This window comes from Xenopus laevis, chromosome 2L, assembly GCF_017654675.1.
Source record: "Xenopus laevis strain J_2021 chromosome 2L, Xenopus_laevis_v10.1, whole genome shotgun sequence".
NCBI classification, from domain to species: domain Eukaryota; kingdom Metazoa; phylum Chordata; class Amphibia; order Anura; family Pipidae; genus Xenopus; species Xenopus laevis.
Window position 1 is genome coordinate 11,127,992 of NC_054373.1, and position 144,179 is coordinate 11,272,170.

The 144,179-nt window shown below is 41.4% G+C and overlaps 2 protein-coding genes and 1 non-coding gene across 5 annotated transcripts; all 3 read left to right on the forward strand.

Moving 5' to 3' along the window:
- Window positions 1-18,349: 18,349 nt before the first annotated feature.
- Window positions 18,350-81,811, forward strand: brwd1.L (bromodomain and WD repeat domain containing 1 L homeolog). Of its 3 annotated transcripts, none has more exons than XM_041581542.1 (39): window positions 18,350-18,989; window positions 26,006-26,064; window positions 27,900-27,929; window positions 35,956-36,015; window positions 36,690-36,837; window positions 38,653-38,751; window positions 38,868-39,028; window positions 40,359-40,580; window positions 43,829-43,929; window positions 44,012-44,082; window positions 44,163-44,263; window positions 45,003-45,043; window positions 47,245-47,346; window positions 47,635-47,779; window positions 48,211-48,345; window positions 48,867-48,995; window positions 49,880-50,105; window positions 56,781-56,897; window positions 57,091-57,256; window positions 58,243-58,327; window positions 59,523-59,669; window positions 59,942-60,015; window positions 61,143-61,329; window positions 61,425-61,547; window positions 61,690-61,797; window positions 61,922-62,046; window positions 65,408-65,508; window positions 65,632-65,743; window positions 66,207-66,268; window positions 67,476-67,631; window positions 68,044-68,164; window positions 68,293-68,418; window positions 69,901-69,979; window positions 71,551-71,688; window positions 73,386-73,538; window positions 74,469-74,590; window positions 76,366-76,607; window positions 76,730-76,900; window positions 77,741-81,811. In XM_041581542.1, exons 1-39 carry the CDS (start codon window positions 18,941-18,943, stop codon window positions 79,036-79,038), a joined length of 5,892 nt encoding a protein of 1,963 aa, XP_041437476.1. In that variant the 5' UTR covers window positions 18,350-18,940; the 3' UTR covers window positions 79,039-81,811. The 3 variants fall into 3 exon arrangements, with proteins under 3 accessions (XP_041437476.1, XP_018101381.1, XP_041437477.1); XM_018245892.2 differs by having other exon boundaries at window positions 18,351-18,989; window positions 65,408-65,490; XM_041581543.1 differs by lacking the exons at window positions 18,350-18,989; window positions 26,006-26,064; window positions 27,900-27,929; ... (3 more) ...; window positions 38,868-39,028; window positions 44,012-44,082 and having other exon boundaries at window positions 40,441-40,580.
- A 1,976-nt stretch (window positions 81,812-83,787) lies between these two features.
- On the forward strand, window positions 83,788-91,941 carry psmg1.L (proteasome (prosome, macropain) assembly chaperone 1 L homeolog). Its single transcript, NM_001097016.1, is given in 7 exon segments — window positions 83,788-83,932; window positions 84,313-84,422; window positions 85,106-85,260; window positions 89,170-89,232; window positions 90,287-90,485; window positions 91,378-91,514; window positions 91,775-91,941. Coding segments are annotated over 7 exon segments (870 nt in total). The 5' UTR covers window positions 83,788-83,801; the 3' UTR covers window positions 91,850-91,941.
- On the forward strand, window positions 91,580-91,710 carry LOC121400243. Its single transcript, XR_005965651.1, has one exon.
- Window positions 91,942-144,179: the final 52,238 nt, after the last annotated feature.

Below are 144,179 nucleotides of genomic sequence, written 5' to 3' on the forward strand. Positions count from 1 at the left end.
TGCAAAATAAAAAATGTTTCTAATATAGTTAGTTAGGCAAAAATGTAATGTATAAAGGCTGGAGTGAACAGATGTCTAATAAAACAGCCAGAATCCAACTTCCTGCTTTTCAGCTCTATAACTCTGAGTTAGTCAGTGACTATAAGGGGGGCCACATGGGACATAACTGTTCAGTGAGTTTGTAATTGATCCTCAGCCTTCAGCTCAGATTCAAAAGCAACAGATATGACCCATGTGCCCCCCCTCAAGTCTCTGATTGGTTACTGCCTGGTAACCAGTCAGTGTAAACCAAGAGAGCTGAAAAGCAGGAAGTAGTGTTCTGACTGACTTGTTATAAATCAGTTCACTCCAGCCTTTATTCATTACATTTTTGGCTAACTAACTATATTAGAAACATTTTTTATTTTGCACAGCCTATCTATTTACCCAGTTTTTATTTTCACACTGAACAATTCCTTTAAAGGTTGGTCGTTGATGGCCTAAAGACCACGTTGGTTGTTTATTGACCAGTGTATGGGGTCCTCTGATGGGCTTCCCCAACTGAGATTTGCTCAAAATTGGGCAGCTTTAAAAATCCTGTTCGATCGAGGACCATATTGGTGCAGTCCTTGCACCAAACGCCTGCATTCCCGGCATAGTGATACGATCATTAGGCCCTAGTGTCATGATTGGATCCCACTCATTGTGAGCATATCTGGGCAAGTTCCATTGGTTTACTGACATACCCAAATGAGTGGGTCTAGCTATGTATGACTACCTTTACAGTTTATAAGGGAGTGAAACCAAAAAAAGGGCAGAGGTCAAGGCTGTGCTGCTGCAGAGAAACACTAGTGAAGTGTTTTTTTCCAGAAGGTGAGAAAAGTGTAAATGGGGTGGGGGGTTTTTCCCTGGTGCGAGGCAGAGCATTCCAGAGGAATATGGGTATTTTGTGGTCGAGCGATTGTCCTGAGCTGAGTGCAGGGCTTGGACAGGTGTGTGTGCGGAGAGAAGCAGAAGAATGCAGGGTGTAGGACAGGAGAAGAATTTTATAATGCAAGGAGCCAGAAGACTAGTAGTGAGGTGATCAACAGACCATTAGATATCAGTAGCAGTGCTAAGGATAGAATGTAAGGAGAGGAAACTCTGGGAGACCAAACAGTTGGTAGTATACTGTCCAGGATAGACAATTGCAATATAAGGGCCAGCGTTTTAGCAGTAGAAGGACATATTTTTGCTGTTTCTTAGAAGTTGCATATTCTGGCGAGGGATACAAAAGCAAGAAAGGCAGTGACACCCAGACACCTGCCTTGGGAGATCAGAGCTGGGTGATTTTGTCAACTGTAATGTTAAATGGAGGAAGGGGCCAGATTTAGGTGGAAATATACTTCGTTCAGTCTTGGACACATTAAGCTTCAGGTGGTGACCAGCCATCCAAGAAGGCATTGGGTGTGTGGTGGGTTTTTTCTTTTTAGCTTAAATGGCAGGGCATGAAAGTATGGTCTGTGTGTCCTCTGCAAAGAGGTGATGCCGGAGAGATTGTGGAGTATGGATTAGTGTCCCTGATGACTTTAGACTGGTCCCTATAGTGACCTGTGTGGAACCCTGACTGAATGGGATCAAGAACATGGTTGGTGAGCAGGAAGTTTAGCAAAACGTTGGACATGGTCCATTCTAGGAACTTTGAGAGGAAAGGTATGATTGAGAAAGGCCTGTAGTTCTCAAGGGAAGTTGGACTTCTTGAGTATGTTTATAGGTAGATGAGGATTTACCAGTTGAAATGGATGAATAGTTGTGTTATAGTGCAGGTGTGGAATGGGATCAATAGAGTAAGTAGTGGATGGGAAGGAGCAGAGCAGCTTCTACACTTCATCTTCAGTGACAGAAAGGAGGCTCTAGGAAGCTTAGTATTGATGGGCAGAGAGGTATGAGAAGAGGCTGGGTGGTGCTTTGGTCTATCATTAAGTGATAGAAGTAGCTTTATATCCTTAAGGCTCCCAAGACAGAACTCTGGTGCTCCAGTAATTAAGACCAGTTATAGGCTGAGCCATAGCCAGTTACTCACTGCACTGGATCATTTAGTCCAGGAGTGCCCATACTTTACTAATGTGGGGTCTACTTTTAGTAATGTTGTCCCATTATGATCTAAATCTTAAAGGGGAACTATAATGAAAATGAAATTTAATATAAGCTTCAGCATGCTGAAATAAGAAACTTTCTCAATCTCCACTACAATCACTCTATTAAAATCACCAGACATTGTCTCTCTACATGCAGAATATGTGCAAAAGGCAGTTATTTTGTTAGACTTCAATCAGTTATTTGAGTGAGCTCTAATTCATCTAGGAAAGGAATCCCCCCTATAAGCTATATTGGATCTAACTGTCAGTGAATATCTGACACCCAACTGCTGAATGAAGACAGAATGAAGAGAAACAGATGCTGAGAGAGGAATAGTGAATATAAACTTGATTATTTCAGAAACAATGCAGAATTGTTACTTGATTGTATTTAGAGAGTTTCTTATTTCAGTATGAGGAAGCTTATATTACATTTTCATATTCACAATGGTTCCCCTTTAAAGGAGATCTAAACCCTAAAAAGGAATATGGCTAAAAATGTCATATTTTATATACTTATTGCACGAGGCTAAAGTTTCAGCTTGTCAATAGCAGCAATGATCCAGGACTTCAAACTTGTCACAGGGGGTCACCATCTTGGAAAGTGTCTGTGACACTCACATGCTCAGTGGGCTCTGATTGGCTGTTGAGAAGCTAAGCTTAGGGCTCGTCACTAATTATCCAGCAGAAAATGAGCTTCCCCTGTAATATAAGCTGATGCTACAGGGCTGATTATTAAATTCTGATGCTAATTGTACTGGTTTCTGTGCTGCCATGTAGTAATTATCTGTATTAATTACTAATCAGCCTTATATTGTGACATTTCTATTCTATGTGTACTGTATATTGTGAGTGGGTCCCTAAGCTCAGTAAGTGACAGCAGCACAGAGCATGTGCAGTGAATCAGCAGAAAAGAAGATGGGGAGCTACTGGGGCATCTTTGGAGACACAGATCTTTACTGCTAAAGGGCTGTGGTTGCCTTGGGCTGGTACAGAAGCACAAAACATCATGTACAACATTTCTACCTACTTCTTTACTTAGGCTTTACTTCTCCTTTAATAGCATTGATAGCATTCTTTTCCATGGAAAATATTACTTAAATACTGATTTATAGGAAAATGTATATTACTATATTTAACAAACAACTATTTTTATGTAACCTTATCACAATACATATGTGAATGAAAAGCATGAAACAGGAGGGTGATTTAGACAAGCTGTTTGTTGAAATCTACTGATCACCAGCTAAAGATCTAATGGTAGATCCCTATCTAACTTTTGGGCACCCCGGATTTAGTCCATGTTCTGCATTCAAAACAAAAGAATTCTAAATGCTAATAGACTATAACTGTTTATGCTGTATCCTATCAAAAGCTTATTCCATTGCAGACCAAGATCTCCTTCCCCTGCCCATTGTACCAACGTCAAACAAGAATCTCAGCAAATAAAGAGAAATTATCTAAAGGCTTAGGGCAGGGGCACACGGGCAGATTCGGGGAGATTTAATCGCCTGACGACTAATCCCTATTCTGCTGGGCGACAATCTCCCGGAACTGCCTTTCTCCTGCTATAATGAGTAGGGATACACCGAATCCACTATTTTGGATTCGGCTGAACCCCAGAATCCTTCGTGATAGATTCGGCCGAATACCGAACAAAATCCAAACCCTAATTTGCATATGCAAATTAGGGGTTGAAAGGCTAAAATATTATATACTTCCGTGTTTTGTGACCAAAAGTCACACGATTTCCCTCCCCACCCCTAATTTGCATATGCAAATTAAGATTCTGTTCGGCCGGGTAGAAGGATTTGGCCGAATTCGAATCCTGCTGAAAAAGGCCGAATCCTGAACCGAATCCTGGATTCGGTGCATCCCTAATAATGAGAAAACGCCTCATGATGAAACTTTGGGCGACTTCGGAAATCGAAGTGCCGCAAGTGCATTGGCGCAGGCGATTTTTCATTTTAGCAGGGGGAAGGCAGTTCGGGAGATGGTCGCCCTGCAGAACAGGCGATTACTCGTCAGGCGACTAAAACTACCTGAATCTGCCCGTGTACCCCTGCCCTTACACCTGTGTGCTGTTGGGTCAGGGTTCTTGTTAGGTCGGGGTTCTTGTTATTTCGGGGTTCTTGTTAGGTCAGGGTGCTTGTTAGGTCAGGGTTCTTGTTTGGTCAGGGTTCTTTTTAGGTCAGGGTTCTTGTTTGGTCAGGGTGCTTGTTAGGTCAGGGTTCTTGTTAGGTCAGGGTTCTTGTTTGGTCGGGGTTCTTGTTTGGTCGGGGTTCTTGTTAGGTCGGGGTTCTTGTTAGGTCGGGGTTCTTGTTAGGTCGGGGTTCTTGTTTGGTCAGGGTGCTTGTTAGGTCAGGGTTCTTGTTAGGTCAGGGTTCTTGTTTGGTCAGGGTTCTTGTTTGGTCGGGGTTCTTGTTAGGTCGGGGTTCTTGTTAGGTCGGGGTTCTTGTTAGGTCGGGGTTCTTGTTAGGTCGGGGTTCTTGTTAGGTCGGGGTTCTTGTTAGGTCGGGGTTCTTGTTTGGTCGGGGTTCTTGTTAGGTCGGGGTGCTTGTTAGGTCAGGGTGCTTGTTAGGTCGGGGTGCTTGTTAGGCAACAATTATTATGAAATGTTTATAAATAAATAAATAGTGTTAGCAAAGGAAATCTGCATCTTAGTAAATCCTATGTACATGATGTGCTCTATTGTTGCTCTACTCTCATGGATGCCCCATAGTACAGTATATAGTGAAAGGACCACATTCGAATCCTGCTGAAAAAGGCCGAATCCTGGATTCGGTGCATCCCTAATAATGAGAAAATGCCTCATGATGAAACTTTGGGCGACTTCGGAAATCGAAGTGCACCCATGGGCTGGTCAGTGTTTTCCAGATTGGCTTGTGTATGGCTGCATTTACCCTACTAAAGGTGGTCATAGATGCTACAATTACGATCTTTCCTGGAAAAGATCTTTCCAAGAAAGACTATTCTTTCAATACACACGTGTAGAGCTGAAGCGTCTGATATACATATAGAAACAATAGAATTGTACCTCTATCTGACGATTCAGCACTAACAATGGCCGATGTTCAGGTGCCTTTAAAGGAGCCCGATCAAGGAGCCAACAATAGTCTTCTGCCAATATCAGTCAGCTCATCTCCCACCATACACGCACCGAATATTGTACACATTTTGTTTTGTACTATATTATTGGTGCATCTATGGCCACCCTTAAGGTGGCCATAGACTCCAAGATGTCGCCAAACGAGCGGATCTTTCCCCGATATGCCACTAAACTGCGTGGCTATATCGGGGGCAATTCGAACGTTCGGCCGTACGGCCGAACGATCGAATTACGATGCGCCAAGCGGCTCCGACGGGTCGGTCGGGTAAAAATCCAACCTTCCCGATCGATATCGTGGCCAGATATCGATCGGGAAGACCCGTCGGAAGCCCCCATACACGGGCAGATAAGCTGTCAAATCGGTCCAAACGACCGATATAGGCAGCTTTATCTGCCTGTGTATGGCCACCATTAGGGCTTTAGCAGATTCGGGGAGATTTCGTCGCCTGGTGACTAATCGCCTCTTATGTGTGGCGACAATCTCCCAAAAATGCCTTCCCCCAGCTATAATGAGAAAATGCCAGTGCCACTGCACTCGTGGCGTTTCGATTTCCAAAGTCGCCCGAAGTTTCCTTGTGAGGCAACTTCGAGCGACTAAGGAAATCGAAGTGCTGCAAGTGCATTGGCGCTGGCGTTTTCTCATTATAGCAGGTGGAAGAAAGGGGGCAGGCAGTTCGGGGAGACTGTCGCCCCGCAGAAGAGACGATTAGGTGCCAGGTGACTAAATCTCCCCGAATCTGCCCGTGTGCTACAGCCCTTTGAGTGAAGACACACAGAGCTACTAGTAGCAACTACATGTGGTTGCAAAAATACCCTGCCATAGACAATACTGAGAATTGCCTCTGCTAAAACACATAAAGGTGGTTATTTACCAAAGGTTGAATTGATTATTAACCAGAAAATTTGAGTTTTTGAGGGTATTTCGCAGTCAAAATTCTAATTTTAGGGTAAAAAAAACAAATCTTTTGAGATTTATTATGCCCTGAAGCTGGAAATAGCTCAAATTCAAAAATATTCTACCTAAAACCTGCCGAGGTCACGTAGAAATCAATGCCAAATGTCCCTTGAACCATTTGAAGATGTTTGTAGCCTTCCTGATGTGCGAGTTTTTTTCGGTGGGTTTAGCTTGAAAACTCGATTAATTTGAGTGATTCGAGTTTTTTTTTGGCTGAAAAACTCGATTTGAGCATTCGAGTTCTTCACCACGACTACACTGATTAGAGTTTTTTACATTCCAGTTTTTTCATAAATTAGAAAACATTCGAGTTGTGAGTTCATTCATGGTATAAAAAACATCACAAACCTCTAAAACTTGACCCTTAATAAATAACCCCCATAGGGGCAAATTCACTATGCGCCGAAGCGCCTAACACTAGCGTCAATTCGCTAGCAGTGGGCATTTTCGTTACTTCGCAAATTCACTAACGAACCTGGCGTAACTTCACTAGTGTTACTTCGCACGCTTACACCTGGCGAATTTGCGCAACGGACGTAACTACGCAAATTCACTAACGCCCGCATTGTACTGAACGCTACCTTTTACGCCACACTTCCTTCGCCACCTCAGACCAGGCGAAGCGCAATAGAGTAGATAGGGATTGCTTCAAATTTTTTCTAAGTCCCAAAAAACGCTGGAGTTTTTTCTATATTATGGGTGATAGGCTGAAAAAGATCGAAAAACTTTTTGGGGCTCCCCTCCTTCCCCCCTACATTTCCTAACTCATGGCAACTTAACTATACAGTGGGCACATGTGTAGGGCAAAATAAAATTTTTATTTGATGTTTTGAAGGTTTCCCAGGCATTTGTAGTGATTCTACGTATTCCTCCATTGAAATTTGAATTTGGCGCCGTATGCAAATTAACCATCGCTAGCGTAACTTCGCTTCACTTAGCGAATCAACGCTAGCGCAACCTTACACTACCCCTGAGCGCAACTTCAGATTTTAGTGAATTTGCGGAGTGCTGGCGAAACTACGCCTGGCGAAGTGCGGCGAAGTGCGGCAAAGTTATGCCTGGCACAACTACGAATCTTAGTGAATGTCCCACATAGTGTCTTAGCAAAGCCGATTATTTTCTATTTTGTAGCTGTGACAAATAGCTGCTTCTAGTAGCTCTGTGTGTCTTCCACCCTCAATTTTGTCTACTGACATACAAGACTACCTGCACCCAAGGCTATCCAGTATCCCCTCCATTTCTTTTTTTGTTCACATTCCAAACACTATTTTCAGCTCAGTTGTTCTCAGATTTTTTCATTAGAAATAAAGACTTTTTTCAGTTGCATTTTGCTTTTTATTTTTCCAAAATCTAAGTGTAAAGTTGAATGTTCGTGTCTCTCGTGTTTGAGTCTGACAGCTCAGTAATTCAGGTGCAGACTCTGAACTGTTACAGTTTTACAACATTTAGTTGATCCATTTCTCAGCAGCATAGTAACATAGTAACATAGTAAGTAAGGTTGAAAAAAGACCCATGTCCATCGAGTTCAACCTTTTTTTATTTTTTTTTTTGTTTATTAACTACCTATCTGCCAGTTGATCCAGAGGAAGGCAAAAAACCCATCTGAAGCCTCTCCAATTTGCCTCAGAGGGGGAAAAATTCCTTCCTGACTCCAAAATGGCAATGGGACTAGTCCCTGGATCAACTTGTACTATGAGCTATTTCCCATATCCCTGTATTCCCTCACTTGCTAAACACCATCCAACCCCTTCTTATACCTATCTAATGTATCAGCCTGTACCACTGATTCAGGGAGACAATTCCACATCTTCACAGCTCTCACTGTAACAAACCCCTTCCCAATATTTAGGCAGAACCTCTTTTCTTCTAATCGGAATGGGTGACCTCGTGTCAGCTGGAAAATAAAGCATTAGAGAGATTATTATATGATCCCCTTATATATTTATACATAGTTATCATATCACCCCTTAAGCGCCTCTTCTCCAGCGTGAACATCCCCAATTTGGCCAGTCTTTCCTCATAGCTAAGATTTTCAATACCTTTTACCAGCTTAGTTGCCCAGCATCTCTGGAGTATCAGCAACTATTGTATCAATTCTAACAGCTGCCTGTAATGAAACCCAGGGCCAAATAATAATAAAAAAAAATCAACTAAATGTATCAATTGAGAATAGTTACAGAGTCAGCGACCCCCCTTCCCTTCCATATCTGCTTCAGAAAGACGTAAAAAGGTGAAAAATGAAAACTTGGAAGATGAATAACCCATCAAACACTGCTGCTACCTTCTTACAGTATTAGTGGTGTTTCAACAACCAATGAATGATCATCTGATCCTATTGGAGCAGTAGTGGTGGAAGGCTCAGTTGAAAGGCCAAGTTAACCCATTCCCACACACTTACCAGAGCCCTATACGTTCAGGGGCTCAGCCCAAACAATTTCAATGGTAACTGTAACTTGGAAACAGGTTAATGCAATGATACCACAAATAAAGGATCTTGCACCCAAAATCAGCCCATTTGTACAGACAGTATATTCATTTATCTGGCTCCCATTTGTCTGGTAATTGCCTGGGGCACTTTACTGCCTTTCATAAAAGGCACTTTCAGATGACTCCCATGCAAATTATTTCAATAATCATTATTTATTTGCCTGGAGCTCCCAAGTTACGCAGCACTTTGCATGAATATATAACAAACAGGGGTCTTACAATAATTTAAAGGGGTGGTTCACCTTTAAATAAACTTTTAGTATGTTATAGAATGGTTAATTAGTCTTCATTGAATTATTTGCCTTCTTCTGACTCTTTCCAGCTTTCAAATGGGGGTCACTGACCCCATCTAAAAACCAAATGCTCTGTAAGGCTACAAATGTATTGTTATTGCTACTTTTTATAAATCATCTTTCTATTCCGGTCTCTCCTATTCATATTCCAGTCTCTTATTCAAATCAATGCATGGTTGCTAGGGGAATTTGGACTCTAGCAACCAGATGACTTAAATTACAAACTGGAGAGCTGCTGAATAAAAAGCTAAATAACTCAAAAACCACAAATAATAAAAACAGAAAATCAATTGTAAAATGTCTTAGAATATCACTCTCTACATCGGGGGGTCACAACCTTTTTTAACCCGTGAGCCACATTCAAATATAAAAAGAGTTGGAGAGCAACACAAGGATGGAAAAGTCCCTTGGGTTGCCAAATAAGGGCTGTGATTGGCTATTTGGTAGCCCCTGTGTGGACTGGCAGCCTACAAGAGGCTCTACTTGGCACTACACTTGGTTTTTATGCAATTAAAACTTGCTTCCAAGCCTGGAATTCAAAAATAAGCACCTGCTTTGAGGACACTGAGAGCAACATCCAAGGGGCTGGAGAGCAACATCTTACTCACGAGCTACTGGTTGGGAATCACTGCTCTACATCATACTAAAAATAGTTTAAAGGTGAACAACCCATTTAACAAACAAGGTTTACTGGTTAAGAGCTCTTACACACGGGTGGTTTTTCCTGCGCTCCCCTGTGTTGCGATTTACACGCCCGTGTGTAAGAGCCCTATGAATGGGATCAGAGAGGTCTGTACAAAGAGCTTACATTCTAATTATGTCTCCTGCCCAATGAGCTGTGTAATTGTGAGGTGTGACGTATTGTACATAGAATAACTAGGTCAGCAAAGGACTCCACCATGGTACAGATAAACTTCCAGATTGACCAGATTAGCAATAGACTTTGTGTTCAGAACTCTAATCTAGGCAGATGCAGAAAAATAAATTGTACAATCAGTTTGGTCTAATTTAACCAAATTAGCCTCTCCCCTTCCTATCACATTAGTGTATTTGGATGTAAACAATAAATAGGTATTTATTTACTTAACCAGCGACACTATCGTGAAATATGACTTTAAATGAATCACGTAAAGATGTAAGCGTGCCTCCCCGCATCTCGCCGGCATAAGGAGCAGACGGAGGGTAGCATTAATGCAGACTGGCTCCGAAGGGGTTAAGCAGTTAAGCTAAGTGGAATTAGTTCATCTTAAAACTGGTTGAGAAGGATTACATGTTATTTTTGGAAAACACATGCTGATTTCTATTTGCATGTCAGGAGAAACACACACAAAAAACAAATACATTATTATTTTAACACATTCATTTGCTGAGATTGGATGACTTTACTCATTATCCCTATTAAAGGGGTTTTTTCACCTTTGAGTTAACTTTTAGTATGGTGTAGAGAGTGATATTCTGAGATATTTTACATTTGGTTTTCATTTTTTATTATTTGTGGTTTTTGAGTTATTTAGCTTTTTATTCAGCAGCTCTCCAGTTTGCATTTTCAGCCATCTGGCTGCTAGGGACCAAAGTACCATAGCAACAATGCTGTGATTTGAATACTAGACTGGAATATGAATAGGAGAGTGGTTGTTCACCTTTGAGTTAACTTTTAGTATGGTGTAGAGAGAGATATTCTGAGATATTTTACATTTGGTTTTCATTTTTTATTATTTGTGGTTTTTGAATTATTTCGCTTTTTATTCAGCAGCTCTCCAGTTTGCAATTTCAGCCATCTGGTTGCTAGGGACCAAATTACCCTAGCAACCATGCACTGAATGAGAGACTGGAATATGAATAGGAGAGGCCTGAATAGAAAGATGAGTAATAAAAAGAAGCAATAACAATACATTTGTAGCCTTACAGAGCATTTGTTTTTGGGGTCAGTGACCAGAAGAGTCAGAAGAAAAAGGCAAATAATTTAAAAAAAACAATAAAAAATTAATAATGAAGACCACTTGAAAAGTTGCTTAGAACTGGCCATTCTATAACATATTAAAAGATTAAGCTTAAAGGTCACTCACCCCTTTAAGCAAGACAGTATTGAATGAAAGCAGGAGGGGATCTGACTACTAGTTTTGTTCTACTAGGATAAATCTTTCCTCCATTAGGGAAGTCTGATGGGGTTTTTTTCTCTTCAGGTGGGGTGATTGGATGTGTTTTGGCTGCCAGCAATCCCTCTTACAGATCGACCCCCTACCTGGAGCCGGGAGTCCTAGTGGCCCAGTTGAAAGAGCAGTATCAGGGCCGGGGGCCAAGCGTTATGCCACTGGATGCCATGGTTGCCCACATGCCCTGGATTAGTTTGTGAAAAGTTTCTGGAAGAAAACTGATAATATACAGGTGCGGGATCTGTCCGGAAACCCATTATCCAGAAAGCTCGGAATTATGGGAAGGTCATCTCCTATAGATGAAAAGGAAAACAACCAGCACACCCTGGCCTCTCGAAAAATATAGGTCCGGTGCTCAGTAAGAAGGGTTGGCACCCTCCAATGATCGTGAACTAAAAGGAAAAAATACCGGCACGAGGGACTCCATGCAAGCGGCCAGGCCCTATTGCAAAGTAACGTTTTGGGGGCACATCCCTTGTCTGACGAAGGGGCCTGCCCACGAAACGTTACTTTGCAATAAACACGCAGGACCTGCTTGCATGGAGTCCCGAGTACCGGTATTTTTTCCATTTAGTTCATCTTCTATAGACTCAATTTTGATCAAATAATTCAAGTTTTAAAAAAATAATTTCCCTTTTCTCTGTAATAATAAAACAGTATCTTGTACTTGATCCCAACCTTATTGGAAGCAAAACAATCCTATTGGGTGTATTTAATGTTTAAATGTTTTTTTTTGCAGACTACTTAAAGTATGGAAATGCAAATTACAGAAAGACCCCTTATCCGGAAAACCCCAGGTCCCAGGCACTGTGGATAACATGTCCCATACCTGTATCAGGATTTGGTATTTGGTTTTTGAAGCTTGTGAAAACTTTTGATCTTTTGTCTGATTATTTTTTTAATGATAAGGAGGAGGAAAGAGGGAATTAAGATAGTGGAAGGGGGTGGGGAGTCCAGGAATCCTTTTAGGCAAGGGCAGACATGGCGTTTTTTAAAAAGCTTTGCCAGGTGTAAATACGCATAAACTGCACTACCACTGAAATGAATGGAAAATGCACTATGGCAATTCACACAGGGCGCTTGCAAGCCGAAATCCGCCACCGGACGACAGTATTGGCGTTTTTCAGCAGAAACGCCAATACGTCAAGAAATTACCAAATCAATAGACTCTATGGGATCTGCACGTTTGAAACCACACTTTGCATAAATACGTCAATGAGAACAATGAAAAGTGCATGTTGGGAAAAGAAACCTACGTGCTGAAAAATGCAAGAAAAACGCATGTTGACATCGCGTGTGGTTTCAGTGGCGTATTCACGGCCGGCGTTTCTTTTTTAAAAACGCAATGTAAAAACGCCACGTCTGGCCTTGCCCTAAAGGATTCCGTAGTGATACAATTCAAATTAAGGGCTTTAGCACATGGGCAGATTCGAGGAGATTTAGTCGCCTGGCTACTAATCGCCTCTTCTGCAGGGCGACAATCTCCCCGAACTGCCTTCCCCCTGCTATAATGAGAGAACGCCAGCGCCAATGCACTGGCGGCGCTTCGATTTCCGAAGTTGTCCGAAGTTTCCTTGTGAGGCAACTTCGGCCGACTTCTGAAATCGAAGAGCCGCGAGTGCATTGGCGTTTTCTCATTATAGCAGGCGGAAGGCAGTTCAGGGAGATTGTCGCCCCGCAGAAGAGACAATTAGTCGCCAGGTGACTAAATCTACCCGAATCGGCCCGTGTGCTAGCTCCCTAAGCATATGTCATTAGTGATAATCATAGACATTTAAATGAGAAACACTTAACATCCTCCCAAACTGAAGCTAAAACACCATCTGGTGCCAACACCCATCTACCCTCCCAAACCCAAGCCAAGTGTAATATTGGTGCATAACAGGACTTTCTTGTTAAAGGATCAGTAACATCAATTTATAAAAAAGAAAAAAATCATTAGTATATAACGAAAAAAAAACACACAAAGGACATATTAAACTTTTAAATCGCTTGCGCTCCTCTTCAGAAAAGGCGACACGGCGACGATCCATTATGCAGTGATAGATTTCTCCCCCTGACTATCTCCTATACAGAAAGCAGGGAGGAGAAATCAAGCGCCGAATGATGGATCGTCACTGTGTCGCCTTTTCTGAAGAGGAGTGCAAGCGGAGTTTCAGTAAGTTCTTTCTTAATAAAGACTTAGCGATTTAAAAGTTTCATTTGTCCTTGTGGTTTTTTTTCCGTTCTATACTAACAAATTTTTTTTTTTAAAAAAAATTGAAGATACTAGTCCTTCAATGTCAAAGAGTTTGATTCAAGTTGACTCTCAACATGTTCTTGAATCTGATTTTATTCAGAACAATCTAGAACTAATTAGAAATGGACTGCAGTTTTAAACGGCTTTAAAATGGCTTACACTATCAAACAGCATAAGGGCAGGCAGGGCCGCCATCAGGGGGGGACAGGGGGGACAAGCGTACCGGGCCCGGGCATGAAGGGGGGCCCGGCAGCGCTGCATTTTTTTGAAGATCCGGGCCCCCCTTACGAGCGCCCGAGCCGTACGTCTTGCCTCTTCAGTGCCGAATGCGGAAGTGCCGAAAAGCCGAAGCCGATGCGACGAAAAGACCCGAAGTCACGGAAAAAGCCGAAGTCCCGAAGTCACGAAGCGCCGCAAAGACCCGAAGTCACGAAAACAGCCGAAGCCGAAGTCCTGAAGCAGCGCAAAGACCCGAAGTCACGAAAACAGCCGAAGCCGAAGTCCTGAAGCAGCGCAAAGACCCGAAGTCACGAAAACAGCCGAAGCCGAAGTCCTGAAGCGGTGAAAAGACCCGAAGTCACGAAAGGAGGCGAAGTTGAAGTACTGAAGCCATGAGTTCAATTCTACTGAACACCAGTTTGTGTTTTTTTTTTTTAATCCCCTGGCCACCAATGTATTATTTTAATATTCTATAGGCCCCTGCAACCAATCTTTTTTTTAAAACTTTTGTTTTTGGGGCCCCAATTTTTTTTTTAACTCGTAAGGGGCCCCTTGCCACCATTGTTTTTTTTTGGGTTTTTTTTTTAAAAAAAAAATTAATTTTCTTTTTGGTGGCCCCAAATTTTTTTAACTTGTAAGGGGGCCCCTGCCACCAGTTTATTTTTTTTTTCAAAAAAAATTATTTTTTTTTAAATTTTTTTTGGGGCCCCAATTTGTTTTTAACTTGTAAGGGGGCCCCTGCCACCATTTTTTTTTTTTTTTTCAAAAAAATTTTTTTTCTCCAAATTTTTTTTTTGGGGCCCCAATTTGTTTTTAACTTATAAGGGGGCCCCTGCCGCCAATGTTTTTTTTTTTTCAAAAAAAAATTAATTTTTTTTCAAATTTTTTTTGGGGCCCCAATTTGTTTTTAACTTATAAGGGGGCCCCTGCCGCCAATGTTTTTTTTTTTTTTCAAAAAAAAATTAATTTTTTTCAAATTTTTTTTTGGGGCCCCAATTTGTTTTTAACTTAGAAGGGGGCCCCTGCCACCAATGTTTGTTTATTTTTTAGTTTTTTTTACATTTTTTTTTGTTGGGGCCCCAAGTTTTTTTTAACAGGGGGCCCCTGCCACCAATGTTTTTTTTTAAAAAAAAAAATTTAATTTTTTTTTTTTGGGGCCCCAATTTTTTTTATAAGGGGGCCCTGACCATCAATAGCTTTTTACAACTTGTGTGGGGGGGGGTTACTTTTTTAGCGCTGATGTCTGTGTGGTCTTTTAACTGCGATGTGGGCGGGATATGGGGCGGAGCTTGGTCGTCAGTGTGGGCGGGACCCAGGGGGCCCCAAAAATTTTGTTGTACGGGGCCCCGTGATTTCTAATGGCGGCCCTGAGGGCAGGACTCCATGGACGGTTCGTCTGTGGAGTCCTGCCCTAAAAAAAAAAAAAAATACAGAAGAACTCTGGTTGCAAATGGTCTGGCTGACTTAAAGGGAAACTGTCAAGGGAAATTTTTCTTTTTCCAAAACACAAATCAGTTAAAAGTCCTGCTCCAGCAGAATACTGCACTCAAATCCATTTCTCAAAAGAGCAAACTGTTTTTTTTTTTAATTTCATTTTGAAATCTGACATGGGGCTAGAACTCACATATTGTCAGTTTCCCAGCTGCCCCCAGGTGTGTGACTTTGTGTGGCCCTGATAAACTTCAGTCACTCTTTACTGCTGTACTGCAAGTTGGAGTGATATCTCCCCCCTCCCTTTCTCCCCCAGCAGCCTAACAACAGAACAAAGTCCCCCCCCTAACACAAGGTAGCAGCTGCCTGGTAGATCTAAGAACAGCACTCAATAGTAAAATCCAGGTCCCACTGCGACACCTTCAGTTACATTAAGTAGTAGAAACAACAGCCTGCAAGAAAGCAGTTCTATCCTAAAGTGCTGGCTCTTTCTGAAAGCACATGACCAGGCAAAATGACCTGAGATGCACCTACACACCAATATTACAACTACAAAAAATACACTTGCTGGTTCAGGAATGAAATTTTATATTGTGAATTATTTGCAGTGTAAACAGTGTAATTTAGAAATAAAAACTACATCATAAAAATCATGACAGAATCCCTTTAAGGACCCCATTGGGCAGTGTATGGGGCCCTCCGTTGGGCTTTCCCGGTTGATAGATGGCCAACAGTCGGCCAGATGTTGCTTGGCGGGTTTATAAATCCCGTCGGATCGAGGACTGCATTGGTTCATTGATGCGATCCTCAATCCGCCTGTATTCTTCTCATTGTGATCCGATCATTGGGCTGTAAGGATAGAATGGCTAATTCTAAGCAACGTTTCAATTGGCCATCATTTTTCCCTTTTTATAGTTTTTTCAATCATATGCCCTCTTCTGCTGCTGCTTTGAAATTGGGGTCACTGACTCCATATAAAAAAACAAGTACACTGTAAGGCTACACGTTTATTGTTATTGATACTTTTCATTACTTATCTTTCTATTCAGGCCTCTCCTATTTATATTCCAGTCTCTTATTCAAATCAGTGAATGGTTGCTAGGTTAATTTGGACCCTAGCAACCAGATGGCTGGAATTGCAAACTGGAGAGCTGTTGAATAAAAAGCTAAATAACTCAAAAAACACAATGAAAACCAATTGAAAAATGTCTCAGAATATCACACTCTACCTCAGTGGTCCCCAACCAGTAGCTCGTGAGCAACATGTTGCTCTCCAACCCCTTAGATGTTGCTCTCAGGGTCCTCAAAGCAGGTGCTTAATTTTGAATTCCTATCTAAAAAGCAAGTTTTAATTGCATAAAAACTAAGTATAGTGCCAAGTAGAGCCTCTTGTAGGCTGCCAGTCCATATAGGGGCTACCAAATAGCCAATCACAGCCCTTATTTGGACCCGCAAGGACTTTATCATGCTGGTGTTGCTCCCCAACTCTTTTTACATTTGAATGCGGCTCACTGGTAAAAAAAGGTTTAGGACCCCTGCTCGCCATCTTACAAAAAGTTAAATAAAAGGTGAACAACCCCTTTAAGGTCTGGGGTATCCTAAGGAACATTTCCTTTAGACTGGGTATCTGGGATCCATCCTCATTACAATTCATCTGTCATTCATTATGTAGTTGAAGGGTTGGGCTTGATTCTGGAATCTTCGCTGTTTTTCCACGACTGCAGCAGTTTTGGATAATTGTTTTCAGCTGTGTATAAACTCTACTAGATTAACTGTGGGTCATTTGGACTCTCAAGTAATACTGTGCCATAACCACAGTTCCGTAGGGAAACAGTATTGATAAGTGCCACCACTCAGTGCTATCCTTTTATTTTTCTAGGTGAACATCGCTTAACTTCACAGATCAGATTCAAATATATGGCCATTCTTCTGAAAGCCGGTTTAGAACTTCCAAATGGAATGTATAGGTTTACCAGATTTCCAGGTTACTGTAGATCAGCAGTCTCTGACAATGGATTTTATAGTGAGGCAGGAGAGGGGTTACCGGAGGCTTGGACTTATGTATGACAGTAATGATACTGGGGGTTGCTTATGGCAACGAAGGTGTGATATAATAAAACTCATGGGAATTACAAGGGGACAACTCAATGAAAAGTACCCCCAACTAAAATTCATAGGGTTTTCAACTCATAGCTCTGTGATCTTTATAAAAGTAGCCAGCTGAATCGCTTTATATGGTCACAGAACCCCTCAGTGACTTCTAATATCCTTATCATTTACAGTAGGGGTACATTATCCCTTATAATACATGAGTGATACTCAGAGTTCCCTGTATAACTCAGCCTGTAGCCTTGTGCCTTTATATGGTCACAGAACAACCCCTCAGTGACTTCTAATATCCTTATCATTTACCGTAGGGGTACATTATCCCTTATTATTAACATGTATTTATATAGCGCCAACATATTGCGTAGCACTGTGAGTGATACTCAGAGTTCCCTGTATAACTCAGCCTGCAGCCTTGTGCCTTTATATGGTCACAGAACAACCCCTCAGTGACTTCTAATATCCTTATCATTTACAGTAGGGGGTACATTATCCCTTATAATACACGAGTGATACTCAGAGTTTCCTGTATAACTCAGCCTGCAGCCTTGTGCCTTTATATGGTCACAGAACAACCCCTCAGTGACTTCTAATATCCTTATGATTTACCGTAGGGGTACATTATCCCTTATTATTAACATGTATTTATATAGCGCCAACATATTGCGTAGCACTGTGAGTGATACTCAGAGTTCCCTGTATAACTCAGCCTGCAGCCTTGTGCCTTTATATGGTCACAGAACCCCTCAGTGACTTCTAATACCCTTATCATTTACAGTAGGGGGTACATTATCCCTTATAATACATGAGTGATACTCAGAGTCCCCTGTATAACTCAGCCTGCAGCCTTGTGCCTTTATATGGTCACAGAACAACCCCTCAGTGACTTCTAATATCCTTATCATTTACAGTAGGGGGTACATTATCCCTTATAATACATGAGTGATACTCAGAGTCCCCTGTATAACTCAGTCTGCAGCCTTGTGCATTTATATGGTCACAGAACAACCCCTCAGTGACTTCTAATATCCTTATCATTTACAGTAGGGGGTACATTATCCCTTATAATACATGAGTGATACTCAGAGTTCCCTGTATAACTCAGCCTGCAGCCTTGTGCCTTTATATGGTCACAGAACAACCCCTCAGTGACTTCTAATATCCTTATCATTTACAGTAGGGGGTACATTATCCCTTATAATACATGAGTGATACTCAGCGTTCCTTGTGTGTGTGTATAGTATATATATACATATATGATGCATGTTTAGCAGGGCAGGTGTGCATTTATGAGTCTGTGGATAGAATGCTTATTTTTGTGGGCTACATATAAGGTCCGTGTTGCTACTGCGAATGAAATCCGGCTACAAAGCCCAAGAAGTGACAAGAGGCCATTATGTGACACTTATAGACAGCGGCTGTAGCACTTGAGGGACAAAGCCCCACTGGCTGTTCTGTTGTGTCACCCTGGGACAAGCTGTCCATCCGCGCAAGGATACAAATCTATAGGGGCGTTATACGATTTTTCTCCTTCAATTCGCCACGTCCATTAATATAAAGTGAGCGAATAATCACGCTGCCGTCGATTCATTAACAATCATCTTCATTTCAGGCGGAAACTGTGCTTGGAAAATTAGAAAAGACGGAAAAACGCCAGGGAATTATTTCCGCTCTCCCTGACACGCGGAGGAGTTCTGCGTGTTGTTCTAAGGCTGTGGGCAGGCAAAAAAAATCCCAGAATGCAGTTCGGCGGGAGGAGGCGGAGTGAAATGGTGCTGGAGTTGGAGCTGAGGAGGCCACGCTGAGGCTTGGAGGACGCAAGGATTAGTGTCACAGTCACATAACACCCGGAATGGCTGAGCCACCGGGAAGCAGCAGTTCCCCTCAGCAGCTGGAGACAGGTAACCCCTCCGCTCGAGTGCAACTCACAGCCCACGTCTCCTTCTCACTTCCCCGCGGGCGGCTTTATAGGTTGGGGAGAACCGGTTTTATAAAACTTTTTGGGGGAGAACAAACAAACAAACGTCAAGGCAAAAGGGGCGTGTTTATCGAGAGAGGCGCAAAAGTGGCCGAGTAACTCGTGGCAACCATTGTTTTCCATTGTTGTGCGGAAGCTCTTTGGGCTTCAGTGATTGGTCACAGCTCTGGTCACTTGTTTACACCTGCGCTGGGCAACTTTATTCTTATTGCTCCATGCAGGCAATTAAAGTAGTCCCTATAGTGGGGCTGATAGGGTTATACTAATAGGCTGATGCCTGGGGGGGGGAATTGGATTCTATTTAAGGGGTACAACTGCCCCCTAGGGACAATCCTGCCTCATATTATTAATAATCCGACTAAAGGAAATCAAAGGCTTCCATATCTTTCTAGACTGCAACTGCCAGTCGTCCGCGTGACAGACAAAGGCTGGAGCTCCACAACATACGACGGAGCTGTGCTGCTATAAATCCTGGAGTCTGGAGCGAGATGAGAGTTGTAGTTCAGTGACATCTGCCCATGGTTTCTGTAAAACCTGCCGTGTGGATAGGAGGAATGCTAGTAGTTGTGCCACCTTTTCCGTTAAAAAAAAAAAAAAATACCGGCCTTCCTATATATTTAACTTTTTTCCCCCTGTTAATAACATTGGGATCAACCGTCATTTTTACCGGCCAGGTGGCAACGCTAAATGCCAGATGTGATCCTCCTCTGCTCGCTAAACTACTTTGGCTTTTGTGGGGAGTTGTAGGGAGCTATCCCCAAAAATGAGAATTTAATACCAGCCTCCTCATACTGAATTAAGAAACTTTCTCAATACGATCCAATAAAAATTCTGCATTGTTTCAGAAACAATCAAGTTGATCTTCGCTATTCCTCTCTCTGCATTCTCATAATGAAGCAGTTGAGTGTCAGATATTCGTTGACCGTAATGGTGGCCGTGCACTGAGAGATCCGCTCGTTTGGCGATGTTGCCAAATAAGCGGATCTCTCCCCGATATGCTTGATAAAGGGGCTCGACCCGAAACGTTGCACGTTCGCACGAAATAAATAGCAAGGGGTAACCCTGCATTTCAATTGCCTTGAGTGCCAGTGTATTTCTATACAACTCTCCCCGATATGACCACCTTGAGGTGGGCGATATCGGGCTGATCCGATCGTGAGCTTTAGGGCCCAAAGATCGGATCATAATGAAGGGTAAACGGGCTGTCGGGTCTCAGAGCTGCATCAACGCACAGATGCGACCACTTTCAGATGGGATTTTTAACCCTTTCTGATTGACCAACTTTTGGGCAGATGTCGATCGGGGAATCCCGTCGGCGGGCCCTAAACACGGACCAATAAGCTGGCGACTCGCTCTGTCTGCAGCTTTTATCGGCGCGTGTATGGGCAGCTTTAGATCCAATATATCTTATAGGAGGGTCTTCCTTTCCTAGCAGATGGATTAGAACTCACTCAAATATCTGATTCCAGTACAAACAAAATCTATCAAAATAACTGCCTTTTGCACAAATTCTGCATGTAGAGAGACACGATGTCTAGTGATTTTAATAGTGAGCTCTAATACATCCTTCTAGGCAAAAGGAGCCCCTATAAGATATATTGGATCTAACTGACAATGAATATCTGACACCCAACTGCTGCATGAAGACACAATGAAGAGAAACAGATGCTGAGAGAGAAATAGTGAACATAAACTTGATTATTTCAGAAATGGTACAGAATTTTTAATTGTATTTAGAAAGTTTCTTACTTCAGTATGCTAAAGCTAATTTTAAATTTTCATTTTCACAATAGTTCCCCTTTAAGCAGAACTAGAAGATCTGGAGGGCCATAGACTGTTAGCTCTTGATTCGTTGTCTGTATCAGCGCATTGAACCAAAGCAAAGTAAATTTCTGGGTGCTGTTGAATTCATAATAATAATAGCTTTAAATGAACCCATGCACCAGCTGTGTAACAGCAGAAAAGTTATCTGCTGTCTGTCACGTCTATTTATATGCCAGCTAGTAGCCTCTCAGGTCGGCCCTAAATCAGGAGTTGCAGCGAGTAACTTTCCACATGAAGTGTCCGCCGCTTCCTAGAGCAACAGCCAGAGCAATACAGACAGCAACAGACATTTGTGGCTATTTATGGCAGCTTTAGTTCACATTGTAGTACAACTTACCAACACAAAACAGAACTCCTATAGAATTTATCACTCAGTGTTTGTTTCCCCTTTGTTGATAGTGTCCATATAGGGGACAGTGGAGTGTCAGTAATTGCCTCAAAGACAAGTAAATGCAGTTTTTCATGTTCTTGAGCTGTGGCTCCCGGGATAAACCAGTGGGCTTGGCGTAGTCTGTTTACATACATAGTAAGTCAGGTTGAAAAAGACACACATCCATCAAGTTCAACCTTTTAACTTTTTTTTAACCTGCCCAACTGCCAGTTGATCCAGAGGAAGGCAAAAAAAAACATTTAAAGCTTCTCCAATTTGCCTCAGAGGGGGAAAAAAATTCCTTCCTGACTCCAAAATGGCAATGGGACCAGTCCCTGGATCAACTTGTACTATGAGCTATCTCCCATATCCCTGTATTCCCTCACTTGCTAAACACCATCCAACCCCTTCTTATACCTATCTAATGTATCAGCCTGTACCACTGATTCAGGGAGACAATTCCACATCTTCACAGCTCTCACTGTAACAAACCCCTTCCCAATATTTAGGCGGAACCTCTTTTCTTCTAGTTGAATAGGTGACCTCACATCACCTGGAAAGACCTACTGGTAAATAAAGCATTAGAGAGATTATTATATGATCCCCTTATATATTTACACAGTTATCATATCACCCCTTAAGCGCCTCTTCTCCAGCGTGAACATCCCCAATTTGGCCAGTCTTTCCTCATAGCTAAGATTTTCCCTTTACCAGCTTAGTTGCCCTTCTCTGTACCCTCTCTAATACAATAGTGTCCTGTTTGAGTGATAGAGTAAATGGGAGCACTCCCCCTTCTCTCACCTGCACGTGAAGATTCAGCAAGCCTGTGTGCTTGAGTGATGGAGACCAAAACTGTACGGCATATCCTAGATGGGGCCTTACAAGTGCTCTATACAGTGGAAGAATGACCCCCTCCTCCCTTGACTCTATGCCCCATTTAATACAACTCAAGACCTTATTTGCCCTTGATGCTGCTGACTGGCATTGCTTGCTACAGACAAGTTTATTATCTACAATGACTCCAAGGTCCTTTTTCCATTATGGATTTGCCTAGTGCAGTCCCATTAAGGGTATAAGTGGATATTTTTACATCACAGGTGCAGGACTTTACATCAGGCCCAGACTGGCAATCTGTAGATTCTGGCAAATGCCAGAGGGGCTACTATAAGGTGCCATAGAAAGTCGGTATTCAGTGGGTTGGTGGGGGCTGTTTGGGCCTTTGTGTACCTGAAATGCCAGGGCCTGTTTTAATTCTCAGTCCGGACCTGCTTTACATTTATCAACATTGAATCTCATTTGCCACTTAGCAGCCCAGATTGCCAGTTTGTCAAGATCATGTTGCAAGTATCCTGGCTGGATAATTTTGTGTCATCTGCAAACAGATACATTACTTACAACACCCTCTCCTAAGTCATTAATGAACAAGTTAAATAAAAGTGGACCCAAGACCTGAGGGACCCCGCTAAGAACCCCAAGCCCTTGCAATAATTGAGCACACATCCGTCAAATCCCATAACAAAATACACCAAGGCTTGCCATCACCACGTGGCTGCTCTTTGGTCCCCCCCCATATGTCGACTATCTAGTACACAACATGCTAACTGTCATCCTCCTCTTATCTCTTATGTACGGCAGTTTGTTTTTTCTCTCTACTGTTTATCAGACAGACTTGATACACTGCTCCCCATGCAGGTTGGTCATTCCCGATTGTCACCTAAAGGCTCTGTCTGTTTTTTATTTTTATTTTTTTTTAATTTTAAAGGAACAGTAACACCAAAAGCTGAAAATGAATCAAAGTAATTAAAATATAATTTACTGTTTCTCTGCACTGGTAAAACGGGTGTATTTGCTTCAGAAAGACTAATCTAGTCTATATAAAAGCCATGGGGGCAGCCATTCAAGCACAGGATACACAGTAGATAACAGATAAGTACTACTATAGTTTATATAAACAAGCTGCTGTGTAGCGATGGGGGCAGCCATTCAAGCACAGGATACACAGTAGATAACAGATAAGTACCTCTATAGTTTATATAAACAAGCTGCTGTGTAGCCATGGGGGCAGCCATTCAAGCACAGGATACACAGTAGATAACAGATAAGTACTACTATAGTTTATATAAACAAGCTGCTGTGTAGCCATGGGGGCAGCCATTCAAGCACAGGATACACAATAGATAACAGATAAGTACTACTATAGTTTATATAAAGCTGCTGTGTAGCCATGGGGGCAGCCATTCAAGCACAGGATACACAGTAGATAACAGATAAGTACTACTATAGTTTATATAAATAAGCTGCTGTGTAGCCATGGGGGCAGCCATTCAAGCACAGGATACACAGTAGATAATAGATAAGTACTACTATAGCTTATATAAACAAGCTGCTGTGTAGCCATGGGGGCAGCCATTCAAGCACAGGATACACAGTAGATAACAGATAAGTACTACTATAGTTTATATAAACAAGCTGCTGTGTAGCCATGGGGGCAGCCATTCAAGCACAGGATACACAGTAGATAACAGATAAGTACTACTATAGTTTATATAAACAAGCTGCTGTGTAGCCATGGGGGCAGCCATACACAGTCAATCACTGTAGCAGATGAAAATGGTCAAATCTGCCCAATCGATAATCCGACCAGTTTTTCTGGTGGACAAATATCCTTTGAGATCCTCCGGCCAGAGCTGAAAAATCACATGACCCGTTTATTAGTACGTTTATGGCCAGACTACCGGAATTTGTAACCTTTGAGCTCTACCTTTACAGCAGCTCTGTGTCGCCATACACATTCCACAGGTGCAGTGGAATATTTTCATTTAGATCACGTAGTCTCTTATCAGAGTGATGCAACTTGAGTTCCAGCAGGTGAACTATAACTAGCCACGCAGATAAGCAGCTGTCATTCTATTTATATACAGTACACCGAATAGGAAGTGAAACGCGTTGCTTTCTGAACTTGTGTTTTGGGGAGATATTGGTTGATCGGAGCTGCATTGTCTGTATTTTTTTTTTAGCATACCTCCCAACTGTTGTGTTTTTTTACGGGACAGTCCTGATATTGACAGCTCAACCTGTAGTCCTGGGTTTGTTATTGAAATATACCAACTTTTTCCAACTCTTTCCAGCTTTCAAATGGGGGTCACTGACCCCATCTAAAAACAAAATCTACACATTTATTGTTATTGGTACTTTGTATTACTCCTCATTCTATTCAGGCCTCTCCTATTCAAATTCCAGTCTCTTATTCAAGTCAATGCATGGTTGCTAGGGTAATTTGGACCCTAGCAACCAGAAAGCTTAACCTGCAAACTGGAAAGCTGCTGAATAAAAAGCTAAATATCTCAAAACCCACAGATAATAAAAAATTAAAACCAATTGCAAATTGTCTCAGAATATCACCCTCTACATTATACTAAAAGTTAATTTAAAGGTCAACAACCCCTTTCATACAGTTATGCATCACAATGCAAGTTACATGTCAAGTCACCCCTCTTAATATTTTATAGGGGTCCGTATTCCATATTTTGGCTTGACTGCAATATTGCAGTCCCTGAACCCTACTGCTTGACTCTAGTTCACAGCAAGGGTTCTATTTATATTCCTGGTAGCACTAAATATAAAACTACCTCTAAAGCCGTCACAGAATTACCACCCCAGTATGCCCCCAGCAGCAAGGACATGAGGATTTCTCAGAGATATGAATTAGACATTTTTTATTTGACATCTAGGAATGCATTATGACTAACATCCATTTACTCTCTTATTATTGTAAACATTTCAGAGAGCAAGTGCTTAAAGGAGAACTAAAGCCTAACTAAAGAAGTAGTCTAGAAATGTTGTACATTATATTTTGTGCTTCTGTACCAGCCCAAGGCAACCACAGTCCTTTAGCAGTAAAAATCTGTCTCCAAAGATGCCCCAGTAGCTCCCCATCTTCTTTTCTGCTGATTCACTGCACATGCTCTGTGCTGCTGTCACTTACTGAGCTTAGGGACCTACAGATAATTACTACATGGCAGCACAGAAACCAGTGCAATTAGCATCAGAATTTAATAATCAGACCTGTAGCATCAGCTTATATTACAGCCAGGGAAGCTCATTTTCTGCTGGATAATTAGTGACGAGCCCTAAGCTTAGCTTCTCAACAGCCAATCAGAGCCCACTGAGCATGTGAGTGTCACAGACACTTTCCAAGATGGTGACCCCCTGTGACAAGTTTGAAGTCCTGGATCATTGCTGCTATTGACAAGCTCAAACTTTAGCCTCGTGCAATAAGTTCACTATATAAAAATATGCCATTTTTAGCCACATTCATTTTTAGGGTTTATTTCTCCTTTAAGGTGGCATACACAGGCAGATATTGATCCATTAGATTCAGCAGTTTATCTGCCTGTGTATGGGGGGCTTCCCGATATGGGTTGCCACCTCACCCCTTTAAAACCCAACACATTTGGAATCCACAGCCGGCTAATTAGCAATTCATTTAGATGCAGACTGAACTGATTTATGTGCAGCCATGCATCTAAATAAATTGCTAATTGTGGATTCCAAATGTGTTGGGTTTTAAAGGGGTGAGGTGGCAACCCTATTCCCGATCGATATCTGACCAAAAATTGGCCAAATGTTGATCGGGCAGGTTATAATTTTCCTACTATTGAGGATGGCATCATGAATGTTCCCCTTACCAGTTGTTACCACATCACTATGACTGACAACCCATTTTTTCTTCTTCTTGTCTTTAGAGTTACACTTCTTAATTGCTCGTTTCCTTTCAAATGGACCGTACCATAAATCGGCAGAGGTAAGGCTTCATCTAATTGAATAGTTTAACATACTTTTAGTGTGGGGTGGATGGGTTTTGTTGTCTGATTAAGGGCAGGACTATATGGACAAATCGCATGCGATGGAAGTAAGGTAAGTGAATGCATTGTTGGATGGTCTTGCAGCGTTGATCCGTCACGACTGTCGGAAGCAGACGCAGCGTGATTTGCCGCGGGCGGTTTGTTGCAGTGCGTCGAATCGCGCTGAAAACGTCCATGTAGTCCTACCCTTAACGTCCTTTTAATTGCAGAGAATTTAGTAAATGATTTTTTACTTTGCGTTGATCGCACTGCTGATCCTGTACTTAGGCATTCAGCAAATGACCAGCCAATCATTCCAAGCACTTTTTCAGCCGAGTTGTTTTCAGATTATTCACCAGAAATAGACTTTTTTTCAATTGCTTTCCGTTTTTTTTATTTATACCGTTTTCCCAAATCTAAAGTTTAATATTTCTGTCTCTGGTGTTTGAGTCTGGCAGCTCAGTAATTCAGCTGCAGATTCTGAACTGTTACAATTTTACAACATTTAGTTGATATATTTCTCAGCAGCATCTCTGGAGTATTAGCAACTATTGTATCAATTCTAACAGCTCCCGTCAAAGGGGAATTCCGGTTTACCAAATCTGATAAAGAGGCCCATGTAACACAGAAACCCCCTAATATACCCATCACAGTTACCTGTTTCATTAAAAAGTAAGAATAAATGCCATTTTCTATGCTGAAATCCAGCTGTTTAACAGTTTTTCTCTTTCTGCATCATTTGAAATCCTGGCAGGGAAGGAGGGACTAAACACTGATGTTACAAATTGTAACAACTTCTCCACAGCTTACAGACAGCATGCAGGAACTACATAACCCACAATGCATTGCACTATGATGTTCCGTTCCTTATTGAAATCACATGTGCAGTAGTGATGTGCGGGTCAGGGTTTCCCTAACCCTCCCTGCTAATACCCGCACCCGCTTCCAGGTGTCCTTTTATAGACCCGCCCGTCGATGACATCACAATGACGTCACAAAAGGGGCGGGGCGAGCAGACGTGACACTATAAAACCGGAACCCGGAAGTCGGATGCCGGCATTTGAAGGTGGTGGCGGAGCACTGCGAGGTCGACCCGAACCTGCGGGTCCTGCGGGTATCGGGTCGGCCTGCACATCACTAATGTGCAGGGAATTGTGGGGTTTGGAGGATGCAGGCTGAGGACAGATGGCTGCTGATACAAAGTAACAGTAGTCAGACAGCTCAGCAAAGTAGTCAGACAGATCAGCAGAAGAGCAGGGGGCTAGGCTTAGGGAATTGTCAGAAACCATCAAAAATCATGAAAATTTTGCATATTTTCTTATTGATGTATATTGCAAAGTTGCTTGAAATTGTTTACTTTTCAAAAATCTAAAGTTATGTTTTTGTGGAGTTCCCCTTTAATGAAACCCAGAGATTCTGCTCAGCAGGGACAAAGATAAGAAATGTATCTAACTAAATATAAGAATTTAGTACAGTTTACAGGGTCGGCGACCCCCCTTCCCAGAGCTGCTTTAGATACTGTAGGTGAAAAATTAGACTTAACACTTCACACATAGAAAAAGTATAGAAAAAATAGGAAAAAGTCTTTATTTCTGGTGATCACAGATCGAAAATAGAAAGTAATTGGAAAAAGTTTTTCTGGTGAACTATCTGAAACCCAACTGAACTGAAAAAAGTGTTGGAAGGTGAGCAACCCCTTGAAATGACTCCGCTACAGAATACAATTTCAAGTCCTTTCTTTTTGTGTTAAGGGCTGTGTTTTTTTTGTTAGTAATTGTTATGATTATTTGTTTAGGTGCTGATCCAGCAAATGAACGAATCTAAGGTACGTAATAAACATCCTTTTCATTGCATGTAGAGCTCTATTTAACAATACTTGGTTTGACAAGCTTCAGCAATTCCCTCATTTCTCACAATTAATAACTGACAACTAAAATTCTTAATTACTTACATTCGCCACACCCTTGTATGGTTGCATTAGTGAAGGGCAGGTGACAACTTATCCAACCCACACCCTAACTCACCGCTGGTCAACCCATGCCTGCAGTTTCATGCTTGATTGTTTATTACCTGCGCCTGACCAGCTCCAGTGATGTCACAAATAGCTCAGGTTTGTATTAAAAAGTCATGGGAATAAATAAGGTTGGTGCAAGTGCACAGCCATATGGGTGGGGCCTTGTATCTAAGTTTTACCCACCCAAACCCACACATTCCACCTGTTGCTGCTTCATGAAAATCTTCACCTCTGAGAAGTAGTGACATGGGGCAGAGGGGTGTTTTGACCCTCTTTCTTCCCCAACTGAGGGCAGCAGCAGTCAAAACTCCCCTTGTGCCAGACCTCTAGAACTAGTTGTTTTGAACTGATAACTGATATCAAGGGTCAAATTAAAAATTTGAATTTTCAAACATTTTAATGGTCAAAACTGTCAAATTCAATTCAGGTTTTTTAAAAAAAATTCAAATAAAGTTTTTGAGATTTATCATACTCTGGCCCTTTAAGAACTCGAATTGAACTATTCGCAACCTAAAACCTTGCTGTTTAAGTCAATGGGAGAGGTCCAGGGATCAATTTGGAGTTGTTTGCAGCCTTCCTAACATTTCGATTCGAGTTTTCGGGTCGATCTAATTCATCTGAGTAGTAAAAATGTGATTCTTTCTAATAAATTTCAATTGGTCGAATTTATGGGAATTTTTAAAAACGCACATGAATTAGAGCGTCGATAAACAACCATTTAAGCAATCCAAGAAATCCTATTTCCCCCAATTCCTCTCCTATATGCGAATGCCTAGTGCTGGCTGGAGGGGTCGGCACCTCTCCCAATGATACGAATACTCAGAGATTTGGCAAACACAAAAAGACAGGGGTAGTGGGGAAATCCCTTGCACGTTTATTCAGTCATATGATATGACTAAATAAATGTGCAGGGGATTTCCCCGCTACACCTGCCTTTTTGTGTTTGCCAAATCGAAACAACCATTTAAAACGTGAGTGCTGTTTGAAGACCGATTCCTTTCTTTACTTTTTATTTGACTCGATTTTGTATTGTATTACTGCAAAAATTGTACATAAAGCTAAAATATAGCATTTTATATATTCTATATTCTTTTATACAATGCTTAATGTTAATTACTGTAAAATGCCATATTCCGTTTTAATAAAGTCAGATGTATACATTTTTTTGGAGTCTAATGATTACAGGGCTGAGCTCATTTGGGGTACAAGTGTTCATTCTTTTATGCTTCATTTCCATTGTCCTTCATATTCCCTTTATCCTCTACTTTGTATATGTGACTTGGGGCAGATATGCAATCTGGCCTCAGGTGTTCTAGTTACATTCAGGGTTTGGCTGGGCCATCAAAAAACATTGCGGGCCCCGCCGACCCAGACCTGTTCCTTGACCTCCCCCTGCCGAATCATTATAGAAAAGCAGGTTCACTCTGGGGTCAGGGGCTGTGCTGGTCCCTGATGCGGCAGCCCCTGTGAGACCTGACCGTCCCAGTGCAACAATGGTTACATTACATCTGTAGGGTTGAATTCTTTCTGTAAATATGATAGCAATACCCCAGCTTTCCATTTAGCATTTTGGCTAATGCCTCATGGGACCTTTTGTCTGCCTCAGAGTGGAATGTGGCCATGGGCAAAGCTAAGCTATTACTTACTAGAGGGTCCTGCAGCCCCCATCATTACATAGTTGATGGGTTGGATAAGCCCCATTGAGGTTCCAGTTAGACTATGTGGGCTCATTAATAATAAATAGCCAGTTTAATGGCTATGTACCTAACTTTAAGGTAAGGCCATTGGTTTTTGCTGGATTAAAGGAGAATTAACCCTAAACTTAAAAGTATGTAGTAATTATCTGTATTAATTACTAATCAGCCTTATATTGTGACATTTCTGTTCTATGTGTACTGTATATTGTGAGTGGGTCCCTAAGCTCAGTAAGTGACAGCAGCACAGAGCATGTGCAGTGAATCAGCAGAAAAGAAGATGGGGAGCTACTGGGGCATCTTTGGAGATGCATATCTTTACTGCTAAAGGCCACAGAAACCCAAGACATAACGTACAACATTTCTAGCTACTTCTTTATTTAAGCTTTAGTTGTCCTTAAGTTTACCTTTCTAATTACTCCTTACATCAAATTATATCTAAAGTTCTCAGATTGTATAGAGGCAACTTCAGCTCCTAAACTGAAGAATAGACATGTTTTGGATGTCTAGGGAGAAATAGGGTGTGAGGGAGGTTGTCAACAACACTTTTGGTAGAACTTTATGGTTTTTGCAGTATGAGGGGCAGATTTATCAAACTGTGAGAATAGAACTCAACACAGAAAAACTCACTTTTTATTCATTCCTATGGGATTTTTAGAATCATATTTATCAATGGAGTTCACCATTTGATAAATATGCTTTTAAAAATCCCATAGGAATGAATAGAAAGTGAGCGAGTTTTTTTCTCACACTTTGATAAATCTTCCCCTTAATATATTTCGGCACCATAAAGAGGGCCAACTGAACGGTCTCTGGGTTGTACTGGTATGCTATTTCTACCATAAGGAATCTGGAGACTGGACATGGAGCCTTAGCCCGGGAAAGGTCACTGATCTATTGATCCAAATAAATCATTAAAGGGATACTGTCATGGGAAAAATTTTTTTTTCAAAATGAATCAGTTAATAGTGCTGCTCCAGCAGAATTCTGCACTGAAATCCATTTCTCAAAAGAGCAAACAGATTTTTTTATATTCAATTTTGAAATCTGCCATGGGGCTAGACATTTTGTCAATTTCCCAGCTGCCCCTGGTCATGTGACTTGTGCCTGCACGTTAGGAGAGAAATGCTTTTTGGCAGGCTGCTGTTTTTCCTTCTCAATGTAACTGAATGTGTCTCAGTGGGACATGGGTTTTTACTATTGAGTGTTGTTCTTAGATCTACCAGGCAGCTGTTATCTTGTGTTAGGGAGCTGCTATCTGGTTACCTTCCCATTGTTCTTTTGTTTGGCTGCTGGGGGGAAAAGGGAGGGGGGTGATATCACTCTAACTTGCAGTACAGCAGTAAAGAGTGATTGAAGTTTATCAGAGCACAAGTCACATGACTTGGGGCAGCTGGGAAATTGACAAAATGTCTAGCCCCATGTTAGATTTCAAAATTGAATATAAAAAAATCTGTTTGCTCTTTTGAGAAATGGATTTCAGTGCAGAATTCTGCTGGAGCAGCACTATTAACTGATTCATTTTGAAAAAAAATTTTTTCCCATGACAGTATCCCTTTAATGTTGATGTGAGAAGCAATCTACATAGTTTTCAAAGTAAATTATGAAATATAGACTGACTAAACATTTGTAAGTATTTGCTGTGAAATATTTAGGTTCTGTTGCAATCCATTTTCTTTTTGAAGTCTCATAATTACGTGGAGTCCAACCGGGTGCAATTCAAGGGTTTAGGATTTCAGTGGTCACAAAATAAATGCAGTGCATTTGCTTCTAAAATAAACTCTGGAAGAATTTGTTAGAGAGCTGCATCTAAACAAACCACATCCTAAAACCAAGGAACTATCAAAACAAGTGTGGGCTAGAGGTGTAAATCTATGAACACAAGGAAATGGGGTTTTTGTCTGTGTAAAATGGATTGAAATCATACACCTAGATTGTAGGGCGAGTCATCCAGTAAAATTCTCTTGGATATTTTTCTCCGATTCTCGATGCCATTCAGGGATGAATTTTGAATTCTGCTTTGGCTATTTCACGTTGTTACTAACTGCAATTGTTTTATTATGTTCATTGTGATTGTTGTTTTGTAACAGGATAGAATTTTGTGAATTGTGTTTCTCTGATTTGTAATGAACTGAGCAGTGGCTCTCCTTCACTTCCTTGTTTGTTGATGCACCATGGACCGTCCCACATTGTCCATTGGCAGATGAAATTTTTTAACCTGAAAAATCCCCAAACTGATCGATATGCATAATACATGAACATCTGTTGGGATCGACAGGCCTTCATACACATAAAAATAAAGCCGTGTATATTTGCCTATGACCTTTCTTCGAGCACAAAACATCTTTCTACTTTTAACGATTTTCTGGCTAGTGTGTGGATAATTTGTGTAACTGTCTTCATAATTTCGGTTATAAAAAGAAAATAAAATCCCAAACTTTGAACGTTCCTGGAGCACCATTAAATCTAGACTCTGTCTGGAGAAAGCCATCCACCAAAATGGAGTCACTAGATAAGGAGGACATGAGTTAGACAAGCAACCAAGATGCCAGTGGTAACTTAGAAAGCTGGAGAGATCCACAGCAGAGATGGAAGTAACAAACCATTGGCCAACTGTAACCTGGATTTTCAACAAAATTGGACAAAAAGAAAACTACGCTTTTAACTTTTTTTTTTTGGCAATGTCGGATCCTGCTTGGAGTTTGTTGAATGGAAGATGGGATTCAGAACATACATGGATAATGGTTCCTTGGTCAGAAGCGATGTAACTCTTTGGCCCACATGGTAGTGGAAGCATCACATTGTGGGATACGTTTTATTCGCAGGGACTGTAAATCTGTTTAGGAATGGGGACAAAAATGTTTGGTTATCTACTAGAGACCCGAGATTAGGACATAGGTTCACTTTCCAGTAGGACAATTCTGATCACACTGTAGTAGTTTAAAGGGATCCTGTCACCGGAAAACCTGTTTTTTTTTTTTTCCCAAAACACATCAGTTAATAGTGCTACTCCAGCAGAATTCTGCACTGAAATCCATTTCTCAAAAGAGCAAACAGATTTCTTTATTTTCAATTTTGAAATCTGACATGGGGCTAGACATATTGTCAATTTCCCAGCTGCCCCTGGTCATGTGACTTGTGCCTGCACTTTAGGAGAGAAATGCTTTCTGGCAGGCTGCTGTTTTTCCTTCTCAATGTAACTGAATGTGTCTCAGTGAGACATGGGTTTTTACTATTTAGTGTTGTTCTTAGATCTACCAGGCAGCTGTTATCTTGTGTTAGGGAGCCGTTATCTGGTTACCTTCCCATTGTTCTTTTGTTTGGCTGCTGGGGGGCAAGGGAGGGGGGTGATATCACCCCAACTTGCAGTACAGCAGTAAAGAGTGACTGAAGTTTATCAGAGCACAAGTCACATGACTTGGGGCAGCTGGGAAAATGACAATATGTCTAGCCCCATGTCATATTTCAAAATTGAATATAAAAAAATCAGTTTGCTCTTTTGAGAAATGGATTTCAGTGCAGAATTCTGCTGGAGTAGCACTATTAACTGATGTGTTTTGGAAAAAAAAACAGGTTTTCCGATGACAGGATCCCTTTAAACTACTACAGTGTGATCAGAATTGTCCTACTGAAGCAGCACTATTAACTGATGCATTTTGAAAAAAAAAAAATTTTTTCCCATGACAGTATCCCTTTAAGATGGCGTACGTGAAGATCGGGGGAAATTAGTCTCCCAGCGACAAATTTTCGCTTCGGGCGACTGATCTTCCACCAAAATGCCGGCGAATCATAATTATTGCTGCCGGGAAGGCATTTGTGGAGATTACTCAACTGAAGAAGAGATTTGTTGCTGGGCGACTAATCTCGCGCCACCACCCTAAAGCTAAGGACCTGAACACGGCCCAGTCAAAGCCCACAATTTAAGAATCTGTGATTATTTTAAAATTGCTGTTCGCCCACTGTAACCGACGGAGCTTGTGCAATTTTGCCAGGAAGCATGTGTACACATTGCAGGATCCAGATGTGCACAGCTGCTACAGGCTTGCTCCGAAAGACTCTTTGTAATTGCAGCCACAGGTGGACTACCAAATATTGACTTGGAGTTGAATACATATGCAACCAGCTAGTATCGCCTTCCTTGTTTTGATTAACTTTTGTATTGTGATAAAAATAATTTTGCACCTTGAAAGTATTTTAATGCTATAACTGTAAAATGTGCAAAGCTCTGGGGGGTTAATTTTGCAAAATAGTGTACCTACAAGTTTTTTATTTGTCTGACCTGCCAGTTATTTTTCCTAGCAAGACTTGAGAAAGTTAAGCTCAAGTCAGATTCAATACTGATCAATGAATAAAATATACATTTATACAGTTAAATGAAGTGTCATTGATTTACCAAATTCCTACCCCCATCAGTACACCTGGTATACATATACAGTATAATGAGGTTGTTGTAAATACAGTATAGGATCCCTTATCCGGAAACCCGATATCCAGAAAGCTCCGAATTACAGAATGGCTGTCTCCCATAGACTACATTTTATCCAAATAATCCAAATTTTTAAAAATGTTTTCCTTTTTCTCTGTAATAATAAAACAGTAGCTTGTACTTGATCCCAACTAAAATATAATTAATCCTTATTGGAAGCAAAACCAGCCTATTGGGTTTATTTAATGTTAAAATGAATTTCTTGTAGACTTAAGGCATGAAGATCCAAATTATGGAAAGATCCATTATCCGGAAACCCCCAGGTCCAGAGCATTCTGGATAACAGGTCCCATACCTGTACTACCATGAGGCATGATTCAGATTTGCACTTTTGCCGGCAGCAACTACCCATCCTGGATGTTTTGGGTGTCACGCTCTGTCTAGGGCCTACCTGCACCTCATGTTAAGTGGAGAGAGAATGCCTATATGCTACTGATTATCGTACATATATCCATGGGGCTACTGTAAGAAGCTATAGACAGTCATTTTTTTGGCCCATGGGGCCTGTTTGGGCCTCTGTGTACTTAAAGGGATTATGTCATGAATTTTATCATGTAGTTTTTGTTTATAAATTTCACTATTACACTGCAGATAATTAACTCTACAATATAAAATTTCATTCCTGAACCAAGAAGTTTTATTTTTTGTAGTTGTAATATAAGTGTATAGGTGCATCTCAGGTCATTTAGCTTGGTCATGTGCTTTCAGAAAAATCCAGTGCTGCACTATGGAACCGCTTTCTGACAGGCTATTGTTTCTCCTATTCAATAACTGAAGGAGTTGCCGTAGGACATGGATCTTTACTATTGAGTGCTGTTCTTATATGTACTAGGTAGCTGTTATCTGGTTACCTTTTCATTGTTCTGCTGATTTGCTGCTGGGGTGGAAGGGAGGGGGTGATATCACTCCAACTTGCAGTACAGCTGTAAAGAGTGATTGAAGTTTATCAGAGCACAAGTCACGTGACTCAGGGCAGCTGGGAAACCGACAACATGTCTAGCCCCATGTCGGATTTCAAAATTAAATATAAAAAAATCCATTTGCTCTTTAGAAAAACAAATTTCAGTGCTGAAGTCTGCTGGAGCAGTACTATTAACTGGTGTGTTTTGAACAAAAACATGTTTTCCCATGACTGTATGCCAGGGCCTATTTTGAATCCTAGTCCAGACCTGCATGAATACTGCCCTGCTGCTTAGGCACTTTGCATCCAGACCCACCTTTCTTAAATGACATCTAAAGTTTTCTGCCTTGCTGCATTTATGTATCCATAACAGGTCAACTACGACAATTCCAGACTAGTGTTCTAGAGCACTAAGAAGTGCAAAATTGCGCCCTTTAGTTCTCATGCAATACAAACGTGTGTCCAGAACCTCGGCGTGTGCTGCAGTTTGGCCCTGGTGGGCGCATGGTGGCCTGTCTCTACTGCCTGCCCTATGATAATATAAGGCCCCTTTGCAGCAAATCTGGATATTTTAAAGTGCCCTGGAGTATGTTATGATGTAGTCACTGCGTTAGTCCACTAAAACATTTTTATAAAAAAATTGGCATCCGATTTGACGATACATCTGAAATTCCATTGATATTATTTTCCCTCGTTGGTATTATAAAGGATTGGCTGTCGGTTTTTATTTATTTTTTGCATATTTGTGTTTTTTAGGTGCTTCCCAAACGGCTGGACTGGCTGGGAAATGAACATGGCAGAAGCTTTGAAGAGATGGTAAGCTGTTGCTGCTGAGTCTTAAAAGGCTTTAGTAATGCCAGAAGATTAAAAAACAGTTTCAATGTAAAAATAAAAACTGGGTTAATAGGCTGTGCAAAATAAAAAATGTTTTAATATAGTTAGGCAAAAATGTAATGTATAAGGGCTGGAGTGACTGGATGTGTAACATAATAGCCAGAACACTACTTCCTGCTTTTCAGCTCTCTAACTCTGAGTTAGTCAGTGACTATAAGGGGGGCCACATGGGACATTACTGTTCATTGAGTTTGCAATTGATCCTCAGCATTCAGCTTAGATTCAAAAGCAACAGTTATGACATGTGCCCCCCCCCCTCAAGTGACTGATTGGTTACTGCCTGTTAACCAATCAGTGGAAACCAAGAGAGCTGCAAAGCAGGAAGTAGTGTTCTGGCTATTATGTTACACATCCAGTCACTCCAGCCTTTATACATTACATTTTTGCCTAACTGTATTATACACATTTTTTTATTTTTCACAGTCTATTTACCCAGTTTTTATTTTTGCACTGAACAATTCCTTTAAATGTTAATGGTTCAATTTAATAATGAAGTGTTTGCGAGGCAAGTATGGAGGCTGCATGCAGTATTAAGGTGAGATGCATTACTGTTTTGCTTATGCTTTTACTACATGACTGATTTGTTTATTTTCTAGATATCGGCGAACAAACACGTGTCTTCTGACCATTTACTTAAAATTTGTCAGCATCTCGGCTCTCTCCTTGGCAACATTATTCCCTGTAATGTTCAAACAGGATCTTTATTAGGTGCTGGGAAACAGTCTCTTCTGAGGACGGAAAAAGGTAATGGGGTATTCATTCTTTGCACTCCTACACATGTTCTTATTTGGGGGACTGCCTTATGGTATCAACCTTCCCTGTTTTATTAGTTGTCTTACATCAATGTGAACTACAGACAGGACTTTATGGCAAGTCTGGGTGGGTGGGTGGGAATAAGGGTTGTTTTGACAGATTTAAAGTGGAAATATACCCCCTATTTTTACATGAGTTCAGTCAGTTGGACAGTGTAGCAAAGGTGCTGTAGCATAACTTCCAGAAATAAATGTTAAGGATGCACCAAATCCATTATTTTAGGATTCCGGCAAATACCGAACCGAATCCAAAGGAAGAATTAAGGAGAACTGCGAATTTCTAATAAAAAATCTTTACCTCCTTGTTTGTTGGACGAAAAGCTGCATAATTTTTAAGGATTCAGTTCGGCCAGGCCCTTGGATTTGTTCATATCTGAATCCTGCTGAAAAAAGCCGAATCCCAAAACGAATTCTGGATTCGGTTCATCCCTAATAAATTGAAGGGGGTTATTTATCAAGGGTCCAATAGTAGTTTTTTTTTTTTATACCTTGAATTACTCACAACTGGAATGGTTTCTTATTTAAGAAAAAACTCCAATGCAAATAAACTAGATTCAGTGAATTGTTGTTAATAACCTGAAAACTCGAATGAATCTAGTTTTCTGCGGGAAAAAACTTAAAATCGCTCAAATTGATTGAGTCTTCGGGCAAAAACCTCCAAAACAAACTCTAACATCATGAAGGCTATTAACATCTTCAAAGGGGTGGTTCGCCTTTAAGGTAATTTTTAGTATGTTATAGAATTGGTCTTCATTATCTATTTTTTTTTTTTTTTTTATAGTTATTTGCCTTTTTCTTCTGACTCTTTGCAGCTTTTAAATGGGTGTTGCTGACCCCCCACCCCTCCCAGAGTGTCACTTTAATTTAACCCCACTGTGCAATGACAGCTGGTGCTGCTTGTTGCCTGAAGTTTGTAGTGGCTGCAAAACACCAGCAAATACCCTGCCATAGAAAATACTAAGAATTATCTCTGCTAAAAACTCTCAAATTGCATTATAAAAGTGTTTTAGCAGCGAATTGTCTGTGGCAGGGGTATCTTCTGGAGTTTTGTAGCCACGACATCTAGCAGTGCTCATCATTGCCTACAGGGCTATCACACACTAGGGGGCAGATTTATCAAGGGTTGAATTGAAAATTCAAATTTTCGAGTTTTTTTAATAGTCCAAACTGTCAAATTCGACTAGGGAGCTATTCAAATTTGATTCAAGGTTTTTTTTTTTTTTTTTAAATTCGAATTCGATTTTCAAGATTTATCGTACTCTGGCCCTTTAAGAACTCAAATTCAACTATTCGCCACCTTAAACCTGCCAAATTTCTGTTTGTTAATGGGAGACCTTCAGGGATCAATTTGGAGTTGTTTGCAGCCGGATTCGAATTTAATTTGAGTTTAGATTTTTAGATTTTATTGATTGGTGGAATTTCGAGTTTATGGGAGATTTAAAAAAAAAACTCATGCATTTGAAATTCAACCCTTAATAAATGTGCCTCTAGGAGACTAGTTGCCCATGGTAAATATGTGCTACCGCAGGCAACTAATCTGCCAATGCTTTCCCATTGAGATTGTCATCTGGCGACAAATCGCCTCTCCTTCAGACGACTAATCTCCTCAAACTGCCTTCCCGCCGGCTAGAATCGAAATTGCCGGCTGGATGGCACTCGGAGTGATTTGTTTTCCGAAGTCGCCCGAAGTTGCCTCCACGTTTTTCTCTGCCCTTAACATACACTAAAGCAAATAAACGTTTTTCAGGATGCAAGAATGTCCAGTGGAATAGACAGATGCTCGCGGCTCTGCACAGAGGAAGACCTCCTGAAATGCCTATTAACATCAGGTTTCCTCCAAATGTTGGTAAGCAAACTTTTTCACTGAATAATAAAAAAAAAAATGTATTGTTTAAAAACGTTATTTCCTTCTTTTAATGTAATTGTCTGTTGCGCCCTCAATGTCTGCTTTATGTATTGCAGCGGAGGTGAATTATGGGAAACATTTGTCCGGTGCCCTCAGCATTACATCAGGTTTTCCTGTGCAACTTTACCAACGTATGAAGATGCACAGGCGGATTCTCGGTCACCGCTCTTCCGTTTACTGCGTCGCATTTGATCGAACGGGTCACAGAATTTTCACTGTGAGTGCCTTTTTCACTTACGCATCTGGGTTTGAAAAAAGACAACCTGATCTATGTGAAGTAGAGGATCCGCACTCACTGGGCTTATAAAATAAAGATAATCTTTATTTTAAGAACTTCATCCTGACGTTTTGGCCCAACCCTTTGAGAAAGGCCTAGGGTTGGGCTGAAACGTGAGGTTGAAGTTCTAAAAATAAAGGTTATTTTTACTTTATAAGTCCTGTGAGTGCGGATTCTTTTGGACATATATGGAGAATCTTTGATATTTCTGAGTTTAAACTGTTTATTTAAAAGGGTGGTTCACCTTTAAGTTAACTTTTAGTATGTTATAGAATGCCTAATTCTAAGCATCTTTTTTTAATCGGCCTTCATTTTTTCTTTCTTATAGTTTTTGAATTATTTGCCTTCTTCTTCTGATTCATTCCAGCTTTCAAAAGGGGGTCACTGACCCCATCTTAAAAGCAAGTACTCTGTAAAGCTACAGATGTATTGTTATTGCACCTTTTTGTTAGTCTTCTTTCTATTCAGGCCTCTCCTATTCATATTCCAGTCTCTTATTCAAATCAGTGCATGGTTGCTAGGGTAATTTGGACCCTAGTAACCAGACTGCTGAAATTGCAAACTGAAAAGCTGCTGAATAAAAAACCACAAATAATAAAAAATGAAAACCAATTGCAAATTGTCTCAGAATAGCACTCTCTACATCATACTAATGGTTAACTCAAAGGAGAACAACCCCTTTAAGGTGATATTAAAGGGGTGGTCCACCTTTAAGTTAACTTTTAGAATGTAATAGAATGGCTAATTCTAAGCAACCTTTCAGTTGGCTGTTTTATTTATTTTTTTACAGTTTTTGTATTAGTTGCCTTTTTTTTCTGACTTTCTAGCTTTCAAATGGGGGTCATTAACCTCATCTTAAAAGCAAATGCTCTGTAAGGCTACAAATGTTATTGCCACTTTTTATTACTCATCTTTCTATTCAGGCCTCTCATATTTATATTCCAGTCTCTTATTCAAATCAATGCATGGTTGCTAGGGTGATTTAGACCCTAGCAACCAGAATGGTGAAATTGCAAAATGGAGAGCTGCTGAATAAAAAGCTAAATAACTCAAAAACCACAAATAAGAAAAAATGAAAACCAATTGTCTAAGAATATAACTCTCTACATCATACTAAACGTTAAGGGCAAAGGTGAACGACCCCTTCAAGATTTCTTTAAGAATGTCCTCAAATAAAACCAGTCCTGGGCTGTAAAACAAAGTTACCAGTCATACAGTTGGGTCTCTGATGTAGTGACCTAATCATTGTGTTTCTGTTCTTGAACATTAGGGTGCGGACGATGGCTTGGTGAAGATTTGGTCTGCACACAATGGTCGCTTGCTAGCTACTTTACGAGGCCATTCAGCAGAGGTCTCCGAACTTACTGTGAACTACGAAAACACACTAATTGCTGCTGCGAGCTGTGAAAAAATTATTCGTGTGTGGTCTCTCCGAACCTGTGCACCAGTGGCTGTGCTCCAGGGCCACTCTATCTCCGTTACCTCATTGCTAGTAAGTGATTTTTTTTAACTTAATTTCAGCGCTACACTGTTATACCAGTTACAAACTTAAGTTTAGATGAACTTTTTTGAAATACAGATACGGGATCTGTTATTCAGAACGCTCTGAATTACTTCTCCAATAGACTCCATTTTATCCAAATACTCCAACATTCCTTTTTTTCTATAATAATAAAATCGTACATTGGAAGCAGAACCAGACTATTGGGTTTATTTAACGTTACCTATAGTAGATTTAAGGTATGAAGATCCAAATTACAGAAAGATCCGTTATCTGGAAAGCCCCAGGTCCCGAGCATTCTAGATAACCTGTCCCATACCTTTAGTATGAGCAAATGCACTTGTGGTGTAACCAGGAGATGGTGAAACTGATGGAAATTGTGCCTTGTCTAGATTTCTCGGTTTCTAAAGCCTGCTCCTCAATGTTATTTTAGTGATTAATCCTCACTAAGAAAATTTTTGTAAAAAAAGGGTTTTATATTCTCCCTTTACAATTTACTATTAGACTCTGGCTACACAATGCAGTTTTAAAGTAGCACAATAAAGCATCTGTGCCAAATTCATTCACATTAAAGGAGAACTAAAGAAGTAGCTAGAAATGTACATTATGTTTTGTGCTTCTGTACCAGCCCAAGGCAACCACAGCCCTCTAGTAGTAAAGATCTTTGTCTCCAAAGATGCCCCAGTAGCTCCCCATCTTCTTTTCTGCTGATTCACTGCACATGCTCTGTGCTGCTGTCACTTACTGAGCTTAGGGACCCACTCACAATATACAGTACACATAGAATAGAAATGTCACAGTATAAGGCTGATTAGTAATTAATACAGATAATTACTACATGGCAGCACAGAAACCAGTGCAATTAGCATCAGAATTTAATAATCGGCAAACCTGTAGCATCAGCTTATATTACAGGGGAAGCTCATTTTCTGCTGGATAATTAGTGACGACCCATAAGCTTAGCTTCTCAACAGCCAATCAGAGCCCACTGAGCATGTGAGTGTCACAGACACTTTCCAAGATGGTGACCCCCTGTGACAAGTTTGAAGTCCTGGATCATTGCTGCTATTGACAAGCTGAAACTTTAGGCTAGTGCTATAAGTTCAGTATGTAAAATATGGCATTTCTAGCCACATTTGTTTTTAGAGTTTAGTTCTTCTTTAAGGTTTTAGTTCTACTTCAAAGGGCACCTGTTGGGCAAAAATATTATCCCCAACCAAAGGTGCGGGTTATAGAGCCCGCACTCCGGTTGGGAGTAACAGTAGGGGTTTTTTTTTCTTTTTTTGCCAGCACTAGGACATTTTGCGCCCCGGGAGGGAATTCCAGGGTGTGAGCGGCCATGTTGTATATAACGCATGTGCTTCCGATGTCATGCGCCTGCGCATAATATCTCGGCATTCGCTCATTATGTACTCGTACTGGGAGCTCCCTCTTGGTGTGGATGGCCTAGCGCTGGCGGGGGGCAATTAAAAAATAAATAAATAAATAAAAAGTTACTCCCAACTGGAGTGCGGTCTCTATTACCCGCACCTTTGGTTGGGGATAATATTTTTGCCCAACAGGTGCCTTTTAAGTCTGACACACAATGCGGTTGATCTGCTTTTTTTCGCAGCTTGTGTTTTGTACAGCGGTAGAGAAAAGTGTATCCACTCACATTCACACCCTCGTCTATCTCCACTGATGGCACCGTCCTGCGTACAGCTACACCGAGCAGGCTTTATCCCAAAAACATGAAACATGGGTTTTTAAGCTGAAATCCACTTTGTGTAGCTGCAAACAGACTGATGCAGGTCCTGTCACTGGAGTGAATCCTTTTTTCAACTTTTAGGGGAGCCCTTACCACAAATGTTTTTTTTTTTTTTTAATTAAAACTTTGATTGGGGACCCTGGCCGCCAATGTGTTTTTTTTTTGTTTTTTTTTTAAAAAAAAAAAAAACAAAAACAAAAAAAAACCGTTTATGGGGTGGCCCTGGCACCAATGGTTTTCTTTTAACTTATAGGAGGCCCTGACCACCGCTGATGTCTGTGTGGGCTTTATACTGTGCTGTGGACGGGATCTGGGTTGGGACTTGGGGGCCCGGCTGCGGTGGGCAGGGACCAGAAAACTTTGCTGTCCGTGATTACTGATGGCGGCCCTGCTTTATTGAATTGGACTTGTTGTACTAGCAGAGGAGTTCAGAAAGCTTGTGATCCAGGCCTTTAAAGATGGCTGCAGCAGGTTGTAATCTTGGAATTGTTAGGCCAACTTTTTGGTATCTGTCATATTGCACATGCCCAGTGTGCTCTGGACTGCTGCTGAGAAACTAAGCTAAGAGGTAGTCAGAAATTATCAAGCAGAACATGAGGTTCATTTTTCATAGCATCTGGTTTTTATTCAATTCTTTGCAGAATAAAACCAAAGAATTGGTTTTTGAGCCACCCTGCAATCTTAATGAATTGGTAATATTGTACCTGTGTTTATGCACAACTCTCCATGAAGAGGTAGTGTGCAAGGGGCTATGTGCTATAGTGTTTGTATTTTCTATTCTAAGCTGCAGTGCGTTTTATGGAGCTGTTTTTTAAAGGGATTCTGTCATGATTTTTATGATGCAGTTTTTATTTCTAAATTACACTGTTTACACTGCGAATAACTCACTCTCCAATATAAAATTCCTGAACCAGCAAGTGTATTTTTTAGTTGTAATATTGGTGTGTAGGGGCATCTCAGGTTATTTTGCCTGGTCATGTGCTTTCAGAAAGAGCCAGCACTTTAGGATGGAACTGCTTTCTGGCATGCTGTTGTTTCTCCTACTCAATGTAACTGAATGTGTCGCAGTGGGACCTGGATTTTACTATCGAGTGTTGTTCTTAGATCTACCAGGCAGCTGTTATCTTGTGTTAGGGAGCTGTTATCTGGTTACCTTCCCATTGTTCTGTTGTTAGGCTGCTGGGGGAGAGGGGGGTTATATCACTCCAACTTGCAGTAAAGAGTGACTGAAGTTTATCAGAGCACAAGTCACATGACTGGGGGCAGCTGGGAAACTGACAATATGTCTAGCCCCTTGTCAGATTTCAAAATTAAATATAAAAAAAATCAGTTTGCTCTATTGAGAAATGGATTTCAGTGCAGAATTCTGCTGTAGCAGCACTATTAACTGATGCATTTAAATTTTTTTCCCATGACAGTATCCCTTTAACGTTGGTAAACACTCTCAAAGTTTGCAATTTACTTACTAGGTCTAACCAATAATGTTTTGTAGTTCAGTCCCCTGATTAATGGTTCCGTGAGGTACCTGATCTCTACTGGAGGTGATGCAACAGTCTGCTGCTGGGAATGGGACGTGGACACCTTACAGTTTAAGTATGTTGTATTTTTAATCGTTCTTTTTACTGAATTGTTGCCATATTGTTTTCTAACTGTTGTTTGTCTCTGCTAAATGCAGAGATTGTCCCATAAAGTTTATTGAAAAATCCGGGCCAGGAGCGCAAATGCTTTGTTGTTCCTGTAGCGCTGGTAAGAGATGAATTTCTATTTGTTATTTTTCTGCAATTGTTGATTAAGTCCTGAAACAAAATTATGTCTGTCTGCTTTAGGGGGTATGTACCTGGCAACAGGCGGCAGTGATCATGCCGTTAGACTATATTTTTTTGGCTGTGAAGCCCCGAAGAAGCTGATACAACTTGAAGGCCACACTGTAAGTATATTCTAGTTTCTCTTAAAGGACAAGGAAAGTTAAACTAAAGAAGTAGGTAGAAATGTTGTACATTTTGTTTTGTGCTTCTGTACCAGCCCAAAGCAACCACAGTCCTTAAGCAGTAAAGATCTGTGTCTCCAAAGATGCCCCAGTAGCTCCCCATCTTCTTTTCTGCTGATTCACTGCACATGCTCTGTGCTGCTGTCACTTACTGAGCTTAGGGAGCCACTCACAATATACAGTACATATAGAATAGAAATGTCACAATATAAGGCTGATTAGTAATTAATGCACATAATTACTACATGGCAGCACAGAAACCAGTGCAATTAGCATCAGAATTTCAAAGTCATTTCTGTCGCATGACTCACTGAAACTTGTGTATTATAATAAATAAAGTACCCTCTGTTGCAAAATATGAGGATATTAGAAATCACCTCGGAATTCCTTGACCTGTATAAAAACACTTGTGCTTTTATATGGCCATGGAACTCCTCTGTAACTTATAATATCCTTATATTTTACAATAGGGGGTACTTTATGCACTATATATAGATATATAGATATTCTTTACATAAACCACTTCTCTAATAATCCCTACATCAACATATTTTAATAAAATAATCATATGGAATACTTATAGACTTCCTTGTGTATGCTAGGTGTAATATTTATCCTTCTTTTTCTGTACAGTTTTCTGCTCAGTTGACAAATATACTATTTATTTTTATATTTTTAGGATATAATTGACAGTGTCCAGTTTGCAAACAGCGGAGAAAGGTATGAATATTCTGATTTTCTCTTTGCCAGCATAAATGTAAAAATGTGGAAAAAAAATTGTGTACCATCCGCTACCACATGTAGAAGGCAACTGTACAACAAGCACTTTTATAATACACACTTGCACTAGAGTACTTTTTTAATGAAATATAGTATGTTTTAGGGTAGCCTGTACATCACATTGAACATAGTTCAATCCAGGCTGTAGGAGTAAGGCTTTATAATTTTACCCTTAAAGTTCATCTTTAAAATAACTTTTAATATGATGGATGCAGTGTTATTTTAAGACAGTTTGTTTTCGTTTTATTTTTTTTTATTTTACAGGACTTTTGAATTATTTAGCTTTTTGCTCAGCAGCGCCTGTCTGCAATTTCAGCCGCTATATGGTTGACAGGTTACAGTTTACCCTAGCAACCAGGCAGTGGTTTAATTGAGAGACTGGAAGATGAACAGGGGAGGGACTGGATAGTAATAGAAAAAGTAAATTGTGGCCTCACAAAGCAATTTTTTTTTTTTTTCAATGTTGGGTATAAATAAATATAAATATTAATCCTTATTGGAATTAATTAATTAATTAAGGCATGAAGACCCAAATTACGGAAAGATCTGTTATCCGGAAAACCCCAGGTCCCGAGCATTCTGGATAATAGGTCCCATACCTATGTGTGTATATGTGCACACACACACACACACACACACACACACACACACACACACACACACGCATACATATTTATATATGTGCTTTTTAAAATTTGGTAGTAAACAAAAAATATCCTGTCTGCTGTGCTTTAGTATTAAAAGTAGGGATGCACTCAAATCCAGCATTCGTTTCGGGATTCGGCCTTTTTCAGCAGGATTCGGATTCGGCGCAATCCTTCTGCCCGGCCGAACCGAATCCTAATTTGCATATGGAAATTAGGCCCGGGGAGGGAAATCTCGTGACTTTTTGTCACAAAACAAGGAAGCAAAAAGTGTTTTCCCTTTCCCATCCCTAATTTGCATATGCAATTATATATAATGGCATCAGAACTTAAGAGAAGGTGTTGGGCTAAAGGGAACATTGTGTGAGAGACCGGATCATAATTGGGCAATAGATGGAGCTGAGTGGAGAAGGCAGTGTTAAAGACTTTTGATAGAGAGGCTGTGGTATGGCCAGGAGCATGGGGAATCAGTGCAACTGCCTCATTTCTTCTTCCAAGTTCATATCTCTGTTTTTTGCGAATTGTAACTTAGAGAAGAAGATGGGGCAGTGAGAGAGAGTTCAGAACTTCAGAAGAAATATGAATTGAATGGAAAAGCTTGATGGGCCCCTGCAGGGCTAGATTTACATAGCAGGTGCCCCTAAGCCCACTGATGTTCTTCGCCCCATCCCCTCCCTTTTGTTCGCTCAAATTTTCATCATCTGGACCAGACTAATGGGGATTGGTGCACTGGGAAATTAAAAAATGATTGCATCTCCTGCACATTCCCAGTGTTTCAAAAACAAATGTGGGGGTGGTTGGGTAGTATGCGGCCCCCTAAAATCCTGCTGTTTTGGCCCAGGCTTTGGTGGCCTTTCCACAAATCCGGGCCTGGGCCTCTGATCACATAGGGGAGCATGTGCATTAATCCGCCCGTCTTTGATGATGGGGCAATGAAAGCAAAGTGAGAGGCTAGAGTTTAGAGAAGATACTCAGGTAGTGTAACACACAGTTGGAAAGACAACAGAAGATGGTGGAACAAAGGGAAAACTGGAATCAGAAATTTGATAGAGGAGGTTGGTACAGTGGGATCTTGGAGTCAGACTTTATGGGGACAGTGTGTGATGATTAGAACTTGGCACAAAATAGTGGGACAGTAGAAGCACAGTGTGATACCAAGGGTCAAGAAGTTGCAGAAGATGGTGGGATAGTCATTGATTAGAATCTGGTAGATGACTGAAGATGGTGGGAAAGTGGGAGCTCAGTAAAAAAAAAATAGATGGTAATCAGAACTTGATAGAAGATGATCAGACAGTTGGGGGCAGGATCAGGTGGGGGGGCAGTCGGAGACCAGTATCAGAAATTGATAGAAGATGGTGGGATAGAGGGAGAGCCATCAATCTGAACTTGGCAAAAGGTAGTGTGGGAGAGGTTAGCAAGCAGAACTCTTGGCAGATATTGTTACACGAAGTTCAGTAGTTGAATGTGATATGTTTACCAGAGCACTTTTGTTTTAAGGTTTGTAAGTGGAAGCAACGATGGAACCGCTCGAATCTGGTATTTGTATCAGAAGGACTGGAAAAGCATTCAGCTTGATATGCGAGAGGGTGATAAAGACGGGTAAATGATTTTGGATTAAAACTAAAATATGATATTCTTAGTCTTTTTAGCTGTTGACATCACCTGTAATGATTTCCAGTGTACAGACGATACATTTATACCCTTGTGTTTCTTTCTTGTTCCCTTCTTGTGACCACACGCCAATGCCCACCTTGTGTCTGTGATCCTGTGGTTGAACTTGCTGAAAAAAAGCTCAAATCACTATAATTGGGCTTGGCTGTTAGACTGGGCACAACATGTGTGTAATAGAGCATGTTATATATTTATATTGCATTTCGTTTATTTTAGTGAGGAGGAGGAAGATCAGCTTATGAGACCAAAGGTGTTAATGATTACATGGGACCTCACTGATACCATGGTTGTTACTGCAAGCAATCTCCATTCTCTCAAGGTGTGGGAGTCCCATACTGGGAAACTGCTCCGAGTTTTGTCTGTAAGTTTGTCTCTGTGTTTCTTCATGTTTTTGGAGGGGAATGGGTACTGTAGGAAAAAGTCTGTGGTGTAGGCTTTTAGAAAGCCAGTGGCTGATTAGAAACAGAATACAATTAAGAAATGTTATTTGTTGAGTCATATTTGGAAACATCTCAATAGATCAAGAATTTATAAATAGATGATAATTAGATGGTGGAGGGCTGGGTGGATGGAGGGCTGGTGGAGGGTGGGTGGAGGATGGAGGGCTGGGTGGAGGATGGATGGGTGGAGGGTGGGTGGAGGATGGATGGGTGGGTGGGTGGATGGATGGATGGGTGGGTGGATAGAGGATGGGTGGATAGAGGATGGGTGGATAGAGGTTAGATGGATGGGTGGATATATATCCATACATATATGTAGCCATGTACTAACATATCCTTTATTTTATCTCAGGGACATCAGAATGACATATATGTTTTAGAGCCTCATCCCTTTGATTCCAGAGTGATGATCTCCGCAGGTTATGATGGAAAAATCATTATTTGGGACGTGGCCAAGGGAAAGCAAATAAAGTGCTACTGTAACACGGTAAGGCTGTTTCTATGGAAGTGTTAATTAATGCAAACACTCCCTTTCTGTCTACCTCTTTCACTTTTTGTATGCAGATATATTTACAATGATCTGTATTTAAAGGGGTTCACCTTTAAGTTAACTTTTACTATGTTCTAGAATGGCTCTAAGCAACTTTTTAATTTGCCTTAATTTTTTTTTCTTTTTTGAATTATATGCCTTCTTCTGACTCTTTCCAGCTTTCATATAGGGGGTCACTGAGCCCATTGTGCTATACTTACCTTTCCTGAGCCTTACCTCAGAAAGTTTCCCTGTCTTGCCTTGATGAGTCACTGCTTACCTTCAATTCATCCCTGTGCCTACCACTATGAACAATGGCCCCTGAGACCATTCTCCCCCCCCCCCCCCACCCGTGGTCATTTTTAGCTATAACCGATACACAAGTGGCAAGCTTGTATTAATTTCATCAGTCTGCAATTTTTCAATTAGATTTTGCTGCTAACTTTACTAACTTATGTTTGCGTTCTGTTTTTTCTAAGATTGAACACGAGGGACACGGTGCCATTTTGGACTGCAAATTGTCTGGGGATGGACAGCACATAGCGAGCACAGATTCACACGGACACTTGCTCATTTTTGGATTTGGTTGCAGTAAACCTTATGAAAAGGTGAGTCTAGCTTTATGCCCCTATATTTATCCAGTACTGCACAAAAGTTTGATATACAGAGTAGGGATGCTCAAATCTAATTTGGATTCGGTCCAATTCCCTGAATCCTCTGTGAAAGATTTGCATATGGAAATAAGGGGCAGGGAAAGGAAAAAGTGGAAATAGTTTTACTTCCTTGTTTTTTGACGAAAAGTCACATGATTTCCCTTACAACCCCTAATTTGCATATGCAAATTAGGATTCGGTTTGGCCAGGCACAAGGATCCTGGTTTTGGTGCATGGAGCTTGTTGCTTCACAGTTTGTTTTTTTTTTTGTTTGTAGAATGTTGGGTTCCAACGGTGATATTTATCAAAAGGTGACCAGACAGTTAGACAGTGCAATTCACTTGAGCAGGTATATGATCTGTTATCCAGAAACCCGTTATCCAGAAAGCTACGAATTATGGAAATGTCGTCTCCCATAGACTTACATTTTATCCAAATAGTCCAAATTTTTAAAAGTGATTTCCTTTTTCTCTGTAATAATAAAACGGTAGCTTGTACTTGATTCCAACTAAGATATAGTTAATCCTTATTGGAACCAAAACCAGCCTATTGGGTTTATTTAATGTCAACATGATTTTCTATAAGACTTAAAGTATGAAGATCCAAATTACGGAAAGATCCTTTATCCGGAAAACCCCAGGTCCCAAGCATTTTGGATAACAGGTCCCATATCTGCATAGGATTTTGCGGTTCTCTCTTGCTATCCTATGGAAAATTGCCCACTCACATAAATATGTCCTATATGTTTGTAGCTGTACAGTTCCTTGCATAATTAAGACAAATGTACAGGCTATGTCAATCAGACATTACTCTTTATCAGTTGACTGTTTGTCTCTTAGATACCAGACGAAATGTTTTTCCATACGGACTATAGGCCTCTCTGTATTGATGGCAATCATTATGTGTTGGATGAGCAAACCCAGCTGGCACCGCATCTCATGCCTCCTCCGTTCTTGGTGGATGGTGATGGGAATCCACATGAACCAAAGTATCAGCGCCTGGTACCTGGAAGAGAGAATTTTGAAGATGAGCACTTAATTCCTCAGCTTGGATACATGGAAACCAGTAAGACAATTTATGCCATAATAAACTCTTCTAAAACTCCATAGAGCTCGCTTTAGTACGGTTATATGCTAGAGTGTTAAAATATACTATATTTCTATTCTTAACTAAAATTAACTTGAAAAGTACAGTTCTAGAAAAATCTTAAAACCTACAGGTATGGGATCCGTTATCCGGAAACGTATTATCCAGAAAGCTCAGAATTACAGAAACGTTGTCTCCCATAGACTCCATTTTATCCAAATAATCCAATTTCTTAAGTTTCCTATTTCTCTGTAATAATAAAACAGTAACTTGTACTTGATCCCAACTAAGATATAATTAATCCTTATTGGAAGCAGAACCAGCCTATTGGGTTTATTTAATGTTTACATGATTTTCTAGAGACTTAATGCGGATCCAAATTACGGAAAGATCCGTTATCCGGAAAGCCCCAGGTCCTGTACTTGTATATGTTTTTGGAATTATGCAGGTGATGCTCAAGCCATGGTGTGATCGAGTAAACCCTTTCTTGTAATAGGGATGTCATGTTAAAAAAAAATAAGATGCTTTTTAGTGAGGTTAAAGGTATTGTTCAGTTTAAACATAAAATCTAGGTAAATAGGCTGTGCAAAAAAAAAAAATGTTTCTAATATAGTTAGTTAGCCAAAAATGTAATGTATAAAGGCTGGAGTGACTGGATGTGTAACATAATAACCAGAACTCTACTTCCTGCTTTTCAGCTGTTAGAGATGTTTGAGATCAGTTAGATGTAGGGGCACTCTTACATGATGAGGTCATTAGAAAAATATGAAAAAGTTTGGGAACCCCTCTTAATTCTTTGGAGTTTTGTTTATCACTGGCTGAGCTTTCAAAGTAGCAACTTCCTTTTAATATATAACATGCCTTATGGAAACAGTAGTATTTCAGCAGTGACATAAAGTTTATTGGTTTAACAGAAAATATGCAAAATGCATCATAAGAAAAATTAGACAGGTGCATAAATTTGGGCACCTTAACAGAGATATTACATCAATACTTAGTTGAGCCTCCTTTTGCAATTGTGACAGCCTCTATATAGCCTTTGATCAGTGTCTGGTTTCTGGATGTGGGTATTTTTGACCATTCGTCCATACAAAATCTCTCCAGTTCAGTTAAATTTGATGGTTCCCAAGCATGGACAGCCTGCTTCAAATCATCCCATAGATTTTCCATGATATTCAAGTCAGGAGACTGTGACGGCCATTCCAGAATATTGTACTTTGTAGATTTCCAAGTGTGTTTAGGGTAGGGATGCACCGAATCCAGGATTTGGTTCGGGATTCGGCCTTTTTCAGCAGGATTCGGCCGAATCCTTCTGCCCGGCCGAACCAAAGCCGAATCCTAATTTGCATATGCAAATTAAGGGCGAGGAGGGAAATTGCATGACTTTTTGTCAGAAAACAAGGAAGTAAAACATGTTTTCCCCTTCCCACCCCTAATCTGCATATGCAAATTAGGATTCGGCTTTGGTTCGGCCGAATCTTTCGTGAAGGATTTGGGGGTTCGGCCGAATCCAAAAAAAGTGGATTCGGTGCATCCCTAGTTTAGGGTCATTGTCTTGTTGGAATATCCAACCCCTGCATAACTTCAACTTTGTGACTGATGCTTGAACATTATCCTGAAGAATTTGTTGATATTGTGTTGAATTCATCCGACACTCGACTTTAACAAGGGCCCGAGTCCCTGAACTCGCCACACAGCCCCAAACTTTTTCATATGACTTTATATTAGAAACATTTTTGATTTTGCACATATTAACAAGTTTGCCCAGTTTTTACTTTTACACTGAACTGTTCCTTTAAGATTATGCAAGATGGAAATGCAAACTTCAGATAAATTGCACGGAATGTTCACACTGGTGATTTCAGCCTTTTGTTGTCACCAGCACACTTGCTGCATGCTTTTTGAAATGTCCATATCACTTATTTGTTAATATTCTGATAGAAAAGTGTAAATGCCAATGACAGGATAACGCAGCAGAGATTAACTACAGAGAGGTAATCCTGTAGATTCTCAGTATTGTAAATATTATGTATTCATTGGGAAAAAAACATGCATCGTCAAATGTGGCTTTAAAATGAACAATATGGGCAAGTGAGCCTTGTTTTTCCTCCTTAACTTTGTTTAAATGTTCGTGGCTTTAAAATGAACAATATGGGCAAGTGAGCCTTGTTTTTCCTCCTAAACTTTGTTGAAATGTTCTATTTTTCGTACCTAGGTTCCAACCTAGCTCCCTGAAATTACAGCAGAAAAGTTTCTCTCTGCTGCATTCTCCTTTGAAAGAGTCATTCAGATCAAACTGAGACCATAAGAAGTCTTTGAAGACAACATTCTCCTAGGCACTGTAGATTATCTAGAGGAGAGGGCCATCATTAAAGGGATCCTGTCATCGGAAAACATGTTTTTTTCAAAACGCATCAGTTAATAGTGCTGCTCCAACAGACTTCTGCACTGAAATCCATTTCTCAAAAGAGCAAACAGATTTTTTTTTAATATTTTTGAAATTCAATTTTGAAATCTGACATGGGGCTAGACATTTTGTCAATTTCCCAGCTGCCCCTGGTCATGTGACTTGTGCCTGCACTTTAGGAGAGAAATGCTTTCTGGCAGGCTGCTGTTTTTCCTTCTCAATGTAACTGAATGTGTCCCAGTGGGACATGGGTTTTTACTATTGAGTGTTGTTCTTAGATCTACCAGGCAGCTGTTATCTTGTGTTAGGGAGCTGTTATCTGGTTACCTTCCCATTGTTCTTCTGTTTGGCTGCTGGGGGGGAAAGGGAGGGGGGTGATGTCACTCCAACTTGCAGTACAGCAGTAAAGAGTGATTGAAGTTTATCAGAGCACAAGTCACATGACTTGAGGCAGCTGGGAAATTCACAATATGTCTAGCCCCATGTCAGATTTCAAAATTGAATCTAAAAAAATCTGTTTGCTCTTTTGAGAAATGGATTTCAGTGCAGAATTCTGCTGGAGCAGCACTATTAACTGATTCATTTTGGAGAAAAAAATGTTTTCCCATGACAGTATCAATTTAAGCCTATTGGCTATCTCTTCTGCAGGCTTACTGGCACTTAGGACAAGGGCACATGGAGCGTTGTCTTTGCTGAGAGAACTGGATCTGCTCTCTCTCTCATTTCTGTGTATTTGCACTGGAAAGTACAGCTTCTGACAAGTGCACTGAGCAGAGATCAGCCCTAAAAAAACACAAAAGCAGATATTTTCAGGATTATCTCTATTTCAAGTCAGAGCTGAATTGTACAACCCGCTTTGGAACTATTCAGGGGTCTTCAAACACCTATGGCCATGTATCTAAAGCTGGGCATTGATCAAAGATGTGATCGTTCGAATCCTCGAACGATCGGACTTCCCCATCTCCTGACCTGCCACCATTTTTTTGTCATTTTTTTGAAATTTTTGTCCGACAAAGCTGGTGACAGTCTCCCACTGAAAATCATACGATAGGCAGTACATGCAGAAATCTTTTAACCTGTCCAAACGACCGATCTCCGTGGGACTCTCCACACTCGGTCCGAAAATCGCACAGATCATCGATTCGTACGTTCGTATCTTTGCGTCTACGGGCAGCTTTAGTAAAATGCATACATTACATACACACAGGTGCTAAAATAACTGTTTATTTGAATAATATATTTATTAGATATAAAGAATCTGTTTAAAAAAAAAAAAAATCTTTACTCAGTCAGTAGACAATCGTATCGTTAGTCCCAAAATGTACCGGCACTCACCATATTGCAGATCACATCCTGGGTGCTCCTCATTGTTATAAGTAATAGAAAGTATTTAGGAACACGGGTCAATTTTCAAGTGACTTTATTCAAGTTTTCACAGTGAGGGGATTTTGTAAAAACTTGAATAAAGAGACACACACGCTCTCACACGTTCGCATTCGCTCTCACACACACAAGCTCTCACGCTCAGAATTTACGGAAAGGTCATCTCCCATAGACTCCATTATAATCAGATAATCCAAAATCTGTTAAATGATTTCCTTTTTCTCTGTGATAATCTCTACCTTGTACTTGATCCCAACTAAGATATAATTAATCCTTATTGGAAGCAAAACCAGCCTGTTGGGTTTATTTAATTTTTACATGAGTTTTTGGTAGACTTAAGACATGAAGATCCAAATTACAGAAAGACCCCTTAAACCCAAAGTAAAGTGAAAAAAGCATCTGCATCTTAAATATATGCTCACATCATTACCCCAAAGCTGTCCAAAGGAATAGAAACATAAATTTAAACTGCAGAAATTAAATAAAAGCTTAGATGCCTTTAGGTTAGCGGTATGAAGCTGCCGTCCGGTTCAGCGCACGGAGGAATTCAAGCTGTCATCACCCTTTTGCCTTTCTCCTATGGTGTACTTTGCATGTCATATTCAAGCTGAAGATTTGAAAAAAGCCAAGGGGAAGTCTTACCTATTCTCATAACTGTTTTGGGGGAGGGGTTAAAGGAACAGTAACAACAAAAAATTAAATTTTTTAAAGTAATAAAAATATAATGCAGTGTTGCTCTGCACTAGTAAAACTGGTGTGTTTGCTTCAGAGACACTACTATTGTTTATATAAATAAGTTGCTGTGTAGCAATGGGGGCAGCCATTCAAAGGAGAAAAGTTACACAGGAGATAAGCTCTGTAGAACATAGTTATCTGTTATCCACTATTTATCCTGTGCCATATAGCCTTTTTGCAATTTCCGTCATTGCTATTCAGCAGCTTGTTTATATGAACTATAGTAGTGTTTCTGAAGTAAACATCAGTTTTACCAGTGCAGGGCAACACTACATGATATTTTCATTACTTTAAAACACTTTCATTTTTTGGTGTTACTGTTCCTTTAAGCATTAAAAAAAATTGTTGTTACTGGTCCTTTAAGGTGTTTTTAGCTCTGCAATAGTATGTACATTTTAGTGATGTGCGGGCTGACCCGATACCCGCAGGTAGGATGGGTTTGGGTCGACCTCTCACTGCTCCTCGTGGGCGTGGGTTGAGCTCTTCTCCTGCTCTCCCCGCCCGCCACCTTCAAACGCCGGTTTCCGGTTTTACTGTCTTGCATGTTCTCGCCCCGCCCCTTTTGTGACGTCATTGGCGGGTCGGCGCGGGTCTATAAAAGGACCCCGGAAGCACGGGCAGCAGGGTTAGGGTCGGGTGCGGGTCAGGAAATCCTGACCCGCACATCACTAGTACATTTCCCTACCTTGTTAGAGAAGCTTATTTACACTATTCTACTTCTACATCGGTTTCCAAATTGTTGCAAACATGGTGCCTGGACAGCTCCTTAAATAGATGGGGGGGGGCTGTTGAGGCTCCAGTCCCATTGGTTGATGTGAAAGGCAAGGGGGAATAATCGCGACTATCGGTGTGAGGACCTTATAAATCTGCAAGTAGAATTAACACTGGGGCGAAACCTGGTCTCGGTTATCTCGGGAGGGGGGAGCTTGATATTCTCCTACCAGCAAATTTATGCTTGATGGGGACTAGGGGGCCACTTTTCTGAAAAAGTTTACCAGCCGGTGTGGGGCAGCAACAAAAGGGGGAGGTTTGTGATGAAAAAAGGGGTGTCCCTGATGCAAAAGGAGCCGGGGCCACATAACGTGATGTAAAAGGGGGCCCTGAATGCTGAAAAAAAATAAGTTCTGAGCGAATTGGGGCCAAGGTCTTTTTTTAAGGGTATTACAAATTACTGGCAACTAACTGTAAATTTATAATAACGTCCCGACCTTAGCAGGTGTTTTACCGGCTAGGCCGGTAAAATACCGCCGGGGTGGCAACCCTAGTGGGGATTAGAAGAGAACAAGGTGCTCCAGAATAAAATGTAAATGACTCGCTTAGTAATGAATGTGGTCCGGGTGCACCAGCCCCAGACCCCCAGCTTTAGGGAGCAGTACGGCAAAGAAAAAAGACAGGGCCGATCGGCACGGATCCATAGGACCAGAGAAATTCAATTAAAAGTATATTTTATTTATACAAAGTTAAAAATATAAATCTCCATCCACTCTACGCGTTTCGCACCCATTCAGGGTACTTAGTCATGGGCCCTGCCTTTTTTTCTTAACCCTATGGGGACCCATTAGAGTGAGTAGGTTGTGGCTTTATCAACTTCCCCCTGTGTTCTTTCTACGTGGTTGGGCCCCACATTCCTCACCCGTGGCTGCCTTACAATAATCTCCACCCATTTATCTTCAGGGAATACCTGGGTGCTGTAGTACTACACGTCAGTGGGGCAGTACTTCCATTCCATTATTGTCATCTGAACATCTTCTGGAGGTTCTGTCTTTGCATTGACTGACCTGTAGGGAACCTACCTTCATTGGACTGGTTATTGAGCCATATGTCTGAACAACCCAGTACCGAGTGTAATCTGGCAGCCCTTTCATCTGAAAACTTAGTAATGGAGAGGCAGTCTCCAGAAATGCCACAGGCTGACAGGGACGTGCACCAAGATGTGGAAGACATGATCAAGGCCATAAGAGAGTCTGTATATATCAGGGAACCTTCAGTTCCTGGGCCATTGTCTAAGCGCCAGGTTCATCATAATCGTATTCAAAATGTTATCATCCTGTGTGCAGCATCTTTAAAAAGCCTAACATCCCCTTTTCTGCACTTTTTGGTTATTTATTTATTTTTGTCTTTCCTTGAAGGCGATGGAGAAATTGTAGAACAAGTAATTGGCCAGCAAGCAAGCAATGATCCGCAGAATGCCGAGCCCAATTCTCAGGAAGGAATAAGACCACCTCTAATAGCAGATGGGCAAAGAGGTAAAAGCAGACTATCTGTTTTGCCATTTGTTTTTACTACCCAAGTATCACTGGAAGAGGAGTTAGGGCAATAGCACATGAATTCCAAATATGGAATTGCTGGAAGTAACACAGTTCAGAATCGGTCACGTACATGGTATTTATTTTTCATTTTGCACTTTTAATTTTTAATGGGTGGACTTTTTATTTCCAGAAAATACCAACTCTGCTCCAAGCACTGGTGCTTCCCACAATGGTCAGGTTCAAGGGGTACGACAATTACAAAGCAGTTCCATTTCGAGTCAGACCTCTGCTGAGCGAGACTATCTAGCATGGAGACGCAGAGTTGTTGTCCCGGAGATTGACTGCAGTGTGTACAGGTGCAGTATTTTATCACTTTATAGGGCACTCTGCTCTATACCTGGTTTATAAGTTACTTGGGTGGCTGCTTATGTGCCAGTGAAAATCCCTTTAACATGTCTATAGCCGTATATAGGAAATTTACGGCAGCTGTAGACGTAAGTGAAAAATTGTGTGGCCTTATGCAGGGCAAAACTGGATCTCTCACTGCCATCAAGGTTCCTCCGGACAGAGTTGGCAGCTTATTGGTCCATCTATGGGGCCGGTTGACGGATATCTTTCCAAAGATTGGCCAGATATCGATGGGGCAGGGTTTAAAAGCCCTAATTGGTCAGCTTCACCCAACTGGTCTTCATAGATCAATGATGTATTGTCCACCCTGAGCCAGTGATCACATCAGTTTGACCCAGCTTGTGGCCAAATCAGACTAATATCGGTTTGTTTAGTGACTGCCAAACGAGCTGTTCTCACCACGTATGGCCAGATTAAAACACTTGTGTATACTATAGCATGTCAAAGAAAAAAAAGAAAATGGATTTCCTTGTAGCTACATATACACTCACTTTTACTTAATCACTTTAAATTGTGTAGGTACAATTACCAACCAGTATTATTATTAAAAAAAAGAGAAGCAGTAAACACCACACTCTTCAGATTTCTCAAAATTGATTTTTCAATAGTTATTAGGTGCCAAAGGTTCTTAAAGTGCTACGTGCCAATGCTATCTAGTGCATTAATCCCAATCAATTTTGTGCCAGCACACCAATCAATTAATTAATAAATTGAATTGATTTGAATTAATTTATTAACTGATTGGTGTGCTGGCACAAAACTGATTTATGCACTAGATAGCATTGAAACGTAGCACTTTTAAGAAACTTTGGCGCCTTATTATTTAAAAATCAGTTTTGAGAAATCTGGAGAGTGCGGGGTTACGGCTTCTCTTTTTTAACATACTATAGCATGTGTTATATCAAAATATAATAAAGGTTATCTTCTGTCATAGGCAACAGGAGGAATTCAGACTTGAGAAAGCACGGGAAGAGAAAGCATACTTTCTGAAACAGATTTTACAGCTGAGTTTTCAGGAGGTAAAAGGACTTTTATTCAGTAGTTCTCTCTACATACAGCAGGCTTTCCTTAAAACAGCAGCTTAATTGCTGCAGCTAGTGGCTCCAGTTTTTATGTATGAATTTCACAGTGTGTGTGTTTACACTAGGGATGCACCAAATCCATTTTGGATCCGGCCGAACCCCCGAATCCTTCTTGAAAGATTGGGCTGAATACAGAATCTGAATCCTAATTTGAATATGCAGGTTAGGGGTGGGAAGGGGAAACATTCTTTACTTCCTTGTTTTCTGACAAAAAGTCATGCGATGTCGCTCCCTGCCCCTAATTTGCATATGCAAATTAGGATTCTGATTCTGTTCGGACGAATCCTGCTGAAAAAAGCCCGAATCCTGCTGAAAAAAAGGCCAAATCCCGAACAGAATCCTGGGTTCAGTGCATCCCTAGTTAACACTTTATATAGAAATGAAAAAGCTGCTTTTCATACTACGTCAAACTGGAGTATAATTATAAGCAAGTATGCATACTAAAGGATTGTCAGCTCACCCACATTCAGGGAGCAGAAGACTGCTGATTGGCTATATACAGTTTAGACACCAACCAACAGAGTGAACCATGTACCATTATCCTACATGTATGGGATATTTTATTTTTAAACCCTGGTCCCAGGCATTCCAGATAATAGATCCTGTAGCAGTTTTGATTAGGGTAATTCTTGCACGACTAGCAGTATTAGGCACTCGTGCTTAAAGGGAACTTAACACCTCACACCACCAACGTAATGTAAAATTGCAATAAATAATACATTTATTCTTATTGTTTTTTATGCTATATTAGCACTTTTTACATAATGAATGTGTAAATGAAGCGCCCCCTGCTGTTCTGTCCTGGTAGTTGGCCTGACAGAATATCACAACCTTAAAATAACTAATACATGGTATTTGCCTCTTCTATGCTGTTGGACTGCCCAAGGAATTCCTCTTCCACCAATGTGTTCGCAGCCTTGCACACCTCATGCTTCTAAGAAGGCTTTGAACTATGTTTGAAGATATGATAAAAAACAAGTAAAAAAGCACAGTTCTGTCAGGTGAAGTGGACAAATGGATTGGCCTAAAATGAACAGATTGTATCCCCTGATATAAGCAGATAGCGGAGTGCGGAGAGGGTTTGTTTGTTTCTGTGTGATGTTTCTACTATATACAAATTTCTGTTGGTCAGAATCATTTTCCAGCTGAAAAGCAAAATGTGAAAAGCAACAAGAGGCCAAAGTGTCGCAGTCCATCACCCCGGCCTGATGTGGAACAATTCCTTGATCTCTCTTGTGAAGAAGGCGAAGAAACAGAGTCTAGAGCGTCAGAGGAAGAGGCAAGTGTTAAAACTCCTATGAAATACTGGGGCCATTTGTCCGATTTTAGTAGCATAAATTATTAAAAAAATAATCTTTGCATTCAAAGTTTTGACGAATGGTATCCTCTACAATTGTTTCACTCCTCTTCGGATTTTATAGCATTCTATGTTTCAGGTAAGCTTACAAATACGATATGCAGATTTCTGCGCAGTCCCAATGCTCCTTGTGCTCTTCTCACCAGATTCATACATTTGAGTTTAATTAGCTTTTCATTTTTGCGATCCTGCAGATCAGCACTGTGGACGATACATCAAGTCATGTGTCTACTGACAAAGAAGAAGACTGGAGAAGTGAAGAGTCAAGGTAAGAATCACAGAAACTACGACTATTAGTATTCCAAACCTATTGCTTTAAGCAGTGGTAAAAATAAATGAGTAGCCCGTGGCTCACTATCATTATCTGAAATGATTGCTAATGTGTAACTTGTGGCCCCTTTCATTGTCCACAGTGGAATGTCACCCACAATGGTTTAATAATTGCTTGTGACACCTCATGTGAACTAGGCTTAAAGGGGCTGTTCGCCTTTACATTAAAGGGGTTGTTCACCTTTAAGATAACTTTTAGTATGATGTGGAGAGTGATATTCTGAGACAATTTGCATTTGGTTTTCATTTTTTATTATTGAAGGTTTTCGAGTTATTTAGCTTTTTGTTCAGCAGCTCTTCAATTTACATCTTAAGCAATATGGTTACTAGGGTCCAAATTACCCTAGCAACCATGCATTGATTTGAATAAGAGACTTGAATATGAATAGGAGAGACCTGAATAGAAGGATCAGTAATAAAAAGTAACAATAACAATATATTTGTAGCCTTACGGAGCATTTGTTTTTTTAAAAGGGAGGCAGCCCATTTGAAAGCTGCAAAGAGTCAGAGGAAAAAGGCAAATAACTATAAAACTATAAAAAATAAATAATGAAAACCATTTAAAAGTTGCTTAGAATTGGCTGTTCTATAACATAATAAAAGTTACCTTAAAGGTGAACCACCCCTTTAACTTTTAGTATGATTTAGAAAGTAATATTCTGAGACAATTTGCAATTGGTTTTTATTTGTGGTTTTTGAGTTATTTAACGTTTCATTCAGCAGCTTTCCAGTTGGCAAATTCAGCAATCCGGTTGCTAGGGCCCAAGTTACCCTAGCAAACGTGCATTGATTTGAATAAGTGACAGGAATATGAATAGTAGAAGCCTGAATAGAAAGTTACAGGAGTAATAAAAAGTAGCAATAACAATACATTTATAGCTTTACTGTTTTTAGATGGGGACAGTGACCCCCATATGAAAAATGGTAAGAGTCGGAAGAAGGCAAATCCAAAAATAAAAAAAAAATGAAGACCAATTAAAAAGTTAACTTAAAGGTGAACCACCCCTTAAGAATGAGGAAACTTATCAAACCCTTGTCTCTTTCCCAATGTATTGGTTTATTCAGTGAGTACTCAGACTGGACTGTTGATGCTGGAATCAATCTGCAACCACCTAGCCGCATTTCCACACGGCGTCAGTTAAAGACCATAATTACAAGTTCCGAGGAGGAAGAGGAGGAGGAAGAGAGCTCTGCTGAGGAACGATTATCTTCTCCAAAGAAGAGGATTCCAAAACGAAGACGTTCCAATTCGGTATGCAAAAGTTGTACGGACTGTTGCTTCTACAGCATCATTTAAATTTGTATCAGGATCATTGTTTAGCCTGCTTCTTATGTTTCTATTTGTAGGAGGTGCAGAGTGCAGGAAGGCCGCTGTCTGACGGGGAGAATTTAACTGATTTGCACCCCCCTCTTTGGATAACAGACACAACACCCAGAAGATCTCCTTTTGTTCCTCAGATGGGGGATGATGTAAGAATGTAGCATTTGTTGTAAATTCTTGTTGGTTTAGGGGATACTGACCGTAAAGGCTTTTTAATTGCGCAAGTATTGTTTTCTTTCATTTTCGAAGAAATGAAGGTCAGTTAAAAGACACTTTTTGCTCCTGCTCTAGGTAATATACTTTCGACAGGGCCATGAATCTTACATCAATGTGGTCAAAAGAAACAACCTCAACTTTCTGAAAAAGCTGAAAGAACCTTGGAAGCACATCATGCTACGGGTGAGAGAAGCATTGGCAGTACTCTTTAAGGACGTTTGCAATATACATTGACTCGTTATCCATAGTTAGAATTAACCTCTATGGATAGTCATGGATTGGTTATTTTTTTTTTTTTTTGTATAAGGACCAGGAACTTGTGAAAGTTGTAGGAATCCGCTACGACGTTGGTCCTCCTACTTTATGTTGCCTCAAACTTGCCTTGATTGACCATGTTACTGGGAAGTTCACAAATCAGTCATTTTCCCTCAAGTAAGTAGGAAATATGATATTTAGAGCGCAGTACGCTGTTTGTTGAAGTTAGTTCTTTCATACAGCTGCTGTGATGTTTTAGGTGGATCTCTGCATAAACATATAAAACACATGACAAAAAACTAAATTATCTCGCTATAGGAGAGCTGTTATTGTTGCATATGTCATGAAACTCCACAGCTTGGGAAGCTAAAATAACCATACAGGGACTACCTCTGGGTCTGCAGATGGCCACACATGATACTAGTATTGCCGTATTGGTGAAATCCTAATACTAGATTTTTACAATTTGGCCATACAATTGGTGGACCAATTAAATTTAACTACTCTCTCTCTAACGTTGAGGGGGGACATAGGAACACTTGGGTAAAGGCCCCCACCCACCAGGAGGCCAGGACACAAGTGATGCTAGAGTTGCTGACCTTCCCTCTCCCCTGTTACGCCCCTACACAGCTAGCAGCACTCCATTTTTTCATTGTCCTCATCACAAGAGGTTTGGGCTGGCTCTTAGAGAGGCCCTGCACAAGGACAACTTTGGTTGGAGAGTAGCACCAACAACAGGGGTAAACTGCTCCACCTGCATCCCTCCTGGCCATTTTGGAGTGTCTGCACTTTTGGGGCCCCCTGGAGGCGACGAAGCTGGAATGTTTCTGCTAGGGACCGGTTGAGACTGTAATGTACTCGTCAATCAGGGATCTTCAAGGCAGCGGATACACTCAGACCCACAAGGGAAACCCATGTGAATTCCAGTGTTCACCGACACCCGGGCTTTCTGCCGCGGAACCAACAAGGAATTGGTACGTTTGGTAGTAACAAGTCCGTAAAGAGGTACCGGCAAGGATTAGGCAAAAATGTAGTCACAAACAGGCAAAGAGTCAAGGCAGGCGGCAGGAATCAAAGTCAAAAACAGGCAGAAGTCAAAAACAGAAATTTCCAATAGTATATAGTTCTTCAGCAGGATCTGTGAACAGAAGCCAGCTCAGGCACTGTTAAAATGGATACAGGCCCTTTTAAAGGAGAATTGGCGCTTAAAAATTCAAATCTCGCGCCGAAAAATGGCGTCATGTCGCTTGGCATCAAGTGCTGGTGAACCGACACCAGCGTCACTTGCACCTGGCCAGTGCGTGTGATGCCGTGGGGAGGGTGCGCCTGCGCATCAGCAGACGGGCAGAGACGTCGAGAGGTAAGAAACTGGAGAAATCTCCCGGTGCGTCTTACAGAGACTGGTGCGCAACACCAGTTCCCTCCCCTTATAAGGTATGAGGGCATACTCCCCGGTGGATTCCTTGCCTTCAGCCACTTGCGATCCACTGCACGTAATGGCCACATCGGCACAGCGCATCCAAAGCGATGCTTCTCCAACCACACGATACAGGAAAGGGGGCGGATCAGATCGCCTGTACAAGCACACTTTTACAGTGCAGCTGCACTCTGCAGACATCCTACAAGTCTCTCCGCTCTCACCTCCTGAACTGCTACAGCACAGTAGGCCCAATTCTGCATAACGCAACCACTATTTTACCAGCATGGCTGAAGGAAAGGGGAATTTATTCAAGGCAGGTAGGCAAAGTCACTCAGTGGTTACCTTTTTGTCTGAACCAAGTGCCCACTGTCTCATTAAAATGTAAGTGTGATTCTGGTAGAAAGGCGTTCTGCTACCTTTCCTGCTCACGAAAAACTTCAGGCCTTAATTACGGATGAATGGCAGACGCCTGAGAAAAAATTCCAGGTCACTAGACATTTTACCAAACTATTGCTTTCCAAAGGAGTTTATTAACAAATGGAGCACCCCTCCTGTGGTTGGATGCTCCCGTATCCAGGTTGTCAAAGGCCAAAACCCCTTATGGTTCCAGATATTTCTGCCTTGAAGGACCCGACCGATAAGAAGCTCAATGTTTCCTTTAGGCCATCTTTGTGTCCTCCGGATCAGCTCTCCTATGCATCTTGGTGGCTGCCTGGGTCAGCAGGGCTATTTAAGCTTGGACTACCTCTTTTACCCAGCTTGTGCAGGCAGATAACCCTTTTTTAGCTAAAAACCAATTTTCATTCCCTTCAAAGGATCCAGACTTTCGGGAGCAGCTAAAAATATTATCTCTCAAGCAACAGGGATTATGTTTGCCATGGTGGCTTTTCTCCATGTCCATGGTGTAACTATTACTCCATATTTGGACAACCTCCTCATCAAGGCTCGCTCCAAGGAGGTGGCTGAACTTTCTATCCAGAGCCTCGAAAGAATTCGGTTCGATGATCAATCTTCAAAAATCCCCTCTCTCTTTCAGCCAAAGTATGACCTTCCTGGGATTGAGATTCGACACAATTCAACAAAAAATGTTCTCCCAGTGGAGAAACGGCTAAAAGGTAAGTCCTTCATACGGCTCCTAAAGGCAATGCAGACCCCACACTTCTGCATGAGGGTCCTTGACTGATGGTCAGCCAAAGAAGCAGTACCGTTCGCCCAGTTTCACCATCACCTTCTACAGGCTACTACCCCTGGAGCAGGGTCTCCCTGCATCAGTGCATCTCTCTCCCGCCAGGAACCAAGAGGTCTTTGGAATGATGGCTGAACTCCCACTTAGTTTGGGGCTGAACGTTCTTGGAACCAGCCTGGCAGATCGTCACGACAGATGCCAGTCTGCAGTGCTGGAGAGCAACATTCCAGGGAGGGGTCAGGGTCAGGGCCAGTGGACTCCAAATCTGTCCTACCCATCAACCTCTTAGATATCCGAGCAATTCGATTGGCCCTTCAGTCGTGGCAGGATCTCCAAGCAATTAGATTGGCCCTTCAGTCGTGGCAGGATCTTCTCCTACGCCACCCAGTATGCATCCAAACAGACAATCGTCAAGTAGGCACCTGGAGCAAGGCAGCAACAGAAAAGTTCTTTATTAACATGTATATTATATATATATATATTTGGGCAGAAGTCATCACACATCTGTCTGCCATACACATTCCCGTATTGGCAAACTAGGAAGCGGATTTTTGTCTTACATGTATAATAGTTCTGGTTGATTCAGTTCATGTTTGAGTTCTCTGTTAGTAACTGAGCACTGCTAGCTGTGTGAGGGGGTAAAGGGGGAGAGGGAATAATTCTGACATCACTTCATTGTCCTGCCTTCTGGTGGGAGGGGCCCTTTACCCCACTGTTCCTGTGTCCTCATTATGACTGGAGATAAAAGGTATGGACATTATAAGAAAAAGGACATGGATAAGAAAAAGAAGCATATATTTCTGTGTACCAGCTGTAGTCTTTAAATTGTCAATGTCTACATTTTGGGCAGACAAGCCTACATTACAGCCTAGGAGATGGTTGCTGAAAGCATGTGTTAGTATTTTTACCAGTACTCTGCTTTTTGTGCTTAGGTATCATGATATGCCCGATGTCATTGATTTCCTCGTGTTAAAGCAGTTCTACGATCAGTCTTGTCAAACAGACTGGCATGCTGGTACGTTCTTCAGAGAAAGTATGTGACTTGCTTTAGCCCTCATTCACTTGCTTATATTTATTGTACTTGCTCTGTTCATTTGTTTTTCTGCGTATGCCATTTATATTATATTCAGTGGCAATACTTGTGTTCATTTTCTAGGCGACAGGTTCCGCTCCATTATAGACGATGCTTGGTGGTTTGGAACAGTTATGGATCAAGAGCCATACCAGCCCGATTACCCAGACAGCCTATTTCAGTGCTACACAGTGAAGTAAGCCTTCTATAAAAGTTTTTTTTTTGTTCAACACCTGAGACTTAGACTGGGTTGTCTATTTGGAAAGAATCATCTAATGGGTGTTAAGAAAGTTTTTCTCTTGTTGACTAAATGTTAGATTCAGTGGGTTATTGGATGAAAGCGATTTCTTTGCTCAAGGCTCATTATAATTCCTGGCATGACCTTATTAGGGGGTTACTACACGAACAGGACCATAAATGGCTCTTTCCTAGGTTTTCTCATAACCTGTAATGACATACCATACATCTGTTCTGGTGTTTTCCTGCCGTAAGCACACTTGTCCTCAATTTTGTGAGTGTTTAAATGAGTTGACATGGTATGATGCTTTTACTTTCTGGCTCTCTTCATACTTTCCAAAAAATGTTAACATCCATCAGCCATGTATATTTACAATGTCAACACAATGATTGCCTATTTTCATGTGCCTTCATCTCAACAGGTGGGACAACACGGAAATAGAAAGGTTAAGTCCTTGGGATATGGAAATCATTCCAGCTTATGGTAGGTTGTCAACTTTATTTCTAAGACCACTTAGGAAAGTGTAAATCCCTGGTTTGGCTTAAAATGGAGATTTGTGTTGTCTGTGATAAATGTTAAGTGAAGGATCTGTACTAATATTCCCAGCTCATTAATTCATTTTCTCCATGGCATTTTCTCATGAAATACACCATTAACATGGAGTGTTGTAAGAGGGATGCAAATACCACCAACCTAATCATATTGTTGGATTCCTGACCAAAACAAAGGTGTGAAAACTAGTACACCACAAATGTGACACTATATTTCCTTTGGCCGTCTTTTACTTAGTCTGTTTTTGGTTGGTCCGCTCAGCTGAAAGAGAGATGATTGGTCAGTTGTTCACCTTTCATTTCAAGTCTGATAACAGCCTTTTTGGCTAACTGTCCGTTAGTCCCTTTGTATAGCAGTCATCGGCTAGCAAACGATTTAAGGGTGCATACACACAGAGCTACAAACAGCAGTTACTTGTCATGGCTGCAAAATAGATAATAGTGATAATTGGCTTTGCTAAGACAATACATGTGTTTTAGCAGAGGCAGTTCTCAGTATTGTCTATGACAGGCTTTTTTGATTTGGGCATTTTGTAGCCATAAGGGCACACAGGGAGATTTAATAGCCTGGCTGCTAATCGCCTCCTCTAGGCGACAATCTCCCCGATCTGCCTTGCCCTTACTTCCAGCCAGCTATAATGAAAAATCGCCAGCGGTATGGCACTCGCGGCACTTCGCTTTCCGAAGTTGCCTCACGAGGAAACTTCGGGAGATTGTCGCCCAGTAGAAGAGACGATTAGTCTCCCCGTGTGCACTTACATGTAGCTGCTACAAGTAGCTCCGGAGCTTCTAGTAGCAGCTACTTGTTGTGCCTATAAAATGCTCCCAAAAAACCCTGCCATAGACGATACTGAGAATTGCCTCTTCTAAAACACGTGTAGTGTTTTAGAAAAGCCAGTTATCACTTGTCTATTTTGTAGCCATGACAAGTAGCTTTAACTAGTAGCGCTGTGTGTCTTCCACCCTAGTGGCCACACTTTTGCTAATCTGTGCATTTGGTTCATCCATCCAATGTGTGCTACTAGGCTCCATTATGCCTGGAAATCCGCACTGCCCTTAGCTTAGAGTATCTCTTCAAACAACTTCTAGTCTTGGTCGCAGCATAAACTCATTGTAACACAAAACTCCTCTCTTGTTAGTGAGTCCGCCTTCAGAACTAGGAACCAGCATTTCCCTCAACTCAGATGAGCTAGAAGAGTTGCTGTACAGTCCTCAAAAAGGAGAATGGGGTAATGGGGATCAAGACGCTGAATGCGAACGCATTATTTGTGGCATCGACCAGATCCTTTGTATGGGTAAGAAAACAAATATTTGGTATCGTTGGTGCAACCAGTACAGATGTGATTCATTCCTAATATGCTTGCTTGAGGAACTGTTCCACCCTATTACATAGCAAACAACTCCACTGTCTGTCCCCTGGCAGTATTCCTGCTTTCACTTTCAAATGAGCTGTGTTTTTTCACTTCTACCTGCATTCCAAGCCAAAATGCATATACAATTCACCTCCTATGTGCAGCACATCTGTTGCATATTTTTTTTATTTAAGATCACTATTCAGCTTGACTGGTATAACGATTACAGCAATATAAGAAGTTGAATAGTGAATGTGGGGTTATTTAAAAGAAATATCCAAGGCTATTATTGGGGTTTTATGTAATCTAAACTGTCTAGTATAAAAGAAAATTTTAACTCTTTACTCCTTTGTAGAAATCGCCACTCAATTTGCTGCTCCTGTTGACTTGAATGTATATCCAACCTATTGTACAGTGGTTTCCTACCCAACGGATCTAAGCACAATACGGATGAGACTTGTGAACAGATTTTACAGGTTAGTCTATTATGTTGTGTGCTGTTACAGCTACAAAATCAGGCAAATTCTTAGTGTTTATTTTGCAATAACTATTGCCTTTAGTTTATACGGTTTATTTCTAAGATGCCGCATCTGCTTTATTCCAGGCGATTGTCTGCTCTGATCTGGGAAGTGCGATATATTGAGCTTAACGCCCGGGCCTTCAATGAACCAGACAGCTCAATAGCTAAATCTGCAAAGATCATTACAGATTTACTGTTACGGTTCATAATGTAAGTCTTGTTGGATTGTTATATATTATATAGATGCTTTCAAGCTTATACAACACCTTCCAAATAATCACAGCCCTGCAAGAACACTCGGAAGCCTTAAAGGGAAACTATCCCGAAAATGTAATATAAGATTCATCTTACTGAAATAAGAAACTTTTTCTAAATACAATCAATTAAATATTCTGCATTGTTTCTGAAATAATCAAGTTTATATTCACTATTCCTCTCTCAGTATCTTTCTCTTTATTCTGTCTTCATGCAGCAGTTGGGTGTCACATATTCATTGACCATTAGATACAATATATTTTATAGGGGGGTGATCCCTTTCCTAGATGAATTAGAGCTCACTCTAGAGTCCTACAGCGGGTTACCCACAAAAACCTGCAGGTTGCAGGTAGAAGTTTTGGGAGCGGGTATAAACGCGGGTCGCGGTTCTCCGGGTTTGCGGGTCTTCTCAATAGCGAGTTTTCTCCTTTTTTCCTGATCACGCCTACTTCAAATTGTCACTTCTGGTTTGCAATGACAGCACTCTGTGATTTATTCATTTTTTTCTGATCACGCCTACTGCTAATGATGATCAGTGGGTCGCGCATCTGGTTGTGGATAAGCTACTTGCGGGTCCAGGTGTGGGTTGCAGGTCAGGTTTAACAAATTGGTCCAGCGCAGGACTCTAGCTCACTCAAATAACTGATTCCAATACAAACAAAATCTAACAAAATAACTGCCTTTTACACAAATTCTGCATGTAGAGAGACATGATGTCTAGTGATTTTAATAGAGTGAGCTCTAATACATCTTCTAGGCAAAAGGAGCCCCCCTATAAGATATATTGGATCTAACTGTCAATGAATATCTGACGCCCAACTGCGGCATGAAGAGAGAATGAAGAGAAACAGATGCAGAGAGAGGAATAGTGAAGATAAACTTGATTAATTCAGAAACGCTACAGAATATTTAATTGATTGTATTAGAAAGTTTCCTATTTAAGTATGATGAAGCTTATATCAAATTGTCATTTTCACAATAGTTACCCTTTAAATTCGTTGGTGCTGGAATACTGTTGTTATGATTTGAAATGTAAGCGCTAAACAGGAGAGAATGAAATCCCTTCAGAACTGCTTTCTGGCAGGCTGTAGTTTCTCCTACTAAATGTAAGTGCTGTTCTTATATCTACCAGGCAGCTGTTCTCTTGTGTTAGGGAGCTGCTATCTTGTTACCTTCCCATTGTTCTGTTGTTAGGCTGCTGGGGGGGGGGGGGGGGAAGGCAGGGGAGTGACTGAAGTTTATCAGAGTACAAATCACATGACTGGAGGCAGCTGGGAAACTGACAGTATCACTTTAATGAATATGGATAATCATTACATATCGGTACCAGAGGGTCTTGATGCTACTGAAATCCCATCCTCTTTATTGACTTTAAATTATCTGTCAACATTATGGTGATTCACATCCTTCCCACACTGAGTGTACCATGCATTGCAGGGACAGCCGCTGCCGAAATATTTCTACCCTGTGCAACAGTGCAGAGGGAGACGAGGAGGAGGAATCAGCTGATGAACAGGTATGTTTAAGTATTAATTAACGGTAGGGCTGCACCTATGCTGAATATGAGCCTTTACTTTAATGTGGTAAATATCATTGGGTAGATGTTGGTATCATCAAGGTTTCCAAGTGGAACGGCTGCATCATTGGTTGGTTGCCAATCACTCCATAATCTGTACGGCATATCTGTGTAATATAAACATAGAACATTAAAGGGGTTGTTCACACTTTTTCCAGTTCAGATTGTTCCCCAGAAATAGACTTTTTTCAATGACTTTCTATTATTTATTTTTTACTGTTTTTCCAAAATCTAAGTTTAAAGTTAAATGTCCCTGTTAGGCTTGGACGAATTTGACCTGTTTAGTTTGATGCACAACGACATACAAGTCTATGGGCGTTATTTCCGTGGCCATTTCCGTGGCGAAACAAGCCGAAAAAATTCGCCCATCCCTAGTCTCTGGTGATTGAGTCTGGCAGCTCAGTAATTCAGGCGCAGACTTTAAACTGTTACAACTTTGCAACATGTAGTTGATCCATTTCTCAGCAGCATCTCTGGAGTATTGACAACTATTGTATCAATTCTAACAGCTGCCTGTAATGAAACCCAGGGATACTGCTCAGCAGGGACAGATAAGAAATGTATCAACTAACTGTATCAATTTAGAACAGTTTACAGGGTCGGCGACCCCTCTTCTCAGAGCTGCTTTAAAAGTGTAAAAATGAAACTTTACACTTCAATATTTGAAAAATATTGACACATAGAAAATAGAAAGTAATTGGGAAAAAGTCTTTATTTCTGGAAACAACTAGTTGTTTGAAGGTGAACAGCCCCTTTAATTGCTGATCTCACATGGCATGTGCTAAAGCTGAACTTTGTTTCCGTAGGTTTAAATCTTCCCTGTCAGACTCTTGTTAGAGCTAAATGAAGCAAAGTCAATATATTCAAGTTCTATGTGGGTCAGTAGCCAAGTATTAGTAGAGAAAGAACCAGTGTTCTAGTGCAACAACTTTGCAGTCCATTTCAACTGGAGATTTTAAAGGAGAATGAAAGCTCCAAGGCAGTTTATTGTCAACAGATTAGCCACAATAGTGCAAGCTAGAACAGTATATTTATTCTGCAGAATGCTTTACCATAACAGAGTAAACAGCTCTAGACACTGTCTGTTTGTTTAGGATAGTGGCTGCCATATTAGCTTGGTGTGACATCACTTCCTGCCTGAGTCTCTCCCTGCTCGCTCATAGCCCTGGGCTTAGATTACAGCAGAGAGGGGAGGAGGGAGGGGGAGAGAAGCAAACTGAGCATGTTCAAGCCCTAGCCCTGGAGGATTAAGCTGAAAACAGGAAGTCTGATACAGAAGCCCATGAGTACACAATAGAAGGAAAGAAATGTGCTGTTTATTTTGACAGAGGACTCAGAGCAGCATTACTTTGAGAGTTTATTGGTATATTTATATAGACCTTTCTGATAAAGCTTACTTAGTTTTAGCCTTTCCTTCTCCTTTAACCCTCCTAAAGTAGGGCCTGAACACCTTTTGCAGTTATTGAATCACAAAAAAAAGGTTAATTTTTCCATTATTTATTTTCTTCTAGAAGCAAAAGAGGAGAGACAAAGATGCTAAATCTAAGGAGGATGCCTGGAGAATTCAATGTCTGGAACTGACAAATGCTGTACTGGAGCATGAGGATTCAGAGCCTTTTAGGGAACCTGTTGACCTATACGAATACCCAGTAAGTTCATTGCAAGTCTATTTAATGTTAATCATTTGAGAGGTAAAAGCCAGGGAAACCTTGCTGATAAAACACTGTAAATAAAAAGCAAACATCAGCTGGAACATCTCTCACCCAGGGCATCAGAAGATTTTTAAATGGATTGTAAAACTTAATCAGGGTGTTTACTTCTACAATTTACATTCATTTTTATTTTAAGCAGTTTCTGAGAGATTAGGGGGGTTATTTATCAAAATCCGAATTTTTTTCATTTTTTTTTTTTAAATTAAAAAGGTACGACCAAACTAGAATCCACTATTTGCTCTTATTTATCAATAAAAAAAAAAACAAGGATCGGGAAAAAACGAAACTTTTTTTCGGATTGTCAAGGGAAAAACCCAAATTTTCCGTGCTTGAAGCTCCGAAAACCACTACAACTTCGAGTTTTCAAGGAAAAACCAGCATCAAACCCCGAAAACTGAAATTTTTTTAAGGGTTAAAACCTCTTCAAATGGTTAAGGGGACATTGCCATTGACTTTTACATGAATTCGGCAGGTTTTAGATGGAGTATTTCTCGGAACAGATTTGGGGCATAATAAATCATGTAAAAACGGCGTCTTTATTTTACCGCAACTTTTTCGTGCCTTAAAGGGGTGGTTCACCTTTACATTCATTTTTGATATGTTATAGAATGGCCAACTTTTCAATTGGTCTTTATTTTTTATGGTTTTTGAATTATTTGCTTTCGTCCTCTGACTCTTCCCAGCTTTCAAATGGGGGGGTCACTGACCCCATCTAAAACAAATGATCTGTAAGGCTTTAAAGAGATTGTTTTTGCTTCATGTTTATTACTCGTCTTTCTGTTCAGACCTCTCCTATTCATATTCCAGTCTCTTATTCAAATCATTGCATAGTTGCTAGGGTAATTCGAACCCTAGCAACCAGATGGCTGAAATTGCAAACTGGAGAGCTGCTGAATAAAAAAACTAAACTCAAAAACCACAAATAATAAATAATGAAAACCAATTGCAAATTGTCTCAGGATATCACTCTTTACATCATACTAAAAGTTAATTCAAATTAAGCTTAGTTAATTTAATAAATAACCCTCTAGTAGTTGTAAATAATTTTAGGCTTTCAGCTTTTAGCTTTTTGAGGCCCAGAGTGTCAGCGACCCGGTCTATGCACTTTCTGCTGTATTTAGTTGACCCTTGCATTGTTGACTCTCCGTTGAGCCTGGTATCTGCAGTTTAATGATGCAGATATCTCAGAAACCACAAAAAAATAGAAAATGACTGAAAATTGTTCTTAGTGGATCACCCTGAATAAGCTTACTGTAATCTGTTGGGTTTATACCCCTTAAAAGTTCAGCCAATCATACACAAGCTGATAAAAAGACTTGGCCCCTCCAGACTGAATCTGCAGCTTATGAGCCTACGTATGGGAGGTCTTTTCTGCCCCCAACGAGACACATATTGACCAGGCAGGTGTGAACACCCCATTAGACAACAACTGCATTGGCACTTTAATGAAGACTGATGAGGTTTCTGCAGGCCCTATTATGATTTGACTCAGGGGAATCTGATCATCCCAAATTGGCCCACCATGTTGGTCAACAAATTGGGTAACGATGCTCAGCTTAATTTATACCTTCAACCAATTTGTGTCAATTCTAGTGTAACACAACTGTCACGGATGTGATTTCTTCTTTCTGCAGGACTATCTGGATATTGTTCAATCCCCTAGAGATTTTGGAACAATAACGAAATATTTGGATTTAGGAGGATACAACAGCCCTCTTGAGCTTCGGAAAGATATGAGATTAGTGTTCTCCAATGCAAAAATGTACACACCAGATAAAAGATCCAAGGTAACTGCTGAGTCTGCGCATTTGTAGCTCTGTAACCTTGTGCTGCTTTACTAAACATTAAGCTCAAATATGGTCTTTAATAGCAATTTTATTATATTTCAGTTATTATAGTTCCCCTTTAAGTCTCTCTCTCTCTCTCTCTCTCTCTCTCTCTCTCTCTCTCGTACACATGGGCTTCTATATCAGACTTCTGTTTTCAGCTTAAACCTCCAGGGCTAGGGCTTGAGCATGCTCAGTTTGCTTCTCTCTCCCCCTCCCTGCTGTAATCTGAGCCCAGAGCTAATGTTGAGCAGGTAGAGACTCAGGCAGGAATTGATGTCACAGCTCATATGGCAGCTGCTATCCTAAACCAACCGAGACCATTTCTAGAGCTGATTACTCCGGTATGGAAAAGCATTCTAAAGAATAAAAATGGCGTTCTATCTCGCACTGTTGTGGCTAATCTATTCTAATCTAAACTGCCTTGGTAGCTTTCCTTCTCCTTTAAACTAACTACTAAACATCGCCCTGAATGGCAGATACCTTGTTTTAAAAAAACTGGTTCTTTTAAAAAGTGATGTCTGGTGGTAGAGGGGTGGCAGTCTCAAATCACATCTAGTAGAAAAGGAATCCAAAGGCACACAGAACTGCTGCAAGCAAGGTCCCCTTTGCTCGTTCAACATTTCGAGGGCACCTCCCTTTGTCAAGCCTATGGACAATTAGTGCAGCAGTTCTGTGTTCATTGGATTTCTTTTCTATTAGGTACCTTGCTTTAACCACCTTGGTATGTGCTGTTATGTAACAAATTAGTTTAAAAAGTAACTAGGTTTTTTTTTTTTAGTACTGTATTTACATTTTTCTTGTGATGTGGTATTGGGTGCAATAAAAAATTTTTTTAAATTGATAACATAAGTCCTCAATTTCTGTTTCTATTCCCCCTCCTGTTTATAGATCTACAGTATGGCATTGCGACTTTCTGAATTTGTAGAGGCAAGAATGGACACCATTATCTCTGGCTATAAAGCTGCCTGTAACTACAAACAAAAAGAGAATGAATCCAATTCCTTGAAGAGGTCAGAGGAAAAAAATAATTCCAATTGTTAAATTGCATAACTTTTGAATCCCGACAAATAACTAATTTGGATTCTCAATTTATATATTTGGATTTCCACAGCTCTCACGTGCACCATGTGAAATATGGTTTTAATGTTATTTGTAAATATAATTGAAAGTAGGGATGCACTGAATCCACTATTTTGGATTCGGCCGAACCCCCTAATCCTTCACGAAAGATTTGTCCAAATACCGAACGAATCCTAATTTGCATATAAAAATTAGGGGTGGGAAGGGAAAAAATTTTTTTGCTTCCTTGTTTTGTGAAAAAAAAAGTCATGCGATTTTCCTCCCCATCTCTTATTTGCATATGCAAATTCGGATTCAGTTCAGCCTGGCAGAAGGATTCGGCCTAATACGAATCCTGCTGAAAAAGGCTGAATCCTGGCCGAATCCAGGATTCGGTGCATCCCTAATTGAAAGCGGTGTTATGCCTTTCTGTTCTCTGGATCTGACCCTCAACTAGTCAGTTCTCTTCAAAGGGTATGAAGTTTTTCATTTTTATTTCAAAATTCAGCAGCAGTGCAGTTAAAGGATAACTAATGCTTAACTAAGGAAGTAGGGCAGGAATGTTGTACAGTATGTTTTGAAATTATATTCCAGCCCAAGGCAACCACAGCCCATTTAGCAGTAAAGATCTGTGTCTCCAAAGATGCCCCAGTAGCTCCCCATCTTCTTTTCTGCTGATTCACTGCACATGCTCTGTGCTGCTGTCACTTACTGAGCTTAGGGACCCTCCCACAATATACTGTATAAGATAGACGTCCCACTATAAGGCTGATTAGTAAATAATTCAGATTATTGGTACATGTCGGCACAGAAACCGGTGCAACTAGCATCAGTATTTAATAATCAGCATCATCTTTTTAACAGGCAAAATCATTTTCTGCTTGATGATTTGAGTCCACCCCTAAGCTTAGCTGCATAGAGCACACAGAGCATGTTCATGTCGCAGACACTCCTATACCAAATTCAAGATGAGAAAGTCGTGTGGCAACTTTAAAGGCCTGGTTAATTAGTACTATAGAGATGCTGAAGCTTTGGGTTGGTATTTCAGTACGGGGAGTCGTCGAGTTACATACACCCGACCTACTTACAACTCACACTTACAGACTGGGGCTATTCCAGTAACATGCTTGGCCTTTATTAGAATTTAGCTTTAATAATACCACCTCCCCCAATCCCCTCTGGTGTGTGTTGTCTACTGCAAAGCGCAGATAAGACTATGATAAGACAAACATCTCTCTAAGTTGCATTTAATAAGTAAATGTATATGTTTCAACTTAAAGCGATACTGACATGTTCCTATAAAAATGATAGGAACGTGTCCGTATCAAGTAAATGCTGCACCCGGAATAGTCCCCCGCAAAGCCGCCCCCGCAAACCTGCGTTCATCCGACCCTCCAACACTGCTAAATGATCCTCTGTGCCGTTTCATTGGCGCTGGGCTTTGCGGGGAACTATTCAGGGTGCAGCATTTACTTGATACTGACACATTCCTATGATTTTTATAGGAACATGACGGTATCGCTTTAAGAACAAACTTACTGACTCTCGTACGTAACTTGGGGGCCGCCTGTATATGAAATCAGGCATTTCTAGCCATATTAATTTTTAGGGTTAGTTCTCCTAACCTTAAACAGGCAGATAGTTGAAAAGGGCCCGAATGTGGAGCAAATATGAAATTCCTTAACCGTTTGTATTATATTTTGCTTCTTTATTTGTTTTGCTGCAGCGCAACTAAAAACGCAAAGCAAAGGCGGTTAATATCAGAGTCTGAGAACGAATCTGGCCAGGAGCCTTGTTCATCCCGATCTACCTCAAGTGAAGTGTTTTCTAATAACAGCCGGGACAGTATTGCCAGCACCTCTGGCGCGTCCTCTCATAGAGGCGTATTGGGCAAATCCACTGCCTCCGCTGCTAAAATTGCTCCAGTAATAGCTAGTAGCTCTTCATCCAGCACCTCTGCTTCCTCAGGTGAGGATCACAATTTTATCTTTTTCACCATTTGTTTCCCCTCAACTTCACTTATGAAAGATCTCTGCCCCCCCCCACCTTTGTGAGATGATGTTAATTCACCTGCCTCCATTGCTTTGCAGAAAGTGAAACAGATTCCTCATCATCTACCTCTGATTCAGAAAATTCCTCTGGTTCTGAGGAAGCTGAAAGCAATAAAAAGTCGGCATCAAAGTCCCATCCCAAAGTCAACACATTGGTAAAATCAGTGGATCCAGCTAAAAGGAATGTGAGAACAGCAACTACAAAACAAGGTAACGTGCCCTGTAGTGATGTAATAGAGACACTGTGAATGACTGGCCAGATTTCTAATTACGGTAATATTGTTTTAAAAGTGCCCCCCCCCCTTTTTAAAAAATTTTTAAGAGTGGTTCTGTTTCCTACCGATGCAGAAAATGTTAATAATACTGAAAGTTACCATAAATAGGAAGTCCCTATGGAAGACCAGGAACAGTGATAGCATAGAGAACATTAGAAATATAACTAGTATAATAAAGTAGGTTGATGTAGGTTCAAGCTCTCAGTGATGTGTGTTTAGTAGAACAATGGCTCAATGAAGGTTGGAGTTGATTTAAATTAGAAAGGTGGAATATATACAAACTGTTGAACAAAGTAGATGGTAGGAAGGGAAAATAGGTTTCTCTAATGGCCCTATGTGTCAGTGCAGGACAAGGTTTCCAGGGATAGAGAAGTGTTTCCCAAAACCTATTGAGGCTTAGAGCAGTAGCAAAGGCAGTATATTTGTCGTCCTAGATATTCTTGGAATGATGACAAAATGAGACAGGAATTTTCCTATATTTGTACTGATTACATGATCGAAGGAAGGCCCTGACCAAAGGTTGGATCTTCAAGGGGGGCCATGGCCAAAAGTTGAACTGGGACTTGACCTCAAAAAGTTTGACACACTGGGGTAGAGAAGTAGATGATATCTTAGAAAGATGCCCAGATAGAATGCAACAGTTATTATGGAAATATGTATACACTTACCAGGTTAGCTAGAGGTATTTCAAACAACAGTTTTAAATATGGACATTTCTGTGCTTTTTAGTCAAAAGTTTTCCCAAGCCAATGCGTGTGCTTTTCTTAAATTTCAGAATCTCAGGGTAATCACCAACAGAGAATGACTTCAAGTAAAAGAAGACACGACAGTGATTCAGAAGAATCTGTGCCTAACCACAAAGTAAACAGTAAATCCAATACAAAGAAGAAAATGCTACGCAAGAGCGCCGCCCTAGCAGCTAATAAAATAAAGTGCATGAGTGATATTGAAGGCAGCATGTCCTCCTCAGACATAGAATGCCGGGAAGGAAAGGGCAGTCGGACATTACCCCAACGAGCAGCTGCGGCAGAAGCTAAAAAACATCTTATGGATGGCTCTGGGGAAGAGAACACTTTGAGAAGCGATGGCGATCAACAACCTAGAATGGAGCCAAATGCATTGTGTGCTTCTAAATCTGTCCGGAGAATTAGAAGTAATTCTAGTGGCTCAGAGGGTGGATCAAAATATCTCTCTTCCCATGAGTCTTCATTAAGCTATGAAAGTGAAGATGAACATCCCATAAATGGCAAAAATTCTGACAAAGAAATGAGTGAGTCTTCTATAGCGGACTCTCCTTGTAAGCGCTCAACCACAGTGTCCCGGAGGCTTGTTAGTGAATCAGACTCTGACATTTCCTCTGCGGAAGAGCATCAGGTAACCAAAAAGAAACACACTGTGCCTAAAGCAAAGATAGCAGCCGAAAAAATTTCGACTTTGAAAAAGACAAAAAAAATGAAACCACAAAAAGACCTCGCAAATTCTCAGAAACCCAGTAAAAAGTATGCTGATAAAGTCAATGAGAGGGCTTTTGATTCTACAGATTCAGACTCTGACCATGGGTCTACCATTGTAAAGAGGAAAGTACGCACAAAGGTTGTGTCTTCTCTCTCCTCACCGCCTCGAAAAACAAAAGTAGTGAGCGATTCTGAAGAGACTCTCGATTCGGAGTACTTTGGTTCTGAGGAAGAGCTTCCTCAGTCTAAATCTATCAACAAAACGGAGTCGTCTTCAGAGTCCAGCTCATCTTGCTCAGATTCCGGGTCGTCTTTTTCAGACAGCAGCAGTAATCGCGACCGTAAAGTAAATGGAAAAACTGTCGCTTTAAAACCCAAGGAACCCGAGTGCAAGAGGAAACGAGCAAAGAGCAGCTGTGATGACGACTGGGAGGAGCTGAACTATAAGCAACGCAAGAAACTAACTCGCCAAGCTAAGATACCAACGAGGAATCGAGGAAAGAGGAGAGTCGGACACGATGATACGGACAGTGATGAAACCGTCAGTCGCAGGAAGTCTACCAATAGGCGGCTAAGGAAAGTGTCTGCCAGGGCAAGAGCCAGGCAGTTCCTACTGTGAGAAGAAATTCTAGTGGAAACTCTTGACAGACGTTGACTTTTTTTATCCGTTCAGAAATTCAGGGATAATATTTATATTTTTCTATGAAAAAAAAATAAATCTATAAATATAAGTTTAAAACTGAATTTATTTTGGTTTGCACTTGATTAGCATTCATGGCCGTGTGGTTCTCAACGGGTGACTACATCCCAGCCAGAAATTCTCACTTGTTATTTCGTAGAACATGAAACTGTTGACCTTCATTGTTTCGCCAGTGAAAGGATACTGTGATCGTTTATTTATTCTCTTCTATGGTTAGCCAAGTTGATAAAAAGTATTACCTCTGTTATTGTTTAGTACAGTACATTTATTAGGGATCACTACTGTCAGTCTGACAAGCTGTCTAGCTGTCCGTTTTTGGCAGTTTGTGCTGGGCAGTGCTCTCAGATTAGCTTTGCTGAAAGAAACGTTCAAAAAGTTGAAACTAGAGCGTGATCATTTAAACGTGGACAACAATGGTGATGTTAAAGGGTCAGTCCAATTGACTCTTGTATGAATATGGCTAGCCTTGGGAGTATTATAGTAAGCCTTTGTAAGAGGAGCTACTTATAATTAATTCACTTTTTTTTTTTTTTTTCCCCGAAAGCACTTGGGCAACTATACGATGGACTTAAAAAGTCTGGTATCGCGACTTTATCTTTTTACTTTTTGGGCTTAACTGAAGTCTGGCTCGTGTGTAGTCACCAAGTTGTGGAGTTGAGAACACTTAAGCTTTCGCACCTATACCAATTTGTGCCTCAAAATGGGGCAGCCAAAATCTGGGAGCAGACATTTTGTATCTTAAAAAAAAAAAAAGAAAAAAAAAAGGGTGGTGTTTAACTGTTAAACTTAATGGGCTGCATTGAAATCTACTGTCGGTAAGCCTCGTCGGAGTGCTCGGGCGCTTCGCTTCTGAACAAGAATTTGCACATTTGTTCTTTAAGTTTACAAAAAACTGTTATGGCTACAGCATTTTGTAATCTTCATGTCAAAAGTTGTGTTTTGGGTTTAAAAACGAGCAGCTTTATTGCTTTTTATTTAAAATCAATATGAGTTTACTTGTAAGAAATCGTCATGTTTCTAAATGGCCAACGCGGTTTCACGTTTGCTGTTTTTTTTTTTTTTTTTCAGTACGTTCTGGTCAGCATCGTTCGAATGTGTTCCGCAGAATCAGTTGTCACAGTGATCTTTCTTTATTCACGAAACCTTGCCGACGTCGATCTTTCCGACATTTCGGAAGCATCGCATTCTCCGTTTAATTGCATAAGTCTCTGTTCTAGTGTTACTAATTTAATTCGGGATTGTAAAAGAATGAAATCGGTAAACGGTATATAGTCATTCGTCCACATTTGGTGAAACTGTCGTTTAATAAACATTAGGGCTCCATTATGTTGCTTCGGGTTCTCCCTAATGCCCCGTGTAGGGTTCGCACTGTCATATGAGGCACAGAGTTTCTGTACTTGTATAGTTCTAAAAAAAAATAGTTGTTGAAGAGTTGTTTTGACTGTCGGCAAATGGCAGGCCGCGTGTTTTTGTTGCCCCAGCATTTTACAGCTTTGTGATGTCGGACAAAATACTCACAATTACCGCCGGGTACTGTCAAGTGGCTGCCTCGTACCATCTGAAAATACTGCGAGTGATGTCTCTATTGCTTGACCGGACTCGTCGTTCTCACTCTTTGAGGGGGGGTGATCGGCACATAGAGCGAATTTTTTTTTATTTAAAACACTGCCACTACCCTACTAGGGGATGTTCACCTTTGAATATGAGCTAAAACTATTTTGTATTGGTCTTCTTTTTTTGTTTTTTAAAGTGATTCGATATCAAGATAATGATCACTGAAGTAGCGTAGCACTTATGCAGAAAGCATTGAATCATTACTGCATGTGCCCCTTCCATTGGCTTCATTGGCATATATATTGATATGATTGGCTGGTTGGATTCAGCGAGTGGGCTCAATCGAGTAGTAGCTCTTCATGCCTAAACGTTGTCCTTCCTGTAGGTCAATGCAAACACGTCTCTCAATCGCCTTCAGCCAGGAGGTCGCATCAGCGATGCTTTGCTTCGATGCCGATTATCTTGACGTCGGATATTTTTAAAAACAAAACGAGAACAGACCAATTTAAAGTTTCTAGTGGCAGAGGTGTCTATATTTGGACTTTTGTCCTTTTATAGATAAAGTCCGCTTTCCGTGCAACAGACGAGCCTCAACTTTGACTGCAGTCTCTTGCTATGACAGTTGCAGGTAACACTTAACCAACTGTTTCTGTAGAAGATCAGCATCTTTCTTTTAACATCAGGGAATGGGGCCCTCATCTCCTCCCCTCCTTCATTTCGACCGGTGTCCATGTATTAGTATTTTAAAGCTGATCTGTTCATCTGCAGATTGTGCCAACGAAATACTTTGTTGCTGCAGGGAAAACATTAGAAAACAACAAACAATATTTGGCCAATGTAATTTGCCATTTCTCGTTTTAAAGGGATGGCATGTCCGGTGCTCATGTTATTTAATACACAATTTTCATTTCAATGTTTTAATATTCATGCATGTGCGGCTTGTATGTGAAACTTGCATTAATTCTGCCGCCCAACAATACGAAAAGGCATCTTTTGCACTGTTTGTACTTCGGATCAAATCTCTTCCTATGTGAGTGGGGGGGGGGGCGTGTAGAAATGCAAATGTTCATCATGAATTAATTATTTCTGTTTCAATTCACAAAGTATTTTTCTGCTCCAAAGTAAAGATTAAAAGCAATCTGAGGACTCCGTGTGTTTGTTGGTCACAGGGGATGGCATGATAGTCTCTGGGAAGGGAGTGTGACTGTGGATAGCAGTTAAAGTAGGGAGAGATGGAGCCTATAGTAACAGTGGATAATAGTCTCTGGGAAGGGAGTGTGACTGTGGGATAGCAGGTATAGTAGGGAGAGATGGTGCCTATAGTAACAGTGGATAATAGTCTCTGGGAAGGGAGTGTGACTGTGGGATAGCAGGTATAGTAAGGGAGAGATGGTGTCTATAGTAACAGTGGATAATAGTCTCTGGGAAGGGAGTGTGACTGTGGGATAGCAGGTATAGTAAGGGAGAGATGGTGTCTATAGTAACAGTGGGATAATAGTCTCTGGGAAGGGAGTGTGACTGTGGGATAGCAGGTATAGTAGGGAGAGATGTGTCTATAGTAACAGTGGATAATAGTCTCTGGGAAGGGAGTGTGACTGTGGGATAGCAGGTATAGTAGGGAGAGATGGTGCCTATAGTAACAGTGGGATAATAGTCTCTGGGAAAGGAGTGTGACTGTGGTATTGCAGGTATAGTAGGGAGAGATGGTGCCTATAGTAACAGTGGATAATAGTCTCTGGGAAGGGAGTGTGACTGTGGGATAGCAGGTATAGTAGGGAGAGATGGTGCCTATAGTAACAGTGGATAATAGTCTCTGGGAAGGGAGTGTGACTGTGGGATAGCAGGTATAGTAGGGAGAGATGGTGCCTATAGTAACAGTGGATAATAGTCTCTGGGTAGGGAGTGTGACTGTGGGATAGCAGGTATAGTAGGGAGAGATGGTGCCTATAGTAACAGTGGATAATAGTCTCTGGGAAAGGAGTGTGACTGTGGTATTGCAGGTATAGTAGGGAGAGATGGTGCCTATAGTAACAGTGGATAATAGTCTCTGGGAAGGGAGTGTGACTGTGGGATAGCAGGTATAGTAGGGAGAGATGGTGCCTATAGTAACAGTGGATAATAGTCTCTGGGAAGGGAGTGTGACTGTGGGATAGCAGGTATAGTAGGGAGAGATGGTGTCTATAGTAACAGTGGATAATAGTCTCTGGGAAGGGAGTGTGACTGTGGGATAGCAGGTATATTAGGGAGAGATGGTGCCTATAGTAACAGTGGATAATAGTCTCTGGGAAGGGAGTGTGACTGTGGGATAGAAGGTATAGTCCTGTTTTCAGAGGGACAGTCCCTCTTTTCACAGCTCAACCCGCAGTCCCTCGTTTGTACTGGAAAGTCACGTTTTTCTCTGCACTGAACAGCCAGAAAAAGAAACAAAGTTTCTAACTTAACTGGCTTGTGACAGAGAGCCCAGAACAGCCACAACAGCAGATAAGATACTTTTGTAACAATTTCTAGATAAGCAAATAAGTAATTGTAACAAAATAACAGGTCCCTTGGGAGCAGTTACTCACGGCTTAAAAGGCAATTCACCTTTATTAGCAAAACTGGAAAAAAAAAGAAATAGGTTCACACTTTTATAACCTGGCGAATTTAATAAAATAAACATGGTATTTAGGGGATGTGGTCATAAACATGGGCGTGGCCAAAACGATTTTCGTCACGGCAATTTTTTTTTTTTCCCATAATGTTGGGAGTTGAGATTAATAACAATTATTTAATGACTGCACTCAGCTGGGCGATATATTGTGCTTCAATCAATATAGAATGTGATAAAACATTTAGGAATAAAACAAACAGCCCGAGTGAGTTTCCTTTACCAGAACTACCTGCAAAGCTACGGCAGCAGTGTATAAACTACAACTCCCAGGGTGCATTACGGCTTCCGGCAGCGGAAAAAGGCGCCACGTGATTATTACACATCGCTTGCTCCCTCTGCTGGTCCTGGGAGGTTATTGCACTCTCCTATTGAGAATCGCGTCTTGCAGTTTCTTGTTTAGTGCGCGCGCGCGGAACCGGAAGTAGCGAGGATTGTGGGTGAATCTCGCTGTCTCATCCCGGCTGCTGCTGCTGAGCAAATGGCCACGTTCTTCGGGGAAGTGCAGTCCGTGTTCTCCAGAGCTGTGGATGAGGAGGAAGAGGATGAAGACGACGACGAGGAGGTAGAAGAAGAAGACAGAGAGATCATTGCGGAGCTGGAGAGGAAGAGGTACAGCCATTAATCACGGTTTGTGTATAATCCCAGTTTTAAAGGGGAAGTAAATCGAATAAAAGTAATTTTTCATAGTGGATGTGCGTTGAAAACTGAAACAGGGCCGTGTTGTCTGATTCTGACTGGATGGGTTGTTCCATTTATTTAATGTCTCTGGGGAAAGCAATATGGCAGCTCCTCCTCCTGTATCAGACTGAAACTCAGTGAACTGGGCGCTTGTAACGTCATGGGACACTGGTTTCATTGTAGTATTTGTTTCTTACTGGAATTCTCCTATTTCTTCAGGAACAGCCCCTGGGAATGATTAGAAAACTGTTACATGTGATTAGACCAACAGGGGGTGCTGTTTGCATTGGGCTGATTGTGTTACTTTGCAGGGAGGTGCGTGTGACATGGAACCCTGAGCTCACAGCAGCCATTGAAAGCTCTCCTGGCAAAAGGCTCCCCTGCTCCAGTGTCATCTTGTCTGTCGGTGACAATGCAACAGGTCAGTAGCAAATGATCATTTTCACTCCTAATGTAAATGTCATACACTAGTCTGTTATACAGATAGCTACAATCTCAGCTGCCATAAAGCAGGGTAGGACTGCTGCTTACAATGGGGATCAGATAGGATCTGTGCAGCCACTGGGACAGAATGTTCTGTTATACAGATATCTAGAATCTCAGCTGCCATAAAGCAGGACAGGACTGCTGCTTACAATAGGGATCAGATAGGATCTGTACAGCCACTGGGACAGAATGTTCTGTTATACAGATAGCTAGAATCTCAGCTGCCATAAAGCAGGACAGGACTGCTGCTTACAATGGGGATCAGATAGGATCTGTGCAGCCACTGGGACAGAATGCTCTGTTATACAGATAGCTAGACTCTCAGCCATAAAGCAGGACAGGACTGCTGCTTACAATGGGGATCAGATAGGATCTGTGCAGCCACTGGGATAGAATGTTCTGTTATACAGATAGCTAGAATCTCAGCTGGTATAAAGCAGGGCAGGACTGCTGCTTACAATAGGGATCAGATAAGATCTGTGCAGCCACTGGGACAGAATGTTCTGTTATACAGAGCTAGAATCTCAGCTGCCATAAAGCAGGGCAGGACTGCAGCTCTGTGACAGAAACGAAGGAGACTTAACCCATTTCCCTATGTTCCTATCTGTGTACCCCCAGGGTTTGTATCTTCCTATATACTGAGCTCTGGCAGTTGGGAAGTGGCTGGATCTGTCACACTGTGGAACGAGAGATGCAGAGACTGCAACGTCAGAAAAGATTTTCTCCCTGCTCCCTCTTCTTGTACCTTTTACAGGTCCATTACAGACCCCACGGTAAGGGCTAAAGTAGGGAGTGTAAAGGGCTTTGGGGTGTGAGGGATCGGATGAGTCGAGCAGGAAACAATGAATTGAAACAAGCGGTGGGCTAATAAGGGGAGCAGATCGAAGGGGGGACACAGAGTCTGAGGCAGGGAATTGGGACCTGTTATCCAGAATGCCTGGGGGTTTCCACATGACAGATCTTTATGTAATTTGGGTCTTCATTAGTGATGAGCGAATTTATTCACCAGGCGCAGATTCACAGGGAATTTCCACGTTTCGCCGCTGCGAATACATTTGCAAAATTGCCGACAATTCTGATGATAATTTAGAGGCCGCCAACAATTAAAAGGACGCCCATTGACTTTAATGTGCGTCAAATATCACCGGTGTTGCAATTGTAGCCGGTGTCAAACTTTGCGTTTCACGAATTTTGCTGGAAATTCGCAAATTTCGTGTCGAAACGGGACAAATCACTAGTCTTCATATCTTAGTCTACCAGAAAATCATATAAACATTAAATAAACCCAATAGGCTGGTTTTGCTTCCAATAAGGATTAATTATATCTTAGTTGGGATCAAGTACAAGCGACTGTTTTATTATTACACAGAATAAGGAAATCATTTTTAAAAATTTGGATTATTTCGTTATAATGGAGTCTGTGGGATACGGCCTTTCTTTGATTCAGAGCTTTCTGGATAATGGGTTTCCGGATAACGGATCACATACATATATATATATATATATATAACACATTTACTGGAGTTAAATAAACTGCCAGTTGCTGTACATGCAGTAGCTGCTGTCAGAAATAAAGCTATTCCTGTGATTACAGAGGGACACTTCCATATTCTGACCTGCCAATAGGGTCATTGCTGATTCTAATCCCGCCTTCTATTAATAACAGCCAATCAGTGTTTATTCACTCCTATAAAATCACCTGACCTCCACCTGTTCATTACTTTATTCTGCTGAGCAGTAGCAGGCGGAGGTTTTCTTCTCTGGTTTTTGGTGGGAAAATATTCTTATTACTGGTGTCTGGGGCAGGTAAGAGAAATGTCTGGTGATTCCTGCAAGTCACATGTTGGGGGGGGTCTTTGCATTGAGGTTTTTGTGGTTTATGTAAAGAGAATGGTACTATTGTGTGTTGTGCTTTTGTTGCGTGTCTATTCACCTAGGCTCCAACAAAAATTAACTATAAATTTTCTTAGGGTCACCCCTCCTAATCACTCCTCTGGCTCCCCTTTTACTGGCTTTTTCTCCTGGCTTTTAACACCGTTCTTTTCCTTCTTCCAATACACTTTACTCCATAAGAACGGATTTACATCTCTTTATAAATCTGTTTTTAGAAAAGGAAGCACATACAACCTCAAGAAGCCTTTTATAACATGGTTAAATAGCAACAAATGTGGATGCCTGCTGCAGACTGCGCTAGATCTAAGTAGCTGTGTATTTTGTTACACCTCTAGTTAGGAGCAAGATTACGCCGCCTGTGCTGTATACCTGTAATTGCCGTGCAGCATGAAGCTTTTCATGTATTCGTTTCTTAACAGGGTAGTGGCCCGAGACTTGTAGCAAATGAGTGAATTTATAACTGCAAGGATTAAAGGAGTGGTTCACCTTTAGGTTAACTTTTAGTATGTTCTAGAAAGGCCAATTCTAAGCAACTTTTCTGTTGGGCTTCATTTTTATTTATTTAGTTTTTTAATTTACCTTAAATTTTATTATTTAGCTTTTAAATGGGTCATTGAGTTCATCTAAAAAACAAATGCTCCCTAAGACTACATGCTAGTTATTGCTACTTCTGTATTGCTCATCTTTCTATTTAGGCCTCTCCTATTCATATTCCAGTCTCTTATTCAAATCTCTGCATGGTTGCTAGGATCATTTGATTGCTAGGATCATTTGGACCCTAGCAACCAGACTGCTGAAATTGCAAACTGGAGAGCTGCTAAATAATTCAAAACCACAAATAATAAAACATGAAAACCAATTGCAAATTGTTTCAAAATAGCAATCTTTACTTTATAAAAGTAACTCAAAGTTTAACTCAAAGGTGAACAACTCCTTAAAGCAATATGGATGTCGGTGTTGTCACTTTAAAAAAAAAAAAAAGGGTGTATTTAAAAACAAGCTGCACTTATACGTTTATATAAATGCACAGAGCAAACCCACATCTTCCATTAATTAGTTAATAAGGCTGCTGTGCAACTGCCTCATCCGTATCTAACGAGCTGCTAATTGGCCTCAGCTTGGGTGTCCTGTTTTAGGATTAAGGGTTGGTAACTTTGTGCTGCATTACTAGTTTAGCTGCAGACTGTACTTGTATTAATGCTGATTACTAATGTATCAAATAGCCCAAGCCTTTCCTAAATGTCTTGTTTTAAATGAATTGTTCAGTATAAAATCTGGCTAAATAGAAGGCTGTGCAAAATAAAAAAAAAATATCAAATATAGTTAGGCAAAAATGTAATGTATAAAGGCCGGAGTGACTTAACATAATAGCCAGAAAACTACTTCCTGCCTTTCAGCTCTCTTGGTTTCCCCTGATTGGTTACCAGGCACTAACCAATCAGAGACTTTTAGTGGGGCCACATGGGACATAACTGTTCAGTGAGTTTGCAATTGATCTTCTGCATTCAGCTCAGATTCAAAAGCAACAGTTATGACCCATGTGCCCCCCCTCAAGTCTCTGATCAGTTACCAGGCAGTAACCAATCAGTGTAAACCAAGAGAGCTGCAAAGCAGGAAGTAGTGTTCTGGCTATTATGTTACACATCCAGTCACTCCAGCCGTTATACATTACATTTTTGCCTAACTATATTAGATACATTTTTTATTTTGCACAGTCTATTAACAGTTATTTTTATACTGAACTGTTCCTTTTTAAAGGGATGAGATGAGCAGCTATGAGAGACTTGTTGCCTGGCTGGTAAGTAAATCAGTTGTATGGGAAGTCTGCAGACACCACAAACTGATCAGTCCTGCAGTCTGTATTGGCTCCAGTTCTAAAGTACTCGGTTTGTTTGTAGGGGCGCCAGGCATAGACTTACCTTAAATCTCCAGTTTATTCCCTGCTACTGATTATGACTCTTGCACGTGCATCTAAGTGTATCCAGCAATGTAAGTTGCAGCTTCTCCAGTTTAAGCTACAGATATACAAGAGGATTTAGAGACACACTGGAAACTTGTTGCAACTGCTCCGTAGCTTTACATTGTATTGGTTTAAAGTCCTCGTTATCTTTATACAACTTCATATGAAAACCATTTGCCGGGGGGATAAAGTGGTGCAGGGATGTGCTGCAGTCGAGCCTTGCCATTATTTATGGTTGTGCTGATCGTTGTCAGCCTTGCTTGTTTGTTTTCCATACATTTTTTTTTTTTTCTTTCTCCTTAGATACTTGACACCAGAAATTTTTTTTATTTATTTTTTTTCAATCGCATTCTTTGCATATTTATGCAGATTGGGAAAACAGTCAGGTTTTAGGAACTTCAAGTATCTGCCCAATCGGCGAAAAACAATGAACATAACCTATAGGTAACTTTTAATGCACATTAATATTTTTAATGTTTTTTTTTTAAATATCATTTATCACTTTAAGAACTAGCTTTTCATACCCAGAGGGTGCCCAAAATACTTGTTCCGCTACGGTGCATTTTTAATACAAATTATTTGGTTTCGGAGCATCACAAATGATGTCATGATATATGCGCTTCCTGCTAGTTACTGGAACTTGCCTAGTAACCAGTGAGTAATTAGTAATGGGTTCTCTCCAGGTTTTTTTGGCCACATGCATTGCCTGGCTCCTCTACAACCCCCCTCACATTACACACCAGTCACAATTAAATACCATTTCTGTATAGTGCCTTGTTTATCCGATTTAGGGGCTTCTTCCAAACTGACTGCGTCTTGTTTCTCTCAGGTCCTGCTGTGCCAGTGCAACTGTCATGTGGCAGAAGACCAGCTGTTCCAGTGGTGCGAGAAGGTAACGTGTATTGTGGGGCACTGACACGCTATATATCTCTGAATATATCCCAGAATTTGACTTGTCACACTTCTGTGATTTCTAGTTGTCCTTCCACACCCCTCTGCCTTCAGATTATTTAGAAATGTGCTCTGCTGCCTTCTGTAAATCCCCCATTGTAATTATAGCTGCCGCCTTATGGCTTTAAAACAGACCTGCGCGATTAACATGGTTATTAAGCCATTTAGCTTCTGCAATAGTTTAATTGCATCTGAAGTCCTCCTTCTTAAAGGGATTGTCAAGATTTGTATGACCGTTTTTATTTCTAAATTACACTGCAAATAATTCACTCTATAATATAAAATTTCATTCCTAATCCAACAAATGTATTTTTTAGTTGTAATACTGGTGTGTAGGTGCATCTCAGGTTATTTTGCCTGGTCATGTGCTTTCAAAAAGAGCCAGCACTTTAGGATGGAACTGCTTTCTGGCAGGCTGTTGGTTTCTCCTACTTAATGTAACTGGGTCTCAGTGGGACCTGGATTTTACTACTGAGATCTACCAGGCAGCTGTTATCTTGTGTTAGGGAGCTGTTATCCTGTTACCTTCCTATTCTGTTGTTTGGCTGCTGGGGGGGGGGGAGGGGTGATATCACTCCAACGTGCAGTAAAGTGTGACTGAAGTTTATCAGAGCACAAGTCACATGACTGGGGGCAGCTGGTAAACTGACAATATGTCCAGCCCCATGTCAGATTTCAAAATTAATTATAAAAATCTGTTTGCTCTTTTTAAGAACAGATTTCAGTGCAGAATTCTGCTGGAGCAGCACTATTAACTGATGTTCTTCCCTTTTAGCTGTGTGGATTTTGTGTGCCCAACCTGATCCCTAAAGCTTGTAGCATGCTCATTGTGTCACTGTGTAGAAAGCATTACAAACTGGGGAATATGGGGGGGTGGTCCATAGGTGCGGTTCTGCAGGGGGTTTGGGATTTTAAAGGTTTAGTTCTTCTGCAAATTAATTATTACTATTTTATATTTAAAATGTCACCATCTTTTCACTTTTTTTCCCCCTTAGGTATTTGGCTCACTGGAAAAGAGCAGCCTAAAAGTAACGGTCCTTTCTACCTGCCCGGTTTCTGAATATAAAACCCCAGAGTCCACGTACAGTCTCCCTGTTCCCTTCTTGAAAGCACTGAGGACTAGCGAGTACAGAGAGGAGGTGCCGTGCCCCCTGCTGGAACAGCCCAATATAGTGGATGGGCTTCCTGCTGCAGGTAAAGGACTTGCCTCCCCCTTTGTCATTGCTCCCAGTGGAACCTTCCTAGTCTGTAATAAGGCTGGTCCCTATTCATAGAATCCTTGAAGGTGCTTTACTGCATATGCACCAGCCAAATGGATGCAGGGGATACCCCAACATTTCATCTTTTTTATAAGTAACCCTTTAAACAAGTGTGTAAAATTGATGAGGGGCTATTCTAAGTATTTTTGCAATTTTCATTTATCTAATTCCAAGATATTAAGGGATACATGTATTGTTAATATGAATTAATTTTTATTCCAACAGCGCCACCTGCTGGTCAGTTTCTGACCAGCAAGTAGTCAAGGAAGTTGTCAGGAGAAAGAAAGAGGCTGCTCTGATGTTCTTCTGCTTAGGAAAGATTTGAGAGGTTTTATTTTTTTTTCCCAAGCAGAAAAACATCACTACAGCCTCTTTCTCCTGACAACTTCCTTGACTACTTGGTGGTCAGACTGGTCGGAAACTGAGCTGGTGGCGATGTAACAAAATTCATTCATATTAACAGTGTATGTATCCCTTAATATCTTGGAATTAAAGAGAAAATAAATAATGAATTTACATTGCAAAAGTTCTTGGTATAGCCCCTCCTCTATTTTACATTCACTTATTTTAAAGGTTTACTTAACCTTTAATCTTCAACTGACTGGTGTTTCGTTGTGAAGCAGCTGTGTGTGTGCGGCTCATGCAAGTTCTATGGCTTTAGGTAAAAGCTTAACAAATACAATATATGTTGTACAACATGATACCCCAATTATACAAGGTATGTTTTGCTTTCTCAACCCTCCTGTGATGCTTCGTGGAATATAACTCTTCCCAGTGTTTCCATTGAATGGGTTTATTTACCCTTTATGATTGTGCTTTGTTTGCAGTGCTGTCCCATTGTCAGGTATTGGGAATCCCCGCTGTCTTCTACCGGTGCTACACGGATATCTCCAAACTGGATTCTGTCACTATTAAGGCTTTCCGACCCCTCCTATCCAGTGGAAGCCTGAGCCGATTGGCTGCGGTAAGACTTGAGATCCCTAGTGTTGCACAAATATCAGATGTTTAAACCCAGAATGTTTCCTAGTGTGGGAGATTGATACTCAGACATGGAGAAAGTCTGCCGTGTCTGACACTATATCTCCCTATAGTGACCCTGCCTTCTGATGACCGGGACGAAATGAGAGAAATCGTAACGGACAGATACGAGGCAGACAGGATTTTATCATCTCTATTAATTTCCCTTTAATATTCTGGTTCATTGTCTGTCTCTTTCCCACTCAGGACTCTGCAAATATCCAAGAAACTCTGAGAAAGACGGTGAAATTGAACGAGATTCAGAGTAACCTTTACATCTAGCCCTGTCCATCGCTCCCTTTGTATCGGGCTCAAACTATGTTTTTTGCTATTGTATTAATGAGAAGTGTAAAAAATACTTTATCTGTTTGTAACTTGGCTCTTGTGTGGTTTTGTCATATACAGAATATTCAGGAGGGAACTAGTGCAAAGGGTCAGGTTAGATTAAACTCCAGCAATGAGTCGGCTGAGTAACTTGCTTGTGCTGGGAGTCTGTACAGTCTTATTAAATAACTATTCAACCTACACGGGAGAAATAGCCTTTAGAATTAGTGTGACACTTGTAGTAAAGAAATGATTTAAATCTTCCAATGTCTCTTATGATGCAAGTGTGACTCTCATGTGGAGAATGCCACCCCCCAAGATCAGCTTTTAACTTCTTGTGCCTAATATGGACAACGTAATATTTAGTATTTACAATCTGATGTCTGCACAGGCTCCCATTGTAATGTGGTATAGACATTCATGGAGTCCCAGACATTCTGGATAACAGATTGTGTATTTCAAATATATTCAAGTCTTGTGACTCTCTCTCTCTCTCATAGAAAGAGATAAAATTGTCAGTCATGCAGTGCCTCAGTGTGACCACTTGGTGGCATTGATATTGTGTAGGGAATTAGTTTGTTTTGCAAATGTTCTGATGCTTTTATTTAAACCGGGCCATGTACGAAAACATCAAACTTTATTTCTACCCCTACTGTAAATGATAAGGATATTAGAAGTCACTGAGGGGTTGTTCTGTGACCATATAAAGGCACAAGGCTGCAGGCTGAGTTATACAGGGAACTCTGAGTATCACTGATGTATTATAAGGGATAATGTACCCCCTACTGTAAATGATAAGGATATTAGAAGTCACTGAGGGGTTGTTCTGTGACCATATAAAGACACAAGGCTGCAGGCTGAGTTATACAGGGAACTCTGAGTATCACTCATGTATTATAAGGGATAATGTACCCCCTACTGTAAATGATAAGGATATTAGAAGTCACTGAGGGGTTGTTCTGTGACCATATAAAGGCACAAGGCTGCAGGCTGAGTTATACAGGGAACTCTGAGTATCACTTATGTATTATAAGGGATAATGTACCCCCTACTGTAAATGATAAGGATATTAGAAGTCACTGAGGGGTTCTGTGACCATATAAAGGCACAAGGCTGCAGGCTGAGTTATACAGGGAACTCTGAGTATCACTCATGTATTATAAGGGATAATGTACCCCCTACTGTAAATAATAAGGATATTAGAAGTCAATGAGGGGTTGTTCTGTGACCATATAAAGGCACAAGGCTGCAGGCTGAGTTATACAGGGAACTCTGAGTATCACTCATGTATTATAAGGGATAATGTACCCCCTACTGTAAATGATAAGGATATTAGAAGTCAATGAGGGGTTGTTCTGTGACCATATAAAGGCACAAGGCTGCAGGCTGAGTTATACAGGGAACTCTGAGTATCACTGATGTATTATAAGGGATAATGTACCCCTACTGTAAATGATAAGGATATTAGAAGTCAATGAGGGGTTCTGTGACCATATAAAGACACAAGGTTGCAGGCTGAGTTATACAGGGAACTCTGAGTATCACTCATGTATTATAAGGGATAATGTACCCCCTACTGTAAATGATAAGGATATTAGAAGTCACTGAGCGGTTGTTTTGTGACCATATAAAGGCACAAGGCTGCACGCTGAGTTATACAGGGAACTCTGAGTATCACTCATGTATTATAAGGGATAATGTACCCCCTACTGTAAATGATAAGGATATTAGAAGTCACTGACTATGAAGCCTGCTAAGTTTCAGAACACTACAGCACAATTTAAGTTGAAATTAAAATGCAACTGAATAGAAGGCCTTTAATACACTTGACTCTGGCTACATTGATGAATTAAGCTCGACTGCATCACCCTGTGTGTGTGTGTGTGTGTGTAAGCCAAGAATATTTTGTAAATTATATCCTTATAAACGGTGAGTTCTGATGTCATTTCTGTCACATGACTTCACTGAAACGTGTGTATTATAATAAAGTACCCCCAGTTGCAAAATATGAGGATATTATAAGTTACCCTGGAGTTCCATGACCTTCGGCCTCGTGTTTTTATATGGTCATGAAACTCTCTAACTTATATCCTTATATTTTACATAAGGGGGTACATTATTCTCTATCTTTCCATCTATCAGCACTCCCCATTCACATCATCACCAGCCGGGTGCTCACCAAGGTACTTGCATTCCGGTAACGTGTAGATGTGGTTGGAGGAATTAAGACTGGCTTTCTTGTGTAAAATTTCGTGCTGTGAGCGCTTTCTGTTCTATATACTGTGTGTGTATATGTATATTTGTGGATATAGATATATATATATATAGTGAATATACACTGGGAGCATTGGGGAAGCAAGGCACAGGCGGGGCAGAGAGTGGGATATTGGTTGAAGGGTTTCTGATCTGGGACTTTTGCATCGGTTGCAGAACTACAACTTTCAGCAATTCCTTAACATGTTTCTTAGCAGTGAAAGTGCTGAAATGACTCCTGACCTAACTTTATTTATGTTCTTTGCGCTGCCAAACCTACTGTTCCACAAGCGGCCTGTAAAACAAAAAATAACCCCACACTGGTAATTTCCAGACTTGGTTTAACCCCTTTAGTGCCCCCCAGGGCATCATAATCCTCGGGAAACCCCCAAATCTCTGTGTATCCGCCGTAAGACAAAGCGATCCTGTGGCGTGTGGGCCCCTCTCTGAGAGGTGTTGACATATGGCGGCCAGACTCTTACTGCCTCCATAAAACTTTCAAAGGCATTTGAAAGTTTTATTTTGGGTGGGGGGGGGAGCTATTTGTGAATCAAAACCATATTTAATAATTGGGCCACCTGCACAATCTCCTAATGAAACAGAAACCACAATTTGGAGAATCTCCATTATTTTATGTGGAACAGATGTGGCTCTGGCCCGGCCACGTGTACAGAACTAATGACTGGTTGGTCCTCTCTCTGTACTGGTACCGTGGGCTCATCCATCTATATCACGGGGGGAGACACTCCCTCTATACTGGTACCGTGGGCTCATCCATCTATATCACGGGGGGAGACACTCCCTCTATACTGGTACCGTGGGCTCATCCATCTATATCACGGGGGCAGACACTCCCTCTATACTGGTACCGTGGGCTCATCCATCTATATCACGGGGGCAGACACTCCCTCTATACTGGTACCGTGGGCCCATCCATCTATATCACGAGGGGAGACACTCCCTCTATACTGGTACCGTGGGCTCATCCATCTATATCACGGGGGGAGACACTCCCTCTATACTGGTACCGTGGGCTCATCCATCTATATCAAGGGGGGAGACACTCCCTCTATACTGGTACCGTGGGCTCATCCATCTATATCACGGGGGGAGACACTCCCTCTATACTGGTACCGTGGGCTCATCCATCTATATCACGGGGGGAGACAGAAAGCAGAACAGATCCCCCTACAGCCCAGTCTGATGAGAGAGAGAGTCCTGCTCCCACTCAAACACAGACCCCACGACCCCTCTCAGGAGTGTTTAGACAGCTGCCCTCGACTGCTTCATTCTCTCAATACAGAGAGGTGCTGGGAAACCTCATTCATCCCAAACGAACCCCCCTAGACTGCCGACCCTCTGACAGAGCTCCCCAGGTTTCCGGCTGCTGCAGAATGGAAAGAGTTAGTGTTCACAGCAGCTGGGGGTCTGTGGCTGCGGGAAGATTTCTCATATATTTCTGAATGTCACTAATAATGAATCAGTGGCCTGTGGATTATACAGGTTGTGTGTAATTGTAATCGATTTCCAATAGTCTTAATAAATATAGTGTCATGCTGCATCTGTCCTTTAAATATGATGTAAATATATCATTTCCAGTTCTTACTCTACAACTGTCAGAAAATTGTAGAAAATTACCTTGGTCAACAGAGGAAAGTCATGTGATGTTTACAACTGACCAAAGAAACGTCAGATGCCTTTTCTCTGCTCACTAACTTCATTTTTTCTGAGTTTCCTTTCCTTACAAACTCCATTTTCTGCTGACTGTGTCCAGCCAAAATGAACAGCAGGTGGCGATGTTCCTTCCACTTCATTATAGTACATGTATGGGACCTGTTATCCAGAATGCTAGGGGCATGGGGTTTTCTGAATAACGGAACTTTCCGTAATTTGAATCTTGATAAGTTAAGGGGCAGATTTATCAAAGGTCGAATTGAAAAAATTCAAGTTTCGAGCTAATCTTTGTGTACTTCGACTAGGAAATAGTCCAAATTTGATTAGATCGAAATTTCGAATATCGAAATTTATCATGTACCGTCTCTTTAAAAAGTCAACCTTGGCCATTCGCCATCTAAAACCTGCCGAATTGCTGTTTTAGCCTATGGGGGACCTCCTAGAACCTATTTGGAGTCAATTGGTGGACTTAAAAAAAATCAAATTCGATCGAATGTGCTATTACTTCGATTGATAAGATTCGAATTCGATCAAATCTGGACCATTCACCAAAAAAATTTTGACTTATAAAATTTCAGTTGGTCTTTTTTCCAAAAAAAAACCCCCATTACTTCGAAATTCGACCCTTGATAAATCTGCCCTTAAGTCTACTAGAAAATCATGTAAACATTAAATAAACCCAATAGTCTGGTTTTGCTTCCAATAAGGATTAATTATATCTTAGTTGGGATCAAGTACAAGCTACTGTTTTATTATTACAGAGAAAAAGGAAATCATTTAATCAAATTTAGATTATTTGGATAAAATGGGGTCTATGGAGACGGCCTTTCCATAATTCGGAGCTTTCTGTATAACTGGTGTCCGGATAATGGATCCAATACCTGTAGTAGTATATAAAAAAACTCATAATAAATGCTTGAAATGAACTGAGACCATTTTCAATTGGTTTTTATTATTTGTGGTTTTTGAGTTATTTAGCTTTTTATTCAGCAGGTCTCAAGTTTGCAATTTCAGCCATCTGGTTGCTAGAGTCCAAATTCCCCTAGCAACCATGCATTGATTTGAATAAGAGACTGGAATATGAATAGTAGAGACCTGAATAGAAATAAATGTGAAATAGATGAGTCATAAAAAGTAGCAATAATAATAATAATAATAATAAATGTGTAGCCTTACAGAGCATTTGTTTTTAGATGGGGTCAGTGACCCCCATTTGAAACTGGAAAGTCAGAAGAAGAAAGATAATAATAAAAAAAAATTATACAAAATAAATAATGACCAATTGAGAAGTTGCTTATAATTAGCCATTCTTTACCTTGTTCAAAGTACTTGCAGTGGTTTGGCCATGGAACCCTATCCTAACTAGGGATGCACCGAATCCAGAATTCGGTTCAGGATTCAGCCAAATCCTTCTGCCTGGCCGAAAATGAAATTAGGGGCGGTAGGGAAATCGTGTGACTTTTTGCCACAAAACAAGGAAGGAAATAATGTTTACCCCTTCCCACCCCTAATTTGCATATGCAAATTCGGTTTGGTATTCGGCCGAATATTTCGCGAAGGATTCGGGGGTTCGGCGCATCCCTAACCTATCCTTACTACTGTTTCTCTGCTTACTGTATATATATATATATATATATATATATATGTTATAATGATCTGGCCCCACTAGCCAATATTATACATTGCTGAAAACACATAAAACCCAGATCATGTGTTACTCTTTCCATAAAATCATCCCTTGCTGTTTTTTTTCCCATGACTGATGTCTCCATTGCACAGTGTGGTGAGAAACACGAGTCAGAAAAAACGATAGTTATGGTTTCACAGACAAGACGCTGACTGGCAAACCATCATCATTTAATCCCTGGTATATAAATATAGAGGTTTATCTTCTAAATACACAAGGGTATATTATGGGGTAGAAGTTCTGGAAGTTCTCACTGCCGGTGCCACAACCTAAAACCATGAGCCAAAGTAACCACAAAGAGCTCAGTCTGACCTGTAGGAGATACGTTGAGGTTCTGCTGAGACCTTAGAAATAACATCAGTTGAAATGTCATCTTCTCTAGTAGTAACCGCAGATTGTAAAAATAACTCAATGCTGATGTGTTGGATTAAATTGCACTGGAGGGATAACAGGGCATGTTGGACTTGGGTGGATCTTGGATGAACCCAAGTCCTCCTCGTCTGTTATGAAAAGGTACAAGATCATAGAGTTCTGTTATTCTCTTTGAAGTTGGACATGCACAGCAAAATCAGCTTATGGCCACCCAAATGATGGCCTAACATTGGATGAGCTGATCATTAGGCCATTGGGCCAAGAACTGGATCATCCTGTAGGCCTATGGAGATTTGCTGCTCATTATTATGTTCCTTGTCCTATGAGGCCTAGTAGATATCAGATCTTGGGGTGGGCAGGCAGTTGGAAATACATAGGCCTTTTATTGACTCATATATGGCCACTTTTATTCAGCTAAAGCACCTAGTGTAGTCCTAGCTAGAGACCATAAAGTGATCAAGGGGGCAGGACAGGAAGGTAAGTCTACGGGTAGGTAAGGTTATATCCTAGCAATGGTCATAAACCACGGCGACCCTAAGACATGGCAGTCACTCATCTGAGTGCAGCTCTGTTTAAGCCACAGGACCTTCTCCATGGAACCTTTGGAGATGTTCTTGCTATCTTTCGATGTCACCATCACAACATCTCCTATGTAGACCCAAAGATTATGAATTATCTTCTTGATGGATGCAGTGTCTTTGCATATATAGGCAGGGCCAAGGTTTTTCTGTCTACCATGTTATGCTCCACGCCAGGCAATTGTGCTTGAAGGTCTAAAGAGAGGTTCTGCCTGAGGCAATGTTCTGATCTTGACTCATAGAGTGCAGTTAGAGGTCTGCAATTAAATGGGCTATCAAACAATTCCAGATTTCCCACATTCCCTGTATTTAATGCACGTTCTTTTGGTGCACAGTTGCTACAACACACATTGGCCTTGTTGTGAACTGAACCACACACAGACTGCTCCAGCTTCCACAGCGTTCAGTTCCCTCCGAGACAGTCCCTTGAGCTGAGAATTTATTGGCCGGGCCGTTTAACGCAGGGCAGACAGTTTAATAGCTGCGGTAAGCTCGTCTGAGATCTTTGGAAAACCTTGGGTGCTACGATAATCCGTATAAAATCTCCAGAAATAGATTTTCATTTGCACGCAAAGCCGAGACTTTTGCCTTGGAAACCAGCGTTAAAACTCCAGTAGGGACTTTACGGTCTCTCAAGCCAATGTGCCTAAATCCAGCATAAGACTCAAAACCTAAAAATGAATTTAGAGGCAGCAGAAACCATTGAGCAAAGTCATCTAATAGGGTGTTTATGTTTTACTCGTAGGCACATGATCTATAATACTGTAACTATACCGAGTAGGAGCCACCAGTTAGCAAAGTTACTGATGGATGCAGTGGATTTTCATATATAGGCAGGGGCAAAGTTTTTCTGTCTACCACCTGATGCTCCACCCCATGGTGGAGGTTTGGAATAACAAGTCTACATTAGAGGGCGGCTGATATTTCTATATGGATATCTTGAAGAGAGTTGTCACTGTGTTGGGAAGGGTAACCTGGAACAAGTAACCATAAACCACATTTAACTATAAAACTATAAACAATATGTTTCCTTATCCCCCTTCCTTACCATCTGTAGATGCCAGAACCAGACACAAGGAGAAAGAATTCCACTGTGTGTAGTCTGGCTGCTCCCAACCTGGCAACTCTATTTATAGACCCCCACCCAACATGCCCATCTCTGACATCAGGAAAGGGGGCAGGCGTGCGCCTATAAATGGAGACTGCTGGCAGAGCAAGGTCATGGGCTGAAAGAGTGGATGAAGAGCTCAACCCCAACCCAAACGTGACTCACAGAATGTGGTAGTCAGATCGTACCTGTCCGACACAAGTCAGTTTTCGTGACTTTGAGTCTTTTCGCTGCTTCAGGACTTCAATTTCGGCTGTTTTCGTGACTTCGGGTCTTTTCGCCGCTTCAGGACTTTGGCTTCGGCTGTTTTCATGACTTTGGGTCTTTTCAACGCTCCAGGACTTCAATTTTGGCTGTTTTCGTGACTTCGGGTCTTTTCGCCGATTCGGGATTTCGGCTTCAGCTGTTTTCGTGACTTTGGGTCTTTTCGCCGCTTCAGGACTTCCATTTTGGCTGTTTTCGTGGATTCAGGTCTTTTCGCCCCTTCGGGACTTCGGCTTTTCGAGACTTCCGCATTTCGGGACTTCGGAAGGATGCGGCATGGCTTCGGGCTTCGGCTATGTCAAGGGGGGCTCTTTTGAAAAATGTAGCACTGCCGGGCCCCCCTTCAGGTCCGGTACACTTGTACCCCCTGTGCCCCCCTGATGGCGGCCCTGTTTCTACTTCTTCCACTTGAGCAATGAAAAGAACAATGTCCCTGCCTCTGTACTTATCTATAAAGCAGTTCCTTTCCCTTTATGTCACACACACACACTTGCAGCCTCTGAGAGTTGAGTGAAAAGCAACACATTGTGGTGACAATTCAGCCCACCAGCAACAAAGAAAACGCTTTGTAAAGAGAACAATCCTGGCAGCCTATAGCTTGTCATTGGCTTTCACAGTAAATGCCGCACTCCCCCCATATTGCATGTGCCCACTGGTGCCCCTTTGTGTGCCCCCCACGCACCAGCAGGGAGTGCTGTCATGTCACCCAAAAAAAAAATCCCAATTGGCGCGGGAATTTGGGTGACACACGTTACTGAGAAAGGCAGGAGCCGCAGGTTAATTCTGAAGAGTGATTGTGATTCAAGGTTGTCCCTGCAGTATCTGCATTATACTCAATGTATCAGAGGCACAACTGTTCCCTCTCCAAGGCCGACTCATGATTATCATCTTGCGCCCATTGTATTGCCGACACAAGCCACGAGCACTTACTCTTTTATAAATATAATTACTATACAGTGTAACACTACATAATGCTCCTTGTTTCAAGCACAGCTACTATTGTACGAAAAGACCTTGATTTTTTTTTTCCATGGTGCTAATTTCCGTTATTTGCTTAATTTTCTGGTCCCTTTGAAAATCCATCAGATTTCACAAATGCCTCCTTGTTTTAAAGGAGAACTAAACCCTAAAAATGAATATGGCTATAAATGGCATATTTATTTTATATAGTGAACTTATTGCACGAGGCTAAAGTTTCAGCTTGTCAATAGCAGCAATGATCCAGGACTTCAAACTTGTCACAGGGGGTCACCATCTTGGAAAGTGTCTGTGACACTCACATGCTCAGTGGGCTCTGATTGGCTGTTGAGAAGCTAAGCTTAGGGCTCGTCACTAATTATCCAGCAGAAAATGAGCTTCCCTGGCTGTAATATAAGCTGATGCTACAGGTTTGCTGATTATTAAATTCTGATGCTAATTGCACTGGTTTCTGTGCTGCCATGTAGTAATTATGTGTATTAATTACTAATCAGCCTTATATTGTGACATGTCTATTCTATGTGTACTGTATATTGTGAGTGGGTCCCTAAGCTCAGTAAGTGACAGCAGCACAGAGCATGTGCAGTGAATCAGCAGAAAAGAAGATGGGGAGCTACTGGGGCATCTTTGGAGACACAGATCTTTACTGCTAAAGGGCTGTGGTTGCCTTGGGCTGGTACAGAAGCACAAAACATCATGTACAACATTTCTGGCTACTTCTTTAGTTATGTTTTAGTTCTCCTTTAAATGTGTAGTAGATCTCAATGTTAACAGTTGCAACTGCTGTTGTGCAAAAATGGACAGACTTGTTTCATATCTTGATGCCATTCATTAAACTTGGATCCAAAGAAGTTCCTTGCACTTCACTGTAGCACCACTACATCTGTCCCACCACCTCTTCTGAATCACACACAACGGGGAAGCCCCCATGGTCTTCATGATGCTGATAATACGTTTGGAGTTTTGCAGAGTATATTCAAATTTGCCATCACATCAGAGGTTTTATTTGCCGCAGAAGCAATCGTACTTTGACCAGACTGGGTGTAAAACGCTACCAGGGGCCAGTTTCTGGACACATCATTGCAATACCATTAAAACACAAGAATAATAAGATAAGATCAATGAAAAAAGTGAAGTTTAGGCTTTCTGTTGCTCGTCCTACAAGCTCTACAGGTCAGACTAGTAACTTGGGTCTCCGCCCTATTACTGGGAATATATGCTAATAGTTTTTATTATTACCATAAATACCTGTGGAATCTGTCTTGTAGGGACAAATATCATCTTTGCTCTATTTGGTCACCCAAATCAAACGGATCCAACTGTATGGCCAACCGGGTCAAATTTGGATCATGTCAGGGGCTTGTTTAGGACTATTGACAGAGGATCACATACATAACCACATGTGTCCATTGCCCAATGGGTTTTTCAAACCAGTATTAGTGATGGGCGAAGCAGTGCAGCAAAATTACCGCAAAATTTTCAAAATGGCGAAAAATTTGCGAAACGCATTGAAGTCAATGGGCGTCAATTTTTATACGGGCGACTATTTGGTCCAAATGCATTAAAGTCAATGGGTGTCTGAATAATTTTGACATGGCGGATTTTTCACAGCGAATTGTTGCAGCAGTTTTGCCAATTAATTTGCTTGCGCCGAAAACATGGAAATTCACCGCAAACTAGTGTCTGCTGAATTTATTCACCCATCACTAGCCAGTATGATTAATCCTGGACCTAGAGTCAGGGATACTTTTATTATGGTCCGATATATGTTATACAATATGTAGAAGTTATGATCCAATAACCTTTAGACTTGGTCAAGAGTAGATGAGTTTCATACCATCGAATGATCTTAAAGCTGCAGGACGATTCTAAATCCGAGACCTCAAAAGTGGTGCGTGTGTTCTGGGGGTGATGTTTCTGTGGTTGGTCAAATTATTCCATTTTGTAAAACTAAAACGTTGGGCGGTATGACATTGGTAGGTAACAATGGTCATGTATTGCTAGCTAAACTCTCATTTACAAGCTGGATGCTTCTTGCTTGAAGGTCTCCTCTTGAGGATAGCTTTAATAAATGGGTAAATAGGGGAACTTGGTCGGAGCTTACCAGGACAGCTGACCTTCCATCAGCTACTTTATCTGCAATAACTGATGTTCGATCCCTCTTTTAAGGCAGAGGAACTCAACAATGTATTTCCTTGGTGTATAAATGAAACGCTGCCATCTTACGAGGAGATGTTTTTTTTTGTGGTGCTCCTTGTAGAAGTCTATGGAGATAATGCTCTGCAAGATATTGTAGTTTATCTATAGGGGGATGATAAGAATGCTTAGAGTTCTGCTGCCTCTTGTTTTCCCCGCATTCTCCACCAAGCAACAGAAGGCAGCATCAGTGATCAATGGATTAAAAAATGGACAGCTGAAGAAACCGACAGGAAAACATTATTTCTTCTGCCGCCAATCCTCAGTTTCTGTTGAACTGCTGATATTTGGGAAACACCATAAAGAGATCTCAAAAGAGCTTAGAGTTTTTCAGCTTGTGGGAGGAATATTATGAGTCTCTTAAGGTGGCCATACACAGAGAGATCCGCTCATTTGGCAATGTCACCTTGAGGTGGGCGATATCGGGCTGATTCGATCGTGAGCCCTAGGGCCCAATGTTTGGATCATAATGAAAGATGTATGGGAGGTCGGATTGCGGGACGGCATCAACGAACAGATGTGGTCCATGATCGGACAGGATTTTTACTGTTGCCCGATCGAGATCTGGTTGACTCTCGGCCAGATATTGTTCGGGGGAAGCCTGTCCCAGGGCCCCATACATGGGCCAATAAACTGCCGACTCGTCTGTCTGTAGCTTTTATCAGCCCATGTATGGCCACCTTTACTCTTGTCCCTGTCTCTGTCACTATTATTGTAATAGTCATCACTATTAACACAATGCTAATCCTGACAGTGATTTTGCAATATGGAAATTTTGGGAAAAGCCATAGTGCCCCACCTATTGTATGAAACTGAAATGTGATGCACAGGGAGTGTATAATTTTGTGTATTTTAAGCAGGAGTTATTATTGTTTATTTCCCTTCAATAAAATATAAGGGAATATTGTCTCATGGTCAGCCTATTCTTTGTGAGCCATCTGTTGCATATTGAGTTGCTGATACATTTTGAGGGACAGGTAGCCTTTGCTGGGCCACTTGCTCGGAACTTGGACACTTTTGGGAGATTGTGGTCTATGCAATGCACCTTTTGTGGGGCAAATGCTCTGCTGAGTCCTGGTAATGCAGTATCAGTAGCATTTATGTACTATTGGGCCAGTATGCATTATATGGGGGGTCCCCAAACTTTTTTAGCCATAAGCCATATTCAGATGAAAAAATATTTGGGGAGCAACGCATAAATAAAAAAATTTTCTGGGTGCTGCAAAATCAGGACTGTGATTGGCCATTTGGTAGCCCCTATGTGGACAGGTTGACTACAGGAGACTCTGTTTGGCAGTACCTCTGGTTTTTATACAACTAAAACTTGCCTCCAAGCCTGGAATTCAAAACTAAGCACCTGCTTTTAGGCCACTGGGAGCAACATCCAAGGGGTTAGTGAGTTTTCACGAGCCACTGGTTGGGGATCACTGCTTTAGACCAAGCCGGTATCTTATTGGCCAGTGCATGGGCCAAAATGATCTCTCTGACCAACATTTAAGAAGGGCTTGCTCATATAGGTAATGCACAAATTCAATTGGTTGTGCAAATGTGGAACAGACAGACAATGTTTTTTTTTAACTTTGCACCCTTCACCTCCATGCCCATGCTCATAAATATCATTAATTAACACAAATATAGTACAGGCTTGGGATCCGTTATCTGGAAACGCATTGCTCCAAAGGGTTGGTAATCAACATATTGCTCGTGAGCCACTGGTTGGGGATCACTGCTCTATATGATATACTTTGTTTTGCACTGATACTTTTTTGGGGCATTGAGCCACTCTTGGAACACTGTAGGCTATGTTATGTTTTCTTCCTCTTTCTACTGGTGTAGTCTGCAGATGTAGAGGCATTGTATTAACGTACATTAGGGTGTGCAGGGTCAGCAAAACCTATAATGTGGAGGAATTTGAGGGGACATTTGTGTTTTCTTCCCCAGAGATCTTTGCAACTTGTCTCCAGTGTCTCCAGATATACCTGGCACTGCAGACAACACTTAGGATCTGCATACAACTTATGTGCAATTACTAGCTGCATTAATGGAGGATTTAATGCTTTGTTATTCCTGGAATTTTGCTTGTACCAGCAAGGGGAGCTCTAGACTTTTTCAAGACTAAGATGGCAGACTTAACACTCCGAGAATGCCTCCATCTACTTCCCCTGTGCCACCTCTTCATAAAGGTTTGATATGAAGCCTTAGCTGTGATTATTTGGTTGTTATATACAGTATATCTAGTCATTCTATTGCCATTTCCCAGTTGGGTAGTCTCTATAGCAGGGGTCCCCAACCTTTTTTTTAACCATGAGCCACATTCAAATTTAAAAAAGTTGGGGAGCAACACAAGCCTGAAAAAGTCCCTTGGGGTGCCAAATAAGGTCTGTGGTTGGGTATTGGTAGCCCCTATGTGGACTGGCAGCTTACAGTGGGCTCCACTTGGCACTATATTTAGTTTTTATGCTATTAAAACTTGCCTCCAAGCCAGGAATTCAAAAATAAGCCCCTGCTCTGAAGACACTGCTTTGAAGAACATCCAAGGGGTTGGACAGCAACATGTTGCTCACGAGCTACTGGTTGGGGATCACTGCTCTATAGGGTAGGACTATACAGGGTATTTGCTAAAAACCCTTGTTCAATTGGACCCATAGTCAATCTCTTGGCACCATAAAGGGGTGGGGCAGCTGTTCCGTTCTTTTTCCCAAAGCTTTAGGCACATTATTATTACACAGTATGATGCTCAGAAAATGATAAATGAGCTCAGAGTGCCAAACCCAAGTTGCTGAAAACTCTAACAGTCCCATATCCCAGCAGCAGGGGGGCCCCAAACTCCGACTATTCCAATGAGACTTGAGCTGTCTCTGCAATGCCTTGTGTAAGCTGAGTAAATACGTAAATCGCATTGGAACCAAGAGGTCACATTGTGCCTGCTTTTTCTCACTCCGCGGGTGGCTGTGGCTGGGAGGCGTCTCTGTAGGACTGTTTATGTGTTGGTCTTTTTGGCTTTGGGTTTAGTCCAACTTCACGTGGGTAGATATTCCCTTTCCAGTTGTGATCCCCAAAGAGCAAATAAAAGATGGGGAAAAGGGCTGATCAGTTTAATTTTTGGACACAAACCCAGAAGAACTGGAACCACACAGAAGGTCTCCACTCTAAAGAAAACATATCGGCGGCACTTGTTAATGGCGTTATTTATGGGAGTAGGGAGAGTGTTTAGGGATCCTGCCAAAGGCTCGCTTTATAGTAAGTAGAAGAACAAACAACCCAAAATGTATTTTCTGATGCCAGACCAAATCCTTAAAGGAAGATATCAGGAAGATGTTTAAAGTCAGCAGAAAAAAAGAGATGTAACTTCTAGTGAAACCCTTTTATGGGTATAATACCAAATAAAACAATTCGGTATAATGACGCACACGTCCCCATAATGCGGCTGGGCGGCATGCCGCCCCTATTTTTTTGCCGCCCTAGGCCCGGGCCTATGCGGCCTTGCCGCAAATCCGGGCCTGCTGGCAATAGAGGTAACATTCAGTAAAGTCAAAAACTTAGTGAATTTGCGTAGTGATGCTCTTTCACCAGAGCGAAAATTTGCCTGGCGTTAGAGTGCGAAGTTGCGCCAGTGTCATCAGAGCTCGACACTGGAATGGTATCGTTTTCTGGAAACTTAGAGGGTTTAAGGGAATTTGTGAAACAAATTTATTAAATATCTCCCTACGCCAGATCCTCATTAATCATTTGCCTATAAAATTGCTTTTTGGTGTAATCGTGAGACCGCACCGAATAAGTCAGACCACCAAATGTTTTCTGGTGACAAAAGCAGAACGTGAAATGCGAGTGTAAGGAAAGCGAGTGTGTTATTGCTGGAGCTCCTTCCCTTATGGGCTGATCTGTATAATGTATAATAGGTGAGCAGCCAGACCTGGTTACACACTGGATTTACACTTCTCTCCATGCACCGCTGGTTACACAACTTGTTTTTATTGCATTTCTTATATCCAGGCAAACAGTTTTGTTGTTTGTCAGGCTGTGAGTGTGTAAATGGGTATTTGTATTTGCACAATGCAGTTATTCAAGACTTGACTGTAAGTCTAATTGATTGCAGACCCTCCGGAAAGCTCCAGGCTGTGGGGCTGAAGGTCTTCCAGTCTGTCTTCTCCGGCCTTGGGGTTCCAGAGCTAAACATGTTAAATCGGGGCAGGCGAGAGCGCATTGACTGTAACATTCTGTGACGGAATCCCTAATTATTAGTGAAACCCTAAGGGTCAGGGCACACAGGCAGATTTGGGGAGATTAGTCGCCGGCGACAAATCTCTTCTTCTTCGGGGCGACTAATTTCCCCGAACTGCCTTCCCGCCGGCTAAAATGTAAATCACGCGTGCCTCACGAGGAAAACTTCGGGCGACTTCTGAAAATGAATCGCTCCGAGTGCCATCCCGCCGGCTATTTACATTTTAGCTGGCGGGAAGGCAGGGGAGGCAGTTCGGGGAGATTAGTTGCCCCAAAGAAGGGGAGATTTGTCATCGGGCGACTAATCTCCCCGAATCTGCCCGTGTGCCCTGACCCTAAGACTCTGTGCTAATGGATTTGCCTTCGTCGCTGTTCCCTTCGGAGTGGAGGCTTCAGATTTAAAGTGGAAGTACACCTGCAATGCTGTAGGTATGACCATTCATGGAAGGATGCAGCTGCCCTTTTTAATATGTGTACACCTTTTACATCTATTTAAAGGACAGCCAAAGGTCAACTAGAAATTCAATACTCTGTTTTGTGCTTGAGGCCCCCACAGGCCTTAGCAGGGAAGATCAACTTTTTAATTCTGATACTTCAGTTAAATTTTTAATACACTTCCATTAGGGCTGAGAAGATTTGATTTACAAGTATGGGTTCTGAAATTTGCGAAGGCCATCTCTGACAGACTCTATTCTAAACTAATAAGTCACATTTATAAGAATGATTTCCTTATTCTCTGCAATAACCTAACTAAGCAGCGGTGGGCCCGGGTGTAGGCTATGAAGCCGGGCCCCCCTAAGGGAGCGCGATCGCACCCCCTGCAACTCCGGTAGTTGCTCCTGTTTCTCTGTAATAATAAAACAGTAACTTGTACTTGATTCCAACTAAGATTTAATTAATCTTTATTGGAGGCAAAACCAACCTATTTTGTTTAATTAATGATTAAATGATTTTTTAATAAACTTAAGGTGGCCATAGACGTAGAGATCCGCTCGTTTGGCAAACGAGCGGATCTCTCCCGAATATGCCCACATTGATTTGGGCGATATTGGGCTGATCCGATCATGATCCCTAGGGCCTAATGATTGTATCATAATGCATCCGATACGGGTGGCCGGATCGCAGGACCGCATAAGCGCACAGATGTGGCCGCAATCCGAAGGGATTTTTTAACCTGCCCGATCGAGATGGTCAGATATCGATCGGGAAAGCCCTTCGGATGGCCCCACACACGGGCCAATAAGCTGCCAACTCGGTCTGTCGGCAGCTTTTATCAGCCCATGTATTGGGGCTTTTAACTTTTGGAGATCCAAATAACAGAAGAAGCCCTTATCCGAAACCCCCCAGGTCCGAAGCATTCTGGATAATAGGTCCCATACCTGCACTCAGCATGTCCAAGTTTCTGTTAAGCGCTCAAAATTCTCCAATGGGTTTCCTATGGGTTCTGGAGTCGGACCACAGTGGTCTGAAATGCTGCTTATTGAGCCCAAGGAAGGAGAACATGCCTGCGTATGTCTCAGTATGTACTTATACAGTACATAACAAGGGTTGCAGAGAAAAATGGAGGTCTTGGTCAAGGCTAAACTGAAAGCAGAGTCACACCTTTATAGAATGACTTTTTCTTCTTCTAGGAATAATCTCAAAACTATTTCAGCTATTTCTCAAGGTTCCACCCCTATACTTGCGCATCATCTAGTTCATCAAGTTTCACATGGGAGTAGGAAAACAAACACAGAGTTGAGGCAAGTACATAGTAAAGAGATGAGTTGAGATCCCTGATGAGATGTTTAACGTGTGTTTCAGCTGATACATCTTCTCATTCCACAATAAAGTTCATCCTTGAAATGCAAGTAAAGTCAGTTGGTTGGGGAGATGCACAAAATGTTTCCGGAACAAGGGTCGGACTGGGGGGGCCAGGGGTCCACTGGGGCTGCTTTCTCAGGGGCCCCCCTCCAGGTCCTCTACCACAACCCCTCCTCCAGCCCCCACGCGTGTACCTTTTCTTGCGTCAACAGGGGCAGGAAAGGGAGGTCGGGCGCATGGGTGAGAGATTCAGGCAAGGAACGTGTCTGGGATGGAGGGGCCCATGAGTTTTTTCCTGTGCCCCAAAGACCCAGTTCGACCTTGTTCCGGCCTCCATGGATCCTTGCTCCAAACTTCAAACCTGCAAAAATTTGTAAAATGAATGTGGTATTTAGGGGGTGTGGACATAAAGCAGCGTGGCAAAAAATTTTTTATGCTTGCCAGATCTTTTTGTCCCTCTTTCTATTTTTCAAATGTTGTTCGGTATGTATGGGAGATGGCCTTTTCGTTATTCCGAGCTTTCTGGATAACGGATTTCCAGATAACAAATCCCATAGCTATACTACTACAATGGCAGCTTCCTTGGTGGTATTGGTCATTTAGTTCTGCTTAGATGAGGAATATTATAAAGAACCACCAAGTTTATTTCTATATCAATATATGAAAAAAGAGGTCCTGCTGTTATACTATATGTCCATGGGTTAATAATGTCATGGAGTTCAATGCGTGGAAAAGTTGCAACATGAAGATGTTCAAAAGGCACCCCGAGGCATGTGACAAAACCTGTAGCGATTCCAACTTCTTGTGGTTATTTCTGAGAAGATAAGAGCTGAAAGGGAACTCAGAGGAATGGGTGTTTGTATCAAGTAATAGATTCTATCTTCCTCTTCAGATTCCCCTGGGCAGAGATTTGTTTGGGTGCACAGAGAAGATTAAAGAGTCTCATGTAAAGTCCTAATTGTCTTCAGCTATGACACATTTCTGTTCTTATTTAAAATACATCTTCCTCCTTTGCTTAGCACAAATAATTCATTGTGTAAATGAAAAGACTAAACATGGGATGGAAACTCCAAGAAGAAGTCGGAGACCGTCCAAGTATCCATAACCAGAATATCAACCAGAGAGAAAAAGATGTGAGCTACAGGAATGGGATCCCTTATCCGGAAATCTGTTATCAAAAAAGCTCTGAATTATGGGAAGGTAGTCTCGTATAGACTTCATTCTATCCAAATAATCAAATTTAAAAAAATATCTCTCTTATATCTGTAATAATAAAACAGTAGCTTGTACTTGATCCCAACTAAGATATAATTAATCCTTATTGGAAGCAAAACCAGCCTATTGGGTTTATTTAATATTTACATGATTTTCTAGTAGAGTTAAGGTATGAAGATCCAAATTACAGAAAGACCCGTTATCTGGAAAACTCTTGGTCCCGAGCATTCTGGATAACAGGTCTCATACATGTAGTAGTATAATATTTTTCTATTTGAACCAAACGATTGATATTGGAATTGGCTGTTTCTAGAGCTTCGCAAAGCTTCCATTGAAAGGAAAGAGGTTGCTGATGCGGTAACAGAAGTTGAGGGGCTCATTTATTTTCTCCCAAGTTGCCAGTTTCAGAAACTATAGAAAAAAAAACGTGAAAAACAAGTAAAGTGAGTTGATTGAGAGATGCGTTAGGGAACATGTTCCTCTGTGGCTTTTTCCTTCTACACTGACACCTGAGGAAGGATCCCAGACTCGCTCTTTTCCTGAGACAAACCATAACCCAGTATGAGGTTAGTAGGATAACAGGAAACATCTACTAACTGTGCTCATGACTGATAATAGAATGGGGCTTAGGAGAGGAGGGCAAGACTGGCATCACTTTATCTTGATCACCAGTGCTGTTACTGTGCACAAACATTTGGACTGGTTAGTGAATACATTTCTCACTGGGAGTGGTGCTGATATTTTAGATGAAGGTGTTGCTCCTCATAGGTACAACTTGTGCATGTTTTAATATATTGCCTGTTTTTGTTTTTGTCCCTTGGTTTAACGCAGTGATCCCCAACCAGTGGCAACATCTCACCAACCCCTTGAACGTTGCTCCCAATGGCCTCAAATCAGCTTATTTTTGAATGCTTGGAGGCAAGTTTGTATAAAATCTAGGTGTACTGCATAACAGAGTCTCATGTAGGCTGCCAGTCCACGAAGGGGCTACCAAATAGCCAATCACAACCCTTATTTGGCACCCCCAGGAATGGTTTTCATGCTTGAGTTGCTCCCCAACTCTTTTCAAATTTGAATGTGGCTCATGGCTAAAAAAAGGTTGGGGTCCCCTGAATTTATGACATGGTTTAATCAGCAGGAGCCCATCAGAGTTCGTGTTATGTATTTTCCCATCATTCCAGCTCCCCAGGTTTTTCTTCACTTATATGTTAGAAGATAATTATGGGAATTGAAGCCTTGAAAGTTCCTGGAAAACTCCTTAAAGTTAAAGACACCAATATATTTATATAATGGTAAGTTGGTTATCTCCTAGAGATTGGTTAGACCAGCAATGATTACCAAATGGCTGCAGACTCCAGCCACCCACACAACCTTAGTTAGGACCTCATCTGAGGCTCTTATCCATTACAGTGCCTATAGTGGGGAAACCTATATTATTGTTGGACATCCCTTGGTGTGTAGACGTTCCCCAAGTATATGTATCAGCCCCCTCTTTTGGGTTCCCTTGCAGCCACATGGTCTTCTCCAACTGCTGTTATAATACAGATGACTCAGTTGCAGGCCCGGACTGGCAATCTGTGGGTTCTGGCAAATGCCAGAGGGGCTGCTATAAGGTCCCATAGAAAGTCACTATTTAGTGGGCTGGTGGGCCTCTATGTGGACTGATTGGGCCTCTGTGCACCTGAAATGCCAGGGCCTATTTTAATTCTCAGTCCGGACCTGCTCAGTTACTAGCAACTCTTCCTCAAGATGCAGGTGTCTGATTCCAACTAAAGGATTTTCTGTATGGCCTTGTGCATGTTCTCCTTGTGGTTGTGTGGATTTCCCTTTATCTTAAAGTGCAACTGGGAGGGGGGGGGGGGCTGGGAAAGTCTCTGTCCAATACAAATTCCAACCAGATCTGAAGCTCTATGGGTTATAGCACCTGGAGATCTGGTTGCTGCATTGCTCTCAAGGAGACAGAAGGTCAAAAAACAGCTCAATGCTCGTTATGGTTCCCTTTTAATAAAATGGCAAACCCTCCACCTATGGTAGTGACAGGTACCAACACCAAACAAACATATTGTTGGTAGCACATGTGGTGCATTTTAGTGATCAGCTAAATATCCAGTACCCCAATGGGCCCATGGGTTTTCCATTCATCTCAATGGCAGGAAGCATGTGGGGGGATATCATTTAAAACACAAATGTTAAATATATTCCGTCATGTAGAAGTACAAATTACGATGCCAACAGAAATAATACACAATGGAATTGACGTTGCTTGAGAAAGACTTTCATAAAAAAACAATTGAATGGATGTAATGTACAACATGTCCCTATACCTACTGTAGAATACATTGTTTTGTATGAGGAAAGAATTTCAAGAATGTCAATGCCATATCTTCAAACCAAGTGTCGCCCCAACAAAAGTCGCAGTTCATCCTTTTATCATCGAAAAATGTTCTGATGACTCCACGCTGGTCCTTGAACGAGCTCCATTGTTCTGTCTGTACCGCGTCCCTCGTCACAATGGGAACAAAAGAAGTCAGAGCGGCTGAAAGGAAGAAAAACATCAAACTGTTTATGGGGGTCAATAACATCATGATGTGTTGTATAGTAAGGAATATTGTTAGGGTGGTGGAACATGTGGCGTCTTCATCAGAGCTGTGCTAAGGTCAGAAACAACGTCACTCAAAACACCCGTCTGTCTCTCACCAGCATGTCCGTCCTGGGCTGTGTATTTCCCATCTATAACTCTGGTTTGTGGTGAAAGGAAGATAAGAGCATTTGACAGCTGGTATTTTAGCAGCAACGACTTCCATGTTAGGTTTTTAAGGAATCAACTTTCCTCCAAAGATATTGCAAGAGAATCTCACAGTTGGAGAAACCCTGGATTAGAGGTCTGTTAACCCAGATGTCTTTAACGTCTTTAACGTTCTCCAATGTAATGTATATTATGGTCATATTGTTGATGCTGACCTCTATATTGCAAGCACTCAATATTGACAACGATGGACCACATTATTGCATAAATGATTGCATTACTCTCTGGTGGTGCACATACTCTATGATAGTGGGTGCTGGAGAAGTAGAAGATCTAACATGGGTTGCAGTACTGTTCCATTAAAGGGGTACAAACAGATCTGATCCACTGCAGAGGGAGATATTTTAGGGATCCATTACAGGCAGGGGTACTCTGAAGCATTTGCCTTGGAAGAAGCCAAGGAAAATATGCAATACGGCTAAATGTATCCAGACACTTGGTCTAAAAGGATATTTCCTCAGCTGGAACACTCACTGAGTTCCAGAATGTCTCAGTAATATTATTTACAGGAGGTTTTTATGGGGGATCAGAGACAAACAAACCAGACATCACCATAAGCAATGTCAAGTGATGGCTGGAGTGGTGTAGAAGGTACATGCCTAGTACCCCTTCATCTTGCATCTTTTTGCCTTTCCCTAGTTCTTGCCCGGGCCATTGGCAGTAGAAACATGTCATCTTGAGTGATAAATGCCATTTTGCCATGTGGTAGTCTGATGGAAAAGTCTGGGCTGAGCAGCTACCAATTAAACACTGCTTGTCAATATGGGTAATGCTGATGGCTAAGGTTGGGTAGAGAAGGAATACTGTTCTAGGGCTGTTTCCCATGGTTCTAGCTTTGGCTACTGCTTCTATTGCAAGTGAATCTTAAAGGAGAACTTAAGCCTAACTTAAGAAGTAGCTAGAAATGTTGTACATTATCTTTTGTGCTTCTGTACCAGCCCAAGGCAACCACAGTCCTTTAGCAGTAAAGATCTGTGTCTCCAAAGATGCCCCAGTAGCTCCCCATCTTCTTTCCTGCTGATTCACTGCACATGCTCTGTGCTGCTGTCACTTACTGAGCTTAGGGACCCACTCACAATATACAGTACACATAGAATAGAAATGTCACAATATAAGGCTGATTAGTAATTAATACAGATAATTACTACATGGCAGCACAGAAACCAGTGCAATTAGCATCAGAATTTAATAATCAGCAAACCTGTAGCATCAGCTTATATTACAGGGGAAGCTCATTTTCTGCTGGATAATTAGTGACGAGCCCTAAGCTTAGCTTCTCAACAGCCAATCAGAGCCCACTGAGCATGTGAGTGTCACAGACACTTTCCAAGATGGTGACCCCCTGTGACAAGTTTGAAGTCCTGGATCATTGCTGCTATTGACAAGCTGGAACTTTAGCCTCGTGCAATAAGTTCACAATATAAAATATGGCATTTTTAGTCAAATTTAGGGCTTAATTATCCTTTAAGGACACAACATACAATGACATTCTTGACAATTTTCTGCTTCCTAATTTTTGACAGTAATTTGTGGAAGGCTTGCCCTGTCTTAGCACTCTAATATTCCTGTCAAAATTGCAGGGCCATACAGATTAGGTTTAATGTGATGGGAGTAGAAGAACTTGGTTGACCTCAACCCAAATGAACCCCTTTGGGATGAACTGGAACCCCAACTATGAACTAAATCTGATTGCCTAACATCAGCTTCCAGTCACTCATTCATGGCAGCAAATCCCACCAACATTGTTCCAACTCCTGGTGGGACCTTCCCAGAAGAGCAGAGTCTTTTTATAGCAACAAAGGGAAGAGCAACTTGGGTTGGTAATGAGATGGTGGACAGACAGATGCCCACATACGTTTGGCCATATAGTGTATATGTTTATATTATGATTGTACCGGTATGAGACCTGTTATCCAGAATGCTGGGGACCTGGGGTTTTCCGGATAACGAGTCTTTCTGTAATTTGGATCTTCATGCCTTAAGTCTACTAGAAAATCATATAAACATTAAATAAACCCAATAGGCTGGTTTTGGTTCCAATAAGGATTAATTATATATTAGTTGGGATCAAGTACAAGCGACTGTTTTATTATTACACAGAAAAAGGAAACCATTTTTATAAATTTGGATTATTTGTATAAAATGGAGTCTATGGGAGACAGCCTTTTGTTAAGAAAAAACAAAATCAGCAGACCGAGCCTAAAGCTTAACATGCACATTAGTTATGTGAGGGCCGGGCCGATACCCGCGGGTTTACGGATCGGTCGGCTTTGGGGCGATCTCGCACACCCCTATGTGGGTGGCACCTTCAACTGCCGGTTTCCGACTTCCAGCTTTATAGCCGCTCCTGCTCGCCCGCTCCTTTTCTGACATCATTGGCGGGGCAGGTCGGCGCAGGTCTATAAAGTGAAGTCGGAAGTCGTGCATGGGTGGAGGGAGGGCGGTTTAGGCTCGGGAAAAACCAGACCTGCACCTAATCCAGGATTCGGTTAGGTCAGGATTAGGCCCTTTTTAAACAGGATTTGGATTCTGAATCCTTAAAATAATTTGACTTTTTGTCACAAAACAAGGAAGTAAAAAAAATGAAGTCTCTCTTTTTCCCTCCCCCTCGCTGATTTGCATATGCAAATTAGGGTTCTGATTCAGTTAGATATTCAGCCCAGTTGAAGGATTCGAGGGTTCCACCTAACCCAATATAGAGGATTCGGTGCATCCCTAGAAATTTCACATGATAAAATTCAGCACTAAAAACTATTTATTGGACACTGACAGGAGAGATAGATTTGTTAAAATTTGGGAACCCTGGACTACCCATCAGATCTCCATGTCACCCACAATCATGGTCCCACCCCCATAGGCACGTAGTGAGGGAATTTGCATAGGAGGTTGTGAACTTGCTTTGATAATGTTTTGTAGCATTCTACATGTAATTACTACCACATGTTCTTGCACCAAATACCTTGTACTTACCTTTTATTTTCTTTTTCTTTCTGTTTGTTTATTTTTGCTTATATTTTTCAATAAAAGCAGATTTGAATTAAAAAAAAACAAAAAAACTATTTATTACCATTAATACAAAATGTCCGTAAACGTACGGAAAAGTTGTTATTCCCAAGCAAGGAAAGTAAAAAGAGTTGAGAAATTTTACAGATTTTTGAAAAGCTACCTCTTAATTCCATGGATAGTCGCTGACACACACATGGAATTATAATAAAATATTCCTCCTCCTCCTCATATCTGTAGGTATAAATTGCATATGATTTGATATTGGTATAATTAGAGGTAATTATCTGTCATTAAGAGCTTTTTAAAGCCATAAAATGATGATGATGATGAAGCTGGGCCCCACCTTAGGCAGTCGCAGGGGAAGCTTGGAAAGAACTTGTCCTATTGCCCAAGGCCAGTAAAGCATTGACTGGAAATAGCAGCTGAACTCTTACTATCAGGTCACATGTGCTTACACCTCCGGCTCATATGTCTCTCCCATTGGTGCCGCACCCCTCGCTTCTCAATAACACACAATATTTCCTTCTTGGGTCACAGCCAGATCCCTGCAGCTCATTCATGAAACGCCATAAACAAGTTGGATCCACTTCCGCTGACCAAATATGGAAAGACTCCCGGCTCTGCACAAAGCTCTGTGATCCTGATGAACGATAATCACCTCGGGGATATCTTATCTCTGTCTGTGTTATGCACCTTGCTACAGGCTTAGGGCTACAATCAGTGCTTATAAAGGCACATGACTGCCGGCTGAGTATCACTCATGTATTATAAGGGATAATGTACCCCCTACTGTAAATGATAAGGATATTAGAAGTCACTGAGGGGTTGTTCTGTGACCATATAAAGGCACAAGGCTGCAGGCTGAGTTATACAGGGAACTCTGAGTATCACTCATGTATTATAAGGGATAATGTACCCCCTACTGTAAATGATAAGGATATTAGAAGTCACTGAGGGGTTCTGTGACCATATAAAGGCACAAGGCTGCAGGCTGAGTTATACAGGGAACTCCGAGTATCACTCATGTATTATAAGGGATAATGTACCCCATACTGTAAATGATAAGGATATTAGAAGTCACTGAGGGGTTCTGTGACCATATAAAGGCACAAGGCTGCAGGCTGAGTTATACAGGGAACTCCGAGTATCACTCATGTATTATAAGGGATAATGTACCCCCTACTAGGGATGTCGCGGACTGTTTGGCGGCGAACTTGTTCGCGCGAACATCGGCTGTTCGCGTCCGCCGCAAGTTCGCGAACGTCGCGCGACGTTCGCCAATAGGCGTTCGCGTCAAAATCGTTCGACCATTCGATCATTCGATCGCTAAAATCGAACGATTTTCGTTCGATTCGAACGAAAATCGTTCGATCGAACGATTAAAATCCTCCGATCGTTCGAATCGTACGATTTTCGGATGTTCGAAGTTCGCGAACTGTTCGCGAACTGTTCGCATTTTTTGCCGGTGTTCGCGAACGGCGTTCGCGAACACATTATCGGCGGTTCGCTACATCCCTACCCCCTACTGTAAATGATAAGGATATTAGAAGTCACTGAGGGGTTGTCATGTGACCATATAAAGGCACAAGGCTGCAGGCTGAGTTATACAGGGAACTCTGAGTATCACTCATGTATTATAAGGGATAATGTACCCCCTACTGTAAATGATAAGGATATTAGAAGTCACTGAGGGGTTGTTCTGTGACCATATAAAGGCACAAGGCTGCAGGCTGAGTTATACAGGGAACTCTGAGTATCACTCATTTATTATAAGGGATGATGTACCCCCTACTGTAAATGATAAGGATATTAGAAGTCACTGAGGGGTTGTTCTGTGACCATATAAAGGCACAAGGCTGCAGGCTGAGTTATACAGGGAACTCTGAGTATCACTCATGTATTATAAGGGATAATGTACCCCCTACTGTAAATGATAAGGATATTAGAAGTCACTGAGGGGTTGTTCTGTGACCATATAAAGGCACAAGGCTGCAGGCTGAGTTATACAGGGAACTCTGAGTATCACTCATGTATTATAAGGGATAATGTACCCCCTACTAGGGATGTCGCGGACTGTTTGGCGGCGAACTTGTTCGCGCGAACATCGGCTGTTCGCGTCCGCCGCAAGTTCGCGAACGTCGCGCGACGTTCGCCAATAGGCGTTCGCGTCAAAATCGTTCGACCATTCGATCATTCGATCGCTAAAATCGAACGATTTTCGTTCGATTCGAACGAAAATCGTTCGATCGAACGATTAAAATCCTCCGATCGTTCGAATCGTACGATTTTCGGATGTTCGAAGTTCGCGAACTGTTCGCGAACTGTTCGCATTTTTTGCCGGTGTTCGCGAACGGCGTTCGCGAACACATTATCGGCGGTTCGCTACATCCCCTACCCCCTACTGTAAATGATAAGGATATTAGAAGTCACTGAGGGGTTGTCATGTGACCATATAAAGGCACAAGGCTGCAGGCTGAGTTATACAGGGAACTCTGAGTATCACTCATGTATTATAAGGGATAATGTACCCCCTACTGTAAATGATAAGGATATTAGAAGTCACTGAGGGGTTGTTCTGTGACCATATAAAGGCACAAGGCTGCAGGCTGAGTTATACAGGGAACTCTGAGTATCACTCATTTATTATAAGGGATGATGTACCCCCTACTGTAAATGATAAGGATATTAGAAGTCACTGAGGGGTTGTTCTGTGACCATATAAAGGCACAAGGCTGCAGGCTGAGTTATACAGGGAACTCTGAGTATCACTCATGTATTATAAGGGATAATGTACCCCCTACTGTAAATGATAAGGATATTAGAAGTCACTGAGGGGTTGTTCTGTGACCATATAAAGGCACAAGGCTGCAGGCTGAGTTATACAGGGAACTCTGAGTATCACTCATGTATTATAAGGGATAATGTACCCCTACTAGGGATGTCGCGGACTGTTTGGCGGCGAACTTGTTCGCGCGAACATCGGCTGTTCGCGTCCGCCGCAAGTTCGCGAACGTCGCGCGACGTTCGCCAATAGGCGTTCGCGTCAAAATCGTTCGACCATTCGATCATTCGATCGCTAAAATCGAACGATTTTCGTTCGATTCGAACGAAAATCGTTCGATCGAACGATTAAAATCCTCCGATCGTTCGAATCGTACGATTTTCGGATGTTCGAAGTTCGCGAACTGTTCGCGAACTGTTCGCATTTTTTGCCGGTGTTCGCGAACGGCGTTCGCGAACACATTATCGGCGGTTCGCTACATCCCTACCCCCTACTGTAAATGATAAGGATATTAGAAGTCACTGAGGGGTTGTCATGTGACCATATAAAGGCACAAGGCTGCAGGCTGAGTTATACAGGGAACTCTGAGTATCACTCATGTATTATAAGGGATAATGTACCCCCTACTGTAAATGATAAGGATATTAGAAGTCACTGAGGGGTTGTTCTGTGACCATATAAAGGCACAAGGCTGCAGGCTGAGTTATACAGGGAACTCTGAATATCACTTATGTATTATAAGGGATAATGTACCCCCTACTGTAAATGATAAGGATATTAGAAGTCACTGAGGGGTTGTTCTGTGACCATATAAAGGCACAAGGCTGCAGGCTGAGTTATACAGGGAACTCTGAGTATCACTCATGTATTATAAGGGATAATGTACCCCCTACTGTAAATGATAAGGATATTAGAAGTCACTGAGGGGTTGTTCTGTGACCATATAAAGGCACAAGGCTGCAGGCTGAGTTATACAGGGAACTCCTGAGTATCACTCATTTATTATAAGGGATGATGTACCCCTACTGTAAATGATAAGGATATTAGAAGTCACTGAGGGTTGTTCTGTGACCATATAAAGGCACAAGGCTGCAGGCTGAGTTATACAGGGAACTCTGAGTATCACTCATGTATTATAAGGGATAATGTACCCCCTACTGTAAATGATAAGGATATTAGAAGTCCACTGAGGGGTTGTTCTGTGACCATATAAAGGCACAAGGCTGCAGGCTGAGTTATACAGGGAACTCTGAGTATCACTCATGTATTATAAGGGATAATGTACCCCCTACTAGGGATGTCGCGGACTGTTTGGCGGCGAACTTGTTCGCGCGAACATCGGCTGTTCGCGTCCGCCGCAAGTTCGCGAACGTCGCGCGACGTTCGCCAATAGGCGTTCGCGTCAAAATCGTTCGACCATTCGATCATTCGATCGCTAAAATCGAACGATTTTCGTTCGATTCGAACGAAAATCGTTCGATCGAACGATTAAAATCCTCCGATCGTTCGAATCGTACGATTTTCGGATGTTCGAAGTTCGCGAACTGTTCGCGAACTGTTCGCATTTTTTGCCGGTGTTCGCGAACGGCGTTCGCGAACACATTATCGGCGGTTCGCTACATCCCTACCCCTACTGTAAATGATAAGGATATTAGAAGTCACTGAGGGGTTGTCATGTGACCATATAAAGGCACAAGGCTGCAGGCTGAGTTATACAGGGAACTCTGAGTATCACTCATGTATTATAAGGGATAATGTACCCCCTACTGTAAATGATAAGGATATTAGAAGTCACTGAGGGGTTGTTCTGTGACCATATAAAGGCACAAGGCTGCAGGCTGAGTTATACAGGGAACTCTGAGTATCACTCATTTATTATAAGGGATGATGTACCCCCTACTGTAAATGATAAGGATATTAGAAGTCACTGAGGGGTTGTTCTGTGACCATATAAAGGCACAAGGCTGCAGGCTGAGTTATACAGGGAACTCTGAGTATCACTCATGTATTATAAGGGATAATGTACCCCCTACTGTAAATGATAAGGATATTAGAAGTCACTGAGGGGTTGTTCTGTGACCATATAAAGGCACAAGGCTGCAGGCTGAGTTATACAGGGAACTCTGAGTATCACTCATGTATTATAAGGGATAATGTACCCCCTACTAGGGATGTCGCGGACTGTTTGGCGGCGAACTTGTTCGCGCGAACATCGGCTGTTCGCGTCCGCCGCAAGTTCGCGAACGTCGCGCGACGTTCGCCAATAGGCGTTCGCGTCAAAATCGTTCGACCATTCGATCATTCGATCGCTAAAATCGAACGATTTTCGTTCGATTCGAACGAAAATCGTTCGATCGAACGATTAAAATCCTCCGATCGTTCGAATCGTACGATTTTCGGATGTTCGAAGTTCGCGAACTGTTCGCGAACTGTTCGCATTTTTTGCCGGTGTTCGCGAACGGCGTTCGCGAACACATTATCGGCGGTTCGCTACATCCCTACCCCCTACTGTAAATGATAAGGATATTAGAAGTCACTGAGGGGTTGTCATGTGACCATATAAAGGCACAAGGCTGCAGGCTGAGTTATACAGGGAACTCTGAGTATCACTCATGTATTATAAGGGATAATGTACCCCCTACTGTAAATGATAAGGATATTAGAAGTCACTGAGGGGTTGTTCTGTGACCATATAAAGGCACAAGGCTGCAGGCTGAGTTATACAGGGAACTCTGAGTATCACTCATTTATTATAAGGGATGATGTACCCCCTACTGTAAATGATAAGGATATTAGAAGTCACTGAGGGGTTGTTCTGTGACCATATAAAGGCACAAGGCTGCAGGCTGAGTTATACAGGGAACTCTGAGTATCACTCATGTATTATAAGGGATAATGTACCCCCTACTGTAAATGATAAGGATATTAGAAGTCACTGAGGGGTTGTTCTGTGACCATATAAAGGCACAAGGCTGCAGGCTGAGTTATACAGGGAACTCTGAGTATCACTCATGTATTATAAGGGATAATGTACCCCCTACTAGGGATGTCGCGGACTGTTTGGCGGCGAACTTGTTCGCGCGAACATCGGCTGTTCGCGTCCGCCGCAAGTTCGCGAACGTCGCGCGACGTTCGCCAATAGGCGTTCGCGTCAAAATCGTTCGACCATTCGATCATTCGATCGCTAAAATCGAACGATTTTCGTTCGATTCGAACGAAAATCGTTCGATCGAACGATTAAAATCCTCCGATCGTTCGAATCGTACGATTTTCGGATGTTCGAAGTTCGCGAACTGTTCGCGAACTGTTCGCATTTTTTGCCGGTGTTCGCGAACGGCGTTCGCGAACACATTATCGGCGGTTCGCTACATCCCTACCCCCTACTGTAAATGATAAGGATATTAGAAGTCACTGAGGGGTTGTCATGTGACCATATAAAGGCACAAGGCTGCAGGCTGAGTTATACAGGGAACTCTGAGTATCACTCATGTATTATAAGGGATAATGTACCCCCTACTGTAAATGATAAGGATATTAGAAGTCACTGAGGGGTTGTTCTGTGACCATATAAAGGCACAAGGCTGCAGGCTGAGTTATACAGGGAACTCTGAATATCACTTATGTATTATAAGGGATAATGTACCCCCTACTGTAAATGATAAGGATATTAGAAGTCACTGAGGGGTTGTTCTGTGACCATATAAAGGCACAAGGCTGCAGGCTGAGTATACAGGGAACTCTGAGTATCACTCATGTATTATAAGGGATAATGTACCCCCTACTGTAAATGATAAGGATATTAGAAGTCACTGAGGGGTTGTTCTGTGACCATATAAAGGCACAAGGCTGCAGGCTGAGTTATACAGGGAACTCTGAGTATCACTCATTTATTATAAGGGATGATGTACCCCCTACTGTAAATGATAAGGATATTAGAAGTCACTGAGGGGTTGTTCTGTGACCATATAAAGGCACAAGGCTGCAGGCTGAGTTATACAGGGAACTCTGAGTATCACTCATGTATTATAAGGGATAATGTACCCCCTACTGTAAATGATAAGGATATTAGAAGTCACTGAGGGGTTGTTCTGTGACCATATAAAGGCACAAGGCTGCAGGCTGAGTTATACAGGGAACTCTGAGTATCACTCATGTATTATAAGGGATAATGTACCCCCTACTAGGGATGTCGCGGACTGTTTGGCGGCGAACTTGTTCGCGCGAACATCGGCTGTTCGCGTCCGCCGCAAGTTCGCGAACGTCGCGCGACGTTCGCCAATAGGCGTTCGCGTCAAAATCGTTCGACCATTCGATCATTCGATCGCTAAAATCGAACGATTTTCGTTCGATTCGAACGAAAATCGTTCGATCGAACGATTAAAATCCTCCGATCGTTCGAATCGTACGATTTTCGGATGTTCGAAGTTCGCGAACTGTTCGCGAACTGTTCGCATTTTTTGCCGGTGTTCGCGAACGGCGTTCGCGAACACATTATCGGCGGTTCGCTACATCCCTACCCCCTACTGTAAATGATAAGGATATTAGAAGTCACTGAGGGGTTGTCATGTGACCATATAAAGGCACAAGGCTGCAGGCTGAGTTATACAGGGAACTCTGAGTATCACTCATGTATTATAAGGGATAATGTACCCCCTACTGTAAATGATAAGGATATTAGAAGTCACTGAGGGGTTGTTCTGTGACCATATAAAGGCACAAGGCTGCAGGCTGAGTTATACAGGGAACTCTGAATATCACTTATGTATTATAAGGGATAATGTACCCCCTACTGTAAATGATAAGGATATTAGAAGTCACTGAGGGGTTGTTCTGTGACCATATAAAGGCACAAGGCTGCAGGCTGAGTTATACAGGGAACTCTGAGTATCACTCATGTATTATAAGGGATAATGTACCCCCTACTGTAAATGATAAGGATATTAGAAGTCACTGAGGGGTTGTTCTGTGACCATATAAAGGCACAAGGCTGCAGGCTGAGTTATACAGGGAACTCTGAGTATTACTCATGTATTTTAAAGTATAATGTACCCCCTACTGTAAATTATAAGGATATAAGTATTTGTGTAATTATAGTCACTGAACACAAATCCCCAGAAGGCAAAATGCAAAAAAGGTGGTACTTTTTGGCTGCTTTTTTGCCCTTTTCACCTTCCCCTGTGGTTGCTAATGAGCCCTATAACCTTTCTTTAAATCCCATCTCTATTATAAATGACAGATTTCCTGAGGGTCAGGGACAAAGTTCTTACAGCATCTTCCTCTTCTGTTTTCTGTTTTTTACATTTTGATTTCCTCTCACTGTACATAACAAATCCGTCATGCGGAGTCCTTGGCGAGCCTTGTCGATATTCTATAGGGCACAGAGAGGGAGAACAATGGGAAACCGGATAAAGAGCGCATCATGCAGTGACTTTTATAAGCAAACAGCTGCTTTTAGGTAGAAAGTCTTTTTTTTGTTAACAGACATAGAAGCCACTATACAGGGAAATGATAATCGGTCTATGGAACGTGCGCAGCAGAACCTGCTTTATGTTACACAACACTGTATCTGAGCTGTTTAGTGATATACAAATAATAGTAACAACAGATATCATAACCAGCTGAGAGACCAGCAGAAATTCTTTATATACCTTCCCAGATTCAACACTCCCCCCCCAAGTTTGGAGCATGGGGGCACTAAAAGATTTTGCTTATAACTAAACTGCAGTTGCAGTACTGGCAGCGGCCACTGGGGGGGTCACAAAGATGCACCAAAGACAAGTTAGGAAACATGAACTTCAATTCTCACTAATTGCCTCTCCAAACACTAAAGGTGGGCAATATTGGGCTGATCCGATCGTTGGGCCCCAGGGCCCAACGATCGGATCCTAACGGTGGCTTTACGGGCGGTCGGATCGTGGGACCGCATCAACAAATAGATGCGGCCGCGATCCGACGGGATTTTTAGTCCCATCCGATCAGATCTTGATTGGAGAAGCCCGTCGGGGGGCCCTATACACGGGCCAATAAGCTGCCGACTCGGTCTGTCGGCATCTTTTATTGGCCCGTGTATGGCCACCTTAATGGGCAAATTTACTAAAGGGCGAATTGGCTAACGCAGGCGAAAATTCGCCAGCTTGACGTCATTTCCTTACTTCGCTGATTTACTAACGGGCGCTGGTGTAAATTTGCTAGTGAAGTGGACCTACTCTAGCGCTACTTCGCACCCTTACGCCAGGTGAAGTTTCGCTATGACGAAGGGACGTAACTACGCTAATTCACTAACTTGCGGATTTTATTGCACGTTACCTCTTGCGCCAGACCAGTCAAGTGCAATAGAGTAGATAGGGATGGTTCAAAAAAAGTTTAATTTCTTTCTAAGTCCCAAAAAAACACTGGCGTCTTTTACTTTTTATAGGGTGTAGGCTGAAAAAGATCGATTTTTTTTTTTAGAGTACCCTCCTTCCCCCCTACATTTGATAACATATGGCACCTAAACTATACTGGGGGCACATGTGTAGGGCATTAGAACACATTTATTAAGGTTCCCAGGCCTTGTGTAGTGTAATGTGCTTTTTGCTGCATATACGGCCATTGTACTTCAACTGCACGGCGTATGCAAATTTCCGATCGCTAACGTAACTTCGAACCGCTGATCGTAACATCGCTAGGGCAATTTCGCAAATGATAGGTAACTTGTGTGCAACTTCGGATCTTCGTGAATTTGCGCAGCCCTGGCGAATATACGCCTGGCGAAGTGCAGTGAAAGCAACGCTGGCGGAACTTCGAAGGTAAGTAAATTTGCCCCTAAGCCAAGTGCAAAGATGAGAATTAGAAGAATGCAGAATACTTCTGGAGCAATAACAAACAAATAATCACATGCTGGTTTTGGTTTAGAAGAGCAGAATTACCCATTTAACGGTACAGGTATGGGATACGTAGTGTGGAAACCCGTTATCCAGAAATCTCCAAATTATGGAAAATGCCATCTCCCATAGGCTCCATTATAATCAAATAATTCAAATTTTTAAAAATGATTTCCTTTTTCTCTGTAATAATAAAACAGTAGCTTGTACTTGATCCCAACTAAGATATAATTAATCCTTATTGGAATCAAAACAATCCTATAGGGTTTAACATTTGTTTAAAATTATTTTTAGTAGACCTAAGGTATGGATCCAAATTGCAGAAAGACTCACTAACCAGAATCTGGATACCAGGTCCCGTCCCTTTATATGAAAATAGTGGGTTATAGGAACCAGCTGTATGTGACGTATATGCGCTACCTTAAAGTGGAATAACTAGAGATCATTGGGCCCCTCAGCAAATTATTTTTCAGGCCCCCAAAATGTCTAGAGGTTGACTTGTTTTACAAAAATGTACTGAAATTTATATGAATTAGAGCCTCATGGGGCCCCTATACCCCCTGCAGCGCAGGTTCTGCTTCTTCTGTAAGTTTTTCCCTTGTTACCTTCTAATGCACAAACATTATCTTATATGTAGAGACCCTGAGATTTGGGTGTATTTATCTCAGGCAGTTCCCCTTGGTAATAGGACACCTTAGGGTACTTTAGTTAACTCAGGCAGCTATGTCCCTTGCTGGGTCCACATTAGTTCATGGAGATTGTCCACTAGATGGCACTGTTTGTCAATATAAATGGGTTTAGCACCATGTGGTCTGGGTCTGTCCTGGGACTTTGCCTCACTGAGAGGTACTACAGGTCCAGGTCTGCCAGTGAAGTTAGTTAAGTGTGAGTTAGTGATAGTGAATACGGTAATAGTCACTCTAGGAGTGACAGTCAGCACAGGGTAGCTAGTGAGCAGATGTGGCTCCAACAAGGAGAAATAGTGGGGTTAGGACCCCGTGGTATTTGAACCACTAGAGCAGGGACTACAGTGGGGACTAGATAGGGTACCAGCACCCAAGACTCCAGGCTGAATACAGTGGGTGAGGTGAGGACCAAGTCCGGTGCCAAGATACAAGACCCCAGGCTGAGAAACCCAAGCCTTAGTGTTCATTTGGTGGGATAGTGCCCAGTGAGAGTGGTAACTATCTCCAAAGTATATTATTGCTGTTACTTTAATACATTGGATATTAGCTCACCTGGAGCACCTTGTACCCCCTGGAGGGAATATTACTGTTTGAAACTATCCTATTATGTCTATGAACATCTAAGTACCTGTGAACTACTCCATTGCAACAGTTCTCTGTTAATAAACAAGTTTTGTTACTGCAAAGAAACTTGTCTGGCTGATTATCCTGCTGCATTGATCTACACCAGGTACCGGGAGTTGCAGGGAGTTACACGGGTACACTGGGGGTCCGGGGCACACTACAAGCAGTTTTAGCCTGGTCACTCACAGCCTTAATACACAGCATAAGTACACTCACGGGTGTGCTACATATAATACACACACATGACCTTATAATACACACACATGACCTTCTAATACACACACATTTGCACAGCCACTTACACACGCACTGGTCGACTTCTGTACTTAGGCACAATTGTTTTTTGTTTTCCAAAACAATCCAGAATTTTTGCCAGAAAGGGCAAATTAGGTCATGTTGCTGATTATTAGGGGGAATGGGTCCATGATGTAACCAGGTTTGGTTTGGGTGGGTTTTGGGTGTGGCCTATAAACTACACTGAGCACTTTGAATTTGTAAACAAATAATAAACAAGTGTTGACTGTGGGGGGAAATTAAACCCAAAGCAAAAACCACACAGACAGGAGAAGAACATACAAACCCCATGCACATAGTGCCCTGGTCAGAATTGAACCTATGACCCCATTGTTAACCTCTGTTATCTGTATATTTTAGATGACGTAGGAATTTTCTTAACGGAAAGTTGACCTTGTTGACCAACCTTTAGCCCTCTAGCACCTAATATGCCCCCCTTGACTTTGCTCTAGATCTAGTAATCCATTGCAACTAACCAGTAGTGATGGGCGAATCTGTGCCATTTCACTTCTCTGAAAAATTAAAGAATTTACCGAAAAATTTACGAAACATCGTAAAATTAGTGAAACATCGGAAAATTTGCAAAACGCATTGAAGTCAGTGGGCGTCAAAATAGTTTTGACGCGAGTGACAATTTTTATACGAGTGACTATTTTGTCCAAATGCATTAAAGTCAATGGGCGTTTGAATAATTTTGATGAGCGTTTTTTTTTTGTCATGGCAGATTTTTCGTGGCAAATTTTCGCATTAATTTGCTGGTGGCAAAACGTGCAAATTCGCCCATCACTACTAATCAGATGCTTGTTTCAAACAGAAGATCAGTAGACACAATGGCTGATGGGTTGCTATGGGTTAGTAAAAGTGCAGCAAACTTCACATTACCAGACAAATGTTTTTGGGAGATTGCTGCCACAAACGGACCCATTGGGTGGCCTCAGGGTCCCAAAGGAATAGGATCAATTCACAGTCCTACATTTAGAACTAGAGGGATACAGGTAGACAGAACAAGTGGGATAAGACCATTATGTCTTGGTTGTGTAGCAGAGGGACCTTTCCACAACATTTTATAAAAGGTGCTTTTATATCTTAATTTATTTGCCTGAGAGGAGGTAAGTCTATATGCCCTTTAATAAAATTAGTAAAGCTATTGGCCATATTTGGTCCTTGGGGGTTTCAAATAAGGGCTGTGATTGGCTATTTGGTAGCCCATATATGGACTGGCAGCCTACAGGAGACTCTGTTTGGCAGTACACCTGTTTTTATACAACTAAAACTTGCCTGGAATTCAAAAATAATCACCTGCTTTGAGGCCACTGGGAGCAACATCCAAGGGGTTGGTGAGAAACATGTTGCTTGAGAGCAACTGGTTGGGGATCACTGATGTAGATGATAAACTCCATGGATCAGGCCCCTGCGGCTGAATTCTCTGGTTCCTACTTGTTCATATTTACTTATGTTTTATTCTGCATAGCTCAGCACAATCTGGCAGCAACAGAGATAAATTTAGTGTCTAAAGGCAACGCAAGAGGCCATTCTTCATTGAAACACAAAAACATACATTGGATCTGTAGGAACAGGCAAGGCATTATGAACTGACACCCATGGCACGTGGCCAGAACTACAAAACAAGATTTTGACAGTCGTGACTCATCTACTGATTTCAGTTGTTCTGGAACTCGAATCAGCAGGGATGTTCCTACTGGAGGCAGCAGAAGACACAACACTTGGGTGAGGGGCTGAGGCTAAGGGTGATTATTAATTGGGATTCCTCTTCATTGACTCTGGAAATAAAATATATATTTATCTGCAATCAAATAAAATGTTGCATATATGAATTCAGGGGCCTTCAGGCGTTTACCTGCAGATCCCACCATACTTTAGCATCCTATCAAGTGCAGAGGACCTGCTGGGGTACCAGAAGAAAACTAGGGGCCATCAGCAGGAGGACCTGCAGTGTGACACAAGGGGGTAAGCGGATTGCACCAGGTGGTAATTGATGGCAAAGGTCAGATTGGTGGATTTGGTGGGCCTTCCCCAGTCCAACACTGATCAAAGGGAAAAAAGTGGTTCCTCAACACCCACTGGTGATGTGGAACATTGGGGGGAAGACATGAAGGTTAGTTTTATTTGCTGTCCTAGATACACCTGAAAGCCCACTATGAAGGTCAGTTAGGATGAGACTTGGGGTACACATATTAGCATTAGTAGATTTACTTGCATTACTCAATTAAGGTCTTGGTTTACCACTGGTGTTTTTCCACTGGTGTAAGAAATTCAAGGTGTGATGTTGACTTCGGTAAAGCTTCTGGGCAGTACACAAGGTTCATCTGAGTACACCCTGGATAACATAAAGAAAATAATCTCCAGGCAGAAGTGACAATGGTGAGGAGCAATCCAACACCACCCCAAAAATATTGTAGGTGAAAATAATCATTCAAACAAATGTACCAGATGCATCACACTCTACTAATGTGCCTAATGGCAACGACCCAAGGCTTCAATCCATGTCCAGATAACTGGTCTCATATCTAACCATTCCTTGCACCATTACATGATACATTATAGCTCCTGCAAGGAGCCCCAATAAGATAATAGTGGGGTCCTATCATGGTTATATCCTTGTCCATATGCTCCATAGGATGGAAGATCAATAGGCTGACCAATCAGATGTCAGTTACTGGAAGTTCTAAAGTATTGTTGAATCACTGAGAGCTGATTGGATGAAGGTGACAACATCCAACAATGATTTGTGAATCAGATTGGATGCTGTAAAACGTCATATTAAAGGTGACTAAACAACAATATTTGCACCAGGATTATCTCAGGGGAATTCATATGCTGTTATACCTGTGAGATGCCTTTCTGTACAGGCAATGAGTATGTTTCACAGTCTGCTCCTGCTGCAACAATTCCTATTAATGAGCAACTCTTTTCAGCTGAGCCATCCCCAGTCATATTAGACCCTGCTGAGGTTTATCTGAATTCTACTGGAGGGTTATGGTTTTGTAGCTAAAATATTGCAATTGGGAGAAAGTGAAATGGAGAGTCAGGTGTGGTGCAAAAACATGTTTCAGAAGGAAATATTATTCTTCACAATCACAATGCAAGTGAGATAAGCTGCGCACACATGAGCCCATAATAATATGTGAGTTTCACCCAAACACAGGGAATGGATTGAACATTAACTGATATTACAGTTTCCAAAGAACTTTCAAATCAATCTGATGAAATAAATGTGTTTAGCAAGGCTGCGAGCTACAAAACTGATATACACAGCTGTCATTTATTGGGTCCAGGCACCGGCAAATGGATTAACCCCTTCACACACTGGAAACCAACAGATCAGCAGTTGTTAGTAGGCACATGGGAGACAGAGTAGCAACACCTATTGTGGGAATAATCTGGGAAGGGAGTGTGACTGTGGGATAGCAGGTATAGTAGGGAGAGATGGTGCCTATAGTAACAGTGGATAATAGTCTCTGGGAAGGGAGTGTGACTGTGGGATAGCAGGTATAGTAGGGAGAGATGGTGTCTATAGTAACAGTGGATAATAGTCTCTAGGAAGGGAGTGTGACTGTGGGATAGCAGGTATAGTAGGGAGAGATGGTGTCTATAGTAACAGTGGGATAATAGTCTCTGGGAAGGGAGTGTGACTGTGGGATAGCAGGTATAGTAGGGAGAGATGGTGCCTATAGTAACAGTGGGATAATAGTCTCTGGGAAGGGAGTGTGACTGTGGGATAGCAGGTATAGTAGGGAGAGATGGTGCCTGGAGATGGAGTGGGATAACAGGAATAGTAGAATGTGTTGCATAATACAATTATATAATGGAAGGCAAAATACAACGAGATATTAGTAACACTTTATATAAACTGCTTATTACAGTCCCCACCTACTTACCTGTCATTCTATTTGAATGTGTAACATGGTACGGCTCAGTCAGTGAATACAGAAGACACGGAGGCACATGGAGCACCTCACATACAGAATATCATAAACCCGTTTTATCAATAAAATGACAGTTGCTCTTGTTTTTCAGTCGCATTATTCACATAAAGTCATAGATTCCAGCCGAGTCACTTCGCTTCCGCGTGTGCAGAACAGAGATCAGAGTTCAAGGCCTTATGTATTAATGCTTATTTTTCAGACAAATTATTTGTAAAGCATTAAAAGGAAGATAAATAAAGTCTAGAACATTGGGTCGCTGATTTCCTCGTGTGATTTATTACCCCAGGTGACACATGGACAATGGCGTTGTCCTTCAGGCATGGATACTATGTATTTAACATGACTCACAACCAGCAAATCCTTATCTCGGGGACAAAGGCATGGCTCATAATGCTTTTTTATTTGGATTTGTAAAGCCTCGTACTTGAAACAAGTATGAAAAACACTTTGGGATGAATGGCGAATAAAAGCACTTTATCATTGCAGCCCAATAGAACATTCTTCAAAGTGTGTTTCATCCAGGTTTATTCACAATATTACAACTCAGATACTGTATAATTAATGACTGCATTTAGGCACCCAGATATTTAATGTTGATCTAAGATTTAGAGGCTGATTTATTAAAGAGCCATTCATTTACAGTCAGTACTCAGGGTAGCTAAACAGCAGCATTGAGCAGTAACGCCTGTCTGCAAACAATATATGGGGAGAAAGGTTCCAGAACTGGCACTCCACGTGTTAACCTAACTGGCACCCCATGTGTTACCCTAACTGACACCCCAGAACTGGCAACCCATGTGTTACCCTAACTGATACCCCAGAACTGGCACCCCATGTGTTATCCTAACTGATACCCCAGAACTGGCACTCCATGGGTTAATTTAAGTGATACCCAAGACCTGGCACCCCATGTCTTACCCTGACACTCCAGAACTAGCACCCCATATGTTACCCTAACTGACACCCCAGAACTGGCAGCCCATGGGTTGCCCTAACTGACACCCCAGAACTGGCAGCCCATATGTTACCCTAACTGACACCCAGAACTGGCAGCCCATGAGTTACCCTTACTGACACCCCAGAACTGGCATATTGTGAGTGCTCCTTACATTGTGTCTGGGCAGCATGCAGCCCCTAAGATCTTGCCACCCTAGGCCTGGGCCTTTGTGGCCTCATCACAAATCCGGTCCTGGATCTGCTTGAAGTTTCATACACCTCTTACCTGAACCCACACCTGGGAGCCACTTTCTTCCACATGCCTAAAACTCACACAGGCAGGAGTCAAAATAGGCCCTGGCATTCCAATTTCCAAGTATACAGAGACCCAAACAGTCCCCAATAAATAGTAGACAAGTCGCATGGGACTTGGGTCAATGTTCTCATCACTAATTCCAATATTTCATCATTGTCCCCAAAATAAGAAGCTGGGAACTTATTTATTTTGGACACACACAAAGAGCCAAGTTACCCTTGTCTGACCTGTGGGGTTATTTTTTTGATGGAAGCAAATTCTCGCTAATCCATTCATCGCTAATAAGAGATATGCTTTACCTTCCCTCAGTGGAGGACCAACACCCAACTGCAAGACAGCAGCACAGAGTAAATCCATATTACCCAACCAAGCTTGTTTACTTACAAACCCATTAACCTGTCTTGGTCAGGCTCCAGCCCACAATTACACCTCCTTACTCAGTCCTAGTCCCCACCCTTAGTAATAACATCAGTGCTGCTGCCTGAGGATTGTCCTCCCTATTTTGCACATTGAATAAGTTGCAGATGTTGGCCTTTGTGCTGCCTGAGCCGAGCTCTCATTACATCTGCCAAACCGCAGAGATAATTCTGACATTTTATGGTTCCTGGAATCAGAAGATACTGTGAGACAATAAAGAGAAGGCTATATTATTCACTTAGAGGCAACCCGCAGCCTGCTCTTTTATTGCATGTTGGGCAATTTGACTGATTATCTGCTGCAGGTTCATGATCAATCACTTGTAGATTTTATTGTGCTACTAAACATTGGCTGGACTTTGTGTCTGTTCTATGCTAAGGTGGATAGAAAAGAATTGCAGAACTAACACTGATTTGTGCCTCGGAGTGAGGTCACCAAGAGGTAATTGAAAGTCCAGACACAAGACACAAAATATTTCATGGAATGGGCAAAGATAACATTTTCAATAAGGAAGCATCAGAGCTGTGATGTCCCTCATGGGAATGACTCTTCAGATCGACAAGTTATGTAGCTGTGGTTATGAGTTACATTGTAGATCACAGCAAAAATTCCACATCAGACAAGTTGCACTTTGTTTGTGATTAGCCGCAACATGTTATTGCACCGTAAAAGTTAAATGTACTTTGAGGTTGGATGTCAACACTGAAACACCAAGTTGAGGGAAATTCCATTGTGACTTCACGAAGATCAGTGGAAATCTATGGCCACATGTAGAACCTGATCATAAAGCCTGGCCATACCCAATACAAATTATTATTATTACTATTATTAATATTATTATTATTTATATGTAGTTTTAGAGCACCACCATGTTGCACAGATGGGACAGATACAGTATGTGCATCAACCAGGCTAGGAAGTCCTCTCCACAAAAAAGATGGGGGCAATACACAGAAAGAAAGGGACAAGGCCATAAATTTGGCTCCATGCATTGCACCTTAATTTTTTGTGTTGCCCCATGCTCCTTTATACTAATTTGTGGACAGAGTACAGTGAACCTGGATTTAGAAACAGAATCAAGAGTAAGAAGCTCATTGGTGGCTGGAACCTAAGAGGATGTGATTATCCCCTACTTTTGGAGCTTCTCCACCAGCCATAACTCTCCACTTATCACTAAGCCATAACCGTCCATAGGGTTCCAATCAGCAAAGAAGAGCACCAATTTAAAGGACAGGTCAATCAGTGTAATCAATGGGGGGTCCCTGGGAAATAGAAACCCCCTACTTATTTCCTTGTCCTTTGAAGTTCACAACATGGTCTGCTGAGCATGTATTGGAGGAACATGATGGTAGGGAATAAAACTGGTTTTTAAAAATAAATGATTTAAATAAGTGTGAATATTTTAAGTTTTGTGAAGGGGATTGTCCTCTTGTAACTAAAAAGTAGACATAAGATGAAGGGAATAGGGTGAGGATAAAAGAAGCTAAAAGATTTCAGAGTCCGTGAAAGTGAAAGTAAGGCACTTTGTGGGAAGTAATACCTGGGCCAATACAGGTACGGGACCTGTTATCCAGAATGCTCGGGATCTGGTGTTTTCCAGGTAAGGGATCTTTCCATAATTTGGATCTTCATACCTTAAGTCTACTAGAAAAACATCTAAACATTAAATAAACCCAATTGGCTGGTTTTGCTTCCAATAAGGATTAATTATTTGTTAGTTGGGATCAAGAACAAGGTACTTTATTATTACAGAGAAAAATTTGGATTATTTGGATAAAATGGAGTCTATGGGAGACAGCCACACTGTAATTCAAAGCTTTCTGGATAACGGGTTTCCAGATAATGGATCCCATACCTGTGTTTGATTTTGACTTGACCAGCTAGCTCACTGCCTCATATGGGGGCAGAACAATGGTCTCCATAACCATTAGGTGATTGGGGTTTAGTCAGAACAATTTATTCCAACTGAAGCTCCAATTGGTCAAATACCAAGTCTGCCCATGATTGGTTCCCTTCTCTTTGGTCTTTTCGGGCTCCTTGTGTGATTGAGGTCATGAGTTTGAGGGATTTGGTCAACCGTGTCCAACACTTGGGATGACTTTATATTCTATAAAAATGATGTGGAGACAAGAGCTGAAGTGAATCTTGGTCTCCCTATTTCTTTTGCCATTAACAATCCAAACAATAAAACTATGTAACTAGACAGATCTTGTTTCATGTTTCTTACACACAGTTATTACATCACATGGGGTTTTATAGTCTTTCTGCCCCAGGCTAGGAACATGACAGAGAGGTTGCACGTTTAAAGAATGATTTCCACATTAGCAAGGAGATTGGAACATTGAACCACATCACTGGCCTGCATCTGATTTGGCTACTCAAGTGGTGGTCCAGACCTCTCTGAACTGAGCAAGGCTTGGAGAACATGGTAGGACTATGCAGTGGGCAATTAGCAACATGTTCAAGGTAGTCGCATCTCCTGTATCCCCAGTGTCAACAGGTGCACTTGTTCTTGTGTGATTCAACAAAGGGGATGGGATTTATAATCAAATAAGTGCAGGCTCTGCCTTATACAGTATAAACCCTAGTGGCTACTTAAAGGAGAACTAAACCGTAAAAATAAATGTGGCTAAAAATGCCATATTTTATATAGTGAACTTATTGCACCAGCCCAAAGTTTCAGCTTGTCAATAGCAGCAATGATCCAGGACTTTAAACTTGTCACAGGGGGTCACCATCTTGGAAAGTGTCTGTGACACTCACATGCTCAGTGGGCTCTGATTGGCTGTTGAGAAGCTAAGCTTAGGGCTCGTCACTAATTATCCAGCAGAAACTGAGCTTCCCCTGTAATAAAAGCTGATGCTACAGGTTTGCTGATTATTAAATTCTGATGCTAATTGCACTGGTTTCTGTGCTGCCATGTAGTAATTATCTGTATTAATGACTAATCAGCCTTATATTGTGACATTTCTATTCTATGTGTACTGTATATTGTGATTGGCTCCCTAAGCTCAGTAAGTGACAGCAGCACAGAGCATGTGCAGTGAATCAGCAGAAAAGAAGATGGGGAGCTACTGGGGCATCTTTGGAGACACAGATCTTTACTGCTAAAGGGCTGTGGTTGCCTTGGGCTGGTACAGAAGCACAAAACATCATGTACAAAATTTCTAGCTACTTCTTTAGTTAGGATTTAGTTCTCCTTTAACTGGGAGTCCCTTTAATTACATATCCCCTCTATTGGCCCTTATCTTATCCTAACCCTTACAATATGAAGCATGCCATCTGTTGCCTATTTTTACCTTAAAGGGATGTTTCACCTTTAAATTAAATTTTAGGGGTTTATTTATTAAACTCCAAATTTATCTGGTTGGGCTTTTTGGGGCAAAACTCAAATTTTTTTTTTTAAAAAATACGTGAATTTTTCGAGATTTTTTAAAGCCTGACGTTGCAAAAAGCCTGAATCTAAAAATCCGCCATCTTAGGTTGTGTATAAGTCTATGGCAGAGGTCCCTATCCTATTTGGAAGTTTCTGTAGTCTGGGCTCTGTGCTGGAATTTCGAGAAAACCCCACGAAAAAATCGTACAATTTTGGTTTTGCTGAATTTTATAGAGTTTTTACCTTTATTGTATTTTTACAATAAATAAGGTAAAATCGGGTATGGGGGTTTGGGCTTGTTTTTTTTTTATTTAAAAAATTAGATACATTTGGTGTTATAGAATGGCCAACTTTTCAATGAGCCTTCATTATTTATTTTGTATCGTTTTTTAACTATTTGCCTTTTTCTTCTGATTCTTTCCATCTTTCAAATGGGGGTCACTGACCCCATCTAAAAAACAAATGCTCTGTAAGGCTACAAATATATTGTTATTGTTACTTTTTATTACTCATCTTTCAATTCAGGCCTCTCCTATGCATATTCCAGTCTCTTATTCAAATCAATGCATGGTTGTTAGGGTCATTTGGACCCTAGCAACCAGATTGCTGAAACTGCAAACTGGAGAGCTGCTGAATAAAAAGCTAAACAACCTAAAAAAAAACCCACAAATGATAAAAAAAGAAAACCAATTGCAAATTGTCTCAGAATATCCCACTGTACATTATATGAAAAGTTAATTTAAAGGTGAACAAACCCTTTCCTGTTTTTATTCAGTTGGCTTCCCATGGTTTGCTCTCAATTTCTGACAGTTTTAAGATAAGCCGGTGTTTAACCTTGGAGCTCCTTTGATATTGCTTTTATTACCGGCAAGTAACATGATCTTGAAAGCCAGAAGTGACATTTGAGTTCACTGACCCGGCCCCTGCCTTATATCTCATTTTATCATCTTGCAAACAACACGTTTCCAGTAGATTTATGTCATTAACTGAATAAGAAAACATTATCCCAAGAATATAGTTAGTGGGCGGGTCATAGCACAGGTCACGTGGCCAGATAATCGAAGGCAAAATGATTCATATCGACAGAAGGACACACAGCCACCAGCATGGAAACACACACAGATCCATATGGAAAAGAGAAACTTCTACAGTTAACCTTTATTTAATCTACAGTTAACCGTTATTAAAATTTGACTTTTGTGATGAAAAGTCTTGTGATCTCCCTTCCCCCCCTTAATTTACATATGTAAATCCTTATTGGGGTTCAGTTCGGCCAGGCAAAAGGATTTGGCCAAATCCAAATCCTGTTGAAAAAGGGCGAATCCCGAACCGAATCCTGGATTCGGTGCATCCCTATCCATTAGCCAATAAGAAATAAGGCACCCCATGTATTAAAACATAAGGTTATTAGAAGAGTAATTATCCATTGAGCATCAGCTGCAGATGTATATGTGAAGAATGCACCCATTTGAAAACTAGAAATATCTTTGATGGACCTCTTCATAGAGTGAGCTTATATATGTTCTTTCTCAGCATGTTTATACCCATGACTAGAAGCTGCCATGTTGCTTTCACTAGTTTTAGCACACTTGTTTGAGCTCAGTGCCCTTAATTTATGACCATCAGATGGAGCTGATCTACGGAGGTGATGATGGACTTCCCTAGGGATGTTCTGAGGTGGGTCTGTAAGGTCTCTTGGCTGCCTCTTGTGTTGGGTTATTTATCTGAAGATGTCATGTATAATTTGGTACCATCACAAAAGTTTTGAATCTACTACCTCATTGTAAGGAATGTCAGATCACGTCTTCCTCTTGGCTTCAACATGAGCCTGAATTTATTATTATAGTCATGTATAAAGAACACTTTACTTACCTTGCATCTGATTTCTCCTTTTATGTACAGGTATGGGATCCGTTATCCTGAAAATTGATATCCAGAAAGCTTCAAATTATGGAAAGGCCGTCTCCCAAAGACTCCAGAATAATCAACATTTTTGAAAATTGTTTCTTTTTTTTACTCTATAATAATACAACAGTTCCTTATACTTGATCCAAACTAAGATATAATTAATCGTATTGGAAGCAAAAGCAGCCTATTGGATTTACATGATTTTTTAGTAGACCTAAGGTATGAAGATCCAAATTACAGAAACATCTGTTATTCTAAGCATTCTGGATAACTGGTCCCATATCTGTATCAGAAAAATTTAAAAATTTGTCTCTTGTGTATTAGCGTGTGACACAACAATCCAATGGTAGGGTATCCCGAACCTAGAACAAACCCCTACGTCCTGGTCATGGCACAGTCTTCTACCTGTAGCAGCCATCTTTGGCTTTGGGAGGAGCCCTCTGCTACTCGGGTGCCACCAGGGAAGAGTTCTAGATGAGCAAAGGAACTGCACGTTAAACGGACTGGGAGAACCAGGAACGTAGTTGGGGTCACAGGCCGGGTCAATACACCAGATGAGTTAAGCAGAACAGTAACAGTAGGCGGTAGAGTAATCGGGGTTTACAAGCCGGGTCAGTTTACTAAACGGGCAGCGCAGTACAAAACAGGAGTCAGAAACATAATCAGGTCATAGGCCAGGTCAAGGGTTAAAAGGATCCAAGAGAATGGTCAGAATTCAGGCAGGGGTCAAAGACAGACAGGACTTGGTCAAAACAGGAAGGGTCAAACACTAGTATACACACAGATAATCACACCCAGGAACTAATAACTAGACCTTTATGTTGGGCAAAGAAAACTACACAGAAAGCCCTTTAAATATTTGAATTTCACGCCGCCGATGACATCACAATCGGCAATTTCTGGATAAATATGGAAACAGCCAAGTAGCGCAAACCCGGGAGTAAGTGCATTCAAGGAGCCGGCGCCAATGAAGATGGAGCCCTCACAGGGAGCAAATGTATTGCTCTCAATACCCTTATACTTATTAAACTTAAAGATTTTCTCAGTAGAAAATTTGTTCACACATTTTAAACTTATTTTCCATTAAGAGTATTTATTACATCTCCCATGAAAGTTGGATCTGCAATATGGGATTCCTAAACTTTTAGGGGCCTATTTATTAAATCTCAAATTTTTCTGTTCGTGTTTTTAAACTCAAATCTTTAGAGGAAACAAAAACTTGAATTTTTCGAGATTAATTATGCCCCAAAGCTGCTACAAATCCCAATCTAAAAATACTCCCTCTCAAACCATTCATGTCGCGGTCGTGTAAAAATCAATGGCAGATGTGTCCCTGAAGATGTTTCTTGACATCGTGATCCGCAATTGTTGGCGTCCAATAATTTGATTAAGTAGAGTTTTTGTGGCGACAATTCGATAAAGTAGAGTTTTCAAAGCATCAAGCGTGCGATGCGAATTGACGCACAAAGTTGTATTTGTGTAAATAAGTAACATTTGTGGATTTGAGTTTAAATAAAAAAATTAGATAAACTCTAGTTAAATTGGCAGGCACGAATTTTCTGCGAATTTGCGTGTTTCACTGCAGGCAAATGAATTTGCAAAACTGTTGCAAAATTTCGCCGGCGTCAAAAAATTTTGCACACACGCCGGAAAGGTTGCTGCCATCAAAACCTTCGCGCGTCAACATTATTCAGACGCCCATTGACTTTCTTTCTTTTCAATTATTTTTATTAGCATATTTAAAAACAGAAAGAACAGAAAGATCAGCAAAGCAATAGCCGAGCATAACAATTGTCAATTACATAATAAAAAGAAATATCATGTAGCAATTCATTGTGAACAAAACATCAAATAGGACAATAACAAAATTCATCAAAAAAACAAAACAAAATGATATAGAATAAATTAAAATAAGGTCTTTCTCTCTATCAACAAGCATAAAATATTTGCCCATTGACTTTCATGCCGGAGTCAGAATTGACGCGGGCGTCAAAATCTGCATTTCGGCGTTTCTTGAATTTCTCGGGAAATTCAGTAATTTTTCAGGCGAAACGGGACAAATTCGTCCATCACAAATAAACTCCCTCAATGTTAAATTTGAGGATAAAGAAATGGGGAATTATGGGAGATCAATAACCTCACAAGGCTGATGTAAAATGAATATCCTGAATTCTGCAGCCTTTCCCCTGTCCTTCATATTCAGCAACTATTAAAGGAAAACTATACCCCCCAAACAATGTAGGTCTCTATAAAAAGATATTGCATAAAACAGTTCATATGTAAAATCCTGCTTCATGTAAATAAACCATTTTCATAATAATATACTTTTCTAGAAGTATGTGCCATTGGGTAATCATAAATAGAAAATTGCCATTTTTAAAAATAAGGGCCGCCCCCTGGGATCGTAGGATTCACGGTGCACACAAACATACCAACAAACCATACATGTTAGGTCACATGAGCCAATTAACAGACAGAGTTCTGCCTTTTGCTTCCTCACTTCTTCCTGTTCTAGTTAGAGCTGCAGTATTTCTGGTCAGGTGATCTCTGAGACAGCACAGAGACCATCACAAAATGGTGGCTCAAGGCAAGAGATGTAAAAGGGCAATATTTACTTAAATATATATTCCAGTTTGGTAAGATTCTTTAATATGCCACTTAATATGCTATGAACTATCTGTTGCTTAAGTGTTCATTTTGGAGGTATAGTTTTCCTTTAATGTAAAGCAGCAATGATCTCGTCTGCACAGATCCATAATGTACGAAACCTTCTGGATGAACATCAAGAAAAATTCAGGCTGCACCTCCTCTGAAAACTGCCACAATGGGGAACTCATTATTTTGTTCTGCTAAACGAATGTACTTTGTGTGACAGTTTGTGTGACAGCAGAATGCTATGTTATCACTCAGCGTTTACATGGGACTGGGGAAGAGGAGGAAATTCAGCTTTTTAGGGCTTGAAAATGACGGTGACGTATTTAACTAAAGACTTTTGTTACAAACATTAATTTTCTTGGATAAATGGTATAAATAAAACACATGTTTTAATATATACAGAAGCATCTAATATTTTACTGTTTTTACTTTGTAGCCTTGAGATCTTGTATTTGAATCTAATGTTATCTCTGTGGAGTTTGTATATTGTCCCTTTGCCTGTGTGGGACTCTCAGCCGTCGCTGGGTTTGTATCATATTTAAAAAAAGACACAGCCGGGCAGCTGCATGGGTAAGATTAAGAAAATTGGGGTCTGATTTTCAATAAGCCTCAGTACCAAACTCCTTGGTGACTTGCAGCTGAGTGCTTTTATATGGTCTCCCCTCAGTGACTTCTAATATCCTTATCATTTACAGTAGGGGGTACATTATCCCTTATAATACATGAGTGATACTCAGAGTTCCCTGTATAACTCAGCCTGCAGCCTTGTGCCTTTATATGGTCACAGAACAACCCCTCAGTGACTTCTATTGTCCTTATCATTTACAGTAGGGGGTACATTATCCTATATAATAAAGTCCAAGTGTCTCTGCGTCCAGTCCCTGTGTCCGTGGAATTCGCTACTGCGCATGTGCCCCACAGACCGTTAGCTGCTGGAATTACCTGTCCGAAGAGAGGATCTGCCGCCTGCCACCTGAAGAGGATCCACCGCCGCCTGAAGAGAGGATCCACCGCCGGCGTCTGAAGAGAGGAACCACCGCCGCCAAAGGAGAAGAAAAAGCCACCGCAGAGGAAGAAGACGTCACTAAGGAGAAACTGCGTGAAAGGGCCCAGGCGAACTTGACAGGTAAGTCCCACTGGCCACCAATGTTAACCCCCCTGGCCACCAATGTTAACCCCCCCTGACCACCAATGTCAACCCCCCTGGCCACCAATGTTAACACCCCCCTGGCCACCAATGTTAACCCCCCTGGCCACCAATGCCCCCTGGCCACCAATGTTAACACCCCCTGGCCACCAATGTTAAACCCCTGGCCACCAATGTTAACACCTCCCTGGCCACCAATGTTAACAAGTACCTCCTGTACCAATGAAACGTATGAGGAATTTCTGCCACATACGATGATGCTTTGTATGTATTGCTTCATGTGAGGCTCATCATATCAGTTCCTTACAGGCACAAGCCATATGTTCAATATTTGGGAGTCAGCAGTAAGAAAACTGGAACAAACAGTGATCTTTTTCGCAGAAAACCAGTATGAGTATGGCCTGTGTTGCAATAAGGCCCAGCTGGTGGTATGAGTTCCTTAAACTGGTCTATTAGTCAGCAACCCATTCATGTTGACAAGTGTAAATGTGGTAGTGTTGTTTCTAAAGAGGTTTATTTGGTAGGCAACGCCCAAATAAATTTAATATGTTCCAGCATTTGTATGAGCCAAGGCATCACAGGTATAATGAATTACAGTGATTCCCAATAGTGTCTCTGGATGTTGTACACCACCCTCTGTGATGTTGCTTTAGGCCAGACCCAATTCTCCTGGCAACACCCAGCATGCACCCAATATGTTTAAAGGGATTCTATCATGATGTTTATGGTATACTAGATTCAATTGTTTTCATTGCAAGTAATTCATTCTACCATTTAAAATTGTATTCTTGAACCAATAAATGTATTTTTTAAGTTGTAATATGGTGTATAGGCAGCCATCATGGGGCATTGTGCCTTGAGCTTTTAGAAAAAGCCAGAACTTCAGGATGAAACTGCTTTCAGATAAGATATTGTTTCTCCAAGGCAATGTTACTTGGGTCGCTGTGGGACTAGGATTTTTACAATTGAGTGCAGGTGTCAGGGAGTTGTTATCCTATTACCTTCCCATTGTTCAGCTGATGAGCTGCTGGTGGGAAGGAAGGGGGTGATATCACTCAAACTTGATGCAAAGCAGTAAAGAGTGACTGAAGTTTATAAAAGCACAAGTGACGGAGGGCACCTGGGAAACTTATAACATGTCTAGCCCCATGTCAGATTTCACAATGAAATATGAAAAAATCTGTTTTCTCTTTTGAAAAACTGTTTTCAATGCAGGATTCTGCTGGAGGAAAACTATTAAAAAGTAACAAAGAAGAAGGCGCACACCTTTAAATTTATAATACGAGGTGCTAATCCATAGGACGCTCCCCTTTAGGGTCTCCAAAACTGGCATATAAATAATTAAAAAAAAGGATTGCACACTCTGTTAGCAAAAAAATAAAGTGTTTATTACAAAATAAATAAGCCCAAAAAAGGCAGGAGGAGAACTATTAACTGATGCAATTTGGAAAAAAAAAAACATATTTTCGTATGACAGAATCCCTTTTAAATCCACATTTTACACTCTCTCCAATCCACTTTTTCCCATGTTTGGTTCATCAAATTGTCTATGGCTGGCAGGACCAGGACTAACATTGATCATATTACTGCATAACTGCCTGAATGAGCCCCAACCAGATTTTGATTGGGAAGCAAACTCACTAAACGACAAAGCGCCTAACGCTAGCGTGAATGTGCCAGCGTATCGCATTTTCGTTAATTCGCCGATTCACTAACTGACGCTGGCGTAAATTTGCTACTGTTACTTCGCACCCTTATGCCTGGCGAATTTGCACAACGGACATAACTACGCAAATTTACTGACGCGCAAATTATTCTGAACGCTACCTTTTACGCCAGACTTCCTTCGCCACCTCAGACCAGGCGAAGTGCAATAGAGTAGATAGGGATTGCTTCAAAAAAAGTTTACATTTTTTTTAAAACGCTGGCGTTTTTTCATTTTTTATGGGTGATAAAAAAAGATCGAAAAATTTTTTTGGGTTAACCTCCTTCCCCCCTACATTTCCTAACTCATGGCAACTTAACTATACAGTCGGCACATATAAAAATTTTATTTGCTGTTTTGAAGGTTTCCCAGGCTTGTGTAGTGCTGCTACATATACCTCCATTGTAACTTCAATTTGGCGCCGTATGCAAATTAAGCATCGCTAGCGTAACTTCGCTTTGCTCGGCGAAT

What these genes read in the sequence shown, in the direction of transcription:
- brwd1.L (XM_041581542.1), top strand. Translation starts at nt 18,941, where the DNA reads ATGGCTGAGCCACCGGGAAGCAGCAGTTCCCCTCAGCAGCTGGAGACA. An exon ending in GGAAATCATTCCAGCTTATG is followed by an intron (nt 66,269 to 67,475) that starts GTAGGTTGTCAA and finishes CTCTCTTGTTAG; the next exon opens with TGAGTCCGCCTTCAGAACTA. An exon ending in TTGACCTATACGAATACCCA is followed by an intron (nt 71,689 to 73,385) that starts GTAAGTTCATTG and finishes TTCTTTCTGCAG; the next exon opens with GACTATCTGGATATTGTTCA.